The 121396-nt window shown below is 44.5% G+C and overlaps 2 protein-coding genes across 2 annotated transcripts; one reads left to right on the top strand and one right to left on the bottom strand.

Annotated features, from left to right (window-relative positions):
* Window positions 1–16525: 16525 nt before the first annotated feature.
* LOC121275686 (cell division cycle protein 20 homolog) lies at window positions 16526–60995 on the bottom strand. Its single transcript, XM_041183232.1, has 7 exons — window positions 60851–60995; window positions 56850–57037; window positions 51089–51183; window positions 47368–47599; window positions 32352–32477; window positions 29933–30050; window positions 16526–17098 (listed from the first exon to the last, which is right to left on the bottom strand). Exons 1-7 carry the CDS (start codon window positions 60993–60995, stop codon window positions 16959–16961), a joined length of 1044 nt encoding a protein of 347 aa, XP_041039166.1. The 3' UTR covers window positions 16526–16958.
* A 28042-nt stretch (window positions 60996–89037) lies between these two features.
* Window positions 89038–107465, top strand: LOC121283515 (probable glutathione peroxidase 8). The gene is made up of 3 exons (XM_041198188.1): window positions 89038–89297; window positions 89639–89900; window positions 104439–107465. Exons 1-3 carry the CDS (start codon window positions 89094–89096, stop codon window positions 104600–104602), a joined length of 630 nt encoding a protein of 209 aa, XP_041054122.1. The 5' UTR covers window positions 89038–89093; the 3' UTR covers window positions 104603–107465.
* Window positions 107466–121396: the final 13931 nt, after the last annotated feature.

Genomic DNA, 121396 nt, shown 5'->3' with positions numbered 1-121396 from the left:
AGGGCTCTTCAGTGCTCCAGCCCAGCTGGTTGGATGGCTGCTGGGGGACAAGTGCTCATGATGCCCCTCCGCTATCCAAGAACAGAGGCTGAGCGGTTGTATGATAGGAGCCAAGCCTCCACAAGGGCTGTGATAGGGAGAACCAACAGTCTTCTCAAGATGTGCTTCCAATGCCTGGATTCAAGAGGTGCATTCCAGTACCCCTCAGATCGTGTGTCACTGATAGTGGTTGCATGCTGCATTCTCCACAATCTGGCGCTTGAAAGAGATGGGGGGACACAGTGGAGGGAGAAGGTGTAGACGCAGATGCTCCAGCTGCAGATGATGAGTCCAGCAGTGAGTCCGAGGATGAGCACGCACAGGAAAACACTGAGGAGATAGACACTGACCCGGGCAACCTCCAGGGAGGCAGGGACACCTGGGAGGCTTTAATCCAATGAACCTTCGCCTAGCCCACCACAGATGGGCCTCTAACACACGCCAGGGCTGCAGGCTCCATGCTCGATACCTGAGAGCAACATCTGCCTGGTTAGGAACATTAACTATGTGCCTTGCCAATGATGCTCAATGACAAACAAGTCATTCATAACATCATGGGTACCGGTCCACCTGCGTAAGTAAGGAATCACCCTGAGCCATGTTCCAAGGCTGGCCATCACCCCAGTTGCCACAGCCTCATTGGACCCCACGGTCACTGGTAGAGGGGTAGAGGAGCTGCTACCCTCATCCAGAGCGCCCTGAGAGGAGCCCACAGAGACGACAGGCAGCTTGTGCACCAACATGAGGTCGCGAGTTCGGTTTGGACCTCCCTGCTCACATTGACGGATGGGCATCTAGCTGGGATACTTGGTGCCCAAACCAGCTCCCACACTGGCACTGACCAGCCGAAGTCAATGCCACTGTGAGGGCTTGCAGGTCAGAGCGCAACCCCAGGCCCTGATTGTCCTCCTGGAGGAGTCTCTCTATGAGAGTCGCCACTCTCTCCATGGAGGAAGCACTGCACTCAGCCATGAGGGTCAATGCATTACTGATACTCTGCATGGACTCCTCCATCACAGAGACCATGCCACGCACTGCCTCATGTGACTCCACCGGATCCTCCCGCAGACCCTGCTGCACTTCCAGCATCGGCTGCCTCAGGGACAACTCCAGAGACACATCATCAGCCACTGACTGAGCATGTTCCTGGTCCCCCGCAGTCTTCCAACTGCCGGCGCCCTTGGCACTCTCTGTATCCGTCTGCAACTCAAGCAAGGGTGAAGTGCCCTCACCGCTCTACCCCAGGACACTAGCTGATGATCTAATCCCAACCAAGGTGCTAGTATCTGCACTGGTGTCTACCTGGCAGAGATGGTGTGATGCTGGTGCTTACAATTCTTCTGGGGCCTCAGGTGTTAGTGATGGACCCTCTGTCTCCTTCTCCCAGCCCTGCTCTAGTGATGCTGAGAGGAAGAACAAGGACGATTTGATTAGTTAAAGTGGAGACAATGTCAATGTGCATGCCTGTCCCCCAGATCAGTATGTGCTATTCCTTCCATAATCAATAGTCAACCCACGTCGCAAGTTTCATTCACTGAACATTCAGCAGTGCCATGGTTGCTGGGACACACTTGGTGACCTCAGTGCACGGCACCCTTACCCCTCCCCAGCACCCCAGCCTCACCACCACTGGTGGACCTGGGTTCATGGCACCTCTCGAGCTCCAGAGCCTCCTGCTCGTATCTGGTTATAATGGCCAGCTGTGCCTAGCCTCTGCCAGTCCGCATCCACTCCGCGTTATTGTGTGCAGTCTTCTCCTGAAAAGGAGAGAGGAGCATTGATGAGTCCAGCCTGTACCTGGATTCCCATCGCATCCCTGCCACCAGCACCCCCCCCAACCTCCCCCCAACCAGAGTGGGATATTCCAGGACTCCAGCACTTCGTCACCCTGCAGCTGCCGCACACTCACACCAAGCAGCCAGAGCTGACCCCTCACCCACATGCTGCCTCCATCACATTTCACCACATGGTTTAACATTGCAAAGCAAGGAGGCACAAGCACGTGGAATGCCAAGGGCAGCAGATGGATGGGTGTCCCACCACCTGGAAATTCCCTTCCCAGTATGTCAGCAGCCTGACTTTGACATGTTTCGGAGTTCCAGTACTCTGCCTAGGTGCAGATCCTTGACGTCACCCCCAAAACAGTACTCTGGGTGTCAGTCTGCATGAAGCAGGTGCAGAAACCAGCTCAGCACCACCCTCTCAGGGTGAACTAGGCATGGGCAATAAGTGCTGGCCAACCCAGCGAAGGCCACATGCTGTGAATGTTTCAATGCAGCAACTACATTCAATTGGGGGTGAGTCCGGGAGGGGAGGAAGCCTACCTGTTGTGTTAAGTGACCAGTGCCAACATGGTACTCACCCATCCCGAGCGCAAGAGGTCATTGAAACGCTTGCCGCACTGGATCCAGACACGTCGCACCACGTCATGCAAACTCACAATCTCCACCACCTCCTCCCAGGCATGTTTGATCATGTGTGGGGGCCTCCCCCTCCCGTAACTGGGAATGAGGACCTCCCGCCACACAGCCACCTCCTTGAAGAGGACAGCACGGCACTCTTCCAAAAACGTAAAAACACAGAAACATAGAAAGAGCAGGAGTAGGCCATTCAGCCCTTCGAGCCTTCTCCACCATTCATTATGATCATGGCTGATCATCCAACTCAATAGCCTGCTCCCGCTTTCTCCCTATACCCTTTGATCCCTTTCGCGCCAAGAGCTATATCTAGCTCCTTCTTGAAAACATGCAAAGTTTTGGCCTCAACTACTTTCAGTGGTAGCGAATTCCATAGGCTCACCACTCTCTGGGTGAAGAAATTTCTCCTTATTTCAGTCCTAAATGATCTACCCCATATCCTCAGGCTGTGACCCCTGGTTCTCGACTCCCCCACCATCAGGAACATCCTTCCTGCATCTACCCTGTCTAGTCCTGTTAGAATTTTATTGGTTGCTATGAGATGCCCCCTCATTCTTCTGAACTCCAGCGAGGGGCACAGTGCCCTGCTGACCTGCCTTCCTGTCTGGCCTGCTCACCAGCAGCATTCTGGGGAGCCCTTTGCTGGCCATGGTTCACAGCCTTTGCAAGGCTGCAGGAGCACTCTTTAAACAGGCTGTCAGGTCACCATTGGACCTGGTGGTCATTGCAGTCCCACTGCTGCCAATCTACTCCCACTGTCCTCGGGAGCCTCATTTCATGCTGGGTGGGCCTTAATTGGCCCACCCACGTAAAATGGCGGGAAAATTCTCCCCTATAACTAAAGAAGAACTCTCTTCTTAGTGGTTCCCCGCACTGCTAACTCATTGGTTTACACATATCACGTGATCTTACAACACAGGATTATTCTTAAAGGTACAATCCTATGATTATCTAAACTATAATTACCACACTGGGGTAGTCAGGTCAGGGCAGGGTGGGGAAGGTAGTCAGCGGTTGGGGTAGTCAGGTGGTCGGGAGGGGTTGGGGGCAGTAAGCAGGTGGAGGGGTATTGGGCGATCGGGAGTCTGGGGAGAAGTAAATGGGGTGGAGGTGTAGCGTGGTATCAGGGTAGTCGGGGGGAAAGTTGGAAGGGAGTCGGGAGTTAGGGGGGTAATAGGAGGGGGTGGGGGTTGTCAATGGGTGGGGGGGTGAAGTCGTGGGGTGGAGGGGTAGTCAGGGGTCCATGTGAATTGGGAGGTAGTTGAGGGGTCAGGGGATGGTCAGAGGGGTTGGTGTAGTTGGGGGGTGGGGCAATGTAGTCAGTGTGGTTAGTCAGAGGTCGTCAGGGGGTCCAGTCATCAGGGGGTCCATTGGGGGATCCTGTGGAGTGAGGAAGGGGGGAGTGTGTATGTTCAGTACCATAGCTACCCAGGAAATAGAAGTGGTTTTAGTGCTTCCAACTTCTCCTGGGTAACTGTTCTGCTAAGAGAGTCAGAACTATCTGAAGTGTCTGACTGAAATTAGAGTATCGGAGGGTTCCAGGCACAGGGTAATTGCCCATTGGAAGTTTGAATTTCCCAGGCAATTTTCATGCAGGCATTGGCTTAAAGACTTCCAAGGGGCCCTCAACACATCTCCTGGGGTAACTTCACATGTTAAATGATTATAAATTACAGGCACTGTTAAAGCTGAAATGTAGAATCATTGTTTGTAGAATAAATATGACATGTTTGGTATGCATATCACTGACCTTCTGTGCAATCTAAATGGCTGTTGCTGAAAGCTATGTGGCTAGAATAATGAGAACTTGCAGCTAAAAACAATTTTGTATCCGATTAACTGTTTGACCATATTAAGATTCACTCAAATTTCAAAGTTTAGATATTATGACTGTATATTGGAGGTGAAAAATCTAAACTTTAAGAAGTTACACATTATGATTAAAACTGAATATATATGAATCATATTTAGCTCTTGTAACCAAAATGTAAACAATAATTTATCTCTAATGCTTGGTCCTCAGTGGGCCATTGAGAGTGCTAATACCTACTTATAGGTATATAGGCTTCATCTGTGCTGAGGACAGATTGTTAGGTGGGAAATGTGAACATGTAGTTAGAAAAATTTTAACAAAAGTAATGAATTTAAAAGCCCATTAAAAACTCATAAGTTCATTTTTGAAATTGTACCTTGCACTTGTTGCAAGACTGACTCATGAAGCCCAGTATAGTGGGTTTGGTGGGTTTCTTTATACCTCATATGTTTATCTACAGAAAGCATTGAAAACTACTTGCTACTTAACATCGTATGACAGTTTAACCAAGTGATATTTCAGAGAGCGAGAAACATTGCAAACAACTCTGAGGTTTCCCAACCAAAAGGATGACTCATTGTTCTTTCAGATGCTAACAGAGATATTTACGGTATTTTCTGGTTCTAGTTAAAATTTCTTCTATCTGTGTTTTCTCTTAAAGTGCTGAAAAATATTTTGGCATGACTAAATAACTGCTGTTGGCTTAATTGGCAAAACATACCATTAACTTGAGTTATTTAATGGAATATTTTTTTAGTCACCCACTATACCCCAGCATCAACTGAATTACATTCCTGTGAAGCTCCCTGGGATGTGTTTTTATGCCAAAGGTTTTGCATAGTAGTTGTTAATTAATATTACAGATGACGGTTTAGTTAGTTCCTTAAGCAAGCAAGCAATGCTTTAATGTTGTTAATTATTCATAGATGATACGAGATACAGAAGGAAACTACATTTTGTCAGCCTTTTGTCTGAAATTCACATTTGCTGACATACGCCACACACTTTACAAGTATTTTCAATATGGGCATTGAGTAAACTGATACACTTATGAAGGAACAGAACAAAAGTGAAGGAAGAATACAGGAGAGAAGTAAAATGACCTATCAAGTGCTTAAATGGAAAACCAGAGCTCAAACTGTGCGCCACCAGCGTCCTTAACCAGAGCTGGTTAGGATATTAACATGAGACAATTGAAAGCAGCATAACAAAAGAAATTAAAGACATTTAAGACACACGGGGCAGAATTTTCTACCTGCCGGGTGGGCAGTGCAGGCCCGAGCGGACACGGACCCGCCCGTGATCAGGTCCGCACCACCATTTTATGTAGGTGGGCCAATTAAGGCCTGCCCAGCGTGAATCGTGGCCCCCGAGGACAGCAGGAGTGGGCGGGCGGCTGTGGGACTGCAATGACCACTGTGTCCAATGGCGACCCGGGGGCCTGTTTAAAAAAGCTGCTGCAGCCTTTCAAAGGCTGTGCATCATGGCCAGTGGAAGGGCTCCCCAGAGCGCTGCTGATGAGCAGGCCAGGCAGGAGGATAGGGCAGTGGGGCAATGCGCCCCTCGTCTTTCTGACAATTGCTTTGCTGCCCTCCTTGAGGAGGTGGCAGGGCAGCGGGAGGTGCTGGTTTCCCAAGATAGGAGGCAGAGGCCTCCCCACATGGCCAAACGTTCCTAGGAGGAGGTGGCGGAGGTGGTGAGCTCCCATGACATGTGTGCGATGCACCTGGATCCAGTGTCACAAGCACTTCAATGACCTGTTGCACTCCGGAAGGGTGAGTACCATGTTGGCATTGGTCACTTAACCCAGCAGTTAGCTGTTGATGGACACCCCAACAGTTGGCACAAACCCCCGCACGCCTCCCAAGTCTGAGTGTAGTGACTGCATTGAATCATTGATGGCATGTGTCCTTCGCTGGGTGGGCCAGCAGATATTGGCCGTGCCGAGGTCACTGCGAGACGGTGTTGATGAGATGGGTTCTGCCCCCGCAGCATGTGGTAAACTGAGACTCACATTACAGTTTTGGGGACAGCCTGGAGGAGCTGCACCTAGGTGCTGTGCTGGAACTGGAAAACATATCCAAGTCAGGGTGATGACATGCTGGGAGGGGAGATTCAAGGCAATGTGGTACCGATTGATCTGCTGCCCTCTGCGCTCCAGGTGCTTGTGCCTCCTTGCTATGGAAGGTTAGGCCATGTGGTACCTGATGTGATGTAGGCAGCATTTGATCAAGGGGGTGGGGGGAGTGATGGGAGACAGACCTCGCATCTTTGTGTGAGTGTTCGGCAGCAGCGGGGTGAGAAGACACTGGAGCCCTGCAATGTCCCACTCTGGCTGGGGTGGGCCATCCACAAAGAGAGTCCAGGTACAAGCAGCACTAATCAATGCTCTTCTCTCCTTTTCAAAAGAAGAATGCACATAATGCCGCCGAGTGGGTAAGGACTGACAGAGGGCCGGCCCAGTTGTCAATTCTCAGCCGCTTCGAGCAGGAGGCTCTAGATCTGGAGAGGCATCATGTGCCCCGGTCCACCGGTGACAGGGAGGCTGGGTATCCACTGGCAGGTATGTTAGCCCAGCACTGAGGTCACCATTGTTCTCCCAACAGCCATGGCAGTGCTGAATGTTCAGTGGTTGAAGTTTGCAACACGGCTTGACCATTGCTTATGGAAGGATGAGCGCATAATGATCCGGGGGACAGGGATGCACTTTGTCATTGTCTCCACATTAACTGATCCAATGTCCTTGTTCTTCCTTTCAACATTAGTGGAGCAGGGCCAGAAGAGGAGCAGCAGGGGCCCAGTCTCACACCTGAGGGCCCTGAATTCACAGACTCACTAGTGTCACGCCAATTCAGCACAGATACTAGCACCTCAGTGGGAATTAGATCATTGGCTAGTGTCCCAGGGCACAGCAGTGAGGGCACTTCACAGTCGCTGGAGGATCTGGCAGAGACAGAGAGTGCCAATGGTGCCAGCAGTCAGAAGATGGCAGGGTGCCAGGCACATGCTCAGTCAGTGCTTGATGATGTGCCTCTGGAGTCGTCCACAATGCAGCAGGGGCAGGAAATGCAGCCGGGTGTGCGGGAGATACTGTGGGAGATACATGAAGCTATGCTTGGCTTGGTCTCCGTGGTGGAAGAATCTACACGGAGCATCAGCCGATGCAATGAGCCACATGTCCGTCTCATGGAGAGACTCCTCCAGGAGATCCATGAGGGCTTCCAGGGGATGCGCTTGGACCAGCAAACCCTCACATCGGCATTGACCTCAGCTGGTCAATGCCAGTGTGGGAAATGGTCTGGGCACCAGGTTTCCCAGTTTGGTGCCTATCCATTTACGGTGAGCAGGGAGGCCCGAAGCGACCTCATGTCGGCGCAGCAGCTGCCTGGCACCTCTGCTCCTGTCAGGGCACTCCGGATGAGGGAAGCAGCTCCTCCACCCCTATGCCAGTGACCGTTACATCCGATGAGGCTGCAACAACTGGGGAGATAACAGCTGTGAAACTGGCCACTCCCTCAAAGGTGGGGCCAGCACAGGCTCCATGGGCCAGAGGATGACCGCCAAGGTCATCAAAGCCAACAACACAGCATAGGCAGCAGCAAAAACAAAAAGGAGAAAATGTATGGCTCATATGACTCTACTCGAAACGTTAACTCTGTTTTCCACTCCACAGATGCTGTCAGACTTGCTGAGTTTTTCCAGCCATTTTTTGTTTTTGTTTCAGATTTCCAGCATCTGCAGTATTTTGCTTTTAAATTAGCAGAGTCAGCAGACGGTCTCAGATGCCACTCCCAGCGATGGGGCAGCACCAAGACGTAGCACCCAAAAACGTAAACATAAGGCACCTTAGGCACACCACGGGTTTATCACTGGTGCTTTTGTGTTGGTCCACGATGAGGTCTTTATGAGTTGGTGTGATTTTTAACACCTTTGTCATTTTGTTTTCTCAAGTCCCTTTGGTTGTAATATTAAATTCAGATATGTCACCATGTCTGAGGGTGTCTCTTTTCTTCTGCGGGTGGATGGTTACCAATGAGTGGTTACTAATGAGTGTTCTGTTGGACATTCAGCTTTATTAACAAGGCCCTTAGTTAATGTTCCTAATCAGGCAGATTTTGCGTTCAGATATCGAGTATGGAGCCTGCAGCCCAGGCTTGTCCTGAAGGTCCATCTGTGTTGTGCTAGCTGAAGGTTCGTTGGATTAAAGCCTCTTGGGTGTCCCTGCCTCCCTGGAGTATGCCCGGGTCAGCGTCTACCCCCCCTGCATTTCACTGTGCGTGCTCATCCTCGGACTCACTGCTGGACTCATCATGCAGCCATTGTGTCTACATCTACATCTTCATCTCCAGCGCAAGATTGTGGAGAGCGCAGTATGCAACCACTATCACTGAAACACAATCTGAGGGGTACTGGAGTGCGCCCCCTGAACGGTCCAGGCATCGGAAGCCCATCTTGAGAAGACCAATGGTTCTCTCCACCACTGCCCTTGTGGTGCCGTGGCTCCTATTGTAACACTGCTCAGCTTCTCTTCTTGGATAGTGGAGAGGCATCATGAGTCACCTTCTGAGGTGATAACCCTTGTCACCCAGCAGCCATCCATCAAGCTGGGCTAGAGCACTGAAGATCCCCGGCACCTGGGAGTGTCTGAGGATGTAGGCATCGTGGGAGCTGCCTGGGTACCTTGCACATACTTGTAGATTCTGCATCCTGTGATCACACACTATCTGCTCATTCATGGAATGGAAGCCCCTCCTGTTGCCAAAGGCACTGGACTCACCTGCTGGCACCTTGATAGCCACATGTGTACAGTCTATAGCACCCTGGACGCGGGGGAAGTAATGGCCGCGAAGCCTCTGACTCACTGTGCCTGGCTGGCCTCGTTCTAGCAGTAGTGGATGAAAGTCAATGCACGACTGAACAGAGCGTCTGTAACCTGCTTGATATAAGTGTGGACAGCTGATTGGGAGACACCGCAAAGATCACCCACCAAGCCGCGGAAAGAGCCAGAGTCATAGACGTTGAGGGCACCTGTGACCTTCAGAGCCACTGGCATGGGGTGTCCACCGAACAGCTCGAGGAGATCTCAGGCCCAATCATCTGACAGATATTGTTGACTGTCTCTCTTGAGAGATGGAGCCTCCTTTGGCACTGCAGCTCAGACATATTGAGGTAGCTGCTTCACCGCCTGTATACCCTGGCAGCAGGATAGTGGCGTCTTCTGCGGCCCCTTGCACCTTGGACTACCTCGTGGTCCGGGACCCCTTGTGCCTGCACCTGTCCTCCCAAAGGTGGCCTGGAAGCTGAATGTGCACCCCTTCTAGCCCTCCCTTCCTCCTCAGAGAAGATGCCTCCGGTGGAGAGTTCAGCTCCCATTCCCAGGCTAAGGGAAGGCTTCCTGAAACCTGCAGGCCCAAAAAAGATTGCTCACTGAAGGCCTGAAGGTTCTGAGTCCAGACCAAGCAGCTGGAATGCGTTTTGAAGTATTGCAGATCACACAGGCAAGTATCAATAACTTTGAAAAATCAATATTTGACAGAACACACTCACGACCCCACTGAGCCCTCTTATCCCACCCTCATACAAATGTGTCCTACCCTCCTGCCCGTTGCGTCTATGCGCCAACATGAAGATCACACGGGCACCGAAAAAATTGTTCTGGATTGACACCTCATGGGCCTTAAGTGGCCTGTTAATTAATGGCGGGCATGCATCAGCTATCATCGCGCGCCCGCCCAACGAAATATTGCAATGGTGCACAGTGATGTCGGGACGCTTGTCCGACATCACCGCGCGTCATTTTACACATCGGCATGTAGGGCCCCCACAAGCCAACGGGAAAATTCTGCCCAGGGAGACCATGTGAATAGCCAGGGAAGCAGAGGTGGGGGAGAATGAAAACAGGAAAAGGCGGCAAAACAGAGCAAGTTCCAGCAGCTCAGGAATTTAAGCGCTCCAGGTAATATTTCCCCTGTGCCTGATTTTCCATTCCAAGAATGCCTTTCCTGGTCTGATCAGCTTAATAAGATGGCAATGCACAACCTTGATGCACCTAATCTATCCTCCCCATAGTGGCATGCTGCGAAAATCTTGTGGTATCAACAGGAAGCAAACAAAATGTAGTGCACTTGTTTTACAACACAAAACTGTTTCAGTGCTATGATTGTTTATCAACAATGCAAAGAGTGTAAAATACTGATCTTGCAGTGCACAGGGAAATCTGCATATCTTTTGAACACTTTTCAAGTTCAGAAGTGTATATATTTTGTATGGCTGGGGAAGCAATTATAGTTCAATGTCAAGGTTCACAGTGCATTCAACAGCTTCATCTGACACAGTGTGAATGATTGTGGTGTCACCAGGAATGGATCTCCCAGAGCAGGAGTTCAGTATGTGGCTGATTGTCTGACTCGGATGGCCACAGTCGCAAATTGAGCTGTTCATCATGGTCCACTTGTCCTCTGCCTGTGCAGTGCCCACTCTGGGCCCAAAAGTTGGTCCCAGACTAATCTTATACCATTGCTTCTGCAAATGCCTTGCATGGAATGTAGTTGCTTCTTCCATACACTTGTCATCACAGCCTGTATGGTCTACATGGTGACGTCAGCATGTCATAAGAATAAATGGATTTTTTTCTTCTTGCATTTTTAAAATTATTTTTTGAATTTATGAGCCCATAGCAACCAACAGAAGTTGATGATTTTTGACAAGCTCCCAAACCTATAACATCTCATCACTTGTGTGAAAAGAAATACTACAGAAGAAAGTTATGGAGATGGCAAAGTAAGATGGTGCATGCCAGATGAAGTTTGGTCCTGGCATCCTGCATCTCTTCCATGTCTTCCCTGCAATACTCCTCAGTGAACCACATCATGAAGCCCTTTCAGCTTTACTGAAGGTGAAATGTAACCATTGTCCCTGAGGAAACTCATCTTTCTCTAGATGTTGATATAATTTTAGGATCCTTCATTGCCTTCTTGTTCAAAATATTCTGGCTCCCATAGATAAGCTTTATCTCCAACAATCTCTGAAGAATCTTATTTGACTTTGAACTCTGTGTAAAAGGCAGGGCACAGTAAACAGAAACCATGTCTTTAGATTTCTTTAGCTACAGAGTATATCATGTACCTTTGAGCATGCTCATATAATTCAAAATTCATACAGTAACTGAAATGTCCGAGGAATACTCTGGTACAAAATTTCAGCACTTGGAGTCCAGATACAATATTCAAGTGGTTCCTTTATTATGCATGCGGGGAGTAAACACTGGGCAATCCAGGTGCTTCTCCACTGAGGTTCAAATGAGCAGAGTTTATATATTTTTTACTATCAGTTACAACTTAATGGTATTAGTTAGACAAAGGCCACAGCACAATGACCCCACGGTGGGCTGATAATTGAGTACTTGTACAGTAATTGCAGTACAGACGCTAAGCATTGTCATTTGGAGATAGCAAAGAATGTATGTTTAACGGGGGGCTGACTGGATGTGATTCGAGGTTATCAGACAGTGTTAAATGGCCTTCCCCATTTCTTGATAGAGTCATCCCGTGTCCCCAACCGTGTGTCTCCCATTTCCTAATTGCAAATTTACAGCTGAGTCCTTTGTACAAGTTTTTAGCTTTCATGTAAGGCTGTGATTGTCTGTGTATGCTTTGGCGCCCTAGCTGCTGATCCTGGCTGGCACTTTAAAATAAATCCAAATTTTCTGCATCTTCAGTAACATTGAAAAAAGACATTGCTGGAAGCTTTAACAACCAAACAAATTTATTGAACAATATAAACAAGAAAATAAATAACATTAATCTGATACATATTAATACATATCTGATAAATATTAATACATATACATTTTAGGTATTACATTATACTAGCTTCACAATAGGAAAAAGTAACAGTTTTAAAGCTCTGTGCTGAAGTAACATCTTATAATTGTTATATTTATAACCTCACAAAGTATGGGCGCTAAAATCCATAGTCATCTGGAGCACCCTGGTTATAAAGTGATCCGGCAAGTTAGGAATTAGTCTGAGGGTCAGCCGTCATCATCATTCTAGGGTTCTTGCTTGGGACAGAGTCTCAGCCCACCCAAAAATGAGGCCAATGTTAGAAGGGGTGAGGCCAGAGGGGAGATTCCGAGACTGGACTTGTCACTAGCCTGCTGGCATCAGTGGGCTGGTGACCCAAGTGAATACAAGCATACTGGCCTGATGAACCACAGATGTGAAGCCGACATGAGGATCCAGGCCTAGGATATATAAATCCTGGAAGATTTTTAAAATTGTTTGAAGATTTTCCGGGCCCATTTTTAAGGGCTTTTCCAGAAGGGTCTCAGGAGCAGGATTCCCTGCTCCATTTTTCATCCTCCCTGTTCTGGTGGGCACCTCAGTTGTGCAATACATTGCACAAGAGCCGTAAGACATATTAAAATGAGGTGACTGTCCCCTGGCCCTGCATACTTTGGCAGACCAAAGGCCGGAGATTACAGCTGGCATACCCTTGTACTTCTACTGAGGTGTTGGATTCTGAATGCAAGAAGTTTTAAATGTTTTGGGGATAATTTTTCTCTTTAATAATTGGCTGTAAAATACATCTGGGTAAATTAGGCCCAGAGGATCACAGACCAAAAATGTACCCTGCCCAATTGTCTGTGTATTCATTTAAATAATCACTAAATCAGTTGGGCTATGTACTGTCATGTGATTCAATTTTCTAACTGCATTCCACAGAGTGTCATCCATGACTCAGTTGGTAGTACACATGCCGCTGACTCATAAGGTTGACAGCTCAGGTTTCACTCCAGGGCTTGAGCACAAATATCAAGGCTGACACGCCATTACAGTACTGAGGGAGTGTTACATTGTTGGAGGTGCTGCCTTTTAGTTGAGCCGTTAAGCCATCTGCACAAGTGAAAGTAAAAGATCCCTTGGCACTATTTTGAAGAGGAGCAGGAGAGTTGTCATGGGTGAACATTATCCCTCAATCAACACTACAAAAAACAGATGCTTTGGTTGTTATCACATCGCTGTTTGTGGGAATTTGCTGAGCAAAAATTAGCTCCCAAGTTTCCTACATTACAACAGTGACTACACTTCAAAAAGAACTTCATTGGCTGCAAAAGCACTTTGAGGTAACCGGTGATTGTGAAAAGCACTATATAAAAGCAAGTATTTCTTTCTTTTTAATGTGGTTCTCTAATCCTAATTATTAAAGAAAACTAGCCCCATTATTTACTTTCTGAATTAAAACAGCACTATCAAGCTAAAGCTAGACAGAACGCTTCATTTTTGTTCTGGATGTGTCTAGTGAAGATGACCCATGCTCCAGTGCATCCTGCACGGCTGGCCCATCAGAGCATGTGTCATCAATCATTTTATTCCTCACAGACACTGTTCAGAGGCAGTCAACTGGGAGAATTAAAGAGTGAATCACAGGCAAGTACACTAGGTGATGCACAGAGCATGAATGAGCTGGAGCTTCTGGGATAGAACATGAGGAGCACTTTGCTTGTTGCAGGGCTGGAATACATCACCCCTAAGCTTAATCACTCAATGCCCAGTTCACAAATACAAGAGGGCATCACAGCGATACAATGTATGTGGCTTTACACCTGCATGTAAAATTATAGGGTTTTTCTACATCTACATCAGCATAAGAAAGAAGAACCCTTCAGGTGAAGATGCTGAGGATCCAGAGCTCACCGGGCCACCTTTAAAAAAGAAGGCTGTTGTCAGAGCATCGAGTGCATTTGCAAACATTGGGATCACGTCAGTCAATGTGCTGCAGGTTAAGTGGAGAAATCAACTCACAAGTACAGCAGTTTCATCTCAGGGCTCAGCTGCTGTGAGACATCCAGCAACTCAGTCCTAATAGACCCTTTACTAACACAGAAACCAGTCCTGCTGTCTCAGGAATCTCCCTATTATCCAGGAGAAGCAGAGGTTAGATCTAAGAAGTCACGTAGCATGTGTTAGCACCAAAAGAAGGAAAGAAACACTTCAAAAGTGATTTAATTAAAGCTTTTGTTGGGTGTACAGACATTATTCTTTTCAAAGTTTGGGAGATTTTTTAATCTGATTCATTGAATGAAAGAATAAATCGAAGCTACTGGGATCAGCCAGTGTCCCTCAGGTGGGAGGGCCAGTGCAACCATAGAATTCACAGATGCCTTTAACCAGTTGTGTGATCAACAGTGAATAAATCCAGCCTGTGATATCCTACTGAGGGAGGAGGGGTAGTCTTCATTTATTAGATATTAGATATAAGGGTCAGCACTTTTTCCATCTTGGCCCCTCCCTATCTCTGTAACCTCCTCTAGCCCTCTCTGCGCTCCTTCAGTTCTGGCCACTTGCGAATCCCTGATTTTAAGTGCACCACAATTGGTGGCCATGCCTCGAGCTGCCAACATCCTAGGCTCTGGAATTCTGGAATTCCTCCTTTACACCTTTCTGCCCCTCTAACTCTCTTTCCTCCTTTAAGATATTCCTTGAAACCTCTTTGACCATGCTTTAGGTCATCTACCCTAATATCTTCTTATGTGGCTTGGTATTAGATTTTGCTTGATAACAAAATTGTGATAAGCGTTGGGGTGTTTTATTCTAGTGAAGGTGCTATATAGAAACAACTTATCGTTAACTTTGCTGCTGGTATCTGCTCTATCACTTTGTGCATCATGATGCAAAACCCAATTCTGATCATGAATGAAATCTGATAAAATGCCTGTCCTACTTGATAAGTATAACTTTTATCAATTCCTCCAACATATCGCACAAAAACACATGTAATAGGAACAGGGGTAGACCATATGGCCCATCAAGACTGCTCCACCATTCAATATGATCATGGCTGGTCTTGGGCTTCAACTCCACTTTCCCACCCACACCCCATATCCCCTGATTCTCTGAGAGATCAAGGGCTGGATTTTATGGCCTCTGTTGTATGTGTTTTTGGCAGGAGGGCATGTAAAGAATTACCGGTGGCTAGCCCAGTGTTTTCCCACCCACCCCTGAACCAATACCCATAATATGGTGGGTGGATAAGGCACCCATTAACCTGACTGCCCTTAGGCTTATTGAGACCCTTAACTGCCCAATTAAGAGGCAGTTGGGCATTTAATTCTGCACCCACTGCTATAATATGGTTGGCAGTGAAAGGCAAGCGAGATGGACAGGCCACTTTTTCAAAGACTCTGGTGAAAAGCTGGTAAGGAAGGACAGGAGTGCAACTCTTTTGGACATGCTTTGTGTGCATCGGGGACACTAAGCCCTGCCCACCCCCTCCTACCCACACCCCCCACCACCGCCTCCCCCCCCCTCCCCTCCCCGACCCAAGACCCAAGATGGTACCCCATTTTGTGCCTCACCCCTTAGGCTCCAAAACCTGATCCCCCATCCCCCTCTCACCCTCCCTACGGTCCCTGATCTCAGCCCACCCAAAAAGCCCCGACTTACTTTAGTCCTGCATCCATGACACTTCTTGCTAGGAACTCCTCTTGTAGCCCAAGCAGAGGCCACTATCTGCCTCTGCCGCTGCTGGGATTACTCAGCGAACTATCGCTGCAGGCTAGCCTTTTTTTAAAGCCAATCGTTGTTTGTGAACAACTTTTCTAAAAAGGGAATGAGCAATATGCCCCCCACCCTCCCATAAAATCCAGCCCCAACAGTCTGTCCATCCCAGCCTTAAATGTATTCAATGATGGAGCATCCCCAATACCTCTGGGGTACAGATTTCCAAAGATTCACAACCCTTTGAATGAAGTAATTTCTCCTCATCTCAGTCCTAAATGATCCTGAGACTGTGGCCCTGTATTTTAAATTCCCTGCCCAGTGGAAACAATCTCTCAGCATCTACCCTATCAAGCCCTTTCAGAATCTTGTAGGTTTCCATGAGATCTCCTCTCTTTCTTCCAAACACCAGAGAATATAAACCCAATTCACTTAGTCTGTCATCATGGGACAACCCCCTCTTTCCAGTGAACCTTCACTGTACCATCTCCAATGCAAGTATATCCTTCACACAGTATTTCAGATGTGGTCTCACCACAATTGTAGCAAGGCTTTGTGTTCCTGCACTCCAATCCCCTCACAATAAGGCAAATGGCATGTTGGCCTTTAATTACTTGCTGTACCTGCATGTTAACTTTCTGTGTTCCTTGCATGAGTACACTCAAGTCTCTCTGAACATCAACATTTTCAAGCTTCACACCTTTCAAAAAACATTCTTTCAAAGAAAAGTGATAGCAGCTATTTTACGCCAAAGAATCAAGAATGATAGATTTCACAAGCAACATGTATTTTTGAAACAGTAGTGACTATTCTAGTACCTCCAAAAATTAGTTTATTATACGAACTAGTACTTTGTCTTTGGGACTGGATTTTATGGGGGGTGGTGGTTGGGGCATATTGCTCATCCTGCTTTTAGAAAAGTTGTTCACAAACAACGATTGACTTCAATCAGGCAGCCTTAAGCTGAGCATGGGTCTTCTACTCCTCAGGGGAAGGAAGTCCTGCCTTCGAGAGCTGCCGGCCAATCTGGTAGGATGGCAGTCCAGTAACCCCAACAGTGGCAGAAGCAGATAGTGGCCTCTGCTTGGACTACAAGGAAGTCCCCAAGAGGTGTCATGGATGCAGGACTAAAATAAGTCGGGGTAGGGTGGGATCAGTATTGTGAATCCTCAGGTTTGATAGTTTGTATTACAAAGTCTGTTTTGCGTCCAGCTTCTGTTCACTGGCAGTGAGACAGCTCCATAAACAAACTGTTTCATCAGCCGCTGCTGAAAACATAATGTTGCCATCAGGACTTAATGCCAGATGCAGAACTCTCCCTCTGTGACCTGCAAAGAGAGAATACGTAATATGTTGCCATCTTTATTCCATGAGTGAGTTCTATAAATTAACCTAAATCACAGAATAGGGGACCACTTCGACTGCAGGTATGATGTGCTTGCATCCGCTCATGGACCTTTGTTCACTGACATCCAGATGACAATTAAAGTAGCTCCTTTTGGCTTTCTTATGTTTTATAAGTTCTCAAGTAGTCCAAAGGATCATATGGTGTTACAACAGAAAATGCTGGAAATATACAGAACTAGCTTGTTAATATTTCAGGATTATACTCTTTATCAGTACTAAAAACCAGAAGATAGGCAAACAGATTGAAAACAAGACAAACAAGGTAAAGGGAGAAACAAAATGTCTTCTAACCAAAGGGAGTTACTAGGAAGAATGACCTTCCAACTGCATTGCCAAATGTGAGGCAATGTCAAAAAATTAAAGGAAAGGGAGAAGTTAAGAGTTGAAGAAAAACAGGAGTTCCATACAAACAAAAAGAAAAGGCAAATGCAGTGTCTGTAATGAAAACAGGAAGTGCTCGCAAAATATAATGGGCCTCCTAGTTCTAGGGAGAGGGGGAAACAGGCCTACATGCTCCTGTTGCCTTTCTACTTTTACAAGGCAAAAAGGGAGACAGTGGCCTAGTGTCAATGCCATTGGATTAGTAACCTGGCGAGCCAGATATAATGCTCAGGGGGCAGGGGTTCAAATCCTCCATATGGCAGCTGGTGGAATTTAAATATAAAAATTGGGAATTGAAAGCTAGCCTTAGTAATGGTGACCATGAAACTATCATCAATATTCATTAAAGACCCATCTGATTCACTAATGTCCTTTAGGAAAGGAAATTTGCCAACCTTACTTAGCTTGCCCTGTATGTGACTCTGGGTCCACAGCATTGTTGTTGACACTTAACAGCCATGCCTTCTGAAATGGCCTAGCAAGCCACACTTGGAGATGGGCAATAAATGCTGGCCTTGCCAGTGATCCCCACATCCTATCAAATATTAAACAAAAAAACTAAATGAAATGGCAGCTTATCATTTAATCATCAATTCTGAAGAAGAATTATGGGCAAAATGTTAACCTTTCTTCTCTCTTTACAAATGCTAACTGACCTGCTGTGTTTCCAGTATTTTATTCTTTTATTTCAGATTTGCATGCTTTTGCTTTACTGTCACAAGAACACAAAAATAACTGTACGGGCCTGCAGTAATAAAGGTGTGAAAGAAAAACACGGTGAAGTTATCATCTGATGGTAATCTCACATGTCATGCATAACTACAGTGCTTCAACTCACTTTGCGTTGAAAATTACATTCTGCAATTTGTTTTGCAGCCGATCTGAAATTATTTTGCATTGATGCACGGGCTAGAGGGTCTGGTAGGCAATTGGTGAAGAAGCAACTGGGAGGTGTAAAGGTGACAGTCTGAAGAGCAGATGAGTTCGCAATCAGGAAGGAGGTTGCACATAGTGGGGTGGGTGCAACAAGTGGTGGCCAACAGTGGTTCGTGGAATTTCCTACATTGGTAAGATTTTGTTTAAAACATACATTGTTGGTGGCAGCCTGGAATATCTTTAAAGGCTGCTGGTTAGAACATATGTAAACTCAACTCTGCATCAGCTACATTCAGAGCAAGCCAATCTGATAATGGAAGCACCAATTTTGTGTTCATCCATATGCAAAAGGCCTAAGACTCGTTTCATGCACCTCTTTTGGTAATTATGCCACTAAGGTGGCTGACACTCCTCTAGCTCCATATTAGAGGTTTTGACACCTGTTTTAAGGACCTGTAAAAAAGATGTATCAAATTACCTAGCAAAAACTGCTAAACTACAGATGTCAGTGTTTTTAATGAATTTATGGGAGGTGGGCTTCACTGGCTAGGCCAGCATTTATTGCCCATCCCTAATTGCCCTTGAGAAGGTGGTGGTGAGCTGCCTTCTTGAACTGTTGCACTCCATGTGGTGTAGGTACACCCACAGTACTGTTAGGAAGGGAGTTCCAGGATTTTGACCCAGCGACAGTGAAGGAACGGCGATATGGTCGGATGGTGAGTGACTTGGAGGGGAACTTCCAGCTGGTGGTGTTCCCGTTGATCTGCTGTCCTTGTCCTTCTAGAAGGTAGTGGTCGTGGGTTTGAAAGATACTGCCTAAGGAGACTTGATGAGTTCCTGCAGTGCATCATGTAGATAGTACACACTGCTGCCACTGTGTGTTGGTGGTGGAGGGAGTGAATGTTTGTGGAAGGGGTGCCAATCAAGTAGGCTGCTTTGTCCTGGGTGGTGTCAAACTTCTTGAGTGTTGTTGGAGCTGCACTCATCCAGGCAAGTGGAGAGTATTCCGTCACACTCTTGACTTGAGCCTTTTCGATAGTGGACAGGCTTTGGGGAATCAGGAGGTGAGTTATTCACCACAGGATTCCTAGCCTCTGAACTGCTCTTGTAGAAACAGTATTTATATGGCTCATCCAGTTTAGTTTCTGGCTCATGGTAAATCCCATAATGTTGACAGGAAAGGACTCAGCGATGGTAATGTCACTGAATGTCAAGGAGCAAAGGTTAGATTCTCTCTTGTTGGACATGGTCATTGCCTGACACTTGTGTGGCACAAATGTTACTTGCCACTTGTCAGCCCAAGCCTGGATATTGTCCAGGTCTTGCTGCATTTGGACATGGGCTGCTTCAGTATCTGAGGAGTCGCAAATGGTGCTGAACGTTGTGCAATCATCAACAAACATCCCCACTTCTGACCATGTGATGGAATGAAGGCCATTAATGAAGCAGCTGAAGATAGTTGGGCCTTGGGCACTACCCTGAGGAACTCCTGCAGTGATGTCCTGGAACTGAGATGACTGACCTCCAACAACCACAGCCATCTTCCTTTGTGCTAGGTATGACTCCAACCAACGGAGAGTTTTCCCCCTGATTCCCATTGACTCCAGTTTTGATAAGGCTCTTTGATGCCACACCCAAATGCTATCTTGATGTCAAGGGCAGTCACTCTCACCTCACCTCTGGAGTTCCACTCTTTTTTCCATGTTTGGACCAAGGCTATAATGAGGTCAGAAGCTGAGAGACCCTGGCAGAACCCAAACTGGGTGTCAGTGAGCAGGTTATTGCTAAGCAAACGCTGCTTGATAGCACTGTTGATGACCCCTTCCATCACTTTACTGATGATCGAGAGTAGACTGATGGGGTGGTAATTGGCAGGGTTGAATTTGTCCTGCTTTTCGTGTACAGGACATACCTGAGCAATTTTCCTCATTGCCGGGTAGATGCCAGTTTTGTAGCTGTACTGGAACAGCTTGGCTAGGGACACAGAAAGTTCTGGAGCACAAATCTTCAGTACTATTGTCGAATGTTCTCAGGGTCCATAGCCTTTGCAGTATCCAGTGCCTTCAGCCATTTCTTGATGTCACGTGAAGCGAATCAAATTGGCTGAAGACTGGCATCTGTGATGCTGGGGACCTCTGGAGGAGAATGAGATGGATCATCCACTCGTCACTTTTGGCTGAAGATTGTCGCAAATGCTTCAGCCTTATCTTTTGCACTGATGTGCTGGGTCCTCCATCATTGATAATGGGGATATTTGTGGAGCCTCCTCCTCCAGTGAGTTGTTTAATTGTCCACCACCATTCATGACTGAATGTGGCAGGACTGCAGAGCCTAGAACTGATCCGTTGGTTGTGGAACCGCTTAACTGCATCTATCGCTTGCTGCTTATGCAGTTTGGCACACTAGCAGTCCTGTGTTTTAGCTTCACCAGGTTGACACCTCATTTTTAGTGCTGCTAGTGCTGCCCCTGGCATGCCCTCCTGCACTTTTATTGATCCAGGGATTGACCCCCTGGCTTAGTGGTAGTGGTAGAGTGGGGAGATATGCCAGGCCATGAGGTTACAGATTGTGGTTGAGTACAATTCTGCTGCTGCTAATGGTCCGCATGGATGCCAGCCTTGAGTTGCTAGATCTGGTTGAAAACTATCCTATTTAACATGGTGGTAATGCCACACAACACGATGGAGGGTATCCTCAATGTGAAGGCTGGATTTCGTCTCCACAACAACTGTGTGGTGGTCACTCCTACCAATACTATCATGGGCAGATGCAAGTGTGCCAGGCAGTTTCGAGAGGATGAGGTCAAACATGTTCTTCCCTCTTGTTGGTTCCCTCACCACCTGCCACAGACCCAGCCTAGCAGCTATGTCCTTTAGGATTCGGCCTTATGTGTCTTATGTATATATGTATAAACACCTGTGAATTGACTTAGAAACTTAAATAAATGTAGCAGTGCAAAATAAATCAATTGGTATAATTTTTGTCCATTATGTTAACAGTTACAGCCTTAATAAAATAAACCACAGCATTCAAAGAAAATGTCAATTTGCCATGTTTCCCAACGTTAACGGATCCTTTGAAAAATTCCAGAAGTCAGATTGTGATCCACATTTTTGCCAAAAACAAATCAATTCTTTCTTGTGCCATATCCTATCTGTGTACCAAATTTCACTGAATTTCATCCAGTCGTTTTTCAATCATAGCGCCAGATTTTCACCTCCCAAAGCAGGTGTTGGGAAATTTCTCGGCTTGGCTGGTCACCTCAGGAAAAAGTGCAGCATCAAACCCGATTGCTCTGGGGGAGCGGGTGCAGGATGGAATCGGACCCACCATTCTGGATACAGATCGGAGGATGCCACAGATCGGGGGTGGCCACAGGAGTTGCTGGGTTCCGAGACTGGCTGTTTAAAAGGTCCACCTCGGTTCTCCGGGTCTTTATCTCAGTTGTTAGTTTATGTCTTAAGGCCTCTAGCCTTCATCACTCACACATTTATCCCCCACTCACTCCAAATGCTATCTCCATGCCCCTATGCCAACTTATGCCAACTCATGGCTCCCACCCGCTGCCCAGGGTCCATCATACCCTCCATGCCAACCCATACAACAACCCACCCCAATGGCCCCTTATATCTTCCATGCCAACTGGTGCCCCCACCCCACCCCCATGGCTCTTCGTATACCCCATGACAACTCATAGCATTTCTATGCCCATTCACCCAATATACACTCTGTACAGAGCCTATTAACCCTATAATAACAATGGTATGTGTGGATATGCTTAACAAAAACCACCCATTTTTAATTCTCTTAAAGAAAAACTGCTGCTGCAAAAACCCTATAAGAGTGTCAATCAACCAGACTTTTAAAGTATGAATAACCGAAATTATAAACATTTGACACCTCTTTATTTGTGTAAATAAACATTGAGCCAGTGACAAAATAGATCAAAGAAGAAAAGGATTGTAAAGCTGTCAATCAAGCAATGTATTCCCTTATGTGCACCTTTTCAACAAAGTAAAGCCTTTGTGGAAGTCTGGGCTCTCGGCCAAGCCTCAGCATGCATGAACATGGGTGAAATCATCTCAAATTTGTACTAAGTGCAGTAGCGGGCGGGAAAAAAGGCAGTTAATCCGCCGGCCGCAATGGCAACTTTTAGTGCCGTATCTTCCCGTTCTCACCTCATTAATTATGCAGCCACAGGAAACATGCCATCTTGCTGGTGGACAGCCTCCAATTTGCCCACCACACCATTACCTCGTCGCTTCCTCACGCAAGGCACCATATTTAAACTGCAGCTATTCAACATTTCTCAATGCTTACAGCCCAGGAGGGCACAGGTGAAGACATAGCCCTGAAAGCAATTAAGAGTGCAGATCCCCGATTCAGTGACACATCCCTGCGATGCCTTCTGGATGCCTTGGAGGCCTGCTGCGATCTCCTCTACCCCCACTCTGGCTGCAGGACGCCCATCAGCCTCACCACTCCAGCTTGGGAGGCACTGGCAGAGGTGGTCAATGCCAATGCTACACACAAGCGGTTGGCAATCCAATGTAGGAACAGATGAATGATCTCATCCGTGCTGCCAGGATAAGGCAATCATCTCATCACTCTAAATTCACACACTCACCAGGCCATCACTGGCGTCTCACTCACTGCCAGCTCAAGGGACATAATCACTCACTCACTCACAAAATTCTTCACATCTCCATCTGGCCTCATCTCCTCTGGAGACTGCCTTCTTCAGCCCTCACTATCTTTAGACCACTTGCACAGATCAACATGTGCCCCCAGACACACCCTGGAATACTTTCCTTCCCCAGTACAGCTCTCGTCCTGCAGCCTCTTTCCTTGTCTGAGGCCACTTCTCCCACTTCACCAAGCAAGCCCTAGCCCTGCAGCCAATAAAAAGCCACCTGCCTTACAGTTGGTCTGGTAGGTGGAGCCCTGCCTGTGAGCCCCCCTAAATGTGATGTGGTGCTGCCTACGAAGCCTGGCACTAATGACTTCAAATGCTGCTGAAGAAAGGAGGGCAAACAAACCTTGAAGTCCTAAGCAAAGTGCAGCCCGCCAGGTGCACGTCGCTTATATACAGCTGCAAAACACATCAGCATGCAATCATGCCAATGTGCCCAGGTGATTCAGCATGGCAGGGATGATTCTGGCGAGCAGAGCTTATAATTAGTTGCAAATGTATTAAAAAGATCTTCCCGACGTCTGGTGGCAGGAAACATGGCCCGCTATTGACAGGGGGAGCAGACAATTGCAAATTGGTTTCACAATGGCGCAAAACTGATTTTTAGCCTTTTCACCATATTAACCATGACCGCCATGATGCCCAATACCAACGGGGGATGAAAATTTTGGCCTATATGTTTTTTAAGCTTTTTGAGCATTTATTGAGGCCAAGAGACCATGTAAATTGTTGTTTATGGCATCAGGTTCAGAGAGAAAGCATGGCTGGGAATGAGAAACAACAGTGCATAGTGGCAACTTATTTCCTGGAGCAGAATTCTGGCATGCCAGGAATGGAGGAGCCTGAAATTGGAGTCAACCTGTTTCTGCCAGGTTTTCTCCCCATGAAACCTGCCATGATATCTTTTGGAAGCATGTGGGGCTGGGGAGGCTTTTGACAAGGACATCATAGAAATCTATTGATCCTTTTGTGGCCAGTATTACTGGGAAGTATTGGCGTTAAGCTTCATGTCATTTGTTTTCTTATTTCATCAGTACGTCTATGTCCTCCCCTAGATCTGTTAATATGTATCACATTATTACATTTCTGAGTTTTGTGTCATCCCCAAACTTTGAAATTGTGCCCTGTATACCCGAGTCCTGGTCATTTCTCTACTTTCTGTCCCTTAGCCAATTTTGTATCCATACTGTCACTGCCCCTTTAGTCCTCAATTTGCTAACAAGCAAGTAGCTAAATCAGTGCCATTGGATGATATGGGGAATTTAGCAAGTTACCTCATGCCGGGGATTAGCACAAATAGAGGTTATGGCTTCATCATTCAACTCTCATTTTATGAATAGCAGTGAGTAATAGCATGCTGAATCACCTGGGCACATTGGCATGATTGCATGCTGATGTGTTTCGCAGCTGTATATAACAGGTTAATTAAAATGTTGCACTGGTTTGGCAGTGTAGTCTGTATTGCAGGTAAAAGACACTGGATCTGTGAAAGATCAAAGTGTGATTAAAATATGCAGTATTAGTTTTCTAAAACCTCTAAATGTTCTTCCTTTTAATATAAATCAGATTTTTTTAGACGGAGTTCCAGCAAGCTGCTCAGATAAAAAAAAATGTTGGCTTCATAGAAGCATAGCTATCACCCAATTTATTCAGGTTTTGTGAAGCAATTTTATTTATCTTCCCTCAAAGAGCTTTATATTTTTGTAGATTTGTAAAGAAAATATGGCACCGGTGCTCAAATCAGCTGATCTCTACCATTAATACTTGAGTTTTTTTCTGGCAGTCCTGGTGACAGTTCTTGAGGTATTAATTGTGCGTATATGAATAGTGCCAAATATTAATAGGTCTGTATATTAATAACACTAATATTTATAGTATATTAATAACACTAATATAATAATGCAGTAACCCATTCTGCTACAGCTACAGCTGATTGCACATGCAGCAATGGTAGATTTCCCTAGGAATGATGAGCCTGAATGTTTGCACAGGTGGAGAGACAAAAATGGCCGCGGAGGCACGAGTCTGGAAGTCCCGCCCTGGAACCTGGCCCCCTCCATTTTCAGGGGCGGGGAGGGGAATGCGGGAGGGTTCTAAATTGCATGTCCGTGGTTCACAAAGGCAATTGCTCTTGTTAAAATGCAGCTCCCTCAGTCAGATCTGATGTTGCTATGGGATGTCCAAAATTTGACTTGTGTACTTTAGGCCTGGTAGGAGAAGATCTAAACTTACTTGGAGAGATAAGGTAACTTTTGAATATGGCCCCGAGCACCTTTGGAGAGGTAAGGTGCCCTTTGGGAGAGGTCAAGTGTCATTTGGGATTGTTAAAAGTAGGCACAAACATGCATAAAAAGTGTCAAGAGAGCTGTCAAGAGAATTGTCAAAGGGAGCTATCAAGCTGTCAAGAAATTGAAATTTCCTGCCCTTTAAATACTTTTTAAAATTGTGTGCAATGTTAAAAAAATCATTGCTTGCTATTTCACTCTTCTTGTTGTCATAAGATTGAGGATTGCCATTATAGGGTTAGTGCTACATGACTGATTTCAAAACCTATTACTGTTACAGCCCATGACTGCTATACACCAATGACTGTCGGCTCACAGTTTGATTGACAGCTCCAAGTGCCTATAAGGGTTTTGAAGTGGAATTGTGAATACAAATGCTCGATTTAAAAGGAATTAAAGGAAGTCAAAAGTAGTAAATGGGTTTTCATAAATGAGAGTGTTTTTTGAAATTGTGAATTTATCAAAAGACACTTAAGAACTTAATTTAATCTCAGCACGGGTCCTGAGGTCTGCCCATGGTGGATACCGGGTGTATTGGCATGGAGGGTGTAAGGACAAAGGAGGGCATCAGTTGAAATGAGTTAACACTAAGTTTGCATAGGGGTAATTAAGGACTATTGGGCTGAGTTGGGGCATGGGTTGGGCTGGAGAGTATGAGGGATAATGGGGGTTGGTGGAGGGGCATGAGGTGGCATTGATTGGCATGGATGGGAGCATGAAGAATGTGTGAGGAGTGAGGGGGTGTGACAGGTGAGGGCTAGAGGGCTGTTTTTCATTTTATTCCTTTTTCTTATAGCTTCAACAAAGTGCCAGGGCACCAAGGCCGGCCTTTCACCCAGCCCACCTCTCCACCCACCAGCCTCCAAACTCTTTTAAGGGGCTACGGCCACAAATCTCATTTTCGCCCATCCCATCCCCACAGAATGAAATTCCAAACTTTTGGGCACTTTCTCCCAAGTCTGATTTGCAGAGCCAAGAATTGTCCCGACTCTGCACTCCTGACCTGGAAGCGAAAATTCGGGCCTAGGTCCTCAGGGAAGAGAGGCAAAGGCTGGGGGTAATGGGAGAAAAAGTAGGGAAGTAATGAAAGACAAAGTGCTGGATTTTACCATTTTACCAGCCTTCTGGGTATGGGCTGGGAGGCAAGGGGAGGGGCATAAAATTATAAGAGTGGGAGAGGGATGGAATGCCCATTCGCCACCTGCTGCCATGCCATTTTGCCAGTGATGTGGAAGGGGGCCAAGTGAGCCACCAACTACCCTGGCGACCTCCCAACAGGCCTTGGGGGTGGGGTGGTGGCGGTGGGTGCCAGTCATGGCAATGGTTACCTCCCGTGGAAATGACCATCCCTGTAGGAATGGCACCACCTACCCCCTGCCAACCGCCCCCCTCCCTGTCCCCCACCACCCCTTGCCACAGTCACTCCCTGAGAGACCCAGCAACTTCCGCCCCTCCACCCCTAATACCGTGGGGGAAGGCATCCTTCCATTGTTCATCTTGAATGTGCAGGCCAAGCAATGACCACTGCTCAGGATGGCACTGAGACTTCTGAACTATCGGCCCTCTGGGTTTGGGAGGAGGGGAGGGAGGGGGGGTGTGGGGGTTGGGGTGGGGGGGTGTGGGGAGGTGGCACCCTTTAAAGGGACAGTAGCCCTGGCAGCAACCAATTAGTTGTATGATGCCCGTAAAATGCAGCCATGGGTCCTTCAAGTGGCCAAGCCAGGGTCGCCCCCAGCTTTCAGGCCCATCGTCAAGACCCAGCCATGAGAATTAAACTGCAGCCTTTTTTTTAATCCAAGGTTTCCATTTCAATATCTCCTGAACAAATGATGTTGTGTGATTTAAAAACAGAAAATGTTGGAAAAACTCAGCAGGTCTGGCAGCATCTGTGGGGAGAGAAACAGAGTTAACATTTTGAGTCCACATGATGCTTCTTCGGAGTGGGGAGCATTGTGTGATTGGTGCATTTTTCAAATGAACTTTGACGAGGTCCCTCAGTTTAAACATTTTAAACATCTGTGGTGCAGCCGCTCACTATGTGGCAAATTGAGAAAATTAATTGCCAAGAGAGGGCCATTTCCCACCCCAACATCTTTTCACTCTTGTCAGGAGGGCCTGCTGTTACATGGGGAGGCCATCAAGTAAACCCTGATGGGCAACTGGAGTGGGGGGGGCAACCCACCTTTACAGCCACTTCATGGCCCACGAAGAGGCCCACAAGTGGTAACCCTGTGGTTAGGCTACCTACGGCAGAATATTCCACCCGCACCAAATACCAAGCCTCCCTGTGTGCCTCCAGCATGGTATGAAAAATACTTCGAGGGTGAGATATTAATGATCACTTCAGGGCCCTTCCCGGCGCCGCTGGAATTCTAATGGGTGGTGGAGAATGAGCACTTTGCCACCTGAGGAGGCTGGCCATTAAAGCCTGACAGCCTCTCTAAGAGGTCGTATCCAGAGGCAAGAGTCATTCCTGCTGGAAGAACTGCCTACCCTCACTATCAGCCCCCTTCTAGCCTGCCTGATTGAATGGACCCCATTTTCACTCAGGCAAGGGCCCGCATTGTGTGACTTAGGATTTTTTAAAGTAGATGTAAATGCTCGGAGACGGTGGGTGAGGTCTGTATAACTGGGGGAAGGCAATGGTGTAGTAGTATTGTAAACAGATTAAAATTCCAAAGACCCAGGGTAATGCTCTGGGGACCCAGGTTCGATTCCCACCATTGTAGATGGTGAAATTTTAATTCAATAAAAATCTGGAATTAGGAGTCTGATGATGCCCATGAAACCATTACCGGTTGTCATAAAAACCCATCTGATTCACTAATGTCCTTTAGTGAAGGAAATCTGTCATACTTACCTGGTCTGGCCTACATGTGACTCCAGGCCCACAGTAATGTGCTTGACTCTTAAGTGCCCTCTGAACAAGGGTATTTAGGGATGGGTAATGAATACTGGCCTAGCCAGTGACGCCCACAACCCATGAACAAATATAAAAAGAAATGTCAAGTTATTTAAATCCCTGCCTTTTAAATTTAAAAAAAAATGTCTGTTTCTCTGAGTTGAAACAAATCAGTATTTGCAGTTTCAATAGCTGTTTGTTGACATAACCCTAAGTGCTATCATTATAGTATTGTGACTGCTTGACTGCTTCCACAACCTGTCATTGTCACAGTGGGGGGCTGTAAATTCAGTTTGATTGACAGCTCCAAGAGATTATCAAGGGATTAGCTGTCTTTGATGTGGTGTTTTGATTATAAATTTTTATTTTTATAAGGGTTAAATACTTGAGAGGATTTAAATGTATCGAATGGGATTTTATCAATGAGAGTCCTTTTTTATATAGTGAAGTCTGTAGAATTTTATTTCATCTCAGCATGGCTCCTGAGGTCTGCCCATTGTGGATACTGGGTGGGTTAGCATGGAGGCAAATTGTGGTGGGTGGGAGTAATGGGTGAGCGTGAGTTGGTACTAAGTTGGCATAGGGGCTATAAAGGACCATGAGGCTGAGTGGGGGGTCATGTGTTGGCATGGAGAGCGTGAGAGGCCATTGGCAATAGATGCAGCCACGTGTAGGCATGGATGGAGGATGGAGAGTGGGTGAGGAGGTGTGAGGCAGCAGGGCTAGAGAGCCTGATATTCAACCACGCAACTTGGATGAAGTCCCAGAGTACCAGAGCAGGTCTTTTTAACAGCCCACCTCAGCACTCAGAAAATCCCAGCACACACCCGCAAAACCACCACCGCCCTCCCGCCCCATCACCACTGGAGAAAGGATCCACTTTTCCCCAAGGCAGATATGGCGAGGCAGGAAATTTGCCGACTCAACACAACACAGGAGCGAAAATCCTGGGCATTTTTTTGTTTAAACTATGCAGCATTGTCACGGGTCATATCATAGCAATCTTTCACCAATTCTGTATAATAGGCAGTGGCTTTTCATGCCCAAAGTGACTGCAGGCTGAGTGAATATTGTCAATACTGTGGTAAATATTCTGAATTACAGTGATGAGAGGGATGGAGAAAAGGTGAAGATTTCATCCCAGAAAAATTCCCCGGAAACTATTGAATGCGGCTCTATTTCCTGGTCCTCCTGCTGTGCTCCCACTGAAGTTATGGCTAAGTTACAGAAGCGAGGATCCCACTTGGAAAGGCCCAACCCTTTCAGAGTCCAAATATTTTAAGTTATAAAGACATACTCATGGTAAAGGAAATATAATTTAACATACTTGAAGACTTTTAATTGAACAAAAATAAAGGCTGTTATTTTCAGGTCCTCACCGAGTATATCAGAAAATTGTGACTGTCTGACTTATATTTTCCATTCATTAACTTTAATGGATGGACAATTGTTTATAATTTTCCCAGCTCTTTTGGTAGCAAGACACTTTGCCATAAGCAAAGACTTAGAAAATCTAGCTTAATCACCCAATATACTGCTGAGAGGCCATAAAAATCTATCAGTATGGTTCTTGATATATTTAGATTTTCATGCAATCTATAAGATGGTCAAGTCATACCTTTCAGGTCAGCTGACTTCATAAGAGTTGGGTAATTCCAGACAGAGACTTGGTGTTTGGGAAAACCATGGCCAGTTACTAACTCCTTGTATTTTGATAACCAGAGCAATGAACAAATCTGAAAAACCAAAAAATCAATTTGTATCAGCGTTGACTATTTTATATTTTCGATGTCAGCCTGAATGTTTCACCTTTCTTATCTGTCGATAGGGAACTTACAGCTGTGTGCATGACCTAGGCCAATTTTAAGGCCAAGGGGTCATTTGAAAACTGTAAGCAGTTTCTGCTGGACAGTCTGACTGAAAAGGAAGCTAAATTTCGTTCGGGCCTTCACGCTGCCTGTGAAGCTTTTTCAAAACACTTTGCATCAACCTCTAAACAATCCACTACTTGGACAATAACCACACAGAGCCTGCAGGGAAAAAGAAAAATGTGCCTCTCCCCACTCTGTACTTCTGGCAATTCAGTCATTTCATAGATGAGTTGAGCCTTTACCTTCCCTTCTCTGAAAAAATGACAGCTGTGTTGCTGCAACCAAGGGCTGAAGAGACTGATTGAGCAGTGTTTGCTCAACTCACCCACCTGTCAGTAGCATTGGCTTGAAATCAAACTTCAGTATAAAAATTCGTGTGGTGATCACTTTAACCACAAGTCAGGCTATCTCTGCAATGGATGTTGTTTAACATGACACTTCCAGAAATAGCACAACTTGGTAACTGCTACCTTGCTGAATCATAGATACTGAAATCAGATCTTATCCAATATGCCCAAGTTGTTGGGCCTGTGTCATATGATGTGATTATATGATGTTATTCTTTGATTTCAGCTGTCTGACATGATTATGTCCTTGTCTCTCCTAGCATTGCGCAAATTCCTCTTCATTTTCCAAATCCAATGCAGCCATTGGCAGGCCTAATGAAATGCCCACATTTAGCACTGCTTGCAAATACAGGGGCAACTGGTGATAATAGGAATGCTGTTCTGGGAAGTGTGCACCAAAAGCGTGCCAAATCAAAAGAAAGCAAACCACGGGAAAAACATGAATTAGCTCCAGTGCACCTGGATTGTTGTCAAAACTTCAAAATGCATATCTCACAAATGTAACAACCTAACCTCAGATAGTGATGTACCATTGGCACAATGACTTCAGCTGATCAGGGGGAGGCCCACATGACCTCAGGGCAACTAGGGCTGGGTATTAACTATGGCTTTGCCAATGTAGACAACATTCTGAACATTTTCAGAAGTTCTTCAACAAACAGTTTGATTCAGAAAAACAGGAGCAGAACTGCAAATCAACAAAGGAAATATGACATTGGATGATTTTTCAACAGTTTGCACAATTCTGTGGAGTTAATAGGAAGGTGCTACATAGCACTGCCTCAAGAGCATTAAAAAATTTGTCCTGTGCAATTGCAAGTTCCACAGGGTCTGTACTGCTGGCAAGGGATCATTCAACGTTCCACACCATGGAACTTGAATTCAAAGATTATATGATGCCACAGCTTGACAGAAAATATTCCAGGTATTCGTTAATATTGCCAGCACAATTTTGATTAATGATTACATTATTTAGTATTAAAATATAACTATTAGGAGAAGTGGAGCCAGGGATTTCTAAATAAATATTGCAATTAAACTTGTTATGTGGTTGCAAAATACCACCAGTTCATTTATGTACACACATAATGGACTCTGGTTGTAAGTAGGAACATTTTCAAAGACATTTTTCATACACATGGTCAACCGTTAAATGCATACACACAGTCATTTTTGTGCAAACCTCAAAACCTACCAAAGCTGACCAATACTCTCAAAAAGGCCCATGACTCAAAAGCAGCCATTTATGCTGGCCTGTGACGTATGGAAGTACAGGGGAAAATGTCCACCTGTATGAGGTCAGCAGTTGTTACAGCAATGGAAAAAGATTTGTGCCCACCATTGATCAGGAGAGGTACTTACACAAGACTTTCCGAGGTCAGCTCAATGAGGTAGCAATGACCATAAATTTTGTGTTAATGCCTGAATGCTTGAAAATTAGAGTGCAGCCTTAAAAAAGAGAGAGCAGTCTGCACCGCCTCAAAAAACAGAATACTTCACTGCACACACAGCAATCTTTAATGATACACCAGGACTCTATGTGCCAAGCAACCAGACAAGGCAACAGATCATGGTACCAAGCCAGAAGAAGCCAGAACATTTCTGATTACATTACATACAATGTAGAAAGTTCAAACTCTCTAGAGGAGATGCATTAAGGAGACACAGCTTCCTGGCTGTCCATAAATAAAATTCTGCCATGTGATCTCGCTATTTCACATCAGAACAAAATCAATGAGCAATACTTCAGATTCCCCTAATCGTAAAACATGATCACAAAGTTAAATGCAATGCTATGTCCCTGTTCTTATTATCTCACTTGTGATTTTGTATCCACATCTCGAATACAGCTCCCACTCTTTGTGTCCCAAATACGCAAATGGCCATCTTTCATTCCTCCCCCAACAGCAAGTATTCCAGATTGCCAGGGGCACCAGTTCATGGCCTATTGAAAAGGAAATTCAATTACTATTAATTAAAAGCTTAATGTTTTTGCCCAACCACTAGCTTTTCCTGCAACTGAAAATACAAATATATCTACATTTATACTATCAGAATTATGCACTGGATCTTTGTGCCAGTGATTCATTTTAACCAGTAGATAAAGCAATTTTGTGCCTATATGGACGGAATAGGAAATCATATCTTCAGTAGAGAGGTGTTACAGAGGTTCGGTGGTGGGATTTAAATATTATGTGCATATTTTAGTTTATAATCCCCAATTTCCTCAGGTCTGATGTCACTCCCTATGATTTACCCCAGCAATGATTCTATTTGTTACCATTAGAACCTTTGAATGGGGAAATGATAAACTATTTTACGGTAGCCGCCGGTCTTAGCACCTCTGGTGACTCATAAGATAAAGGCACAAGATAATGTTGTAAAATCTACAGGAAAGTACAGCTCATGAAAGAAAAAAAGAATTGGAAGCTTTAGTCTATTTTCACTTTCTTTCTATGTTGCATCTGCATCCTACACCATCAAGGTCAAATCTTAGTTGACCACGTTCTAAGGAATATGATCCAGAAATTGCTGACACTCTCTGACACTGGGCAGTGTGGCTATTGCTGCATAAGCTCAGAGATCCTCTGCTGCAGACTCAATTTTCTGACACTCAATGGTCAATGCAAACATGTCGTCATTGGATACACTGAGGACCCATGATAACCTACATATCTACACACTTCATGAAGATACCTTGCCATCCATCTGTGTCTAACTTAAAAATGTTGATAATGTTTGCCTGACCTCCCACTAGCAACAAGCTCTCACAATAATCCAACTCCACTTATTCATTTCACGTAAGAATTAATTATAGACTGCGCCTCAAGGCCAAACTCCTTCTAAGGCCAAACTCCAACTGAAACTGAATTGCCACTCAGGCTAAACTTCACACACTCTCGGTCTTTTGCATGTCACTAGCAGCTGAGATTTACTACTCAGTTCAAATTCATACTTTACTTAAACAATAATCCAACTAAACATACAAATATAAGAATCAGGAGCAAAAGTAGGCCAATCGGCCCCTCAACCCTGCTCCACCAATCAGTAAGGTCATGACTAATCTGATTTTAACCTGCAATCTGCATCCCACCCACCGCCAATAACCTATCACCCCTTTGCTTACCAAGGACCTATCCAACTCTACCTTCAAAATTTTCAAAGACTCAGCTTCCACCACCTTTTCAGGAAGAGCTCCAAAGACTCACGACCCTGAGTGAAAAAAATTTGCCTCATCTCTGTTTTAAATGGGTGACCCCTTATTTTTAAATAGTAACCACTAGTTCAAGATTCTCCCACAAGAGGAAACATCCTCTCCATATCTACCCTGTCAGGACCTCTCAGGATCTTATATGTCTCAATGAAGTCACCCCTCACTCTTCCAAGCTCCAGCAGATACAAGCCTAGTCTGTCCAACCTTTCGTCAAAAGACAACCCACCCATTCCAGTATTAGTCTGGTATACCTTCTCTGAACTACTTGCAATGCATTTACATCCTTCCTTAAGTAAGGTGACCAAGACTGTGCACAGTACTTCATATGTGGTCTTACCAGTGCCCTGTACAACTGAAGCATAACCTCCTGACTTTTGTAATCAATTCCCTTCGTAATAAATGATAACATTCTAATAGCTTTCATAATTACCTTCTGTACCTGCTTACTAGCCTTTTATGATTCATGCACTAGGACACCCAGATCCCTCTGCACCTCAGAGCTCTGCAATCTCCCACCATTTAGATAATATGCTTCTCCTTTATTCTTCCTGCCAAAATGGACAATTTCACATTTTCTCACATTATACTCCATTTGCCAGATCTTTGCCCACTGACTTAACCTATCTATATCTTTTTGTAGCCTCTTTAAGCCCTCTTCACAAATTACTTTCCATCTTTATGTCATCAGCAATTTTGGCAACCATCCCATCCATCCCTTCATCCAAGTCATCTATATAAATTGTAAACAGCTGAAGTCCCAGCACTGATCCCTATGGCATACCACTCATTATATCTTGCCAAGCTGAAAAAGACCCATTTATGTCTACTCTCTGCTTCCTAATAGTCAGCCAATCTTCTATCCATGCCAATATGTTACCCCCTATACCATGAGCTTTTGTTTTCTGCAACTCCATTTTCCTTCCTACCCTCTATACCCTTTGACTCCCTTGTCAATCAAGAATCTATCAAACTTAGCTTGGGGAAGCTTTCACCACTCTCTGGGGAGGAGAGTTCCACAGACTCATGAACTTCTGAGAGAAAATGTTTTTCTGCATCTCCATTTTAAATGGGAGACCCCTTGCTTATAAACTGTGTCCCCTAGTTCTAGTCTCTCCCAGAAGGGGAAACATCCTTTTAGCACCCACCCTGTCAAGTCCCTTCAGGATCTTATAAAATGGTCTCTTATTCTCCTAAACTCCAACGGATAAAGGCTCAACCTGCACCTCATAGGATAACCTCCCCCACCCCAGAATCAGTACTCTGGATGTGGTCTCACCAATACCCTATACAACAGCAGCAAAACATCCCTACTTTTATATTCCATTCCCCTTGCAAGAAATGACAACATTGAATTTGCTTTCCTAATCACTTGCTGTACCTGCATACTAACTTTTTGTTATTCATGTACCAGGATGCACAGGTTCCTCTGTGTCACAGAGATCGACAATCTTTACCCATTTAAGTAGTTTGCTACTTTTTTATTCTTCCTACCAAATTGCATAATTTCACATTTTCCCACATTATGGGCAGAATTTTCCCAGAATTGCACTAATTGTGGTAGCGTGTGGGTAAAATGGAGTCCTACTCACCAACGAAAATGGTGGGTTTTCAGGATTTATCTTCCCCATCCCACTTCATTATTTATTCATTCCCATCACCCTGCTGTTGCATCATGCTGACCACCGTCTTTAAATGGCAGCCGCCAGCAAAGCGCTCATCGCCACCAGCTCACAACTGCTGCCCAAGAGACATGGCCAGCAAAGGAAAAAAGACTGCAGCCCCCCACTTCAACAATGGGTCCCTCGAGCAACTGTTGGATGCCGTGGAGGCCCACCGGGATTTGCTCTACACATGCTTTGGCCGCAGGATAGGCAGCAAATTCATCAATCCGGCTTGGAAGGCAGTGGCAGCGGTGGTCAGCATGAACGCCCTGCAGAGGACAGCCACCCAGTGTCCCAAAGGATGAATGATCTCCTCCGTTCCACCAGGGTAAGTCACTCTTTTCATCACTCCCAACTCACACACTCACAAACCCATTACACACCCACAGGGCCCTCACTCACTGCCAGTGCAAGGGACATCACCATTCTCTCTCTCACGCACACCGTCATTGTCCTCATTCCGTCCACGGGACCACTCTCCACCCAAACAAGGCAGGCGTACTTATCATCTGGCCTGGCAGATGTCCTAATACACTCTCCCCATCTCTATCCATACAGTACAAACTGGCACACAACAGGAAGGAAAGGTCACAGACAGGTGGAGGGATGCTGGAGATCAAAGTCTTGACAGAATTCGAAAACAGAGCCATCTAGTCGGCTGACAATGACCAGGACCAGTCAAGTGAGGATCCAGCAGCGCAGCATCCATCAGACAACCATGCTATGAGTGATGTGCCTTCTTTCACAGGCCACTATCATGCATTAATTATCTCCCCTTGCTTTCACAGGCACTTATGCCAAACAGCCAAGACAGTCAATGACCCAGGGCCTCCAATCCAGCCCTGAAGAAATCTCTGAAGAGGAATCTGAAGCACCCTCTCTGAAGTCCCATCACAGTGCTCACCCACACCTTCCACCAGCACAGAGGCACACACCTTGGTGGGACCTATGTTTAGAGTAGCTTCGGGATCACAATCTGGTGAGCACATCGCAATGTCTGATCCACAGCAGGTGGAGGCAGGAACTTCCCACGTCCCTGGCACTCGGAGGACTGCTGGAGGCCAGAATGTTGCTGAGTCCGAGTCAAATGACGAGCCTCTGGACTCGGTCATGTCACAGTTGCTGTACTTGCAAAGGCAAGCTAGGGAGCAACAGGGAGGGATGTCCGCTGTACTCCTCAATTTGCAAGGCAAGATGTAGGAGTCCATCCATCTTCAGGCTGAGGCAATAGTGCCTGCATTGCATCACATCGAGGTTAACACTGGCAGGATGGCAGCCGCCATGGAGACCTTGGTCCAGGATGTCACTCCTGCACTGCTACGCAGGCTTAACTCCATCGCTGATGCCACAGTTGGCCTCCAACAGTCTGTACACGAGAGGGGTGCTGGGCAGTTCAATCTCGCAACAGCTACCCCTTCCACTCACGGAGTCAGCCAGGGGCCCTAGGACACCCATTGGGAGGAGGGTCAGCAGGTGCACACTCCCGGGCCATCCACCCAGGTGATTCTGGGAGTGACCGGCCCATTCGAATCCCCTCTTCCTCTGACCTCCACAGCTCCAGCTTCACAGGCTGAGAAGAATTCCACTGCCACACAGCAGGACCCCGAAAGCAGGCCAGAGCCCACCAAGTCTCGGTGCTCCAGAGGACACCCGCCAAAGTCATCACAAACAGGGCAGAGCAGTCAGCAGGCTGCCTCCACCTCTGCTGTGGATGCCTGGGGAGCACCAAGACATGGTTAGGAAGGTTAAGTAAAAGTAGTTGCACAGCCTGGGCATGGGTGTTGATCACTTGTATATACTGTTCACTATTCTCAATAAACTCCTAAGAATATCTCCCTGTCTATGGCTCCTTGTTCTGATGAGCAGTGTTCTTGTCACTCAGATGTGAATCCTTTCTGTACAAGATAAAGGCAGGTGTCTCAGTCCAGGGCCTCTTCCCTGTGCTCTGTGCAGCCTTCAGACCACAGTGATGGTCCAGCCTCACACTCCCTGGAAACATTACTGATGCCTGCACCTCGGCAGTGCTGGTCATTGCCGCCAGAATTTTGTACACCTCAATCAAGTCACCTCTCAGCCTTTATCACATCCTTTATAACAGACTAGCATTTTCCCCGCTACTGATGTTAGGCTAACCAGGCTCTAATTCCATGTTTTTTCCCTCCCTCCTTTTTTAAATAACTGGGTTACATTTGCCACCCTCCAATCTGCCAGGGCTATTCCAGAATATACAGAATTTTGGAAGATGAAAACTAACGCAAGCACTATTTCCATGGCCACCTTCTTTAGTACCCGGGATGTAGATTATCAGGCCCTGGGGATTTATCGGCATTAATTTCTCCAGCACTATTTTTTTGCTAATGCTAATTTCCTTCTTGCCGTTTCTCACCAGACCCTTTGTTCCCTAACTTCCCTGGGAAGTTACTTGCGTCTTCTTCTATGAGGACAGAACTAAATTAGTTGTTTAATTGCTCTGCCATTTCCTTGTTCTCCATTAAAAATTCTCCCTTTCGGGCTGTAAGGGGCCTACTTTTGCCTTCAGTAAACTTTTTCTTTTTACATACTTATGGAAACCTTTACAGCCTGCTTTTATGTTCCTTGTAAGTTTATTCTCATGCAGTATTTTCCCCTCTTAATCTCTTGACCCTCTTTACTGAACCCTAAACTGTTCATAATCCTCACACTTGTAACTTTTTCTAGCAACTTTATATGACTACTCTTTGGATCTAATACTATCCTTAATTTCTTTTGTTAACCATGGTTGGGCCACTTTTCCTGTTGTGGTTTTTTTGTACCAGGAAGAAACGTATAACTGTTGAAATGCATTCATTCGTTCCTTAAATATTAGCCATTGCCTATCCACCATCATGCCTTCTAATGAAGTTCCCCAATCTATCATAGCCAACTGAGCCCTAAGTCCTTCATAGTTTCATTTGCTTAGATTTAGAACACTAGTTTTACGTTGGGCTACTTCACTTTCCATCCTAATGAAGAATTCTATCATGTTATGGCCACTCTTCCCTAAAGGACCCTGCACAACAAGTTCATTAATTAAACTCTCCTCATTGCACAATACCAAATCTAGGATAGTTTGTTCCCTTGTTGGTTCCTCTAAAAACCATCTCATTCACACTCCAGGAATTCATCTACCACAGTATTATTGCTAATTTGGTTTGCCCAGTCTATATGTAGATTAAAGTCACCCATGATTACTGTAGCACCTTGTTACATGCATCTCTAATTTCCTGTTTAATGCTGTCCCCTTCCTTACCACTACTGTTTGGAGGCCTTTGGACAACTCCCACTAATGGTTTCTGCCCCTTCTTGCTACTTAGCTCCAACCAGGCTGATTCTACATCTAGGTTTTCTGAGCCAATATCCTTTCTCACTATTGCACTGGTTTCATCCTTAACTAAGAATGTCACCCCACTTCCTTTTCCTTTTTCCCTGTCCTTCGTAAATACAAATGCCCTTGGATATTCAGTTCCCAGCCTTGGTCACCCTGCATCCATGTCTCAAATCGCAATCATATATGGTACCCATTTATATCTATTTGTGCTGTTTATTCATCTACTTTATTGTGAATGCTCTGTGCATTCAGAGACAGTGCATTTAGATTTGTCTTTTTAACATTTTTACACATTTTTTGTACTATGGTTGCATTCTACTTTTCTGTCTTTCATTTCTATCTTTGTTTCCCTCTTGAGTCTCCCTGCTCAGGTACCCATCCCGCTGCCACTCTAGGTTAAACTCTTCCCCTCAGTACTAGCAAATACTCCTGCGATGATATTGGTCCTAGTCCTGCTGGGGTGCAACCCGTCCAGCTTGTACAGGTCCCATATTCCCCAGAATTGGTCCCAATGCCTCAGGAATCTAATCCATCCCTCCTACACCATCTCTTCAGCCACACATTCATCCGGTCTATTCTCCTATTCCTGATCTCGCTAGCACGTGACACTGGGAGTAATCCTGAGATTACTACCTGTGAGGTCCTGCTTTTAATTTATTTCCTAGCTCCCTATATTCTGTTTATAGGAACTCATGTCACTTTTTACCTATGTCATTGGTACTAATATGGACCACAACCTCTGGCTGTCCTTCCTCCCACTTCAGAATGTCCTGCAGCCATTCAGTGACACCCTTGACCCTGGCACCAAGAGGGCAATATACAATCCTGGTGTCATCTCTGCAGTTGCAGAAAGGTCTTTCTGTTCCCCTTGTGTTAGAATTCCCCATCACTATTCCTCTCCCACTCTTTTTCCTCCCGCCTTGTGCAGCTGAGCCACTCATGGTGCTACGGACTTGGTCCTTGCTGCATGCCCCTGAGAAACTATCTCCAAAACAGAAAATCTGCTAGAGAGGGAGGTGGACCCAGAGGACTCCTGTACCACCTGCCTAGTGCTTTTACTCTGTCTAGTAGTCACCCATTCCCTTTCTCCCTGTGCACTCTTTACATGCAATGCAACCACCTCACAATACCTGCTATCCAAAAGCTTCTCCAAAAATCTCTGCACAAACTCCTATTATTTCTTCCTGTATACTCCACCCTACAGTGTGCTTAGTGATTGGGGGCCTATAAAACATTCCCACGGGTGATTTCTGACTTTTACTATTTCTTATTTCTACCCAAACTATTCTTATCTTGATCTTTGGAACTAAGATCATCTCTCTCTACTGTACTGTCATCCTTAATTAACAGAGCTACCCCTCCACCTTTTCCTTGCTTCCTGTCCTTCCAAAATGCCATGTACTCTTAAATATTCAGGTCCAAGCCTTTGTCATCTTGCAGCCATATCTCTGTAATAGCTATCAGAGCGGACATATTTATTTCTATTTGAGCTGTCAATTCATCTGTTTTGTCACAAATGCTATGTGTATTCAGATACAGAGGCTTTATTCTGTCTTTTTACTATTTTTGCAGTCTCTGGCCTTATCTGCTGACACGCTCTTAAGATTGTACATTCCTGCCACGTTCTGATTATCATTTCTCTATCACAATGCTACCGAGAAAACTCCGCCACAATGCTACCAGAGAATAGCTAATCTCACTCTCTGTAACCAATCAATTAAACTAAGCATATCAACCAACAGTGAAGGCACCAACTAAATAGATTTAAACAGCTCTTGGTGTTGAAGTAACTTAAGCAAAATTCAAATGCAATTAAAAGAAATAAATGAAAAGGGACTTATTTGTTTTTGAATCACTCCCACTGAAAGGAAACCCATACTCCTTTGGCCTTTCACATCTCACTAGCTGTAGTACCAAAAAGATTTGCAAGGTTTAAATCCTGATCTGTGCTGAGTTAAACTGGGAGAATTGTGGGGATATTATTGGCCTCAATGTTGCCGGTCTTTGGAAGGAGAAGAAATATTAGCCAAGAATCAATTTGACTCAAGAGCAAAGTGCTGTGGATGCTGGAAATCTGAAATAAAAGCAGAAAATGCTGGAAATACTCAGCAGGCCTGGCAACATCAGTAATGAGAGGATCATGTTTCAGATCCCTGACCCTTCATCATAAATGATTTCTGTCAACTCTTCTGAGGAAGGTTCACTGACCTTAAATGAGCTGGATTTTTATCACCTGATGGGGGCAGCACCGAAGGCAGGCAGGCCCAGAACTTCCCGTTGGCACAGTCCCACTTCTGGGCCCTTTTTCAGGAGGCCAGGTTGAGGAGGGGGATGACCACAAGCGCCAGATAGACACTTAAAGTGTTTTAGGGGCCAATTAAGGCAGGTGGGCCACCTGAGGTGGCCAAAATGCAGCCAATGAAAGGAGTCCAAAATGTCAAAATCATGACCATGGGATCAGGACGAAAAATTAAGTTAGTGGCATGACATTGTTGGTTAGGCCTCATTGTCCCAAGGTGGGATCCTACTCATAGTAAGTTTAATATGAGTATTCAAAATATGCAAAACTTCTTGAAATTAAGTCCTACGTTCAAGATTAAGTCAGCAGCATACAGGAATTTTATGATAACCGGTTCACACTTGTTTAAAGGTGGTGTGCACCAGTCAGCTTTGTGCAGTTGTATCTCAGGTAAGCAATTGTTTTGGTTGAACTCTGTGGCACAAGAGAGGGGAGCAGGAGAATGGCAGCTTACATGGAGGGTCAGAACCAGCAAGTCAGGCGTGAGGAGGTGGGTGAGGAGTTTGGTTGGGGGTGGGGTTCATGGAGGAGAGGAATGGGGCTCCGAGGGAGAACAGAGGGTGGGGTCAGGGCATGGAAGTGTGCAGTGGGAAGGGCCTGATTTCGAATGCTTGGGGCAGCGGGGGTGGGGGTTTGGTGGGGGGTGGGGGGTGGGGGTGTTGGTGGGTGCAGTTAGTGAAGATAAATGAGGGGCTTAAAGGGCGGAGACAGTACTATCCACATGTGGGTCCTGTGGGCCTAACTCAGGGTGCTGGCTGGCAGAGGGAACGTTCACAGTGGGAGTTTGATCTGGACGGGGGGACAGTCTGAGGTAGAGATATTCAAAGGTCTTACAGGGCAGGCCATGGGCTCTAAGAAAAACTCAAAGGATGATGCAGGGAGAATACAACAAAGGAGGGTTTTCGCCAGCCAATAACTGAAGCCGCAAGGCCAGCAGCAGGCAACACCATAGGGGAAGGATGGTCAGAAGGCAACCATCCAGGGAAGGCATCAGAGAAGAAGGTCACTGGTGCTTCATTGCATCTTCAGGACATGGGAAAACTAACTCCAGGTATCCAAGAGACTATGCCAGAGATACCTGAGGATGCCTCGGGAAGCAGTCACCAAAATCTGCCAGATCCTGCAGCAAGGCCTGCAGCCACATGGATTTGGCAGCAACTCCATGCCTGTGGCCTTCAAAGTGACCACGATGCTCAAATTTTTCACTACCTCTCAGGGCTTTCAGGGCTCTATGGGCAACATATGTGGTATTCCACACACAGGTGCAGGGATGACCTATGCCCTCATTCGTCATACCAGTGGGTTTATCAGGTTCACCACAGATGGTGACAGCCGAGGGCCCAGGGCCCAGGGCAATGGGCTTTGCAGCCATTGCTGGTTTCCCTAGAGTGCAAGGGATAATTGACTGCACTCATGTTGCCTTTAAAGCTCCCTGGGAATAGGCAGCGGCATAGGTGAACCGCAGAAGATTCCACTCTCTAAACGTCCAACTGGTCACTCATATATGTTGCAGAACTCACAGCTTCGTCAGCTTTTCGAAGCCCCAGCCCAGATTGACAGCTGGATCCTGGGTGACAAGGCTTATGGTTATCCCTTCTAGACCTGGTTGATGACACCAGTGAAGTGTCCCCCCCCCCACCACCGCCACACCCCCCAGCAGTGGAAGAACATTCCAATGCAGCCCACATCTTGACCAGAGCTATCATCGAGCAGATCATCAGCATGTTAAAAATGTGCTTCCGCTGCCTTGCCAAGTCGGAGGAGCTCTGCAGTACATACCACACAGAGCTTTCCGGATAGTTGTGGAATGTTGTGCACTGCCATATGACGTGGCAAGCCCTTACATCAGGACAACAGGGAGGAACAGCACTCCTACTCAAATGAGGATGAATGAGATGAGCCCCAGGAAGAGGAATGTGCATGAGCCTCTAATGCATGCCTGAGACACAGAGACACTGGGATACCAGGGACAATCCCATCTACACGAGATACCCTCAAGTTTGAGGAATCTACACGACCATTCTCCCATGGTTGGGACAGGTTTGCCTAATGGGTTATCTACCAACCCCTGCCAGCCTCCTTCCCAGGGGCTACCTCTGAACCTCCATGCTCTACCACCTACAACAGCAAGAGGAGTGGATATATATCACCCAGGAGGACAGATGTGCCAGTGGGCATACATAAAACAGCCTATAATGATCAAAATCTCAAAACCTGCTGCATTTACAGATCATTGACTTCATATAAGGCAGTTCAGATGTCCTTGTGCAACATAATCTCAGGCAATCTCCTTGACACTGCATATAAGGGAGTGTCTGCAGAGCCCCCACCTTCCTCCAAGTCCCATACACTGATGGCAAACACACAACACCCTAGTCTCCCACACAATAAAGGAGACGTCTGACATTCCCCTGCAGCCAATGTATGCCAACCATGAGACACGCCAGTACAATCAGGTCTCTGATTAAACAAGTGCCTAAAAAGGATAATGATGCACACATGAATAAAGTAGAAACGATATATTGAGCAATATTTGCATGTAAAAAGTGAAGTGAAAACACCCAAGCCACCTTTGCGCTCTCATAAATGTTTAAGTTTTCATTTCCTATCACCATGTCTCCATGTGAACCCAACATCAGCAGCTGAGGTGGAGGCAGGCTGCTGAGTGTGATGCGCTATTGCCTGTGATGACGTTGGCCTGCATCCTCTAGACATCTGAAGCCTTGAGAGCTCCCTCCTACTGGGGATGTCCCACACAGATGCAGGGGCAACCTCTTTGGTCATGCCTGCTGGAGGCTTTGGGGTCAATGGCAGAAGGGGTGAGAAAAGGCTGCTCACAATGGGAGTGTCCTGAGAGGAAGACTCCTCCCAGGCAGCCAACAAATGCCCCTCCTCCATCTCGGTGAACAATGGCACCTCCCTGTCTCACTGAGGAGAAAGGGTACCTAGAAGGAGGTCAAGGTGCGTCATCCCCCTCTGACCTAGCCACTGCTGTTATGGAGCACATGGATGGAGCAGCAGAGTGCGGGTCAGAGCATATGCACTATCGGCTGTACAAACTTGGTCACCAATCCCGCCATGGAGGAAGCAATGCACTCACATGCCTAAGACATGGCAGAACTCATGGCATGCATAGACCTTTTCATACTCCGTGCAAAGCTGCACATAGCCCTGGCATCTTTTTTTATTCATTCACAGGATGTGGGCATCGCTGGCTAGGGCAGCATTTATTGCCCATCCCTAATTGCCCTTGAGAAGGTGGTGGTGAACCACCTTCTTGAACCTCTGCAGGCCATCTCTCCCATGTGTTCCCCTAACCTCTGGCACATGTCCAGCAGGCTCCTTGTGGCTACAATCAGAGGCCCATCAACAGCATGGGGCTCAGCAGGAGCCTGATCCCCTGCAGTTCTCTGCCTGCCTGGGACCTAAGCTATCATCCTCCTTCAACTGCCTTGAGCTGTGCTCAATAGAATCTGGCCCTGATTCTAAATTCGACCTCTCTTCAACCTGGGTGGTTGTAGCTGAGTTGGTGGAGGGTGTGGGAGACGCAGGCGACAGTGCACCCACTGGCTCACTGGTGCCCAGAGGAGGAGTCTTCAGTCTCCAGTGGTTGAGGTGTGGGGTCTGGATTATGGGAACCTTAAAGGAAAATGGAAAGAAATCATTAAATTTCCACAGAATCTATGAGCACAGTACAATTCCTCACATGGTCCTGCAGACCAACTATGCAGCATCAGGTTAGATGCATTCTCACTCTGCTGCCATGTCACTCCAGCCTCACTGTCTCTCTGTTCCCCAGCAATCTGGAGAGCATATACCTCTATAGAAGTGAGGACTTTGAGACCAAGAACCAGTCTGCCCATCTTCACCCTTTCCTTTTGATTATGGGTCTCCTGGCCCTGCAGGAGATTTTGTGACTTGACAAATGCCAACTGACCCCCTTGTCTATACACATCCCCATTACAAATGCTGGACCATTGATGTGTTGCTTTTTATCCAATTGCTCACTTAAGCTAAACTGTCACATGCTTTAGCCACAAGCGCCATGCAATCCTTAGGCTGATCACACGTTCATCTGTCTAGCCTAGCTGCACACTTGCACAAGTACTTAGCCTGATGCCCACATGAGAGATAATCCCATGCCACCTGGGCAGATTGAAAGAGGTCATTGACCCTTTTCTGGCACAGCACCTATGATCTTGGTTGGGGTCCATGGTTGCTAACCTCTGCGATTTCTGTCCAGGCTGCCTTGGTCAGGCTGGAGGGTATCATGTTGCCACCGCTCAGGTAGAGCACCTCCCGCCATTCCCTGATGTCCTGGAAGAGAAGCTGCAGGGAGGCACCACTGAGCCATGTGGCCTATCTTTGTCTATGCTCTGACATCTCGAGTTATACTTGTATACTTAGATATGACTGGTGGCCAGGGGTGGGGTCCCAGGACGATAAACTTTAATGAAGGGGTGAGTGATAGGGGATAAATTTGAAGGGGGCTGAGGGTTATGAAGAGTTGCAAATACAGATTGACAAAACTGCAGACCAAATGGAGATGGGCATTGAACCTATGGCCTTCATGCAGGACCTCCCTGCTTGTCCAGGCGGTTCTTTTATAGCCAACCCAAGCCTGCTGAACTGTCACCTGACAGAAGGATCCTCCATGGAGACTCGGCTCCACCACGCATTTACATGTGCTTTACCTGCCCACAGCCGCCCCTTTAAATATTTATATGAATCGCCTGGATGCCGGTTCCCAACACAAAAGCAGGAAGGGGTGCCGTCTTTCAATTCCACCATCAGGAACAACACACTACTAATTGAATTCTGCCCTAATTCTGTCTCCACATTTTCTGCTTTTATTTCAATTCTTGACTGCTGATCAGTGATCATAACTGAAAATGCATGTGTGTTAGAAAAGGGCAGCAATGGGATGGTTGAATCCCCATGGGTTCAACATCCTCCCAACACAATATCTGGGTTCACCCGAAAATAAATGGTCATTTGAGCAAGTTCGCTGAAGTAGCCCCTATTAACCTGTATCCATCACTTTCGGGAGAGTAGGGAGAAGGGGAGAGAACTGTAAAAAAAAATTATAATTCTGTTATTGAAAAAGCTTGGGTTTTTGTGCAGCTTAACACTTCAGGATGCCAGTAGTACATTTATTTGTACAATTAGCTTGCATTAGAAGCCATATCGTCCATTAATTTAAATTCCAGATCATTTGAAAGTAGTGTTCTCTACTACAACTTAACTGAATGTTCAATAAATAAAGAGAACAGCTAATATGCCTTGGTATTTAACTTACTGGCCTGTAAAATCAGCTGGAGTTCTCCCAGTTTCCTGCTGTATTTTTATGTGGGAGGCCAGTGGAACCCTCAAATATAACAGCCATTTTCAGACATTTGTGCCATTTCTCTTAGGGTTCCGCAAGTCTCGCTGAAGTTATGGCAGGAGCTGTTGAGGACACCTGTGGAATTTTCAGGCCACCCTATTTAAAATGGCAGGAAAGGTCAAACGGACTATAGTTTACTCAAAACGTTCAATGGAAAATTTAGCTTTGAGCAACCAACACACAACTGCTTCTTATAGATGAGGCTCTGTCATTTCTCAGTATCTCAGAATTGGAGAACGTAAAAGCCTGACACAGGATATTTGACCCACCAAGTCTGCTCCAGTTTCGGCATGAGCTCCCCATACCTTTAATACTCATTTTTTCAAGAAACTATTTGATTCCCTTTTAAATAATCCTGCCCCCAAAATTGACAGTGTTGCCAGCCCCTCAACATATTTGAGAAGTAGGAAAGGTAAGAAGGAAATACTTGACTAGACATTTTCACAACTATTTTGAGTAAATTTTGTGTTCATCAAGGTAAAGAATATAAAGTGGGGAACACCCTCCTGTTTGGACATGTAGTTTTAAAATCAAGCATTATACAGTGATGTGCTGTGTAGATTATTTATAGAGTAAAGTTCGCTTTCATCTTCCCCAACAACTTGCCTTTAGCCAACCCAAGAATTGTGATATCTTTCCATTATCATTTAGTAGCTTTTCTTGGAGCCTCTGTGAGTGAGGTTGCCTATTGTTGCAAAATGATGATCAGTAGAGCACAGCAGGATCATCTCTTCTAGGAATATAGACCACTTACATATAACAAACAGGTAAACAAGTCGAGTGGATTTGATTCCAAGCCCCAGAACTAAAAAAAGCTCCAAATATACCACCCAACCACTTGAGAAAAATTTATACTAATTAAGGTTTTAAACTGATAGGCAGCATAAGACAGAAAACATGAAATACAATTCACAGTTAAGCAAATTCACCTTTACAGCTGATTGTTGATTATTAATGGTCTTGTCTGGTTTACTGTTAATGTTGGCTCCTGGATCATTGAGCCAGATATTCAGTAGACCATCGTTGCCACCACTAGCAAGAAGCCTGCCATCTGGTGCCCAGTTGAGGCTACATACTTGGGAAGTGTGACCACAGAGTGTTCCGACATGGTGTTGTGCAATTCTTACATCATGGTGGTGAATAGGTCCAAATCGGGAACCACTGTAGAAAATAAATAGATGAAAATATATATGAAACGTTTTTATTCCAATATCTGCAAACTTCAGCAATTATTTACAAAATGTGAAATCCCATTTCCAACATACCTCTGAAGAGGCATATGGCCTTGAAACGTTAACTCTGCTTCTCTCGCCACAGATGCTGCCAGAACTGCTGAGTTTTCCCAGCATTTACTGTTTTTATTTCAGATTTCCAGCATCCACAGTATTTTGTTTTTATTTATCTCAAAAAGTATTTCATATTTCAGATCAAAATGCATAATGTAAATGGTGCAAATTGATTTTGTTTACATTAGTTCACAGAAAGCCTTCAAGTTCTAAATTTAAAATCAAATATTAAGATTCAGATTTAAATCCCCTCATTATCTGTTCACTCTGACAGACTCCATCCATCTGATGGAGAGTTCAATGTATTACATTTACAGCAAAGAAAGAGGCAATTTGGCTCCAGCAGTGCCTATGTTCTAACAAGCTTCATTCACATTACTGCAGTTCACCCTAACAACATATCTGACATGTTGCCTCCCATAACCTGCCCTGGTTTTGGTAAATAGAATGTAAATGGTTAATAGATGGGGATCGATTTTCAATTGACCCTTTAATTGGCAGATGGAAGGCTCATTCTACTGTACCATATCTACCTGAAGACAGGAGAAGGGGGAGGATGAAAATCATCCCTATGAAGTAGAACTTTGGGTTGAAAAGGTGGGATGGTGGTACTGTCAGTGTGTCGGAAACCCTGCTTAATCTTGGTTTCCACATTTAACCAGTATGTATTTGGGGGTGTGCAGGAAATCCCCATAGCATAATTTGCAGCGTGGCAATTGAATGAAGGTTTAATAGCCAGTACATGGGTTTCCCAAGCTGTCTGATACTCATCTGTCAACAAGGCAAGAGCACAGCTGGAATTGACAGGCAGGAATACCTTCAAATAATGAACTATGATTGCTGCTTCCTTACCTAAGTGAAAGGCTTTTGCTCATGGGACATATACTGCTTTGGAGATCATTTCTGCCACCTTGGACTGTTTTGATTTTGATCTGCACTTCCCTGTTGTCAGCCTTTGCTGCAGCATATGAACAGCTTAAATAATTGTACTTTGGATCTCTTATGAGAAACAAGAGTAACATCAGTAACACCAACAACAGCATCAGCTCCCTTCTCCCCAGCCACTTCACAGGACAGAGGAGATGGACACAGAGCTCCAGCTCAAAGGAGGTAATTCTCCTAACTGGGTATGTAGGCGGAGGGGATCAGCTTTCTGGACATGACTGAGCACCAGTGTCTCAGGAAGTTCAGGCTTTCTCAGTAGGTCATTGCTGACATCTGCAGCCTTGAGGAACAAGATCTTCTTCCAAGGTGGGCATACGTTGTCAGTGGTCATCAAAGTCACCTCAGCCCTGAATTTCTTCACTTCCAGCTCCTTCCAAGGGTCTGCTGATGACATCTATAGGATTGCATAATCTGTTGCAAGTTTGCCAGGGCTGCCAATTATGTCCATTTTATTACTGATGCGGTTAGTCAGAATGAGAGGGCCCTCAGATTTGCTGCAAAGGCTGGATTCCTACAGGTACAAGGGGTCATCGACTGCACATATGTGGCAATCAAGGCACTCTAGAGTATTTGGCAAAAGTGATCCCACTCCATTAATGTTCAGCTGGTCTGTGACCACTGGAAACTTTTCATGCATGGCTGTGCAAAATACTCTGAAAGTTTCCAAATTGCCATCATTGTGCACCAGTCAAATTTCCCACAGATCTTCACTCCTTCAAACAGAGATGCTGGGTGGCTCCTTGGATCAGGATGTGCCTGTGAGGATCCCTACAACTGATAAACAGGAAAGATACAGCTGGAGCCCCCGCAAGCACAGGAAGACTCATAGAGGATGTCATTAGCTTGTGGAAGATGTGATTCAGGTGCCTTGGCAGATAAGGGGGAACCTTTCACTCTGCACCAGTAAAGGTATCCCTCATGGTAGTGTTCTGATGTGCCTTGCATAAAGTGTAGCAGAGAGGCCCAGAGTTTCAGGAGCAGGAAAGTGAAGATCACTTTGCATCTTTGGAGGAGGACATGGAGGAAGAGGGAGAGCATAGTAGGAGGAGGAGTCTGATGTGGCCAGTGACCTTGCAGTTGCTCACCCAGTTGCCAAAGATGGCTGCAACGGATTCATGCAGGCATGATTCAGCTAACCTGAGTCTGTTATAACATATGAGCACAGTGAGACTTGATGGGGAGAACCCACTGGATGCCCCCCTCAGAACACACTGCATTCCCACAGTCAAGAATCCCTCCATCTTATTGACATCTACTGCACATCTTCCACTCCGGTCATACTATTTTCCTCAAGGTTGATGGCTACTTGGCAGGTGAAAGGAAACAATGGAGATGACTGGAGATGGGATTGGAGATTTGAAATAAAGTTTATGGTCTGTTAACATTGACAATAAAATTGACACAGTGACAGACTAGCAAACACCCAAGTGATTCCCCTTTGGAAAGTGCAAATTCTTTCTCTTCCTTTTTCTATTAATCCCACATGGTGCTGCCCCTGTAGTTTCAGCAGAGCTAGAGGCAGGCTGCTCATTCCCTACTCCCTCATTCTGATGGCTGAGATACCCATGGAAGGCTAAGAATTATTGGCTATTTGACCTAGCAGAGATTTTCAGACAAAAACACCTGTATCTGATATGAAAAAAAATGTAAGAATATTAGGGTTTAACTATCAAAGGGCCAACATCCTAATGCTCAATAGAGAGTCATAAAGATTCGAAACGTTAACTCTGTCTTCCTCTCCACGGATGCTGTCAGACCTGCTGAGTTTTTCCAGCAATTTTTGTTTTTATTTCACCAAAGCCTGACCTGCATATTTAAAGTAAGGACCCACTGTCTTCCCACTTGCTTCACAATAGCAGATTAATATTGGGATCTCTGTGTAGTAAACAGAGCAGTAAGTTGCTTGTCTGTCTGCCTGCCTGTCTGTTCAGTTAACTTTGCCTGATGTTACCAGAGTACATAAAGCACCCTGGGCATGAAATTCATGATAATCTTTCCAATAACATGAAAATGATAGTGCAAATCAATAAGATTTGTACAAAACTACATGTGCACAGAAAGGATAGGAAATTCTAATTACACTTTCCAAACTGGTTCAAGCAAACATAATATTTAACATGCAAAGCAATTTTTTACAAAATGGAAAAAAAGTCAAACTGAAAGTGTATTTTTATTTCTTTAATTTAAATTTTAGTCCCAGTTTCTGTTTTCCCTCCCTGGAATTGTCAAACAGGAGACCTATTCAGTAGCTATGTGAATCTGAACAAAATTGCATTTAATCTAATACATGCAATAAAACCCTCAAAAATTCTAATAGTCAACTCATACCTGCTTCGTAAAGGAAAGATGAAATGCTTGAAGCGTATGAATACGTATAAGTTTAGATGGTGATTGTGCAGCCAGACCGCGAAAGACATACCTGCTAAGAATGTAGTCATTCCAGCTCAGAGCACCAACCATTGAGCTATGGCTATGCATATTACGTAATTTCTTCTTAGTCTCAACGTCCCACAACTTGAATTAAAAAAAAATGTGAAGAAAATTTATCCAATTTACCATGACCTGACCTTTTGCATGCAAGATATACGATGACAATTATCAATTTTTTCACTTCTCCTCTTATCCCTCTTCTAAAAGGTGTGGCCAATAATTGCAATATGGTTCCATGTATACCAGCAGCATTCTTATATCTCAACAGGTGTCCATTTGTTAAAAACTGTTACATATATACATATAAATATATACGGGTTAGCTGGTATAAGAACAAACTTTACAGGCCTCCAACACAACCTATCCATTAGTAGACCGAACAGAGAAAATCCAAGTTTTGTAAAAATAAATATTTGCACACATGGGGCCAAATCTAATCTGTGAGGCGTCGTTCCCAAAGGCAGAAGTGGAAGTTTGCGCCACCTCCGTTTGCATATCAAGAACCACCAGACACACAATTTAATGTTAATTTTAAAGGGCAGTGGCAGCCACATGGGGCATATGCGATCATCTGCTGGGGGCAGGCAGCAAGTGGCTGATCCCACCAACAGGTGGGTACAGTCCTGGGCAGGCCAAAGACAAGCCCCCAGGGCACGCATGCAAGCTCTGTAGGGTGTGAGCAGGTCAGTGGGGAGGCAAAAGTTGCAGATTTGGAAGGACAAGACTTCATCCCTCTTCACAGCCTCTAACTTTTCCCACCATTCACACCCTCATAATTTATATCATCTGCTGGGACACCCCATCACTCCCCCGACTCGGCAAAATGTCTGAGGCGAAGGAAAGAGCAGTGAACCCCAAGGGTTTAATGATGCCTTCCTGCAGGTTCCCCTGTAGGCTGTCCAAGAACAATGGGAGGTGCTCTTCCCTAGTGATGTCAACAATAGTCCCTTCTGTCTGACCATGGTGGCCCAGATCGAGGTCACAGAGGAGGTGAGCAGCCATGAGGTCCAATCAAGATCCTGTGTCCACTGCCACAAGCGGGTCAATGACCTCCTTTAATCTGCAAGGCTAAATTGCACTGTGGTGTTGCATCAATGGGGCTCTCATGAGTGCATCAAGCAATGTATCTGTGAGAGAAGAGAGAGGCCAGGCAGCTGAATGCCGGTGTTGCCTCAGTACCACATGATGCTTGATGCCAAACCATGCGACAGCCTAGCTTGAGAAAGAGAATGGGCATGATTTACAAGTGACGAGCCAGTAGGTGTCATGTAGATGCATGCAGACAAGGGGGATAGGTCTCACTTGGCGTGCCACTAAATCCCCATTTCGCCCTGAAGGAGAAGCAAACTCACAATGGCAGTCAGGAGGCCAAGACTGGTAAAAAGTGCAAGGTCTCACAATTTTGACCACAGGAACAGGGCAGCCGCATCTCATCAGTATTGGTAAGGCTGGGGTGGCCAGACAGCCTCCACTCTGATGTCAAGACATGGGCACACAGGAGACGCACATGAGAGTGTGATGTGACTGTCGAACCTTAATTTGTTTTTTGCGTTCTCCACTGCAGATCCTTGCAATTCAGAGCTGATGCCATAGGCAACATACGAAACAGACAGCTTCATCTATCAGGATGAAACCCAAGACCCAGAGAATACACCGCCACCTGCCTCTCCAGCACCCTCCGCCAGCACAGTGACACTCAGGCAGGTCGCTTGTATGTTTGGGGGAATATTTTGGCGAGCACATCACAGACAATTCCCAGTAACTGAGGAAGGCTGTGAGAAATGAAATTGTTGCATTCGAAGAAGTTCAGAGAAGGTTCATTCGACTCATTCCTGGGATGAGGGACTTTTCTTATGAAGAAAGGTTGAGCAGGTTGGGCCTATACCATTGGGTTTTAGAAGAATGAGAGGTGATCTTATTGAAGCATATAGGATCCTGAGGGGGCTTGATAAGGTAGATACCAGTAGAATGTTTCCTCTTGTGAGGGAGACTAGAACTTGGGGACACAATTTAAGAGTGAGAAGTCTCCCTTTTAAGATAGAGATGAGAAGAATTTATTTTCCTCTCAGAGCATTGTCAGTGTGGAATTCTCTTCCCCAGAAAGTAGAGGAGGCCGGGTCATTGAATTTATTCAAAGCTGAGCTAGATAGATCTAATAGACAAGGGAGTTAATGGTTATGGGGAGCAGACAGGGAAGGGGAGTTGAGACCCACAACCAGATCAGCCATGTTCTTATTGAACAGCAGAATAGGCTTGAAAGGCTGAATGACTTACTCCTGCTTCTAAATCCTATGTTGTTATGTTTCTGACCAATGCAGAGAGCCAGGCCGCAAGATCACAGGGCTTTGGTACCACCATTCAGTTCTCCTGAGTGCAGGGGTTGATTGACTGCATTCATGTGACCATTAAGCCTCCCTGGAAACAGCCAGCAATATACACCAATTGGAAGGGCTTCTACTCCCATAACTTACAGCTGCTCTGCAACCACACACAACAGATTATGCAGATCTACGCTGTTTCCCAGGAAGCTCCCATGACTCCTATATCTTACGCCACCCTCACCTCACAGAGCTCTTTGAGGCCCCTGCCAAGTTGACCTGAGCAATCATGGAGCAGACATAGGGTTGCTGAAAATGCGCTTTTGCTGCCTTGACTGGTCAGGCAGAGCATTACAGTATAACCCACAGAGCATATCCCTGATTGTTGTAGTATGCCTTGTGAAGACACAGAAGAGCTGCACTCCAACTGAGATGAGGATGATGCTGAGGATTCTGAAGAAGAGGTCATGAATGTTAGGGCACTTTTCTAGGATGAGAGAGCCATAGAGAGACATGCCAGGGATGGCTGAGATAACTTGATTTTAACTTGTTTTACACAAGTGTGAGGCACCTAACTGACCAGCATTCCATCAACTGTGTCCATAGCCTGCTCAGGGTAGACGCCCACCTCTGCAAGCCACCCACTGGAGCAAACTTCAAACCCCTGTCCTCTACCTAGAAGGTGGTAGTCAAGATGAGGTCAAGATGGTCAAGAATCTAAAGAAAAGGTCATGGCTGTTGTTGTGACATCTGTCCAAGTGTGCAGCAGTTGTCCTCAGGAACAGTCTTCACTAGAGATTGTGTATGATAAAGGTCTGCTCACCTTGCCCCTAACATGTGCAAGTTCTGCTCTTGCTCCTGTTCAGGTCCACCCCAACCGCAAGAACTCACCGTCTGCTTTACCTTTGCTGCTACTGACAGTCTATGTCTGTGAACATTCTCCTGCTACCATTTCCTATCCCCTTTTCCTCAGTGTTCAACAAGGACAAGTGCTCACCTATGAACCAAATGAGCCACCTCATCTAGTGCCTACCACTTTTCATCAGTTGTAAATCAGGTGGCACAAGCTTCCCATTTGGCACTGACTCAACCTTGAAAGTATGACTTAATTTCGAAAGTATTCATGGAATGCAAATATATGGAAAATAGGTTCTGGTCATTGGACACTGTGAATCCCGACCCGCCACTGTTATGCTGCTGACTTAATTACAAACATACAAGTTAGGAGCAGGAATAAGCCACTCAGACCCTCAAGCCTGCTCCTCACATTCAATAAGATCATGTCTGTAACCTCCCACTTACCCCAATAACCTTTCACCCCCTTGTTTATCAAGAATATATCTACCTCTGCCTTAAAACCTTTCAAAGACTCTGCTTCCACGCCTTCTGAGGAAGACAGTTCCAAAGACTCACTACCCTCAGAGAAAAAAATTTCTTCCCATCTCTGTCTTAAATGGGCAACACATTATTTTTAAACAGTGACCCCTAGTTCTAGATTCTCCCTCCCACAAGAGGAAACATCCTCTCCACATCCACCCCATCAAGACCCCTTAGGATCTTAAAGGTTTCAATCAAGTCACCTTTTACTCTTCTAAACTCCAGTGGATACAAGCCTAACCTGTCCAACCATTCCTCATAAAACAATCCACCCATTCCTAGTATTAGTTTAGTAAACATTCTCTGAACTGTTTCTAATGCATTTACATTCTTCTTTAATCACCTGTGCTGTACAACTGAAGCATAACCTCTCTACTTTTGTGTTCAATTCCCCTCACAATAAACAATAACACTCGATTAGCTTTCCTAATTACTTGCTGTACCTGCATACCAGCCTTTTGTGATTCATGCACTAGGACACCCAGATCCCTATGAATCTCAGAGCTTCTTTTTTATTCTTCCTGCGAAAATGGACAATTTCACATTTTCCCAAATTATATTCCATTTGCCAGATCTTTGCCCGCTCGCTTAACCTATCTATGTCCACTTGTAGCCTCCTTAAACTAAACCCACAGTCAGGAAGCCAAGGGCGTGATTTTGAGGTTGCCGGGCTGGTGTGGCAGGCAGGGAGCGACTGGGAAACAGGCCGCTGCTCGCAATCAGCCCCCAACCTCGATTTCACACTGGCTGGCCAATTAACAGCCAGCCAGCATGAAACACGCAATGGAAGGCTCAGCGCTGTGGGATGGGGGGGATGGGAGGAGGGCGAGCGCTGAAGTCAGTGTGGGCATGGGGGAGTGCACAATGAAAGCTCCCTGAAGACAGAGAGTTGCCTGAGGGAGCTGAAGAATTTTAAATCCTTAAGTAAAGATTTTAAAATCTTGGAAAAAAATTTCATCCATAAGAATCACTCACCTAAACATGTTGATAGTAAGAGTTCTGCCCAAACATTTTTATTTTTTTAAATTGATATTCAAAACCTCATCCCGCCCTTGGATGTGGTTTTCCCAAAAATCCAAAGTCTGCCTGGCCGATTTGCCTCACCACAAACCGTAACGTTGGACAGGCAGCGAAAAATAATTAATCGATTAATGGCCTTAATGGCCGACTCTTGCACAACTGGAATGTCGCACGAGTGCACGATAATGTTGGGACGCTGACCCGATGTCATTGCGCGCTATTTCACTCTCAGGTATGTCGAGGGCGTGCCCACACGCCGAGCGGAAAATCCTGCCCCAAGATTTTGGCTCCCACCTGATTAAGTCAGCCCACCCACTATGTTTCCTGCTTGTGGTGGCCCATTAAGTTCTGACCATGGAGGCTGAATTTCTGTAAGCCACCAGCTGCACTCCGGTGATGCAAGTTGAAGGGAACAGGCCTGGTTAGGGTGGTCTATCCAGTGCAACCCTGGGGTGGTTGGTATCCACTCAGAATCCATTGAAACTCTGCAAAGGGCCTGGTTTGAGACAGCTTTTATCCATCCCAAAAATGGCTCTTGATGTCAGACGACCAGAGGTTAAACGTGGAGACATCTCCCTCCAGGAATTTCTTCAGCCCTGGCCTCCATACCACTGAGTGGCCTTCACGTCAGAATGAAATAAACAGAGTCGACCTCTCCTGACCGTGCAGAATTAGATATCCATTGCAAAGGTGGTTCTGTTATCATTTATATAGTGGCAACGCTTATTGTTTGCCAAATGATAAGGCAAACAGGCTGCTGCAGTGGTAGAATTGGGGCCCACCTGAAGGTCCAGGTATGGGGCCTAACTTTGAACCCCTCCATAAAAAACCAGCAGTTGTACTTCTATCAGTCCCCTTAGATATTGTACAATTACAATGTTACACATAATCATTCCTGTTAGCGTCTCTAGTTTATTTCTTCAAGCCAGAATTTATTACATGTGACATTAAAGTGTATTAAAATTTTGATTAAAACAATGGTTTCTATTTGGTCAGTCAAATCAAGTGAAAAGATAATAATTAATACCCACTTACCTGCACATCAGCAGCGCTGGTTCCAATTGCAAGACTGTTTCTATCCTTAATCCAGGCAACTGATGAGATGTATCCTGATTTCACACCTATAGCCTCCTGCACCCCCTTCTCTGGGTGCCAAAGATACACAGCATTGGAAAGAGCAATGGCCACCAGATTTCCAGCGCTCCAATCAACCAAGTTAAGATCTAAAAAATATAATGCAGAATGGTGTAACAAAAAAACCTACATTTTATATTGTGCCTTTACCATAGAAAATGTCCCAAGGTGGTGGACCTTAGGGGAGGTGATGGCATAGTGGTATTGCCACTGGACTGGTAATCCAGAGACCCAGGTGAATGCTGTAGGGACTCAGATTCAAATCCCATCATGGTAGATGGTGAAAATTGAATTCATTAAAAGTCTGGTGGTGACCATGAAACTGTTGCTGATTGTTGTAAAAACCTATCTTGTTCACTAATATCCTTTAGAAAAGGAAATTACTGTCCTTATCTGGTCTGGCAAACATGTGACTCCAGACCCACAGCAATGTGGTTGACTCTTTAAATGCCTCTGAACAAGGGGAGGCAATAGGGATGGGCAATAAATGCTAGCCCAGGCAGCAATGCCCACATCCCATGAACGAATAAAAAGAAGTACGCAGAAGCTTGAGGAAAATGGGCACTGAGCCAAAGGAGGGATGACTAAAAGCTTTGTTGCAAGTAAAGTTTAAGGTGGTTCTTAAAGGAGCAGGCCAAGTTTGAGAGGCAGAAGGTTTGAAAGAGAAAATTCCTCGAAAATGGGACCCAGGCAGCAGAAAGTATGGCTGTCTATGATAAGAGGCAAGAATCAAAGGAAGAAAGAATTTATTAGGTGTTGTCAGGTTAAAGAAATTAAATAAATGAGGAGGGATGGGGCCATTGAGGGATTTAAACTCAAGAATCAGAATTCTATATTTAAGGAGATGGAAGTTGGACATAATGCAGTTTTCGATGAATAGGAATGATGGATGAGTGTGACTTGTTTTAGGATAGGATATGTACAGTTCAGAACAAAAACAGAATTACCTGGAAAAACTCAGCAGGTCTGGCAGCATCGGTGGAGAAGAAAAGAGTTGACGTTTCGAGTCCTCATGACCCTTCAACAGAACTAGGTGAATCCAAGGAAGGGGTGAAATATAAGCTGGTTTAAGGTGTGTGTGTGTGTGTGTGTGTGTGTGTGTGTGGGGTGGGTGGGGGGGGTGTTGGGTGGGGGGAGAGAAGTGGAGGGGGGTGGTGCGGCCAAACACTCCTTTCAAGTGAAGCAGCATTTCACTTGCATTTCCCCCAACTTATTCTACTGTATTCGTTGCTCCCAATGTGGTCTCCTCTACATTGGAGAGACCAAACGTAAACTGGGCGACCGCTTTGCAGAACACCTGCGGTCTGTCCGCAAGAATGACCCAAACCTCCCTGTCGCTTGCCATTTTAACACTCCACCCCACTCTCTTGCCCACATGTCTGTCCTTGGCTTGCTGCATTGTTCCAGTGAAGCCCAACGCAAACTGGAGGAACAACACCTCATCTTCCAACTAGGCACTTTACAGCCTTCCGGACTGAATATTGAATTCAACAACTTTAGGTCTTGAACTCCCTCCTCCATCCCCACCCCCTTTCTGTTTCTTCCCCCTTCCTTTTGTTTTTTCCAATAAATTATATAGATTTTTCTTTTCCCACCTATTTCCATTATTTTTAAATATTTTTAAATCTTTTATGCTCCCCCCACCCCCCACTAGAGCTATACCTTGAGTACCTTACCATCCATTCTTAATTAACACATTCATTTAGATAATATCACCAACTTCAACACCTCTGTGTTCTTTTGACCTGTTGTCTGTGACATCTTTTGATGATCTGCTTCTATCACTGCTTGCTTGTCCCTACAACCACACCACCCCCCTCCACTTCTCCCACCACCACCGCCCCCCACCCCCCCCCCCACACACACACACACACACACACACACACACACGCACCTTAAACCAGCTTATATTTCACGCCTTCCTTGGATTCACCTAGTTCTGTTGAAGGGTCATGAGGACACGAAACATCAACTCTTTTCTTCTCCGCCGATGCTGCCAGACCTGCTGAGTTTTTCCAGGTAATTCTGTTTTTGTTTTGGATTTCCAGCATCCGCAGTGTTTTGTTTTTATCTATGTATAGTCCAGTTATGACTAAGAGGTCAGTCAGATGTATTAAGGTCTTATAGACTGCTATATTCTCAGCAACTACTAGGTTCTGAAATTTCACTGGGGTTCTCATGGTATCCCACTGTTACTCCCGCAAATAACAGACGGAACTCCCAGCAAGACAACAGAGACCCAGATTAGCGGGGTTAAGGGTCCCTTCCAGAGTTACAGTGGTAAACTTGGGGAACCCCATTGGAAATTCTGGGCCTCTGTCAGTTAATAAGGGGGATAATTTTCCGGTCAGCGAGCAGGGGCGGGGCCCGCTCACCGAGGCATAAAATGACGCGCATTGACATCGGGCAGGCGTCCCGACCTCACCGCGCATCATTTAGGTTTTCAGTTTGGCGGGCACACAACCGAGTTGGCTGCGAGCCCACCAAACTGTCAAAGGCCCACTAAGACAAAAACAGAATTACCTGGAAAAACTGAGCAGGTCTGGCAGCATCGGCGGAGAAGAAAAGAGTTGACGTTTCGAGTCCTCATGACCCTTCAAAGGAACGGTCCAGTTCTGTTGAAGGGTCATGAGGACTCGAAACGTCAACACTTTTCTTCTCCGCCGATGCTGCCAGACCTGCTCAGTTTTTCCAGGTAATTCTGTTTTTGTTTTGGATTTCCAGCATCCGCAGTTTTTTGTTTTTATAAAGGCTTACTAAGGCCTGTTTAAAACTAACTAAGTCAATGAAATGAGCTGCCCATCCAACCTTAGGGTTGACGGGCAGGTGAAGAGCCCAGGTGGCCAGATGAGGTTTCATGAAGTGTTTATAAATTAAATAAATTTTTTATGTTCCTTGACACGTCCCAGCTCATGTGACACTGTCACACGAGGGAACATGTCTTAAAATATTTTCAATTCTTTATTGAAATTTTTGAACCTTAAACAAGTCTTTCTGAGGCACCTTTGTGCACGCGCGAGAGAGCACAAGCCCGGACTCAGGGAATCCCCTCCCACCCGCACAGGGAGCGCTCAGCGCTTCCGGGCAAGTGTCATGCTGGGTGGGCCTTATTTAGCACCCCCCCCACAAAAAAAATGACAGTGGGCACCTGATCAGGGGCGCTGATCGGATTCATGCTTGCTCCTGTCCACCCCCACACAGCCCAAGGGGGATAATTCAGTCCAAGGTGTCCGTAGTTAAAATAATGCCCATGAAGATCATTAATTAAAACCTGCCTAAATCCAGATCAATTCTTTTCATGGCTGTGTTCAAACATTCCATTAGGTTAATTATAATAAAGTTTAGCACTTATAAATGTCTCTAACAATCTTTTATCTTCAAGAAGGGTCCATGACAGAGAAAAAAAAGGACACACACATTCTCCTGTGGCGGAGGAAATCCCCCGAGGGACACGGGGAGGAATTTAATGTGCCCCCCCACCCCCCTCCCCCATGGTGGGTTTGGCTGCACGAGGGCATTTAATCAGGTGGGAGGGTGGCAGGTGGGGACCCCACCGCCTTCCCGTCTCCACCCCGATTAAGTCCGTGATGGAAAGGCATCATCCCACTTTTAGGGCCTGGAATTAACCCAGGGACATATGGCGGACTCCCCATGCAGGGGACAAGGGGGCAAATATGTGTAAGGTTGTTTGTGAGCTCACAGATTTGTGGGGGGGGGGGGGGGGGGGGTGGGGGGGGTGGGGGGGTCCCTCGTTCAAACACACTTAGTACCTTATCGAGCAACATGGCCGCAGGAAGCGGTGGGGGGGCACTGAAAGCCACTCACCTGCCCATGCTGCTGACTGCCATCTGCCCTCTCTCCCACAACCCCAACCCCGTGACTTCCCTCACATCATCACTCGCCTGTGGCCTGGGACCCAGCAATGATCCTGGGTCTTGGGTAGGTGTAGTACCAGAAGCAGCCACCTTGTGGCTGCCAGCTCTTGGCGGTCGGCGCTTTCACCTCCAGGGTCCTTAATCCTGGAGAAGGACCACAGCTGTCCACCATGGCACTTAACTTGGCAGGCCTTCCCTAGCCCAAGACCCCCATCCCAGCCATTAAATCCAGCTCACAATATGACTGAAAAGCCTCCAGGAGAAACTCTGACATGGTATTTGCTTCCAGATAAATCAAGAGCAACACCAGAAACCCTTCTTTGTATTCACTGACCTGACCAAAGCTTTTGACTCAGTGAACTGCGAGCTCTCTGGATTGTGCTCCAGAGATTTGGATGCCCAAGAGCCTTCATTACAACCCTGCAATTGCTTCATGGTGATACACCACAACTGCCTTGAGTGAGAGATCTGAAACAGATGCCTTCAAAATCTGGACTGAGGTCAACCAAGGCTGTGTGATAGTCCCCATACTATTTACAATCTACCTGACACCTATTCACCTCAAAGATCAACTGCCCTTTGGCAACATTATTAAATACTGTCTAGATGAAAATGAGAGGAATTGGTGGCATCGTGGTACTGTCACTCGACAATAACACTCTGCCACCCGGATTCAAATCCCACCATGGTAGATGGTGGAATTAAAAGTCTGGTGATGCCCATGAAACCATTGCTGATTGTTGGAAAAAACATCTGGTTCACTAATGTCCATTAGGGAAGGAAATATGCCATCCTTGCCTGGTCTGGCCTACATGTGAATCGAGACCCACAGCAGTATAGCTGACTCTTAAATGCACTCTGAACAAGGCCAATTAGGGATGGGCAATAAATGCTGGCCCAGCCAGTGACACTCACATCTCATGAACAGATATTAAAAAAAGAATAATGAGCATCTCAGGACATTTGGAATGTATCCTTTGGTATATATTTGACCACAATTTTCTGTTATCACTTCTAATTCCATTTCTTCAAAGGCTTTCAGAGTGGTCTGTCATTACTTTATCTATGCCTGGAGCTTTTCCTGTACTCCTCAATTTCGAAGTATTTGTTACCTCTGATACCATAGGCCGGGATTTTCTGTGCCCGCCAGCGTCAGGCGTGTTCGGTGGCATGAGCAGATAATATGGCGAGAAGGCCAACAATCCATTTCACGACATCATGAAACCAGCTTGTGATCGTCTTTTCCGCCACCAATGGTGGGCCACGTTCCCCAACACCAGAAATCGGGAGCCTCGCTGTAATACATCAGCATAGCATTAAAAGGCCAGCTCGCCAGACCCATTACCCCCGCTGAATAATCCTCCCAGGTCGGCGAGAAAACACACCGACGTGTTTCACAACAGCATATATAAGGCGTGCACCTGGCGGGCTGCACTTCGCTCGGGACTTCAAGGTTTGTTTGCTTACTTTCATTCGGTCAGCACTCGCAATCATCAGTGCCAGGCTTCACAGACAGCACCACATCACTTTTAGGGGGGCTCATGGGCAGGTCTCCACTTAGCAGATCAGCCACATGTAGGTGGATTTTCAACAGCTGCAGGGTTAGGGCTTGCTTGGGAAGGGGGAGAAGTGGCCTCAGGCAAGAGAAGAGGCTGCAGGATGAGGGCTGTGCTGGGGAAGGAGGGTATCCCAGGGTGTGTGGGGGATACATGTTGATCTGTGCAAGTGGCCTCAAGATGGTGAGGGCTGAGGAGGCAGTGTCCAGAGGAGATGAGGCCAGATAGGAATGTGAGGGCATGTGTGTGACAGTGAAAAATCTGATGCTACATTCTATCCACTCTCTGTAGGCCTCACATACCTGGACAATAAATAAGAAAATAGAGGCCTTCAAAATGTAGATGCTAAGATGTAAGCTAAAAATTCCATATACAGACCATAAGAGCAATGAAGAGGTGCTTGAAATTGTAAGAGCAAAAAGAACTCCAAAAAGTGACATCCAGAAATGAAAATGTCAGTGTTTCAGCCATTTGGTCAAAGTTGAAAAGCTACAGAGCTCTCTTCTAGAGGGCAAAGTGGAGGGCAGCAGAAAGAGGGGTTGACCTAGACACGGTTGGGTGATGGGCATCACAGGGTGGTTGCAGAAGAACTGAAGGGGATGTGTGAGGATGACACAAGATACACGCGTGACATATCATGACAGCAGATATCCAGGCAGGAGTAGCTACAAGCAGTGCAGCAGATAGAAAACTCTTTAACCTCAGCTGACTCTGTGCCAAAACTAAACTGACCACCATAGACGTCCATGATCTGCAGTGTCGTTGCCCACTCTGCACCAAGTTTTCAAGCCACTCCCAACCTCTTCAATTCAGCATACATGTCCTTGAATGTTGCCAAAACAAAACTCATATACCAACCCAAATCTGGTCAGCCAAATATTCCAACCTCTCATATATGTTGAAAGAGAGACTCTGAAATTTGTTGAGCACTTCCCATATCTAGGCAGCCACCATTGATAATAAGATCCAACACTGGATCAGCTGTATTAGCTCAGTCTTCTACAGACTACGGCAGCAAGTATTTGACAACAAAGACATCCAAAAGTCAACTAAGTCTTAGTGTACAGAGCAGTTGTCATCACTACACTCCTGTACTGCAATGAGATTTGGACTGTGTGTCAGCGACACATAAAAAGAGCACTAGAGAAATTTCATCAGCAATGCCTCTGCCACATCCTCTAGATTCAATGGGTCAGCTGTCAAATGCTTGTGTCCTCCTGGAAGCCAGCTCGACAAGCATTCAGGCATAACTCCTTGGCCAGGTCTTATTTTCACAACTTTCAAAGGGCCAACATTCCAGGGGGGACAAAGAAAACTCTGAAGCTATCCTAGAAGTGCAGCAGCATTACCATTAATGAGAGGAGCTTGCAACAATTATTCAAAATGGTGACAATTTGTTCATCAAGCTGTATCATGCTTTGAGTCACAATGTTTTAATGATGAGGCACAGCAGTAGCAGAGAAGGAAAGGAAAGAAAGCAAATCCCGCACTCCGGATGTCACAACCTTGTGAGGCATCCTGCCCCATGTGCCCAAAGATCTTTGGGAGAATCAGCCTGCCCGACGGAAAGTGCTATGCGCTTACTGTGCAGGGAGGGGAGGGATTTCCCAACTGAAGACCCAAGGCAGAAAATTAAAACCCTGAGTAGACGTCATCTTCAAATCGAGAGACAGCCGACAACAAGAGCAATTGGCTTCTTGGGCTAATTAGACTTCCTTCACAAATTTCCAATGGCTCCTTCCATGCCCCATTTTCCCTTCCGCCCTAGGTAAACTGGGTAAAACAACTTTGCAATGAAAACCAAAGTATGAATGACAGTCCAAAATAGGATTTAAATTTTTATCTTCTGGTCAAGAACCAGACATTCTAATGTGACAATACCCAGCCAGTCAACATGTTAATCAAAAAATAAATAAATACACAGCCTGCAGTTTGACAGACAAACACCGAGCAGTTTGAGAGGACACTATAACTAAAATGTCTTATTGGGCAGAATTTTGCCCTTGATGGGTGGGTGGGCCCCACTGGCTCAGCGGCGGGCGGGCAGCCGAACTCCACTGCCGAAACGGGCCCTGCCACCATTTTGAATGGGCGGGGCAGGCCAATTAAGGACTGCCCAGCGGCCTGCCCGACAGGAAGTGCTATGCGCTTACTGTGCAGGGGGGCAGGGATTCCCCAACTGTCAAAGTGCGCACTGCTCCCTGAGGCAAAGTCCTGTCTCAGGGAGATCACTGACAGTTTGATAAACTTAAAAAATAGAAAAATAAAAAAATTATTAACATGTTCCCCTCTTTTGACAATGTCACACGAGATGGGACATGTTAATAAATATGACTAAAACTTTATTAAACTTCTTAAAAACTGACATGAAACCTCATCCTGCCAGTGGATGAGGTTTCATGTATTATCAGAAGCCCGCTGGGGCTCCTGGCCTGCCCGCCAGCCTTAAGGTTGGACGGGCAGGGCCTTTAATTGCCTTAATTATCCTATCAATGGCCTCAGTTGGCCATTGACAGGTCGGCGGGCGGACAGCTGATTTCGCTGTGCCCCCGCCTTCCTGAATATTTAAATGGGGCGGGGAACCCCCGACGTCATCCTGCATCATTTTCGTGTCAGCAAGCAGGACCCGTGCCCAACTCACCGATGGAAAAATTCTGGCCATTGCCTTGGAATGTACGGCAGCCTGTTGCTCTTCCCTCTATGCCTTACAAAATAGATTGGAATACTCTCCATGCTCCAAGACTTCAAGGGTAGTGGAGACTTTGTGGTTGCTGGCAGTGATATCACAGCATAATGGCAGAAAAACCATCCCATCAAGGAGACTAAGTGAATAATTTTGTGATCAGGCAACAACTTCCTGCTTTAATTCTCTCTACAAGGTGAGAAAAGCAGCTGAAGAAATTGTAAACCACTTTTCTGAGCAAAAATTGGGCTTCAAGATCCTGTGGTATCTCCCTGCCCCCAATTACTATCTAACATAAGAAACACAATTAGCCACAAGACATGTCACTTCCAGAAAGGCAGCCTACAGAAATGTCATATACAGAATGCACTTAATGAACCTGTGGCAAGGCCTCCATGGGCAGCAAACGGTTTACCTCTCTGAAATGGTTGAAAGTAAGTTTGCTGAATCCTTTCTCAGATACACAGCTCTGAAAATATTTTTCTAATCTCTTCAAAGCTGATATTTCAGACAAAGTTTGTGCATCAAAACTTGTGACAAAGTTTGTGCATCAACGCTTGTGAATTCAACCACTTCCTGGTTTGACAAGCCATGCAAGTAACCCACCGGGTTTAATTTCTAGAAGATTGAATTAAGTCAGGTGCAGTTCTGGTGGAAATGGCTGAATCAATGAGTTGGCAGCTTTTTGCCATATTATCATGTCATTTACATACATTGGGGGCCAATATTGAATTCTACTGGAATTTTAGAGCAGGTAGAAGATCTCAGGTCTATCATCCAAATTTCAGCAACAATGCCAGAACCACACTCATTTTGCACCAATTAAATATAGAATGTTAGATATAGATTATTTGCTGTTGCAAGGTTCCATGATTATTGATTGCGTTTCAGTACATCATCTCACATTATTCTTGTCTGAGCCTTGGTGATGACTGTTGTAAGAAGATTTGACAGACAGGACATCACAGATAAACTGGGTACCATTCTCACACAATGTTTCCACAAAATTATAGTTTTCTGCAATGGTGGTTGAATAGAAATCAGGCCTTGGCTGGTCTCCACTGATACTGGTACTAAGATTAGCTAACTAAACACAGGCTGAATATACAACCTGTGTCCTTTCCACTGAATTATTTGGGGTTCTAATAAAGGTTATTATTATTTATATATTATTAACTATTCAAATGTGTTTATAATTGCTCATGCCAAACATAAGGACCAGTTAGCTCAGTTGGCTAGAGTGTGGTGGAGAATAACACCAACTGCAAGGGTTCTATCCCCATACTGGTTGAAGTTGTTCTTGGGGCCTATCTCCTCACCCTGCCACCCTGACAATATGGTATAAGCCATGTTAAGCAATCCTTGGTCTATGAGGACATTAGCCAGAGTGAGGCACCAGGCATTCTTCAGGTCATTAGACATACATTTGGTTCTTGACAGTAGCAGAATTTATTTTGAATGTTTTTTTGGAATAGCAGTCATTCCACTTTATTGAATTATCTATTTCGGTGAATCAAAATATTGTGAACCAACATCCCTTAAGAAAAGGGTTTTACTTAGTGAATTATTTTACGATATTGTATTCAAATAACTGCAACAAAATTGAGTAAACCAGACACATTGTAATGCTTCCCTTTTGACACATATTTTGGATCAAATCAGATATTAACTGCTTCCTCCTTGATGATATCTGAACCATTGTGTTGATAAAATTAACTATTTGTAGTCTTGAGTTAGTACAACAATAGTCAGTAGTTAATTTCTGAAAATGTTGATACCTATATGCAAGTTCCTCAATAATATTATTATTGTATTCTCATTAATCTTTCTCAGTTAATATTGCTACTGGACCTGGCACTGTTCACAGTACTTTTCATAACAGCTAAGCTATAGAAGATTTGGTCCACTTTTTCAAGCATCTTTACACTTCCAGAAAGAAATGAACAAATCCCAGAGGGAATAATCTAGTCATATTCAACTTTCAATGAGACTTGGAATATGCAAAATACAACCTTAAAAACAAATGATTCCTAAAACAATAACATTTATTTTAAACACAGAGAGAGCATCTAAAAATGTTTGAGAAATGAGCAAGAATACTTACAGTAATCATCCTTCAGACCTGGAGCATCTAAAACTTTCACAGGGATCAGAGGTATACTTCGTTTGCTTTTTGTACCCTCATGTTTACCATGAAGAAAAGCATCGCCTAGGTTGTTCTCGTATGCTGAGACAAAGAACAGGAATTTCAACATTATTGCAAGGACCTCACCATGCTGGAAGTGCGTGTGTGCATATCACCTTCTTGTCCAGTCACTGGCCTGAAGAATGACCAGTTAGATAGTTAAAGGCAATCGATACCTATTTTAATGGATGATAAACTAACAACTAGAAATTCATCTTGGGTGGAAGCACAAAATGCGCAGTGTCAAATGGGCCACTTGTTATATGTCCCAACCAATATTCAATTCCAGGATATTGGGCAGGTGTACAATAGGTGGCCAATGTGATATCACTCAGTTTACGCTATCGCCCAAGATGAATTTCTACTCTGTATACTCATATCAGCATGGGAAGAATATTGAGTTCAAGATGCACACTGATTCAAAATCAGGATCCTGAGCATATTGTGGCTTTGAAAACCTTGTCACGGGCAATCATTGTGCTTATATGATATCATGCAGTTTGGTAAGACTTGTGAGAATCTAGCCAGAGTAGCAAAACTGAGCAGCCTTTCATTCTGACTGGCCTCACTGGTTGAGAAGTACACATAGAACCCTGCCCTGGCGAATATGGCATTGACCTAATGCTGGAATTGACTCACATGATTGAATATCTATTATCATGACAACATTACTCAGGGAATGTAACAATATATTCGCTTGACCTTTAAACTGAATATCATGGGGGCGGTGTTGAACTGAAAAAACTAAATGTGATTGGTGGTTGGTTAAAAGGGTTGAAGCTGCCAACACATCTGGAAGCTGACAGCTACCTGTCAACTTCCAACTTTAAGTTTAGCATGATTTGCTGCGCTTGCGAAACCACAGCAAGACAAGCGGGTTGGCAGTTATAATGTGTGAAGTGCTTATTAAAAGCAATTTTAAGTCAGGATTTGAACTTTAACACTGGATGTACAGGTTTTCCGGGTTTCGTGGAACTTGCCAGGAAATCAAGGTGAGAGGACAGCATGAGGGAGCTGAACAAGTGATGAGCAGTAAGTCCATGAAATACTGAGAACTCATAACCCCATCCTTGCCTGGGTTGAAGGGCTTTTGCTCACAGGACTTGGTCTGAAAGTGTGCTTGCAGTGCTTTGGAGATCATTTCCAACATTGGAGTCTAGCGCATTTGAGCTACATTTTCCAGCTATCAACCTTCAGTTCAGTATGGGAGTCGCTTCTGCAGCTTTACCTTGGACTTTAGATGTGAATCAAGATGAGCAGCAACAACAGCAGCAGCAGCAGAAACAACAATAATAGTAACAGCAGCTGGCCTTCTCCACAGCTATGTGTTGACAGAACAGAGGCGATGGATGCAGAGCTCCAACTCAAAGGAAGCAATACACCCAGCACAGGGAATACAAGCAAGGAGGATCAGCTTTCTCGATCTGACTGAGCGACAGTGCCTCAGGAGGCCCAGTCTTTCATGGAAAGCTGTTGATGGTATCTGCAACCTCCTGGAACAAGACCTCCTTCCAAGAGGGCGAGATGGACATGCATTGCCAATTCAATGTCTGCCAAGGCCGCCACTTATGCCCATTTTGATATTGGTGGTCTTTTGCTGCAGTGGTCATATTCCCACAGCTGCACGGCGCACGGTTTTGGGTTGGGACCCCAATGTCAGGGTCAAATGGAAGCCCAGAGCCCACACTGCATGGGAAGCAGTTACTCAGCAGTGATTTTCCCTGAATTGGCCAAATAGTGGCAAGAGGGTGTGTTTGCCATCCAATTAAGGACAGCGGGTAGACTCTCGAAGCTGGAGGGCCAATAGGAGGCTCTGCTGCATGGAAGGAGCTGCAGCCTGCCAATGTAATTAAGTCAAAGAAAGTGCACCTCTATCTTGAGAAAGTTTACTATTAAAAAATGGCCAGAGCTGCCGGGCCACCATTGTGGAGGGGGAGATGTGGGGCACCTCCACAGGGGACCTGCAGTCACAGCTGTGGCCAGGTGATCAGGGATGGCATAAAGCCTGCCTGAAGCAGTTGCAAGCGGAGGCCACATCCAGGCAGCTGACCTGTCCCTGATGTTACAGGGATCCCGCAGGCTAGCTGGAAAACTCCAGTCAACCTCTGATAATTGATCTTAATTCGTCATAAACTTACCTTATTTGGCCACCCACTGTTTCTAGGAAAATTGCCCAGGGGCCATATGGTGGCAGCAAATGGCAGGCGGCCAGTGGTGCAAATTTATGCACCTTCCTGCAGGCAAAACTTCTACCCAGGGTGTCACTGTCCCATGTGTGCTGTTAATCCAGGTGCCCTCAGATCATCCTGGAATATTTACCAGTCAGATAGGATTCCATTCCAAATGACCACCAGAAGGTTTTCATGTACATCTGTTCAAGGTCTCCTGGAAGCTGCCACAATTCCTTCAATCTGCTCCAGTAACATCTCTCACGGCTCTTTGCATCTCCAAACAGAGTGAGCCGATGGATATTGGGAGACAAGGGCTACCCCCTGAGGATGTGGCTCATTGCACCTGTGAGGAGCCCTGCTAAAGCTGCACAGGAAAGATGCAACCAGAGCCACTTGGGCCTGAATTCTACCCTCGGGGTGTGCCCGCAGTCAGGTGTAAAACCCACTGCCAGCCAAGTTCGTGCTGTGAACCCAATCTTACACTGGATGGCCGATTAAGGCCCACCCAGCGTGAAACGCGACTGCCAGATGTGTTTTCCATGCGGAGGCGGGCACATGTCAGGCGCCAGGTCCAATGGGGACTCGGTACAGTGTTCAAAAACGGAACGGGCAGCTCCATGAAGGCTGCCAGGTGTTGTGGGGGTGGCTGAGGGAGCTGCGTTCTGGAACCTGTTCATGGCCTCAGCATCTAGAGGTCATGGAAGGCAGGAGGGCAGGGGGTTGGGCACTTTGCACCCCCCCCCCCCGTTTCTCAGATGAGTGCCTGGGAATGCTGGTTGAGGAGGTCAGAGCCAGGTGGCACATCTTAATGCCCAGAGATGGCAAGAAAAGGCCATCCCACCTGGCCAGAAGGCCTGGATAGAGATCACCGCCCAGGTCAGTGGGCATGACGTGGTGTGCCGCACATGGCTTCAGTGCTGCCAAAGCTTCAATGATCGGCTGCGGTCAGCAAGGGGTAAGTTCAGTACTGGCATGGACCTATGCGGAGAACTTTAGTCAGGTGCCCATTTCTCAGAACGTTCAGGGGTCTAAGAGCGTGTGTACCAACTGGCACTGAAGCCTGCCCTGCCAAGGTTGGGATGTCAGCACAACTGGGCTCAGAGAATTACAGGGTGAGATGTGCCACAGTGACACGGCCCACATAAAGACCGGGTGGGAGTGGGGGGGAGAAAACTAGGAAAGGACCCTCAGGGAGATGGAGCAATAACGAGGCTATTTTTCCCTGTCAGGAGAAGAGCAGTCATGCCGCTGCGGAGCACCGCAGAGCGGCTGAGGAGTGGAAAATCTGTGCATCCTCATGAAGAACGAGAGCGATGTACTGGAGCTGGAATGCCACTGGCCAGCTCACTCTTCTGGTCACGGTGAGGAGGGGGTCTCAGATGAAGGTAAGAGTGCAGGTGATAGATGTGGGTGCGGTGGGTGCTGGAAAAATAATGGGCTCCTCTCATCAACTGAACTGTCGTAGCCAGAGAGCCCATTGAAGCTCCAATGCAGCAGGTCTCCACTGTCTCCTCAGCCCGCCTAGCATGCATAGTGACTATGATGATCAAATGCACTGATCTCTTGCCTTCCTACCTTAGATGCGCCATCTGCAGGAGCCGCCGGTGACCCCGAGGACCCCCCATTGAGCTTCAAGGAAGACATCACACCCGCACCAGCATCACACCATCTCTCTAAATCAGGCACCAGCACAGATACTCAAACATCTGTGGGCATTAGCTAGTCGGCTCCACGTGTAATGGACAGCAGTGAGAGCACATTACACTCGCTTGAGGAGTTGGCAAAGGCAGAGAGGAACCAGGGAGCCAATAGTGGGAGCACAGCTGGAGACCAGGACCATTCTGCCTCCGAGGCAGATGGAGTCATCCATCCAGCAGCAATAAACGCTCTCCCAGCCAGCAAAGCCCACATCCCATGAAATGAATTTTTAAAAAACGAAGCTTGATGTCCAGTGGGATGCGCGGGGTGAACTGGTGAAGATCCATGAGGGTCTGCGTGCCATGGTCTCTGTTACGGAGGAGTTCTTGCAGGGAACAAATTCTGCTTTGACCTTAACACTGAGCGCACAGCCTCCTCCATTGAGAAATTGGAGACTCTCATGGAGAGGCAGCTTCAGGAGCAGACTCAGGGGTTCCTGGGGTCACACTCGGACCTGCAAGACCTCACATAGACGGTGACCTCAGGAGCTCACTGGCAGTGTGAGAGATGGATGAGGCACCTAGTCTCCATGCTAGGCCCCCATCCATCAATGGTGAGCAGGGAGGTGCAAACGCATCTCATGCTGGCGCACGAGCTGCCTGTCATCTCTATGGGCTTCCTTCAGGGTGCTCTGCACAATGGCACCAGCTCCTCCGCCCCTCTGCCAGTGGCCACTGCATCTGATGATGCTGCGATGACTGAGGAGTGCCCAGCCTAGGGGCTGGATGCACTCTCCCAGGCAGAGCCTGTTCAGACTCCGGCGGTCAGAGGACGACTGTCATGGTCATCAGAGCCTCCAGGAGAGCAGAGCCAGCAGGCCGCCTCCAACGCCACTGTCAGCGAGAGGGGGGCACCAAGACGCAGCACCCGCAGACATAAGTTGTAGCCACCTTGAGCACAGCAGGGTTGTGTCATGGATGACATGTTTTGCATTAATTATGTTGACTCCTGTGTTATGGATGGACACTTTGTTTATTCTTTGTTCACGTGAAGTACCATAAACATTCATCTGTCTTAAAGCATCCCTGGTGCCTCCATGAGGGTTCCTGTCCTCTGCCTCGAGGTCCTCACCCTACATCTCCCTGGCTCTTCCTCTGAGCCATCACTTGAGTCACCCTCTGTGGCCTGTGGAGCTGCCTCACTTTCCTCAGCCTCCAGTGGGTCCCTCCTTGACAGAGCCAGGTTGTGCAGTGTGCAGCATGCGATGACAATGAGGGAGACACGCTCTGGAGGATGCTGCTGCTGACTGGTCCAGGCACCTGAAATGCATCTTCAACGGATCCACTCCACACTGCCCTTGTGCAGGCATGACTCCTGTTGTATCTCTTCTCAGCCTCGGTTCTTGCATGACAGAGTGGGGTCATCAGCCATCTCTTCAAGGGATAGCCCTTGTCACCCAGAAGCCATCCATCCACTCGTTCTCACTCTGCCTGGCTCACCTCATCTGTCCGGAAGTGGGTGAACATGGAGACATGTCTAAAGATAGCATCAGTCACAACTGTGTGCAGCTGATTGAGAAACGGTGCACAGATCCCCCACTGAGCCCTGAAAAGATCCGGAGGCAGAGAAGCCTGAGAGCCACTGTGACCTTCAAAGCCACTGACATGGGGTGTCCGCCCAAGCAGTTGGAGGTGAAATCCAGACCTATCATGTGACATATTGCTGTCACTGTGTCCTTGAAGAGGCAGAGTCTCCTGCAGCACAGGACCTCGGACATCTGGAGGCAGTTGGAGCGCTGTCTGAACACTCTAGCCATTGGATAGTGGCAACTTTGGCGTGTCCTCCCGCTTTGACCTCCCTGCTCGCCCTGCACCAACTAAGCCCCTCTTAAAGGCCTGTCCCTGGGACGCTGTCCACGCCCATCTGGCCTCCACTCCCTCCTGCCCCTCTCTTCCTCTTCAGAGGAGGTTCCACCAGTGGAATACACTATCCCTATTAGATAGGATGCAGAGGTGCAGAGCCTTGAAAATGAAGGAGCTCTGTGTGCTGCAATACTCAGGGAACATTCCAGGGAGGATGAGGACCTGAGATGCTGAAAGGCAGACTTGAGAATCAAATGAGATGCCAAGGAACTCTGGGAAAAAATCTGTACCCACACAGCAAAGGACTGGCAATGACAGAGAAAGTGCTGCTGCTCCATGTGCCTTTTATCCCTCCCGTGGATGAGGAAATGATAATAATGTGAATTCCGCCCACCTGTTTTGCCTGTGCGACGAGCTAAAAATCACACGGGCAACATAAAATCTTGGTCAATGGGCTTTTTAATGGCCTTAGTTGGCCCTCCAATTGTCAGCAGGCGCTGCTCCGACTCCCATGCACGCGCCCGCCAACCTCAATATCCTCGAGTGCGCAATGACATATTGACACATGCCCGACATCTTTTTGCACAATTTTAGGTGCGTTCAAGTTGGGCGCTTGCCTGACCTTGAAAAATTCAGCCCATGAGCACAAAGGTAACCACTGAAAAGGCCATTTGATTGCTGAAAAAAGATTCAGGTGCCTGGACAAATCTGGAAGCTTCCTTCAGTATCCACCAGCAAGGTGGTGGTTCACTGTGCCTTACACAACACAGCACTGCAGAAAGGACTGGAGCCACAGAAGGAAGTATGTGCGGACCACTCTGCATCTATCAACAAGGGTGAGGAGAAGCCTCATGTGACTGGGATGCCTGCAGCCACTTACCTTGCTGCCAGAGAAACCTGTGACGGGCTCATCAGGCACGGTTCTGATAACCTGAGTATGGGAAACCACATGGCACAACAATGCTGAAACATAGGCTCCCACAATACAAATCCTTCTTAGAGTCAAAAATTCCTCCAACACATTTAGTCCCTTTGCTCAGTCTCCACTCTGGTCACACCATTCTCCTGAAGGTTAATGGATTACGGCTCATGGCACTGCAGCTTGACCTCTCAGTTCATGTAAAATTAAAGACTACACGCTTTAAAGTCTAGATTTTAAATCTTTAAACAATTTCTAATAATTTCTGAAACCTGTGAATGTTTACTCCATAATTTTCTTAGCCCATGTGCATAATATAGGAAGCATAAGTGCTTATACATCTCAATAGGTTATCTCTTTAAATAGTTAAACAACCAGAGAAAATTGACTTTAAAGAAATTGAAGTGGAACATCTTGCTCACTGAAGTTCAATGACCTGATAAAGCTTATCCCTTGTAATCTTCTGCAACTTTGCAGAATAAAAATAATTTACTCAACTCTATCTTGTGGGAAATGGACTGATACAGATAATGAGGTTTCTAATCCTGAGGTCAACAGAGCCACTTGCCTCATGAAGTAGCTATAGCAATTAGAAGAAAAGCCCACAAGACTGAAACAAACCATACCACATAAATTATCTACAGTTTGCAAGAGGAAGTAGTGCATCTTGACCAATAGTCTTGAAGATCATGCACAAGATTATATTGTGGTTATTTTCATTCTGTTGCTACTTTTTTCCATTCCACTCCTCTCCACGACTGTGTACAGCTCCCCCCAACCCCATGCAGCAATTATGACCAAAAGGAGCATGAAGCGCTAATCTAGAAAATTCATAAAAAGCAAAGACTAGCTTTAGCATTACAATATAATACTGAAAAACAACATCAAATAATGATTAAATGTCTATTCTAGGGGAATCGGACCTGTTCCTGGAACAAAGAAAACTATTCCGAAGGAACAACCTTCACCTGCACTAAATGGCACTGAGGGCAACTGAAACAATGGGAGAGGATTTAAAATAATATGGCAGAAAGTGGAACGGTCTAGGTTTGAGAGTAGAGTGGGGGAGAAAGATTAATAAAGTTCGTGGAACAGAAACTATAGTTTTAGTTGAAAACATTATTCAAGGAGAAAAAAAAGGAAAGAGGTTGTGAGGTAGTGGAAGATAAACACATCATTGTTGAATAGGTAAGAGATACAAAAAAAATTATCCAATAAAAATAGGAAAAAGAATATGAGATTAAGGACAGCCAAATGGGAATATAAAATTCCCTATGTTTGAGGAGGGTTCCATTAGATTGAAAAATAGCAAATGTAACTCCTTTATTCAAAAAGAGAAGGAGACAGAAAGCAGGAAACTACAGGCCAGTTAGCTTAACATTTGTTATTAGGAAAATGTTAGAAGCTATTATTAAGGGTGTTATAGCAGGGCACTTTGAAAACTTAAGGCAATCAGGCATAAGGGAAATAAGGATGTCAAGGTATATAGAGGATTGGGTAAGGAAAAAAAGAGACTTATGGCAGATACAGAGGGCTGAAAACAGCAGAAGCCCGAAAGGAGTATAGAAAGTGCACGGTGGTACTTTAAAAAATAATTAGGAGGGCGAAGAGGTGGCATGAAAAATCACTGGTAAGCAAGATAAAGGAAAATCCCAAGGCATTTTATAAATATACTAAGAACAAGAGGATAACCAGGGAAAGAGTAGGGCCCATTAAGGACAAAAGTGGGAATCTATGCGTGGAGCTGGAGAGCATAGGTGAGGTTTTAAATGATTATTTTTCATCTGTGTTCATTATGGAGAAGGATAATATAGGTGTAGAAATCAGGGAGGGGGACTGTGAAATACTTGAACAAATTAGCATTGAAAGGGAGAAGGTATTAGCGGTTTTAGCGGGCTTAAAAGTGGATAAATCCCCAGGCCCTGATGAGATGTATCCCAGGCTGCTATGTGAGGCAAGAGAAGAGATTGCAGGGGCTCTAACACTAATTTTCAAATCCTCTCTGGCCACAGGAGAGGTGCCAGAGGACTGGAGGACAGCAAATGTGGTACCATTAATCAAGAAGGATAGTAGGGATAAACCAGGTAATTTCAGGTCAGTAAGTCTAATATCAGTGGCAGGAAAACTAATGGAAAAATTCTGAGGGACGGGATTAATCTTCACTTGGAGAGACAGGGATTACTCAGGGATAGTCAGCATGGCTTTGTCAGGGGGCGATCATGTCTAACAAATTTGATTGAATTTTTCGAGTAGGTAACTGGTTGTGTGGATGAGGGTGGTGCAGTTGGTGTAGTCTACATGGAATTCAGTTAGGCTTTGACAAGGTCCCGCATGGGAGAATGGCCAAGAATGTAAGAGCCCGTGGGATCCAGGGCAATTTGGCAAATTGGATCCAAAATTGGCTTAGTGGCAGGCGGCAGAGGGTGATTGTTGAAGGTTATTTTTGAGATTGGAAGCCTGTGACGAGTGGTATACCACAGGGATCGATGCTGGGACCCTTGCTGTTCGTAGTGTACATTAATGATTTAGACGTGAATATAGAAGATATGATCAGTAAGTTCGCAGATGACACAAAAATTGGTGGTGTTGGAAGTAGTGAGAAGGAAAGCCTTAGATTACAGGATGATATAGATAGGCTGGTAAGATGGGCAGAGCAGTGGCAAATGGAATTGAATCCTGAAAAGTGTGAGGTGATGCATTTTGGGAGGACTAACACGGCAAGGGAATACACAAAAAATGGTAGGACCTTAGGTAGTACAGAGGATCAGAGGGGCCTTGGTGTACATGTCCATAGATCCCTGAAGGCAGCAGCGCAGGTAGATAAGGAGGCTAAGAAGGCATTTTTTTTTTATTCATTCACAGGTGTGGGCTTCGCTGGCTGGGCCAGCATTTATTGCCCATCCCACCCTTGAGAAGGTGGTGGTGAGCTACCTTCTTGAACTGCTGCAGTCCATGTGGTGTAAGTACACCCACCTGTGCTGTTAGGAAGAGGGTTCTAGGATTTTAACCCAGCGAAAGTGAAGGAACAGTGATATATTTCCAAGGCAGAATGGCAAGTGACTTGGATGGGAACTTCCAGGTGGTGGTGTCCCCATCTATCTGCTGCCCTTGTCATTCTAGGTGGTAGTGGTCATGGGTTTGGAAGGTGCTGTCTAAGGAGCCTTGGTGAATTCCTGCAGTGCATCTTGTAGATGGTACTCACTGCTGTTACTGTGTGTCAGTGGTGGAGGGAGTGAATGTTTGTGGATGTGGTGCCAGTCAAGCAGGCTGCTTTGCCCTGGACAGTGTCAAACTTCTTCAGCATTGTGGGACCTCCACTCATCCAGGCAAGTGGGGAGTATTCCATGACATTCCTGACTTGTGCCTTATAGATGGTAGACAGGCTTTGGGGTGTCAGGAGGTGAGTTACTCGTCGCACGATTCCTAGCCTTTGACCTGTTCTTGTAGCCACAGTATTTATATGGCTAGTCCAGTTCAGTTTCTGGTCAATGGTAACCCCCAGGATGTTGATCATGGGATTTAGTGATGGTAATGCCATTGAACATCAAGGGATGATGGTTGGATTCTTTCTTGTTGGAGATGGTCATTGCTTGACACTTGTGTCATATGAATGTTACATGCCACTTGTCAGCCCAAGCCTGGATTTTGTCCAGGTCTTGCTGCATTTGGACATGGACTGCTTCAGTATCTGAGGAGTTGCAAATGGTGCTGAACATTGTGCAATCATCAGCGAACATCAACATTTCTGACCTTATGACGGAAGGAAGGTCATTGATGAAGCAGCTGAAGATGGTTAGGCCTAGCACACTACCCTGAGGAACTCCTGCAGTGATGTCCTAGAGCTGAGATGACTGACCTCCAACAACCACAACTATCTTCCTTTGTGCTAGGTATGACTCCAACCAGTGGAGAGTTTTCCCCCTGATTCCCATTGACTCCAGTTTTGCTAGGGCCCCTTGATGCCACACTCGGTCAAATGCTGCCTTGCTGTCAAGGGCCGTCACTCGCACCTCACTTCGGAAGTTCCACTCTTTTGTCCATGTTTGAACCAAGGCTGTAATGAGGTCAGGAACTGAGTGGCCCTGGTGGAACCCAAACTGGGCATCAGTGAGCAGGTTATTGCTAAGCAAGTGTCACTTGATAGCCCTCTTGATGACCCCTTCCATTACTTTACTGATGATCGAGAGTAGACTGATAGGGCGGTAATTGGCCAGGTTGGATTTGTCCTGCTTTTTGTGTACAGGACATACCTGGGCAATTTTCCACATAGCAGGGTAGATGCCAGTGTTGTAGCTGTACTGGAACAGCTTGGTTAGGGTCACGGCAAGTTCTGGGTCACAAGTCTTCAGTACTATTGCCGGAATATTGTCAGGGCACAAAGCCTTTGCAGTATCCAGTGCCTTCAGCCGTTTCTTGACATCACGTGGAGTGAATCGAATTGGCTGAAGACTGGCATCTATGATGCTGGGGACCTCCAGAGGAGGCCAAGATGGATCATCCACTCAGCACTTCTGGCTGAAGATTGTAGAAAATACTTCAGCCTTATCTTTTGCACTGCTGTTCTGGGCTCAACCATCATCGAGGATGGGGATATTTGTGGAGCCACCTCCTCCAGTGAGTTATTTAATTGTCCACCACCATTCACGATTGGATGTGGCAGGACTGCAGAGCTAAGATCTGATCCGTTGGCTGTGGGAGCGCTTAGCTCTGTCTATCACTTGCTGCTTATGCTGTTTGGCATGCAAGTCATCTGTGCTATAGTTTCACCAGGTTGACACCTCATTTTTAGGTATTCCTGGTGCTGCTCCTGGCATGCCCTCCTGCACACTTCATTGAACCAGGGCTGATCCCCTGGCTTGATGGTAACGGTAGAGTGGTGCTTGATGGCCAGCATGGACATGATGGGCCAAAGGGCCTGTTTCTGTGCTGTATGTGTTAGTATGCAGGCACAGCAGGTAATTGGGAAAGCTAATAGAATGTTATCGTTTGTGAGGGGGATTGAAGTAGGGAGGTTATGCTTCAGTTGTACAGGGTACTGGTGAGACCACATCTGGAGTATTGTGTACATTATTGGCCTCCATATTTAAGAAAATATGCAAATGTGTTAGAAGCAGTTCAGAGAAGGTTTACTACACTCATACCAGGAATGGGCAGGTTGTCTTATGAAGGAAGGTTGGACACATTAGGCTTGTATCCACTGGAGTTTAGAAGAGTGTGAGGTGGCTTGATTGAAACCTTTAAGATCCTGGGCGGTATTGACAGAGGGGATGTGCAGCAAACGTTTCCTCTTGTGGGAGAATCTAGAACTAGGGATCACAATTTATAAATATGGGGTCGCTCATTTAAGACAGAGATGATGAGCAATTTTTTCTCTCAGGGTTCATGAGTCTTTGGAACCGTCTTCCTCAAAAGACAGTCGAAGCAGAGTCTTTGAATATTTTTAAGGCAGAGCTAGATAGATTTTTGATTAAGAAGGGGGTGAAAAGTTATCGGGGGTAGACAGCAGATTATGATCAGATCAGTTATGATTTTATTGAATGGTGGAGCAGGCTTGAAAGGCCAAGTGGCTTGCTCCTGCTCCTAGTTTGTATGTTTGTATGTATGTAGTGGATCATATAAAAGGAAATAATAAAAAAGCAAGAACTTGCATTTATATAGCATCTTCCATGAGCCCCCCCTGCCCACCCCCCTCAAAGCACTTTACAACCTATTAAGTACTTTTGAAATGGAGTCACTATTATACTGCAGGAAATGCAGTGGCCAATTTGCGCAGAGCAAGGAAGCACAAAGAGCAAACACTTTCATAGGCATTAAAAAAAGGTGAAAGGTTAATTAGAAGGTAGGACAATTTGGTGATAAATGATGGAATTAAATTGTGGAGGATGAAGGCATGGCAGAGATATTAAATAAATTACATTATTTTTACAGATATTGATGGAAGTGTGAATATTGGTGTACAAGAAGACAATATGAAACTATTGTTAGAGTTAACTGTCGAAAAGGAATTGGCTCTGAAAAATTGAGCAGAAACCAGGGTGAATCAGTCACCGGGCCATGATGGAATAAGTCAGTTGAAAGGAGGCAGATGTAACAGCAGTGACTTTAGTCACAATTCATTCCTCATTAAACATGCAAATTATACCATGGGACTAGAAAACAGTTGATACAGCATCCTTATTCAATGAGGGATGCAAAGATAAACCAAGTAACTATAGATAAGCAAACTTAATATAGCTTAATTCTTAATACAGGTTAATTCTTAGAACCTATTTTTCAACATCAAATTGGTGAGCGTTTAGAAATGTATGGGTTATTTGAAGAAATGGCTGAGGGCAATGCAGTAGAAGTAATGTAAATGGGTTCTCAGAAGAACATAAGAACATAAGACATTCAATGAAGTTGTTAGCAAGAGGCTTGTTACAAAAATTCAGGCTTATGGTACAAGAAATATAACACCATGGTTGACAGAGTAAAAACAAACACATTCACAGAGCAGACTGTGTAGATTCTTCAGGGATGGACAGCACCATGTGCTGCTACCTGCCCTTTGAAGCAGCACTATGCAAATTAATTTTTTCACCAAAGAGTTAGGGTAAATCAATGATTCACAGATTAGGACAGCAATGTGGTTGACTTTTAACGGTCCTCTTAAGTGGCCCAATAAAGCATTCAGTGGCATTCAATAGTTAGGGGTGGGCAACAAATGCTGGTCTTGCCAGCAATGCGCCCATTGCTGCGGGCCTGGAATTGAGACTGGTTAAAGACAGTAGATTTTCTTCCTTAAAGGATATTCATGAAGCAGATGCATTTCCACAACAATCCAGTAGTTACATGGGGTGGGATTTTCCAATCCTGCCTGCCACCAGAATCGTTGCAGGCAGGATGAAAGATTTGACAGACCAGCAAAAGATCCGTCAACTTCTAGCAGGAATTTCCAGTCCCCCAGCAGACGGGACCGGAAAATCCCGCCCATGGTCACTATTAATTCCGCTAACTTTTAATCCAGATTTCTTTAATAGAATTTAAATTCTCCAGCAACATGGTGGATATCAAACTCAGTCTCTGGATGCCTGCATCTTGTGAATTAATTGATAAAAACAAGAATAGTTCTTCATTTGAAAGCATTAATGATGTTGGAAACAAACAGATTAAGTAATGGCATCAGCTTACCTTTACAAATTTTGCTATTTTTTCTATTGATGTTCACAATTCTGGACTTGTTCAAGCTGCAAGACATCACTTTCTGGGATTCCTATTTAAAAGTATATTTTTTTTAAAATGACGATGAACATTAGTTTTAGAAATAAAAACAGAAAATGTTATAAATATTCAGCAGGGCTGGCAGCATCTGTGGAGAGAGAAACAGAGCTAATGAGTCAAATTTTCAAATGGCCACAGGGGCAGGGCAGGAGTTGGGTGGGCCCACAGTTTCCCGCCACCAGTTGGGATGCCAGTTTACTGGTTTGTTCCCACCTCCAGGCTACTTTTGAACATCCCGGTTTGGGAAGGGTAACCCATTAGGTATCCTTAAGAGCCTATCAGGTCCACGCTATTGATGTCAACTGGAATTTTCCAGTCAAAAATCAGGCCCTCTATTGAGGCCAAATCTAGGCCAAGGGATGGAGGCAGCCTCCTGGCAGCTGACCAGAGGGCTGGTGCTCTGTCATTATCATCGAGTCCCCCGACAGCCTCAATACCACAGGGCTACAGCTGCAGCCACGGCCTAGCTTTTGGAAGGGCTGCCCATCCGAGGTAACAGCTTGGCAGTTGTGGCTTCTTTGTATGCTGAAGTTTTTAAAAAGTCTTCAGAGGGTGCCTCCATCCTGAGGCACTCTTTCTTTCACTTAGCTACACTGGCAGCTCCTACTCTGACAGTGGGACTGCTGATCTCTCTGTGCTGGAGGGCCTTCTATTGATCGTCTAGCCTTGGAAACCACCCTTCATCCCTAATTAGATGGGCTCCTGGAGGCGGCCAATAAATTGGCCATCTCCTCAAAAATTGTCCCTCCATCTGCAGTTCTGGGTTTCCAATCTGGAATTCAGCTCAGTGATGGATTCAGAGCACTGGAATGAAAATTTAGCCCAACATTTTAGATCTATGACCTTTCATCGGAACTAGTTTTAGTAGCACATGCTTGTAAATCATACCCAAGTGCCTAGAAATTGCTGGACACAGGCAACATAGGAACCGGATCATTTAGCCCCTCAAACCTCTTCCAAGAGATCATTGCTGATTCACAACTTTTGCCCCACATCCCTTAATTCCTCTGGTTAACAAAAATCTATCAATGTCAGATTTAAAATTAACAATTGATCTATCATCACTTGCTGTTTGCGGAAGAGAACTCCGAATTTCTACCACACTTTAATTCCACTCCTGAAAGGCCTAGCTCTAATTATTAGACTCTGTCACCTAATCCCAAATACCCCAGCTGCCGGAAATAGTTTCTCTCAATCTCCCCTATCTATTCCCCTTAATATATTGAAAACTTCAATCAAATCATCCTTAACCTTCAAAATTCCAGCGAATACAATTTTGGTTTGTATGACCTCTCCTCATAATTTAACCCTTGGAATCCAGGTAACATTCTGGTAAACCTACACTGCAGCCTGGTCAGTATATCTTTCTAAGGTGTGATGCCCAGAACTTCTCACTGTACTCTAGGTGCGATCTAACCAGGATTTTGCATTACCGTAGCACAACTTTTACCCACTTGAATTTTAGTCCTCAAGTTATAAAAGCCAGTAATCCATCAACCTTTTTGATTATTTTCTATACCCATTCGTGACATTTTAATGATCAATCTACAAGGATGCCCCTAGTGTCTTTGAACCTCCAAAAGTCTAGCTTTTCACGATTTAGAAAGTGCCCTGTTTTATCTTTTTTATTTCCAAAAAGGATGACCTCACACTTGTCTATATTAGAATCCATTTACAGTTTTTGCCATTTTATTAATATCTCTGTAATAAAATCTCTTTTATGCTTCCATGACCTTTTTGCAATTTTATGCTTCTGTTTAGCAACATGAGTATCATGCTAGCACCTGGTGTGATTGCATCAAATTCCTCTGCTATTTTAACAAAGATATCAATCTAGTTATTCAAATTTTATTTGGAAAGAAAATCACACGAGGCATAAACCAAGTATGCTGTCATTCAAAGCTCTGCATCTAGATTGCTAGGTCATAAAATGTATTTCAAAACAAAATAATTTTTATTATGGACTTAAATCGTTGTCAGTTTTATGAACTATTATGTAGTTTTTAAAACATATGGCTTGAATTAAAGCAAAGAAGATAGACATTTGCTAAAATAAGTCACATCATCAATATGTTACTTTGTAAGACACTATATGTTGCCTACCTGTTTTGTTACAATGTAGCTTTCTTTCTGATTGTTTAAAAAGTGGTTGGCAATGGTTCGGATTGATTGCTTATCTTCAGGGAGGCATAACTTGGCAAATGGTGTTGCAGATACTCTCTTCCTGTTTGCAATCTCTGTCATTTTGGTCAACAATAAAAACAAAAATAGTTAACAAGCACAACTATGGACACAGTCACAAACTAAGACAGGTAGAAAATCATTTTTGGTTTACTTCGAACAAATTAGTTTTAAAAATCAAAACCTATGTCTATAGCTATTCTGCATGTTTATCTTTTTGTACAATAGTGACCTGAAAATAAGGCTAAGTGAAGACAGGGCAGTACAGTGAATTGTACATTGGTTTCCGTGATTTGGATTAAGTCTGGATAGGACAAATTAGATGAAAGTCCATTCTGTCTGATTCAATATGAACATGGGCTAACAGTCCAAACTGGCCCTGTTTTGGAGCTAACTTTGCAATCTGGGTGTACATTATAAAGTACAAGTTGATGTTGGGCCTAAGACACATTCATGTGGCAGAGTAAAGGGAACTTTATCATGTTATGTTAACCTGTGCATACATGTTGCTGAGTCTGGATACCTGAGATAGGAACGTGTTCTTCTCGCATCCCTTGTATTAATAAGTATAAGCTTCAGTACATGCATTTCTTAAAGAAATGTTTAAAATAAATAATCCATACTTTAAATACTTGAACATTGTTTAAAAGTGCTCTAAAGATAAAAAGAGCTGTAAATAATGACAAGTAAATTCAATTGTGCATATTGTTTGCCTTTAAAATATTGTTGTCTAAGAATGGTCTCAAAAACAAAGTTCTAAACTGCATACACCTGGCACCATATACGGTTTCTTTAATTATGAGACAGCTTTAGGCAATATCACAGTTTGATCAGTTATTTTATTATTTCCTTTAAAAAATGTTCATGATACAGTGATTAGTTTTCAGGTGCATTGTTTATTTAAGAACAAATATAAGTGGAATAGGAAATAGCTGGGTCAGTTAGTTTTGCTGACTGTTATCTGAAAAGGAAGAATGTGGGGAGAAGGCAAGAGAATGGCACTGAGTGAATTGCCCGTTTGGAGAGCCGGTACAGACATGATGGACCGAATGGCCTCCTTCTGCACTGTAACCATTCTGTGACTGCTATGATGGCCATTGATGACCAAGGGTGGAAGTCCACTGGTCCTCAGTGCTGGATGTCTGGTGTGTAGATGGCAGATGACATCTAATCTGAAAAATTAATGACTAACTGGGTTAGTTCAAGTTTATATATTCCATACCACAGGAAAATGTTGTTATATATGTTGTTATTGCACCACCTAGCTGCAGCTTTATAGCAAATATTTCACTAAAATTAATTCTCCTTGGAATTATTTCATTCCATAATAATCTAAGTTTAATGTGTAACACATAGTGCAGGGAATGTTTCAAGGCACTGAGGAATAATATTGGAAACTGTGATTGTTAACCTAATGTTTATTATTGCTTTAGACCACACTAAAGTTTGTTATTCTTTTCAATTCCTACATGCCTTTGTTTTCTTGAGAGCTTTCCACATTTACTTGCTTTCTTAAAAGCAATAACTCCTTGTTATGACTCTTCAGGCTGTAGCAAGTATTCAAGCATTGAGCCATAACAATTTTGGGAGACCATTAGGTCACATTTTTTTAAATAGACATCTAAACTACCAGTAGGGGGAAGTGTTGGATAGCAAACAGCTAGGAAGCCCAAAGATGTTGAAAACAATTACTGCAGCCCTGTGTGTAACAACAACTCATCTGAAATCAGCCAACTCACTGCAAACTCGGGACATAGACCTTCAATGTTTTTTTTTTCCTCTTTGGTACATGTGGCTCTCATATAATTTCTAGTGATAAGTTACCTTATTAATTAGGAAAAGAAAAAGTGTTGGGGAGAAACTGTGCAATTTAAATTGTTCGATCACAAGGCCATTCAGATGGGGCTGATCGGTCGAAAATGGGATAGGACCTGAATCCAGAGTTTCCGCCCCATTTGCAAAGTTGCTGGTAATTGTGAACCAGGGTCAGGTGTTGCTTCCTCAAGCTTCAGCTAAAATTAAGCAACACAAAAACAAAATACTGTGGATTCTGGAAATCCAAAATAAAAAGAAAAATGCTGGAAATACTCAGGAGGTCATACACATCTACGGAGAGAAAAAGTGACAACCTCCTAGACGTTATCCTGGGAATTCATTAGATGCACCTGTGTGGTCTGACATAGAGGAAATAAATGCCAGATTTATAGTTTTTATTATATTAAAATATAAACAGATACATTAGGAAACAATCCCTTCTGCAACACACAAAAATGTGTTCACTTTTAATGCTGTTTTACATTTCCTTTTAATATATATATATATATATATATATATAAATATACACACACAGTTAAAGTATTACAGAACACATACCGGGAGTCTCACAATGCCCTGGACATGTTGGCTGAAAGTCCACCTCCCTGTTTGAAGGGAGATTCAGTTTGGCTAAATTCTCCATATCTGTCTCTATCTCTGTCACTTCCTTGAACCCAGGCCCAGTTTCTGCTCCTGGTCCTGTTACTGTCCTAGCAACAGTCACAGGTTCAGTTTCATTCTCTGCTCCTGCAGCACCAGACCCACCCTCAGCTGATATCAATGTCCTTTCTTCTGCCTGTATCATTATCACTACTTCCACACCAGTCCCACATCCATCTCTTGCTGGTCTCTCTGTTGCTGTCACTGCCTTAGCCTTAGTTGCTGCACTTGTTAATGTCTCAGTTCTAGTTCTGCTTTCCGCCTCTATTACAGTCACGACTGGAGCTCCATTTAAGGCAGCTGCACTTCTGCCACTCCTGTGTAAATTCTGCCACCTTGCAACAATAGGACTGCTACTGGCAATCGGACTCGGCAGCTCCCATTTCATCCTGTTCCCTGTTGTATTAGTTTTGAATAAAGAAGTCGTCAGCTTTCCTCTTTCTGCCACCTGCAAATCAGTAGAGATAAAGAGAAGGAATGTGTGTCAAAAGGAGATATAGGCAGTTCTGATTAACATGGAAAATTACAATATTGAGTGTCTTTGGGAAACATTTTGGGAGTTGCAAAAAGACAGCAGTGATGCACATTTTGACCTCTAACATAACCGTAGGTACTGATAAATACAACATTAAAGTACTGGAACAAAGAGCATAATGTTGACGTGATTTCAGTCCTTCTCTATTACACTTTTTATAACCTGGAACAGGAATCACATGTGCAGGGCCTTCCTGGAGCTTGACGTCTGGGCAATTTTAATTCACAAGCTTCATTTTAATCCTTCCTCACTCGCTCCCCTTTAAAACTAACAGGGTCAACGTAGAGGATAGTGATGGGGGTGGGGAATCTCGTGACTGCAGGGCATCACCAGCTACCCAAATCAACAGGCCCCAGCAAGATCAGTGCAGAAGACAGTGGGGGTGACAGAGGTGGGGGGCCGGGGAAGGAAGGTGGTGGGCCGGGGAAGCAAGGTGGTGGAGGTCCAGGATGATCACAGCCAATGGGGAGAAAAATCCAGGACAAAGATTGCCGAAGGTTTCCTTGGAAATTCCTGCTCCTCCTGGCCCACAGGCAACCTTTCAAAGAAGATCATTGATTAAAATATTTCCCAGAGCCTCTTCAGGCCTGCTCCTGCTTGCCATACAAATATGCTTGGTAAAGAATTTACCCAAATTGCTGAGATAAGCATCAGAACTGCCTACCTGTGAGACACCAGCAGTTTAAAAATAAAGATATGCTTACTCGTTCAGTCTAGTTGCCCAATCAAGTGCAAGCTATAACCATGGCAAGTCATTCAACTTGGTGTAATTTTGACTTTGTGTGATAGTGTAAAGTGGTCGATATTGACTCATTTGTTATACAGCTCTGCCGATTTTCATTTCTATTGACTTCACCAGAAATGGAGATCAGGAGGAATGTATAACCACCAGCTGATTTGATCTTGCCCATTTTACATTACCGTCCAAAAGTCAAAATAACTCCTATCTTCAGCATTTCAGCGCAAAATTATTTTGTTTAATTGCTCCTAGGGATGACAAAAATCCATACAGCTCACAACAAATCCTATACAAGAATCATGTAAAATAAAATGAGACAAACCCACGCAAATTGATTTCTAATAACCTGAATGGAATAAGTGCATCTTCTTCAAGGCCCAAAATGGCATCAATGTGATCATGAAGTGGTGGAAGTGTTTTGAGATTTGTCCAATACCACTCCTATACCACAACAAAAGACTACTATTGCCAATGAAAAAATACAAATTCTACTTAGTCCACTATTATTTATTAACTAATTATATAAGTGTATCTATTGCAGTACATATGGTGAATGGTCTCAGAATTACAAAGGTATTTCGCCTGTAGGCAAAGCTGGGAACGTTGAATTCTGTGCCTCATCGATTGCAACTGGACAGTACCTAACATTAAATGACAGGCTTATACCATACCCTTACTAATCCACTGGAGCTCCGTTCCTTAATAAAAAACAATGCTGCTGCCTCCCAGAAGGCAGGGAGCTGAGCAAACAATATTGCAAAATAACCAGTGCAGTCCAAGTTCAAATAGCTATATTTTTTGAGGGAAAGGAAACATTCGAAACAAATCTAAATCCGACAGAGTGCATCCTTGATTTTGTGAAGGTGGGCCTGCAGCCAAGTGCAAATGGAGGTGGCCTGTCAGAAATGTAGCCGCCGCTCTCTGTAAATCGTGATCAAATGTAGAAAGATGTACTGAAGGAGCAAACAAACGTATGCTCCCAAATTACAGCAGCTGATCATCCCAAACTTCTAAGATTTGGAACATAATCAATTAAATGTAGACGAAAATGTTTTTTTTTACTTGGTTCACGAGATGTGGGTATCATTGGCATGACTAACACATTTCCCTTAAGGAGGCAGTTGTGAGCTGCCTTCTTGAACCGCTGCAGTCCATGTGGTGTAGGTGCACCCACAGTGCTGTTAGGGAGTTCCAGGATTTTGACCCAGTGACAGTGAAGGAACGGAGATATATTTCCAAGTCAGGATGGTGAGTGACTTGGAGGGGAACTCCCTGGTGGTGGGGTTCCCATCGATCTGCTGCCCACGTTCTTCTGAGTGGTAGAGGTTGTGGGTTTAGAAGGTGCTGTCGAAGGATCCTTAGCAAGTTGCTACAGCGCATCTTGTAGATGATACACACTGCTGCCACTCTGTGCCCATCATTGAGGGAGTGAACGTTTCAGATGGTGGCTGGATTACCGATCAAGTGGACTGTTTTGAGCTGGATGGTGTCAAGTTTCTTGTGTATTGTTAGAGCTGCATTTATCTGGACAAGTGGAGAATATCTCATCGCACTTGTGACTTAATTGTCTTGTAGACACGTGGACAGGCTTTGGGCAGTCATACTGATTTACGGGCCACAGCATTTCCAGCCTCTGATCAGATCTTGTAGCCACAATGTTTATGTGGCTGCTCCAATTCAGTTTCTGGGTCACCCCCAAGATATAGATACTGAGGGATTCAGCTCTTTTGTGTCAACATAAATGAAGCTATAAAATATCTAACAAATAGAATAAAGTGAAAGATTATCTTTAACTACACTGCATATTATTTTGATGAACTGTACAAATAGATAAGTCTCAGTCTGGATTTAGATTTAACTTGTCTTTTCCCCAAATCCTGCGGGAATCGAAAAGGAAGGCCCGGGATGCGAGACGAATGACATGACTTGGTGCATACTGGAACTGTAGCTGAATATCCCAATTTGCCATGTATGCTATCCCCTCCCCTCTCCTCTCCCAATCCCCTCCCCCCGGACAGTTGGATTTACAGTCCGCCCTATTCCACTTCTCTTTCTTTCCCAGCACAATGGAGTCAGTGCCCGCTTTCACACTGAAATCCTGGACGCCTAAAGCCCGAATCTTTGCTGTCTTCACTTGCATGCTGCTTTCCCTGGCCGCGCTATGCGTCCTGCAGTTCAAACTGTTCAAACCCAGAAACAAAAACTTCTATTCTTTCCAGGTCCTGAATTCCAAAGGGAAGCTCGTCTCCCTGGAAAAATACAGAGGCAAAGTGAGTTGCATCAGAACCTTGACTTCGTTGCATTTTAGAACGAGTTTTTACACTTTAGTCGTTCTTTATAGAGTGGAGTGTGTAAATCTGTCAACACTTGCTTTTATTTCATCACTGTCTGTTTAGTGTGTATGAATGTATTATAGAAAGTAAATTAACGTCTGCATTTTCTTTCCAGTCACACCCATTACTTTGGTAATAAGATTGATCTTTTGGTCGTGTTAAAATGGCCCTTTAGGATCTATTGCCCTGCATTGGCAGCAGCTATTGCTGTTAAAGTGTCGGTTGGCTTTTGCATCACCAGTGAGTGTATGTTTTGTTTTGTGCTCTGTCCCCTCGAGGCTTCTCTAGTTGTAAACGTGGCGAGTAACTGCGAGCACACAGAGAAGAATTACCGGGCCCTGCAAGAGCTGCAGAGGGAGCTCGGGCCCATGCACTTCAACGTGCTGGCATTCCCCTGCAACCAGTTCGGAAAATCAGAGCCCGCCAGCAACTCCTATATCGACAGCTTCTCCAAAACCAGTTTCGGAGTCACTTTCCCCATTTTTGGCAAGATCAAAGTGTTGGGGAACGAGAGTGAGCCCGCATTTCGCTATCTCATAGGTAAGGCAATTCCAATCATACTAAAGCATGCCTTGTTTGTCCACCAAAGAGCTTGGAATAAAACAATAATTTCCTTCGCCTATCTCTTCACAAGTTAAACGTTTTTTTTATTTCTATAGTATTTATGGAAAAAGCAGTGCAAAACAAATGTACTGAACGTGAAAATCCATTTAACTGCCTGTCAACTGTCTCTGCTGTTTCCTCTTTTTCACCAAGTCAATCTCACCCCTACGACTCTACTGCAAAACTCTCTTCAAATAATCAAAAAGGCTAATGGAATGTTGACCTTTATGTTCAGAGGACCAGAATACAAGGGGATAGAAATTATAGTTCAGCTATACAAAGCTCTGGTTAGACCACCTGGAAAAACTCAGCAGGTCTGGCAGCATCGGCGGAGATGAAAAGAGTTGACGTTTCGAGTCTTTTCTCCGCCGATGCTGCCAGACCTGCTGAGTTTTTCCAGGTAATACTGTTTTTGTTTTGGATTTCCAGCATCCGCAGTTTTTTTATTTTTATATCTGGTTAGACCACACCTGGAATACTGTGTTCAGTTCTGACTTTAGGAAGGATATCTTGACCTTGGAGGGAGTGCAGTGTGACTCCAAGGGGTTAAATTACCAGGAGAGATTCCACAAACTAGGGTAGTTCTCACTAGAATTTAGACGTTAAGAAAGTTTTTTATTCCTTTATTCTTTCTAGGATGTGGGCATCAGTGTAAGGGCAACTTTTGTTGCCCATACTAATTGCCCTTGAACTGAGTGACTTGTTAGCCATTTCAGGAGGCAGCTAAGAGCTACATTAATATGGGTCTGGTGTCACATGTAAGCCAGCCAAGATAAAGATTTTCTTTCCGCATGGGCATTAGTGAACCAGATAGATTTTTGCAATGATCAATAATAGCTTTGTGATCACCATTACTGAGGCTGGTTTTATATTCCAGATTTATTAAGTGAGTTCTAGCTGCCAGAGTGAGATTTGAACCCATGTCCCCAGAGCATTAGCCAGGGCCTCTAGATTATTTTTTATTTTTCTCCAATCCTCCACCAATTCCAAGCTCTTCTCATCAATGAGACTTGTCTCCAGCTCCCTCCGCTTTATTTCTATTAAACCCTAGTGTACCTTCCTGGCTGCCATGCTAGCTGATATAGCAAAATACCACAGGAAACGGAAATCTGAAATAAAAACAGAAAATGCTGGAAAAACTCAGCAGGCCTGACAGCATCTGTGGAGAGAGAAATAGAGATAACTTCCTCAGCTCCTAAGAAAATTCATACAGACTCAAAACATTAACTCTGTTGCACTCCACAGATACTGCCAGACCTGCTGAGTTTTTCCAGTACTTTCTGTTTTATTTTAGCTGATATAATAATTGGCTCCCTCCCTTCAGACAGTACCTCTCCATTTCAAAACTACTGTTGTTACAGTTCACTTCAAAAAACTAAGCTCAGCTCCCTCTTACTTCACTAACTAGCATCCCACTACTAACCTCTTTTTTCCTATCCTAGGTCCTTAAACATGTTGTTGTCTCATGTTGTCCATCCCTCCTTGCTCAAATCTAGCCAGTCAGGTTTCCACTCCTCCCATAACATCAAACCAGCCCTAACTTAGGTGACAATTGGTACCCTTTATAACTGAGAAAAGTGCACCATGTCTCTTCATTTAACTTGACCTTTGATATTGCCGATGACACCATCTTCCTCCAGCACCTTGCTGCTGAGGTTCAAGTTTATTTGACTACTGTCACTTATTTCTAGTCTTACTCTCCAGAGACAGAGAATCTCTAAAAATGGCTTCAATTCCGATCCACACACGCAGTCACCATGAGAGATATTCAAAGATCCATCCTTGGGCCCCTCCTCTTGCTCATCTAAATACTTCCCTTTGGAGATATGATTGACAGACATGTCCACATTCACATTGATGACACCCAGTGCTACATCTTCAGTGCCAAATATTTCCTTTGGTTTGATGCCTATGTTCCTCATGCATATGAAACTCCATGGGCTGTTTTTCTATGTTAAAGATGAGTTGTTAAAGGCCAGCAGCCCTATCTTCAGCTATGTAGGCCCTTAACCCTGGCATTCATTCCCTCAGCTTGTCCACCTCTGTAGTTCTCTCCTTCTTAAAATCTACCTCTTTGGCCAAGTTTTTGGCTCCCTGTTGTAATTACTTATTCTATGGCCCAGTGTCAAATTTTGTGTGATAAAGCTTCTTTGAAGCACCTTGGGATGTTTTACTATATTAAAGGTGCTAAATAAATGCAATTTCTTGTTGTTTTTCCTGGCCAATTTATTTTAAATAAGTTAACTCCTCTTAAAATAGTGGAATGAGGAATTTGGAACAAGCACATTTGATATTTTTGCAAAAACATCGATGACAGAATTTTTTATATTAATATTTTTAATGTCATCTGCGAAAAATGTGTCAGAATATACCATGGTTTAATTTTAATTTGTGAGCTTCTGTATGATAAGGTACCTACTGGAATAACTGTAAACTACTAAATGTCATGTGCAAAAGAAAGACCCCAGTGAACAATGTAGCTGTTGAAATAAATGGCACAATGAATTTTGATTTTTCTGTGTAATTACAACTCAGTCGATCAAACGTTTATCAGCGGCTTGATATTTTTACTGGTTAATCTGGTTGGAAAGACACATATAAGACAGATCTATGGAACAGCTAGATCTCCTCCATGATTAAAATAATTCCCATTATTCACACATCCACATTATTTGATTCCAGAACAAAAATTAAATCAGTTAAAATAAATGCTTCATGTGACACTTTAATTTTGCACAACCTGAACATCATAAAGCTAAAGTAATCATAGAGGATAAGTATGGGTGGGCCATGATATATGATTTATGTCCCACAAGTGAGCTGACCCAACTCAATAACAAATTTCAGAGCAGACTATGGTGAGCATTAGAAATGAAGGATACAATCATTTCCGACATAGCCTTCTCCGTTTATAACATGTGTCAGATGGGTCATTAAAAGGCTAAAAAAAACCTCCACTGGAAAATAAGCTGATGTGATTGTAAGGATTTTTGCTAATGTCATTGTGTAACTATTTTTATTCCAAATTATCATGTTATCTCCATGAAATGCAAATTAAAATGCGCAGAGAACTAAGTGAGAGAACTAAGAATCAAGTGAACTAAACTTACAGGCCAATTTAGATGTCTGTGAAATCTCCAATGACGATCACTAAGCATTTTCTGCTTCCAGCTGTAAGCTTTTGCACATCAACTGTAGACAAGAAGTCCCATGGAATAATCATAATTTATGCCAAACAGGGCTTTCAAGGCTGCTGTATTTTTTTTAAATCCATTTACAGGATGTGGGCATCACTGGCTAGGCCAGCATTTATTGCCCAAACCTAAGTGCCCTTGAGAAGGTGCTGGTGAGCTGCCTTCTTGAATCGCTAAGTAGGTACACCCACAGTGCTGTTAGGATGGGAGTTCCAGGACTTTGACCCAATGACAATGAAGGAATGGCGATATATTTCCAAGTCAGGATGGTGAGTGGCTTAGAGGGGAGCTTCCAGGTGGTGGTTTTCCCATCTATCTGCTGCCCTTGTCCTTCTAGATGGTAGTGGTCGTACATTTGGAAGGTGTAGCCTAAGAAGCCCTGGTGAGTTCCTGAAGTGCATTTTGTAAATGATACACACTGCTGCCACTTGTCATCAGTGGTGGAGGGAGTTAACGTTTGTGGATGGTGTGCCAGTCAAGCGGGCTGCTTTGTCCTGGATGGTGTCAAGCTACTTGAGTGCTGTTGGAGCTGCACGCATCCAGGCAAGTGGGGAGTATTCCATCACACTCTTGACTTGTGCCTTGTAGATGATGGACGGGCTTTGGAGAGTCAGGAGGTGAGTTACTTGCTGCAGGATTCCTATCCTCTGACCTGCGCTTGTGACCACAGTATTTATATGGATGGTCCAGTTCAGTTTCTGGTCAATGGTAACCCACAGGATGTTGATAGTGGAGGATTCAGTGATGGTAATGCCATTGAATGTCAAGGGATAAGTATTAGATTCCCTCTTGTTAGAGATGGTCATTACCTGGCACTTGTGTGGGATGAATGTTACTTGCCGCTACTCAGCCCATGTCTGAACATTATCCAGGTCTTGCTGCATTTGGACGTGGACTGCTTCAGTATCTGAGGAGTCGTGAATGGGGCTGAACATTGTGCAATCATCAGCGAACATCCCCACTTCTGATCTTATGATGGAAGGAAGGTCATTGATGAAGCAGCTGAAGATGGTTGGGTCTAGGACACTACCCGGAGGAACTCCTGCAGTGATGTCCTGGAGCTGAGGTGACTGACCTCCAGCAACCACAGCTATCTTCCTTTGTGCTAAAGAAGACTTCAACCAGTGGAGAGTTTTCCCCCGATTCCCACTGACTCCAGTTTTGCATGGGTTCCTTGATGCCACACTCTGTCAAATGCTGCCTTGATGTCAAGGGCAGTCACTCTCACCTCACCTCAGGAGTTCAGCTCTTTTGTCCATGTTTGAACCAAGGCTATAATGAGGTCAAGAGCAGAGCAATCCTGGCAGAATTGAGCATCAGTGAACAGGTTATTGCTAAGCTGCTTGATAGCACTCTTGATGACCCCTTCCATTACTTTACTGATGATCGAGAGTAGACTGATGGGGTGGTAATTGGCCAGGTTGGATTTGTCCTGCTTTTTGTGTACTGGACATACCTGGGTAATTTTCCGCATAGCAGGGTGGTTGCCAGTGTTGTAGCTGTACTGGAACAGCTTGGCCAGGAGCACGACAAGTTCTGGAGCACAAGTCTTCAGCACTTTTGCTGAAATGTGTCAGGGCCCATAGCCTTTGGAGTATCCAGTGCCTTCAGCCGTTTCTTGACATCACGTGGAGTAAATCGAATTGGCTGAAGATTGGCAGCTGTGATGCTGGAGACCTTGGAGGGAGGCTGAGAGATTGTTGCAAATGCTTCAGCCTGACCTTTTGCACTGCTGTGCTGGACTCAACCATCATTGAGGATGGGGATATTTGTGGAGCCTCCTCCTCCAGTGAGTTGTTTAATTGTCCACCACCTGGATGTGACAGGACTACAGAGCTTAGACCTGATCTGTTGGTTTTGGCATCACTTAGCTCTGGCTGTCACTTACTGCTTATGCTGTTTGGCACGCAAGTAGTCCTGTGAAGTAGCTTCAACGGGTTGACATCTCAATTTTAGGTATGCCTGGTGCTATTCCTGGCATTCCTACACTCTTCATTGAACCAGGGCTGATCCCTGGCTTGGCGGTAATGGTAGAGTGGGGGATATGTGGGCCATGAGGCTACACACTGTGTTTGAAAGTGCCTCATGGGTGCCCAGTCTTTAGTTGCTAGATCTGTTTGAAATCTATCCCATTTAGCATGGTGGTAGTGACACATAATACAATGGAAGGCATCCTCAATGTGAAGGTGGGACTTCGTCTCCACAACAACAGTGCAGTGGTCACTCCTACTGATATTCATGAACAGTATAGTACCTACGGCAGGCAGGTTGGTGAGGATGAGGTCAAGTATGTTTTTTCCTCTTGTTGGTTCCTTCACCAGCTGCCACAGACCCAATCTAGCAGCTATGTCCTTTAGGACTTGGCCAGCTCAGTCAGTGGACATTGAAGTCCCCCACCCAGAGTATATTCTGTGCCCTTGCCACCCTCAATGCTTCCTCCAGGTAGTGTTCAACATGAAGGAACACTGATTCATTAGCTGAGGGAGGGTGGTACTTGGTAATCAGCATAGGGTTTACTTTCCCATGTTTGATCTGATGCCATGAGCCTCATGGAGTCTGGAGTTGATGTTGAGGACTCCCAGGGCAACTCCATCCCAACTGTATGCCACTTGCCGCCACCTCTGCTGGGTCTGTCCTGCCGGTGAGGTAGCACATATCCAGGGATGGTGGTGCTGGTGGTGTCTAGGACATTATCTGTAAGGTATGATTCCATGAGGATGACTGTCAGGCTGTTAATTGATTAGTCTGTGAGACAGCTCTCTCAATGTTGGCACTAGCCCCCAGATGCTAGTAAGGAGGACCTTGCAGGGTAGACAGGATTGAGCTTGCCGTTGTCATTTCCAGTGTCTAGTTCGATGTCAGTTTCATTCCTTATTGACTTGCTAGCAGTTTGATACAACTGAGTGGCTTGCTAGGCTAGTTCAGAAGGCATGAGTGGGTCCGGAGTCACATATAGGCCAGATCAGGTAAGGATGGCAGATCTCCTTCCCTAAAGGGTTTTAGTGAACCATTATGACAATTATTCATTTCATGAATAATTTCATGGTCATCATTAGACTTTTAATTCCAGATTTTTATTGATTGAATTCACATTCCACCATCTGCCATGGTTGGATTCGAACCCAGGTCCCCAGCACATTACCCTGGGTCTTTGGATTACAGTATTTATACGGCTGGTCCAGTTCAGTTTCTGGCCATATAAATATGTGGAATAATCATACTGAAAAATACAGGATCAGAAATAACTACAGCCCATCTCCACTTCCTCAAATATTCTCCCTTAACTGTTTTACCCTATAATGTCTCAACTAACTCCTAGGCTAGACTGCCCCTTAACTTCACTGGCCTTTGTGCAAAACTATTACACTTAAACCATGTATGTACCTTCCCTCTTCTAAGCTTAAGCCCATGTCCTCTAGTTCTAGAGTTTTGGATAATCTCAGAAATTTTATGAGGTTCAAATTAGCTATTCCCTTAACAATACTTGACTTTTATCTCAGTATTACAGGAATCCACTCAAGTGGGGTGAATAAAAGGAATGTAAGAGGGGACAGTATAGTGAGGGGGATTGACACTGTTCTCTGCAGCAAAGGATGAAAATCTAGACAACTGTGTTGCTGCCTGGTGCCAGGGTTCGGGACATCTGCTCGGGTCTGGCGAGGAATTTGCAGTGGGAGGGAGAGAATCTGGTTGTCGTGGACCATGTAGGTACCAACGGCATTGATAGAACTAAGAAAGAAGATTGACATAGAAGAGTATGAGGAGCTAGGTACTAAATTGAAAAGCAGAACCTCCGGTTTGTGGGGCACTGGCTTCAGTACTGGGGAAAGCGGGGGCTGTACTGTTGGGATGGTCTACAGCTGAACTGTGCTGGGACCAGGGTTCTTACGAATCATACAACTAGGGTTTTATACTAAATATTGGGGGCAAGTAATCAAATGTGGAAACAAGTGGTATATCAAAGAGTAGAGACAAGGTAAGAGAGGAGAATAGTAAAATGGGAAATGAGGGTTGGAGAATGGCACAAAAAATCAAGATGTGATGTCACCAAGATTACAAAAAGACTAAACTAAAGGTTCTGTTTCTGAATGTGCATAATATTCATAACAAAGTAAACAAATTGATAGCGCACATTGAAGTAAATAAATATCTGATAGCCATTACGGAGACCTGGCCTCAAGATGACAAGAACTGGGGTCCTGAATATTGAGGAGTATCTGACCTTCAAGAAAAATAGGAAGCTAAGTAAAGATGGAGGGGTAGCATTATTAATCAAGGATGACATTTGTGCAATAGTTAGAGATGACCTTGGTTCAGCGGATCAGGATGTAGAATTGGTTTGGGTGGAGATAAGGAATAGTAGGGGAAAGAAGTGACTAGTAGGAATGGTCTGCAGGCCTCCTAACAGTAACCACAATATAGGACAAAATATACAAGCGGAAATATTGGGTGCTTGTGATAAAGGGACAGCAATAATCATGGGTGACTTTAATCTATATATAAATTGGAAAAATTAGATTGACAGTAGTAGTCTGGAGTGGAGTTCATAGAATGCTTTTGAAATAGCCCCTTAGAGCAGCAAGTTCTGGAACCGACCAGAGAACAGGCTATATTAGACTTGATATTGTGTGATGTAACAGGAACATGGTTGAATTTTACATCCAGTTTGAAAGGGGGAAGAGTAATTACTAAGGCTAGTAATTTAAACTTAAATAAGGGCAACTATGTGAGCATGAAAACTGAGCTAGCTGAAGTGAACTGGGATACTAGGCTAGAGAATAGATCACTAGAGAAACATTTCAGATATTTCAGAATTCTCAGAATAAGTATATTCCTACCATAAAAAAATTCTAAAGGGAGGACCCATCATCTGTGGTTAACTAAAGAAGTTAAGGAAAGCATCAAACTTAAGGAAAGAGCATATTACTGCGCAAAGATGTGTGGCAGGTCAGATGATTGGTCAGAATATGAAGAATGGCAGAGAGTGGCTAAAAGGTTACGTAAATCAGAAGAAAGAAATTAGAGGAAGAGGGGAAGCTCGCTAGAAATGTAAAAACAAATAGCAAGAGTTTCTACAGGCATCCAAACAGGAAAAGAGTAGGTAAACTGTGTGTTGGTCCTCTAGAGACTGAGAATGGGGAATTAATAGTAGGTATAAGGAAATGGTGGATGAAATGAACAAATATTTTGCTTCTGTCTTCACTATAGAGGATACAAAATACATTCCAGTAATAGCTGTAAATCAGGAGGTGGAAGAGAGGGAGGAACTTGATGAAATTACAATCACTAGGGAAACGGTGCTGAGCAAACTGATGGAGCTGCGGGCTGACAAGTCTCCGGGTCCCAATGGACTTCATCCTAGGGTCTTAAAAGAAGTAGTTAATGAGATAGTAGATGCATTGGTGTTAATTTTCCAAAATTCCTGAGATTCTGGAAAGATCCCATCACTGTGGAAAGAAGCAAATATACGCACTCTATTCAAGAAGGGAGGGAGGCAGAAAACTGGAAACTATAGGCCAGTTAGCTTGACATCTGTTGTGGGGGAAGGTATTCGAGTTGATCATTAAAGAGATAATAGCTGGGCACTTGGAAAAACATAAGGTAATCAGGTAGAGTCAGCATGGTTTTTTGAAAGGGAGATCATATTTTACCAAGCTGTTAGAGTTCTTGGAAAGAGTAACATGTGTTGTGGTTAATGGAGAGCCTGCAGACATACTGTACTTGGATTTTCAGGGGGCATTTGAAAAGTTGCCACATCAAAGATTGTTGCAGAAAATAAAAGCTCCTAGTGTAGGGGGTAACATATTGGCATGGGTAGAAGATTGGCTGGCTGGCAGGAAACAAAGTATGCAAAATTGGGTCTTTGTCTGATTGACAGGATGTGACCAGTGGGGTCCCGCAGAGGTCTGCTCTGGGGTCTCAACTTTTTGCAATTTACAGCAATTACTTAGATGAGGGGTGTGAAGACATGGTAACTAATTTTGCAGATGACACAAAGATAGATAAGAAAGTATGTTGTGAAGAAGACATGGGAGTTTGCAGACGGGTATAGATAAGTTGAGTGAGTGGGCAAAAATCTGGCAGATGGCGTAGAATGTGGGAAGAAGTAAAGCTGTTCACTTTGGCAGGAAGATTAAAAAAGCAAAGTATTACTTAAACAGAGTGCAGAATTCAGAGATGCAGAGGGATCTAGGTGTTCTCTTGCATGAGTCACAAAAAATTAGTATGCAGGTACAGCATGTAATCAAGAGGCAGAATCCCCCCCCCCCCCCCCGCCCCACATTGGGGGGATTGGGTCTGCATCGCCATTTTACGTGGGTGGACCAAGCAGAGGGAGGGGGATTCCCTGAGTCGGGGCCTGCGCTCTTTCGCTCATGTGCGCAAAAGAGCGCAGAAATCTCCCTGATGAGGCACAGAGTTGCCTCAGGGAGATTAGTTTAAGTTCCCAAAATTTTAATAAAGAGAAGAAAAAATTTTAAGACATGTCCCCTCACGTGACAGTGTCACATGAGCTGGGACATGTCAATGAACTTTAATGAAAAATTTAGTTAATTAATAAACCCTTCATGAAACCTCATCCCGCCCGTGGATAATGTTCCATGAAAAATGCAAAGGCTGCCTGGGCTCTTCGCCTGCCCACCAACCTTAAGGTTGGACGAGCAGCTCAGTTTATTAGTTTATTTGACATTTAACTGGATTTAGCAGGCCTTTGACAGTTCGGCGGGTGTGCAACTGACTCGGCTGCGTGCTTGCCGAACTGAAAATCTAAATGACGCACGGTGACGGGACACACGCCCGACATCACCCCATGTCATTTTACACCTCAGCGAGCAGGCCCTGCCCCCACTCGGCGAGCTGAGAATTCTCTCCAAGAAATCTAATGGAATGCTACCTTTATTACAAGAGAAATTGAACATTGAAGTAAGGATGAACATGGTAGTAAGGATTTTCTGGATGAGTGCAGCTCCAACAACACTCAAGAAGCTTGACACCATCCAAGATAAAGAAGCCCACTTGATTGGCAACCCTTCCACAAGCATTCGTTCCCTGCACCACCGATGCACAGTGGCAGCAGTATGTACCATCTTCAAGATGCACTGCAGAAATTCACTAAGGCTTCTTAGGCAGCACCTTCCAAACCTACAACCGCTACCAACTAGAAAGACAAGGACAGTAGGAACACCACCACCAAGAAGTTCCCCTCCAAGCCACTCACCATCCTGATTTGGAAATATATTGCTGTTCCGTAACTGTTGCTAGGTCAAAATCCTGAAACTCCCTCCCTAACAGCACTATGGGTGTACCTACACCACAGGGACTGCAGTGGTTCAAGAAGGCAGCTCACCATCACCTTCTCAAGGGCAATTAGGAATGGGCAATAAATGCTGGCCTAGCCAGCGACACCCACATCCCGTAAATGAATTTTTTAAAATGTTGTGCTTCAGTTATACACAGCATTGGTAAGACCGCATCACTGTATGCAGTTTTGGTCTCCTTATATTTTTCTTCATTCATTCGCAGGATGTGGGCTTCACCAGGTTGACACCTCATTTTTAGGTATGCCTGGCGCTGCTCCTGATATGCCCTCCTGCACTCCTCATTGAATCAGGGTTGACCATCTGGCTTGATGGTAATGGTAGAGTGGGGGGGTGCCAGGCCATGAGGTTACAGATTGTGTTCGAGTACAATTCTGCTGCTGCTGATGGCCCACAGCACCTCATGGATGCCCAGTTTTGAGTTGCTAGATACGTTCGAGATCTATCTCATTTAGCACGGTGGTTGTGCCACAGAACACAATGCAGAGTATCCTCAATGTGAAGGTAGGACTTCATCTCCATGACAACTGTGTAGTGGTCACTCCTACCAATACTGTAATGGACGGGTGCATCTGCGGCAGCCAGATGGGTGAGGATGCGGTCAAATATGTTTTTCCCTCTTGTTGGCTCAGTCATCATCTGCCGCAGACCCAGAGTAGCAGCTATGTCATTTAGGACTCGGCCAGTGATGGTGCTACCGAGCCACTCTTGGTGATAGACATTGAAGTCCAGAGTACATTCTGCACCCTTGCCATCCTCAGTGCTTCCTCCAAGTGGTATTCAACATGGAGAAGCACTGATTCACCAGCTGAGGGAGAGTGGTACATGGTAATCAGGAGGTCTCCTTGCCCCTGTTTGCCATGATGCCGTGAGACTTCATGTGATCCAGAGTCAATGTTCAGGACTCCCAGAGCAACTCCCTCCTGACTGTCCGCCACATCTGCTGGGCCTGTCCTGCCAGTGGGACAGGACATACTCAGGGATGGCGATGATGGTGTCTCAGACATTATCTGTAAGGTATGATTCCATGAGGGTGACTTTGTCAGGCAATCTCTGAGACAGCTCTTCCACTTTTGGCACTAGCCCCCATATGTTAGTAAGGAGGACTTTGCAGGGTCGACAGGGCTGAGATTGCCATTGTCGTTTCCGGTGCCTAGGTGGTGGTCCATCCAGTTTCATTCTTTTTTTGTGACTTTGTAGCAGTTTGTTACAACTGAGTGGCTTGCATGGACATTTCAGAGGGCATTTAAGAGTCAACCACATTGCTGTGGGTCTGGAGTCACGTGTAGGCCAGACCAGGTTAGGGACAGCAGATTTCCTTCCCTAAAGGCCATTAGTGAACCAGATGAGCTTTTACAACAATCAACAGTGGTTTCAGACTTTTAATTCCCAATTTTTATTGAATTCAAATTCCACCATCTACCATGGCGGGATTCGAACCTGGGTCTCCAGAGCATTACCCTGGGTCTCGGGGTTACTAGTCCAGCAACAATACCACGACGCCATCACCTCCCCTTTAAGGGCAGACGTACATGCGTTGGAGGCGGTTCAGAGGAGGTTTACTAGATTGATGCCTGGAATGAATGGGTTGTCTAATAAGGAAAGGTTGGACAGGCAGGGTTTGTTTCCACTGGAGTTCAGAAGAGAGAGGGTTGACTTGATTGAAATATATAAGATCCTGAATGGTCTTAATAAAGTGGATGTGGAAAGGACTTTTCCTCTTGTGGGTGAGTCCAGAACTAGGGGGCACTGTTTTAAAATTAGGGGTCATCCTTAGAGGACAAGGAGGAAGGAAGGGATAAACCAAGGAACTACAAGCCAGTCATTCTAACCTCAGTGGTGGGGAAACTATTGGAAGCAATTCTGAGGGACAGCGTTAATCTACACTTGGAGAGGCAGGGATTAATCAAGGACAGTCAGCATGATTTTGTTAAGGGGAGGTCATGTTTGACCAATTTGATTGAATTTTTTAAAGAGGTGACCTGGTGTCTAGATGAAGGCAATGCATTTGACGTAGTCTACTTGGACTTCAGCAAGGCTTTTGTTAAGGTCCCGCGTGGGATACTGATAACGAAGGTAAGAGCCCAGGGATCCAAGGCAATTTGGCAAATTGGATGCAGAATTGGCTGAGTGGCAGGAAGCAGAAGGTGATGGTCGAGGGGTGTTTTTGTGACTGGATGCCTGTGTCCAGTGGGGTTCCACAGGGACTGGCGTTGGGTCCCTAGCTTTTTGTGGTATATATAAACAATTTAGACTTGAATGTAGGAGGGTTGATCAATAAGTTCGCGGATGACACAAAATTGGAGGAGTGGTAAATATTGAGGCAGATAGCCTTAGATTACAGGAGGATATAGACAGACTGGTCAGATGGGCTGATCAGTGGCAAATGGAATTTCATCCGGATAAGTGTGAGGTGATGCACTTGGGCAGGACAAACAAGGCATGGGAATACATGATGAATAGTAGGACCCTGGGAAGTACCGAGGATCAAAGGGACCTTGGTGTGCATGTCCACCGGTCCCTTAAGGTAGCAGGACAGGTAGATAAGGTGGTTAAGAAGGCATATGCGATACTTGCCTTTATTAGCCGAGGCATGGAATATAAGAGCAGGGAGGCTATGCTGAAACTGTATAAAACACTGGTTAGGCCTCAGCTAGGGTATTGCGTGCAGTTCTGGAATCTGCATTATAGGAAGGATGTGATCGCACAGGAGAGAGTGCAGAGGAGATTTACCAGGATGTTGCTTGGGCTGGAAAGTTTTAGATATGAGGAGAGATTGGATAGACTGGGATTATTTTCCTTGGAGCAGAGGAGATTGAGGGGGGGGGACATGATTGAGGTGTATAAAATAATGAGGGGCATAGATAGGGTAGACAGGAAGGAACTTTTCCCCTTGGTGGAGGGCTCAATAACCAGGGGACATAGTTTTAAGGTAAGGGGCAGGAGGTTTAGAGGGGATCTGAAGAAGAATTTTTTCACCCAGAGGGTGGTGGGAATCTGGAACTCACTGCCGGAAAGGGTGGTGGAGGCAGAAACCCTCATAAAATTTAATAAGTATTTGGATGTTCACATGTGATGCCATGGCATACAAGGCTATGGGCCTAGTGCTGGAAAATAGGGCTAAAATAGTTAGGTACTTGTTTGACCAGCACAGACTTGATGGTCTAAAGGGCCTTTTTTCTATGCTGTAGACCTCTATGACAGAGATAAGGATTTTTTTTTCTCTCAGAGGGTTTTGCGACTTTGGAGCTCTCTGTCTCAGAAGGCAGTGGAAATGGGGTCATGAATATCTTTAAGGCAGAGGCAGATAGATTCTTGTTAGGCAAGGGAATCAAAGGTTATCAGGGTTAGATGGGAATGTAGAACTCAAAACACAGACAGATCAGCTATGGTCTTATTAAATGGCAGTGCAGTCTTGAGGGGCCAAATGGCCTACGTCTGCTCCTATTTCATATGTTGGTATGTTTATTGTTTGCTTCCAAGAGCTCTCCACAAATGCTCACAGATCCTGCTGTTCTGTTGTGTTATGTAGCCTAGCATCATTTGGATTATATTTCCACTGTTTATTTCCCTTCCACAGTCTCATGAGCTTGTGTGTGTCCATAGCAGTTATCATTCTGCACTCATCAGCCTCTTTCCCAACCTACCCAGATCCCTCAGCATTTGGCTTCCTCTTTCCTATTTGAATAAATGCTTGTTCTTCCCAGTTTGGTGTCATCCATAAACTTAGCTTTGTTTCTTATCTCCTTCTCCAGATCATTTATATATACTGCAAGATGCAATGGCCACAGCATTACTCATTCTGGTTCGCTGTTAATGACCTCTTGCTATTTTGACGCTAGTCATTTGCTTTTTCTGGTTTAGCCAATTGTAAGTTGATCTCAGAAGTTTGCTTCCTGACCTGTACCTTCATAACCACAAAAACTAATTATATGCATTGCTTCTTTTTTTTAAAAAAACTTTAGATACTACAAAGATGGAACCTCGATGGAACTTTTGGAAATACCTGGTTAACCCAAGGGGTCAGGTGACAAAAGTCTGGCGAACTGAAGATCCCATGGCAGCCATCAAACAAGAAGTGTCAGAATTAGTGGCAAATATCATATTGAAAAAAAGAGACGAATTTTGAAAAAGAACAGCTGTGTCTGGCAGCTACCTCTTGCTATGAATTTCAAAAAGAGTCATCAGACTTAAAGCTCACAGACCCTGTTGCTGTTTAACTTGGCAGTGAACTTCACTGAAATCCGAAATATCCAAATGCATTAAGGTATTGTGGGATCATATTGGATATTTAAATTTAAAATTATTTAGTCAGGTGATCAGCTTTTCATACAGTTCCAAATATTTATACGTTCTTTAGTTACAATGGGAATAAGTCATCATTTTACAGTGAGCTAAAAACCCATTGAAGTTCACATGACCTGCTTTGCTAAATATATGTATGTCTCATAATACCTTTGAAAGATAACATTCCAGCATTGCAGGTCATTGTGAACTGCTGTGGTAATCCTAAAGTCAATTTAAATTGTTTATAGATGTAAAATAAGATAACCACTAAGAATGAACAGATTACCTTTTCCAATTGCAATTGATGTTCAATACACTTACAATAGCATAAATCAGCTGTGGTTTCAAATGAACACCTTTCAGGTCTCACATATGTAAATGCATTGTATGCCTTTTGTTTAAAGGGACACTGGAGTGTTACATACATTGGCTCAGATCCTGCAACAGACAGATTAATGTCACCAACTCTAGATTATAAATCACCATATTGGCTACTGGAAATCATTGCAGTGAAGCAGATGTGCTCCCTGCTCCAGAGGACACAGTTTATTTGGCATGATTACCTACATTTCTGGGAAAAAAAGGTTAATTGCAAACATTGGTTGATAATATGGCCATCAATGCATCAGTAAATGCATCATTATTTGCAAAGCAGCATGGAAGTCATCTATTTTTTGGATGACAATTCCCCTTAAATACCTAGATACACCAGTTAAGTAATAGTTGTTCACAGTTTTTGCACGTGTTACCATCACACCTGATCACTGGGTTTATGTTCCATACCTCTGCACTGTTACTGGTACAGTGCTAGTTTAATATCATCTTTGTACACATTCCTGTGTGTGGTCCAATAATTTTTATTACCAGTTCCAAGACCGACAGTTTGTGTACCTAAACTTCAACTTCAGATCTGTTCCCTTCAGCACTTAAATAAATAGATACAGGTTAGGGATATTCCAATTCTGTAAAGTAAACCTTTGTAATGCACTCCTTATATTATGACACTATCTCAAAGAGAGCACTTTTTTCACTGCAATTCTTGTATTGTCCTTTTTCCTATGTGATGCTAATGCTCAATAAGTCATTAGCTGTGTTGTATATTTGATAAAATAGCAACTAGGCAAGTGTGAAAAAATTAACGCACATTCCTAGTGTTCTGATGATTTTCATTAACTGCTGACATTGCTCACACTTGTGATTTATGAGTTAAGGACCTCATGTTTGTAACAATTCAATTTGGATGGGTGATTTATCAGTATCAAAGAAACAAAATTATTCCTAGAATGTGCTTCATATCACATGGTCTGAGGAGACTTTCTCATGATTGCAATTGAACTGTGATACAAGTCGGGGTCAGTTAGCTCAGTTGGCTAAAAGGCTAGCATGAGGATCCAATTAATGCCAACAGCACAGGGTTTTATCCCCATTCTGGCTGAGATAGACTCAGGGCCAACCTCCTCACTCTAGCCATGGTTAAAAAATCATAGCACTCGGCCTTGTTTCAGCAAATAATTGCCAAGGTCCTGCCTTTGGGCAGAGATCGCAAGAAGAATGAACAACTGCAGCATCCCCAGGCTCTCAATGTAGCTAATGAAGCACCTTCAGCTTGCTGGGCAGTCACTATTTGGGAGGATTGAGGAAAGGCCAACACACTACTTGTGTCTATCTTGGGATGACAAGAGGTTTAGGAACCACCCCCACCTACTACCGCCCCACCACCATCACCATCCCTCTCCCCTCCCTCCCAGGAACTCCATGTCTATTTTATTCCTTTTCTCTTTCACTGTTACTCTTCAAATATCTCTTACATGTTACTTTCTTACTCTTTAATACTCTATCTGTTGCTCTTCTCTTAGTATGGTCCTTTCTTCTAAGCTACACTCTCCCTGGTACTTTGCTGCATCTATTAATTTCTATCTCTGTGTTTCACTCTTCAATACTCTCCTCTGGAACCAAACAATGAAAGATTGCAAGCAGAAGGTTAGTCAGGCTGCCACTGAAAAGAGAGCTGCAAATAGAATAAGTACAGGGTGGTTGGAGCCAGCATTGGTGGACATTGAGCTTGAAGTCATCTTCAGTTATGTGCTGGCCATTGATCTGCTACAAATGCACGTGTATTGTTAGCATTGACCCTGGAATACAGAGAATGAGGATGGGTATAGTGTAGCTTGCTTAACTGAGAAGGATGTGTTCAGGGTTGGGACTGTTAACCTTGATGGGAGCAAAAGACCTCAGGATGGTGGAATGAGTAAGTTGGTCTATAAGGGTATGACTTTTCTTTGAATTTCAGGTAAATTACTGTGGTTAAGTTATGAACTTGTTGCCATATTGAATTTTGAGAGATTAATTAATATGATTTTAAAATATGAGAGATTTAGTTCTGGTGATACCTGTAAATGTATTCTGTATTCAGAAGCTTTCACTGCTTCTGTTCAAAAACAACAAATATGATTGACATTTCAGTACTCCAAATATTAACTGTGATGATATAAAAAATAGAAGAAGAACTCTGAAAGGTGACACATTTCCAGTTTATTAAATAAAAGGTCAACTATTTGATCTGAAGAAAAATCTCTCTGTGGCAGCCCTGTTGTGCAGGATTCTGTTTAGAGGAATGGTATTTTAATGTGTATCACAATGTGACTCCTATCCTTGAGCTTTGTATAAAATATCTGCAAAAATCAATAAACATACTCTATTTTGAATGTTTGTTGTGTTTTGAGTAGTATCATTGTTGTAAGCTTGCACTGCACACTTATCAATACACTGTAGGAGATGTATACTAATATGCTCCAATTTCCATGAACAAAATTGATCCTGCGACTGTTGCAGTGTTATCAGACTGCATGTCCAATATCAGGGTATCTGTAAGCCAGATCTTCTTCCTTCTTGATAGTGGGAGACCAAAGTCATCCTTTCCAGCTGAAACTCGTGCCCTAGTCCATGATCTTACTCCTTACCAATGTCACTTAAACTCAGCCTCATAGTGTGCAACTCAGCATCCTACTCAGCCTTTATCTGAGCTTTGAACTCCAAGTAGACTATCATCAACACAGCCTACTTCCACTTCACGTACATCACCCAATTTCTTCTCTTCCTCAACCCTACTGTCACCGAAACCCTTTATCTACAGCTATGATTCATCTAGACTCAACTTTTCTGATACTTTCCTCATTGGCTTTCAGAGTTTAATCAAATAAAAAATTCATTTTATCAAACCTCCATTACCCACATTTTCCTCCTCCAAATCTCTTCACAGACTTTCTCATTCTGGAATCCTCAACCTCCAGCAGCACTTATATAGGACAATGGTGAGGCCACACCTGAGGACTAGAGCAGGCTGGAGGGGCTGAATGGCTTACTTCTGCTCCTTGTTCATATATTTCCATCTGTTTACCTAAGGAACTTGCCTTAGAAGGAGTGCAATGAAGGTTCATTAGACTGTTTCCTAAGATGAGCGGATTTATTGCCCATCCCTAGTTGCCCTTGAGAAGGTGGTGGTGAGCTACCTTCTTGAACCGCTGCAATCCATGTGGTGTAGGTGCACCCACAGTGCTAATAGGGAGGGAATTCTAGGATTTTGACCCAGCGACAGCGAAGGAATGACGATATATTTCCAAGTCTGGATGGTGAGTGACTTGGAGGGGAACTTCCAGGTGGCTATGTTCCCATCTATTTTCTGCCCTTGTTCTTCTAGATGGTAGTGATCATGGGTTTGTTCACCAGCTGTCTAAGAAGGAGCCTTGGTGTATTTCTGCAGTGCCTCTTGTAGATGGCACACACTGCTGCTACCGTGCGTCGGTGGTGGAGGGAGTGAATGTTTGTGGATTGGGTGCCAATCAAGCAGGCTGCTTTGTCCAGGACAGTGTCAAGCTTCTTGAGTGTTGTGGGAGCTACATTCATCCAGGCAAGTGGGGAGTATTCCAGCACACTCCTGACTTGTGCTGTGTAGATGGTGGACAGGCTTTGGGGAGTCAGAAGGTGAGTTACTCGTCACAGGATTCCTAACCTCTGACCTGTTCTTGTAGCCACAGTATTTATATGGCTAGCCCAGTTCAGTTTTTTGTCAATGGTAACCCCCCCAGGATGTTGATAGTGGGGGATTCAGTGATGGTAATGCCGTTGAACATCAAGGGGCGATGGTTGGATTCTCTCTTGTTGGAGGTGGTCATTGCCTGACACTCATGTGGCGCAAATGCTCCGTGCCACTTGTCAGCCCAAGCCTGGATATTGTCCAGGTCTTGCTGCATTTGGACATGGAATGCTTCAGTATCTGGGGAGTCACAAATGGGGCTGAACATCCTGCAATTATCAGCGAACATCCCCATTTCTTACCTTATGATGGAAGGAAGGTCACTGATGAAGCAGCTGAAGATGGTTGGGCCGAGAACACTACCCTGAGGAACTCCTGTAGTGATGTCCTGGAGCTGAGATGATTGACCTCCAACAACCACAACCATCTTCCTTTGTGCTAGGTATGACTCCAACCAGCGGAAAGTTTTCTCCCTGATACCCACTGACTCCAGTTTTGCTTGGGCTCATTGATGCCACACTCAGTCAAATGCTGTCTTGATGTCAAGGGCAGTCACTCTCGCCTCACCTCGGGAGTTCAGCTCTTTTGTTCATGTTTGAACCAAGGCTGTAATGAGTCAGGAGCTGAGTGGCCCTGGCAGAACCCAAACTGGGCATCAGTGAGCAGGTTATTGCTAAGCAAGTGTCACTTGATAGCTCTATTGATGACCCCTTCCATTACTTTACTGATGATGGAGAATAGACTGATGGGGCAGTAATTGGTCAGGTTGGATTTGCCCTACTTTTTGTGTACAGGACATACCTGGGCAATTTTCCACATAGCTGGTTAGATGCCAGTGTTGCAGCTGCACTGGAACAGCTTGGCTAGGGGCGTGGCAAGTTCTGGAGCACAAGTCTTCAGTGCTATTGCCGGAAAATTGTCAGGGCCCAAAGCCTTTGCAGTATCCAGTGCCTTCAGCTGTTTCTTGATATCGTGTGGAATGAATCGAATTGGCTGAAGACTGGCATCTGTGATGGTGGGGACCTCCAAAGGAGGCTGAGATGGGTCATCCAATCGGCACTCCTGGCTGAAGATTGGTGCAAATGCTTCAGCTTTTTCTTTTGTACTGATGTGCTGAGCTCCCTCATCATTAAGGATGGGGATATTTGTGGAGCCTCCTCCTCCAGTGAGTTATTTAATTATCCACCACCATTCACGACTGGATGTGGCAGGAACGCAGAGCTTAGATCTGACCTGTGGTTATGGGATCACTTAGCCATGACTATCACTTGCTGCTTATGCTGTTTGGCACGCAAGTAGTCCTGTGTTATAGCTTCACCAGGTTGACACTTCATTTTTAGATATGCCTGGTGCTGCTCCTGGCATGCCTTCCTGCACTCTTCATTGAACCAGGGTTGATCCCCTGGCTTGATGGTAATGGTAGAGTGGGGGATAAGCCAGGCCATGAGATTACAGATTGTGTTCGAGTACAATTCTTGTGCCATAAGGAGAGATTGAGTGGATTAGGTGTATATTCCCTGAGACATGATCTCATTGAAACATTTAAAATTTTTAAATGTGCTTGGCAGGATATATGCTGAGGAAATGTTCCCCATGGCTGTGAGGTCTAAACCACAAGGTCACAGTCTCAGAATAAGGGTTGGCTATTTAGGACTGAGATTAGGAGAAGTTCCTTCACTAAAGAGTTGTGAATCTTTGGAATTCTATGTCAGAGGTGTGGATGCCGAGTCACTGAGTATATCCAAGAAGAGGTTAATAGATTTTGGGTACTGAAAGGAATTCAGGGATATAGGGATGCTGCTAGAAGATGGAGTTGCAGGTAGAAGATCAGTTGTAAGGCAGAGCAGGCTTAAAGGGCCAAATGGTCTACTCCTGCTTTTAATTTTTGCGTTCTTCCACATCCCATCCCTCACTCTCTGCTCTTCCAATTTTGATCTACTACAAACTCCCCTAACTCTGCTTTTCAGCACTTTCCTTCTATCTGGCTCTGGTTTTATGCCCAACCAATTTCTATTGCTGAATGTTGTAGCATAGGTCCCAGCACCTAGAATTCACATCAATGTTGAATTGTTTTAAGCCAGCAACAGGAAGGACACAGATACCACCTGATCTTTTTAATTGCTACTGGCCATACTAAGTCTAATAAATGCACTGCTCAACACAACAGTATATTTTGTGGTGACATCATCATGCAAAAACTTTGGGCAGAATTTTCAGGTCAGCATGCAGGCGTGCGCACAACCTGCTCGAGTGTAAAATAGCGCATGATGATGTCAAGCAAGCGTCCCAATGTCATTCCACGCTCGCGTGACATTTCAGTCGGCGGGCACTCGCAAAAGTCGGAAGCGCACCCGCCGACAATTAAGAGACCAATTAAGCCCATTACCGATGTAATTGTCCCCGATTTTACATGGTCCATTCAACCTCACAGTTGACGGACGGGTGAATGCATTTTTCATGAGACCTCATGTTTCTGATATTAAATTTAAAAAAATAAAAATCCATGGACAAAATTGTTGTCATGTATATGTTCAGGAGACTGTGATGCTTGGACAATTTTGTTCTGATTTTAAAATCTTTGTTTAATACTTTTGAAGTCTTCAGCTCCCAGAGGCAGCACTCTGCCTTCAAGAAGCTTTCATTCCGTGCTCGCCCGCGCCTGTGCTTATGTCAGCGCCCGCCCTCCTCCTGCCTCCACCCCAGCAGCCCTAAGCATTTCAGCGGGCGCTTCACACTAGCTGGCCGTTAATTGGCCAGCCAGCGTAAAATCGCAGTCCAGGGGCTGATAGCAGTCAGTGGCCAATCACAGTCAGTGGTCTGTTCCCCAGCCGCTCCCAAACCCACTGATCACACCACCCACTGACCTGAAAATCTTGATTTAAAATCCCCTACTGCACCATTATACACATGCACACTTGGAGAATATAATGGTTAGCCTTGAGCTTGTGAAGGATGTTGGGCCCCCATAATACAGCCAGCTTACAGTTGCCAATTAATTGTGGGAAAGTGACTTAGCCTATTCATAAGTCCCAGGGAGCAACACAACAGCAGTTCATGGAACAGTTTGGGCCATTTTACATTGTTAAAGGTACTATATAAGTTTAATTGTTCAGTTGTGAGGACATGAGCTGATGTGGCAGTGCATGTAGCTGCTGATTCTTGTTTTGCAGCCAGCTATCATTACACTGCCTAATCAATACACATACTCCTGTTTGCTCCTCATTCATTGTTCTTGATAAAGCCCCAATACATAAATGTTATTGTGTAAGTAGTTTGCTCTTTAGCGGATATCTGTCAGTTGTAGACATCTGCTGTGAAGCATCCAGCTGACCAGAGGCAAAGGGACTTTATACAAAAAACAGTGAATAAAAAAGCAGAAAAATTAGTTCTATAATAGTTACCAAACTCTTGACTGAAAATCTTCACTAAACTATTGAGCAATTTGTTTTGTTGTTTTGCTCTTAAATATTGATTTGCCATCAATACAGACTTGACTCCCCAGTCTCACTGAGTTGGAATTCCACTGCAATATTAGTAATGAACAGTTTAATCATTACTCCCTTACATATTATTTTAATTAGGCCACTACTCAATTTAAAATAAATGGCAAACTCTTTACTAAAGTCAGTAATAGAATTTCATGCTAACATGTTCACCAATATCACACAATGGAAATTAATTTTCAAATGTAGGTGCCTGGTAGAGTAAGCATGCACGGTAGGAGGGCAGCAGTAAGTTAACCGGTGTTATAGATAGATACAACCAGCTAACGTTACACTGCCTTACCACCATGCACAAAATGTATAAAACATCACTTGTTCTTACGGTTTCCCCCTGTCTTGAAACAATAGAGGCACTGACCATGGGGCAGGTGGCAGGGTACTTAGCGGCTGCTGTCTAAACAATATGCAGCCAGCTAACTGCACACTGCCTGCCTGACTCAAGTACTTCAAGATAAATATTCAAGCTTTAAGATGCTTCAGAGATTTGTGTCAAAAATATTTTTTTCACAATCATGTTCCTCTAAATAGGATAAAGGCTAATCTAGGACCAGATTAATAAATGTTATTTATGTTGATGGCAGGAGAGCAGATCAGTAGAATATCTCTCAGTCTAGATATGTATATGCATATACAGTCCATTAGCTCATGTGTATGATCTCTGAAAGGATATATATGAAAGATTTCACAAAAATATCAACAGCATAAACCCGATTACTACTAACAAACATACAAAATGAAACAACTCCAACCACAAGCAATGCAAACTATATGAGGAGGCAAAAAACACAGAGAAAAATGTTGTGGCAAATTTCAGGAAAACTTTGAGAAATTCCTTCTCAACTTCTATGGCAATCAAGCAAGTTATCCTTGGCACATCACCAGACATATGTAAAAATAATCCCCAGGGCCTGAATTTTTTGGATAGCGGGGTCTCCCTTTCCGCCATCCGAAGAATTGGCGGGGAACAGATCCCCACCAACTCAGAGTGCCCCGCAGCCATTTCACACTTAAATGAGCGTATAGTGGCTGCAGGTGGGACTTTTGCCCCTCACTTGGGAGGGAGTCCTGCCTTAGAGAGTTGCCAGCCAATCAGATTGGCCGGCAGTTCTCCAGTCCCTGCAGGGATAAGACCTGCACTGCAGTGAAGAGGAAGTACACCAATTAGCTTGACCCTAAGCCCCCTAAGGACTGGAGGTCAAGGTAAGTTTAAGGGGTCACAGGGCGGGGAGAGTAAGGAAGGCCTGGTGGGGTGGGAGCACAAAGGAAGTGATCACAGTGTCGGGGGAATGGCTGGGGGATGAGATGTCCAGCACAGTGGACCTTAAGTGGGAGGGCACCCCCAGTCAGAAAGAGGTGCTGTTCCCTCCCCACACTCACCCCCAACTTCCCACCCGAGATCTGGGCCCGTTCCTTTATGAGCTTCCTCCATGCCAGGTATATCTTCCCATCAGCCTAAAAATTGAGACTGGGCAGCAAACAGCCCTTAGGTGGCCAATAATTGGCCACTTAAGGGCCTCAGTTGGTGCAAGGTTGGGCTTTCCATCCGAGGCCTTACCTACCCTAGCATAAAATCACTCCGTGAATGGGGTGGGCAGGGAGCTGGAGAGAATCACATTCCTTCAATTTCATGCTCCCCTCTCCCCCGCCCACCCCAATGCCTAAATGTCAACAGTGGGGGAGCGTGAAATTCTGGCCCAGATATCTTCCAACTGCCTCAGGGACATAGAGCTATATTTCTTACATTACAACAGTGACTACACTTTAAAAGTAATGCACTGGCTGTAAAACACTTTGAGATGTCCAGTGGTCATGAAAAGTGCTATATAAATGCAAATCTCTTTTCTTTTTTATGCCAGACCAACATCAGCCAATTCTATCCACTGGGCCAGCTCCTTTGCCATAACTGTGCAATAGGAGATTGGCAAACTACCCACCATAACCATTCCCCATCCGTCTGTCTGGAAGAAAATGTGTAAAGTCTGCAACTGCCCATTGATACTAGCTCTCCAGGGGTTCCCGAAAACCCCCCCTAGAGGTTAATGACAGGAGATCAGGACCAGCTACCTGCAGAAATTCATGGTCCGTACATTGTCTCTTATTGTTAATGCTTCCCAATTTGATTGATGTAAATGTGTTTCAATTGACTTTCAGTGGCCAAAAATAAACTGGAATCTCAAATACATTGGGCACATTGTCAGTACAATCTATGATAGACAAATATTAACCACAACAAGCGGTTGCATAGGGTTTCCTTAGGTATACAGTTACTAGTGCTACTGCATTTGGGGGAAGAAAATCTGATCGTAGAAGACCACTTCTCACAATCCAGATTTTAGTTTGATGACTGAGGATAGGTTTTGATGGGATCTGTGGAGATGTTTATTAGTTGCACAGTACCCTCCAAAGAAGATAAGCATAGATTCAGGAGAGACAACTTGGGAAAGGATTGTAAAATTCAGTTTAAAAAAAGACTGTTCCTAATGTAATTTCAGGACGCAATAGGATCACAGAATGGTTACAGCACAGAAGGAGGTCATTCAGCCCATTGTGTCTGAACTAGCTCTCCACAGGAGCAATTCAGCTAATGCTATTCCACTGCCTTTTCCCCATAGATGATAATTATGTGGGAAAGTCCGTTTTGTTAGAACATATAAAGAGCTGAGATGTTTCAGATGTGGCTCTGAAGTCATCAATAATATTAGAAAATTGAGGTTCTGAAATGTTGAGCTGGATTTTCATTGTGCAGTGGAGCTGGGCTTGGAGGTAGCCTGTGCCAGCAAATTTCGTGTTACCAGTCTCTTGGCATAAACCACTCTCCAGCCTATTTTGAGCAGAGCTACTTTGCAGTTGTGACAGTTACATACCCAACAATAACAGAAAGCCAGTCAGGCCAACTAAAGTGACCCTTCACACACACAGCCTGGAACTTCCCCCTGCTAAAGCCAAATGGATGGAGGCAGCCTCCCAGCAGCAGGCCGGGGCAGGGAGAAAGGATGCCTCGTTTAATATCGCCCCTACCTCCCCAATTCACAGCCGCAACTGCCAGAGGGTCACAACTGCGACTCAAGTCATCCTGTGGAGGACTCCCTCTCCACAATGCTGACCTGGCAGCTGTGGGCAAATTTCATTTTTAAACATTGAACAGTCTTCAGAAGGCAACCTTGAGGCACCGTCTCGGTACCCTACCTACAGTGGCAACACCCACCTCTTCCAGTGAAGCAGCCGGCCACCCAGACACTTGGGTGCTCTGGCTGGCCCTCCCAGTTGTGGAGCCTGCCCACCGTCCTTAATTGTACAAGGCTTACAGAGACAGTCTCTTAACTGACCGCCTCCTCCAATATCTCCTGCGGGGTCCCACTGCAGGCATTTCCAGGTTCCTGACCCACGTTTCATCCTAATCTTGGGATTGGGACTTGGGAGTTAAAATTCTGTCCGTTGATTGGTTTTACAGCACAAAACTGTCCAAAAGTATTCTCTCTTGTATTTTGTTCTGGCTTTTCTGCAAAGCAGTAATACAAAGCAGCCAAATGGAACTTACTTGCTATACCTCCACTGATGCCTCATTTTTGTGTTAGTGACTGAGGCCTTAATCAAATTGTTACGTTCTAATTGGAGAGTGTATTTGAATTGCATTTGAAACTGGATGAAAGTACGGTGCAGTGAGTTAGAGCAGGACCCTTTCATATCGCATGCCCAGTTTGAATACTGTTCAGGAAGTATGGTAGCCTTCTCTCATTGACAACAACTAGGTTTCTGCTATCACTTTTGTATCATGCCAGAAGTTGCAATTTTAGCTCTATTTTCACAGAAATGCAAATACAAATATGCATGTTCACTGCTTACTCACTCTGGGGTTAGTTACAAGAGCTCTGCATTAAATTTATGTATGGGGTGCTGGTCACTGACTAACTAAGTTGGGAAAATGCATATCAATGGGCTGATAGGGAAATAATGTGAAATAAGTGGCCTCACTACCATTACTCCAATATACATTTGCCTATTCATACTACATTTGTGGCATTGGATTAGTGTAAAAAAAGGGATGATGCAAAAGTACAATGTAACAGCACCAAAAATGAACTGAGGCTGAGCAGTCTCAATTCAACTCCCGTAATATTAAGAGAAGAACTTCATTCAGAAAGGTCATAGCATGGTACTTGACACTGATGATTTGAACCAGTAGATGTTCTACTGAAACTGGCTTTAAGGGACATTGTAAGGGAGTGCAGGAGAAGCATTGTCCTATATCTAACCCATGTTATATCTATCTCCTTCCCCCTATCCCCGACCCCAGTGTGTTTATGTTCACATAAAGTAGCACAAAGCGTTCAATTGCTCTTGATCGGCATTGCTCAGTGTGGTAGGATTAAATTCACTGAAATTGAATTTGTTTGAATCCCTGGTTATAAGCAGGCTTTTTGTTTTTGCTTTTTATTATATATTGCAAGTTCCAAACCCTGTACTCAGCCTTTCTTAGACCTATAGCGCTTTGGTATGATAATTCCTTTATTTGACTTTAAGTAATTATCTTTGAAATGAGTTTATGTGTTACATTAGGGCCAGAAGATCCTACTTCAAATCAAGTCCAGGTGGCACAATTTCAAAACTTCTATCATGCTGAACTGAAGTCAATAGATGGTCAATGAGACAAAATCTATTTGAGTTGTATTTTAGTCAAATTTCTATCTAAAGTCTCTGACTAATAATCTACCTAATTACATTTTAAACACAAAGGTGCAGCAGTCAATGTGTCTTTGAAGACCGCGGATGATGAAGTGCTCTCAGATGCAGCAGTGGAGAGTGTAGCTAGCAGCTGCTGACCTGTCAAACACAACAGCCAGCTAGCAGTACACTGCCTAACCGCCGCATCTTTCTTATCTTTCTTGCCTTTCCTTTCTTTCATTTTAAATCTGACACCATATGTCTTGTTCTTCTTTGGAAGTGGGTTAAGTGCATCACCAATTTTGCATTTTTAGGCAAAATTTAACACAATACTTACAACATTCTAATTTTTTAAGCTGTTGGTTCATTAATATCATGCAGGCTTGTAAAAAGCAGTTGATGGTATGTACTAGGAAATAATAACAAGGCATAATGTCTTTCACACCCTGAAAATTACACTTTGAGTAAAGCTGTAGTAGTTTCTAATTCTTAAAAGTGTCAAACTGAGATTTCCACCCTCAATTATTTGCATACATCTATGGTTAATATATATAAACTGCAGAGTTGGAAAAGACAATTTAATTCAGTATTTGTTTCATTTGACCTTTTAATGGCAGGTTTAATAAAAGTATGAATGGTCTTGGGGCTCCATATAGTTGCTATATGATGATATCCATTTTCCACCCTCTATAAACTTAAAGTCTGCTGCCTGTAGTCTAACTCGTACCAAGTCCTGTTCACCCATCAATCCTATGCTCACTGATTTACATTGTCTCCCGTTCCTGCAATTTTAAAATTATCATCCTTATTTTCAAATCCCTTCATGGCCTCACCCCTCTCTATCTCTGTAAACCCCTCCAGCCTGACAACTCTGGCTGCATCCACATTCTCAATTTTAAAAGCTCCACCATCAGGGGCTTTGTCTCCAGCTACCTGGGTCCTGAGGTTTGGAATTCAGTCCTCAAGCCTCTCTACCTTTCTATCTCTCTCTTTCCTCTTTGTGAATTAGAAAATGGTTCAGTTTCACTTATAATGTAAAATCCATACTGTTAGAACCTAGCTTTTTCCCAAGCTTTGGTTACCTTGCCTAATTCTCCTTATGTGACTGTCAACTTTTGCTTAGCAATGCACTTGGGAAGTGCCTTGTGCCATTTTACCAATTAAAGACACTATATAAATGCAAGTTTTCGTGTTGGTTTTGTTGAAGGATTAACAACTGTGATTGAATCCTTACAAGCTGATAGTGATGCTATGCAATTGATTATCTATATATTAGTGTGTGACCTTAATATGTTTCTATTGCCAACTTGATTAGCAATCATTTTATGCCCCAGTTCTGAAGATATGGATAAAACGTTTGGCATTCTAAAAGGTACCTTAAATAGTCGGTGTACATATTGCTGTGAACTCCACTTTGTTTCATTAGCAAGTTTCTTCATTATTTTCTCCTGTAAAATTAAATGATGATAATTTACACAAAACATGATTTTTTTTTGTATTTTGTGCAGCCTAGAGCTCAAAATGGACATTTTTTTTTTTCTCATTCAGTAACTTGTTTTTTTCTGCATTTTCAAACGAGGGTTATTTACTCACACTGTAATAAATTAGATTTCTCACTCCAAGCTGTAAATGAATGTGAACGTCTAAAAATAAACGGCCCTATTAACTGCAGTACGCTCTTTGATATCTACTTTGTTTTGCAATTACCATCGCTTACCCGAATTTTCACCCTCTCTTCCAGCCCAAACTCCGAGATATTAATTTCTCAGTCAGTACCAAATATCAACTGAATACGGTTAACGTTAAGTGACACTTACCCATTGCATCTCCTCTCCTGTCTTGGTTTTACGGGAAAAACATCTTTCTAATTCCCACTCCATTCTACGACAGAGAAAGTTAACTAGGGTTAAGATAACTATATTAAAAGAGATTAAGAGAAATGCGATCTTTGCAATTTATCTCAAAAAGATCCTTTTTCTCTGTCTTTTTCTTTCCAGTATAGCCAAGTGCATTGTTTTTACTGACTGAATATGCACTGAGCCCTGGATCAGTTCCTTCCCTGAATCTCTGCATCTCCGCTTTTGTTTTTAAAGCTTTTTTGAGCGCCGGGGTGAGCGGGAAATACCCAGCCTCTCCCCTGATAGGTGGAAAGTGGGGAACGCCCCTACTGCTGTGACGTCAACCAAAGGGATTCCCTCACAGAAAGCCGCGTCCCTGGCTGTGGAAATGCGCCCTCGTCGAACGGGTGAGACAGTCACCAGCCCGCCACTGGCAACACAAGAATGGCGGGGCTTGGAAACGGAAATAATGGACAGGGACAGAGGGCAGTTTAAGGCGGGAAGAGGGGCGGAATGGGAGGACAATAGTATCAGATAATTTAAACATTTAGCAATTTAAGACTGATTAACTGCATCAATACACTGAATATAGGAAATATTTGTTTCAATAGTGATAAGTGAACCACAAAATAGTTACTCAAACTTTTGGATCTTAAAAATCATACAGTTAATAGGTCCAAATGGATAATCTACCCTTACGCAAACAGAATATTGTCGTACATCTCCCGCACAGATAACTCTATAATAGGTTCATCAACCGTTTGAATTCATTTTTCACCATACTAACAGTTCAACTGTTAGATATAACACTTATAAAACTTCTGAGTGTGTTGCTCACAACAAGAAATCTGGTCTGAAGAAGAAAATAACTGTCTTCAGGGGCGGGAATGTGAGTGCAAGCGATAATTTAGAACATTCTGGATTGAATTTTGTTTCAAATTGTTCATTGCACGTTTAAAACTGAAAATAAGAAATGGACGTTAAGGAAAACAATTCTGTTAATTTTTCATGTAACGAATTCAAGCTATGGGCAATGTGACTTTACTGAATACCAACAATATGTTTTACTTCTACCAATAACGTGAAGTCATGCGATTCAATGCTGCTTCCCCATTAAACGCACCTCTGTATTACTGCAATACAGATTCAATTGACAGTATTGGATTGAATGAATGTAAGATCACAGAAATTTTAGGTAAATAATAATAGTTGCTCTGGACAAATTCGTGATTGGTTTAAATGGAGATTGAAGATGAGCGCGAAGTTGAGTTCCAGGGGCGCCAGATTGTTAGTTCACCAGAGACCAACACCGCAGTGTGACCACAGCGGGAGCTGATCGGAGCAACAGGCGAAACATTGTAATACTGTTTGACACAAGCTTGATTGTGTACTGTTTTTTGAATGGCTTGCAGTAGCGTTTAATTCTTTGCTTAAGAAAACATATCACCCTACTTTGTCTCAATTGTTCCATTTCTTAATCACTGAGATAAGTTTCATTTTAATTCTTGACAGTCCGATTTTTGAGCCAGCCTATTACTGCCAGCGTTTGCCTTTGAACCCTCTGGCATTAAGATAAAAAGCCAAAAAGAAAGATTCTAGACTTCTGAAATAAAAGCAGAAAACCTGCATAAGAAATACATAGCGGAGCCCTTTTATGATTTTGGGAATCTTGTGCTCATCAAGGACTGCAACTCGAGCGAATCAAGTCATATGTAACTTCCATAACGTTGTTTTCTGTTTTCAATCTTCCTAAAGTGCTAAATTGTGTATGCGTCTCATTTTCAGGGGAGATTGCTGTGCAGGTTCCCTTTAGAGCATTGTATGCAATATTGAGAACTTCTTTATGGAAAGGACATTAGAGCCATCCAAAGACATTCAGTGTAGATTTACAACAACCATTTGTACTGATATGTCGCCTTTAACATAATAAAACGTGGGGGAAATAATCAAAGTTTGAACCCAGGCACATAAGGAAATATTGGGGCAGATGACCAAATGCTTAGTCAAAGAGGTGATGTATTTAAGGGGCGTCCCAAAAGAGGATGGAGAGATAGAGAGCTGCAGAGGTGTATGCAGGCACCCCCACAGTTTGAGGCTTTGGCAGCTGAGAGCAGAGCCACCAATGAGGGACCGATTAAAATAAGGGATGCTCATGAGGCCAGGATTAGAGGACCTGAGATATTTTGGAGAGGATTATTATGATTTGGAAAACTTGGAAAAATAGTGGAATGAAATTCCCATCGGAACTTTCAAAAGAAAACAGGACAAGTATCTGAAGAGAACTCATTTGTAGGGTTACAAGGGCAAAGGGTGGGACAACTGGTACAAAGAGTCAGCACAGGCCTTTTATGCTGTAAGATGATTCTAATATGAATGCAGAGATAAGAATGACCATTCAATCTGTCCAGTTTGCCACATTCTTCTGGTACATTAAAACTGCGCTACAAGAGCACGTTAGAGGGTTGCCAGCCTCTTGAATTCTTAAAGCCTTTCTACCGTCTACAAGGCACAAGTCAGAATTGCGATGGAATAGTCTCCATTTGCCTGCAATGACTGCAGCTCAAGAAGCTCAACACCATCCAAGGCAAGTAGCTCATTAG

This window comes from Carcharodon carcharias, chromosome 1, assembly GCF_017639515.1.
Source record: "Carcharodon carcharias isolate sCarCar2 chromosome 1, sCarCar2.pri, whole genome shotgun sequence".
NCBI classification, from domain to species: Eukaryota; Metazoa; Chordata; class Chondrichthyes; order Lamniformes; family Lamnidae; genus Carcharodon; species Carcharodon carcharias.
The sequence above is the reverse complement of the archived record's forward strand: the minus strand, read 5'-3'. Positions and strand labels throughout refer to the sequence as shown.

Bases quoted from the DNA above. Each gene is read 5' to 3' on its own strand.
- LOC121275686 (XM_041183232.1), bottom strand. From the start codon at position 60,995: ATGGTGGACAGCTGTGGTCCTTCTCCAGGATTAAGGACCCTGGAGGTG. The intron at 47,600-51,088 runs GTATGTCTTTCG...TATTTTCTACAG, and splicing joins AATGACTACATTCTTAGCAG to TGGTTCCCGATTTGGACCTA. The intron at 30,051-32,351 runs GTGAGATAATAA...TTGGTTTTTCAG, and splicing joins ATGTGGATACAAAATCACAA to ATTTGTTCATTGCTCTGGTT.
- LOC121283515 (XM_041198188.1), top strand. From the start codon at position 89,094: ATGGAGTCAGTGCCCGCTTTCACACTGAAATCCTGGACGCCTAAAGCC. The intron at 89,298-89,638 runs GTGAGTTGCATC...TGTCCCCTCGAG, and splicing joins TGGAAAAATACAGAGGCAAA to GCTTCTCTAGTTGTAAACGT. The intron at 89,901-104,438 runs GTAAGGCAATTC...AAAAAACTTTAG, and splicing joins CGCATTTCGCTATCTCATAG to ATACTACAAAGATGGAACCT.